Below are 144179 nucleotides of genomic sequence, written 5' to 3'. Positions count from 1 at the left end.
GTGAGCGTCTCAGATGCTGAATCCCCCAGAGGCTCCTGTACATGCTTGGCGATCAGTAAACGGCTGCTCATCAGGTCCCTGTTAACAAAGGGCGACGACTTCGTCAGTAAACATTGATGGATATGAGACGCCTGCTCCCTCTGGACAGCACGCCAGGGCTTCTGCCAAAGGAGAAAGAAAAGAATTCCCAATAAGCTGGATGTGTTCCCGGCTCTTACGTGGACAAATCTGTAATTGATTCAGACGAGTGTAGAAGGGGTCTCTCTGTTGTCATGGTGACCCTGAAAAAAATTTTTTTCCTTTAACGACATCCCAGACATCAAGCTTCTGAAGTAATGGCCCTTTTAAAATTGAATCATGTTAATAAGATCTACCCAACTGAACGATGTTTCTTTCTCTCTCTCTTCCTTTCTTTCTCTCTTTCTTTCCTTCTTCCTTTCTTTCTCTTTCTTTCTTTCTTTCTTTCTTTCTTTCTTTCTTTCTTTCTTTCTTTCTTTCTTTCTTTCTTTCTTTCTTTCTTTCTTTCTTTCTTTCTTTCTTTCTTTCTTTCCTTCCTTCCTTCCTTCCTTCCTTCCTTCCTCCCTCCCTCCCTCCCTCCCTCCCTCCCTCCCTCCTTCCTTCCTTCCTTCCTTCCTCTCTCTCTCTCTCTTTCTTTTATTAGATGCATTGTTAACTTGGCTAGCAGCAAGATCTCATAAATGTAAAGTGCCCATTCAAGAAGAACACCACTTCCAGCATGGAATAAATAAGACACGGCTCATTAATTCCAGAGATCCTGGTGCATAAAGAATAAGCTCTGTGAATGGTGATCTTCGGGTTGTAGATTCTTGAAGGGTCTGGGTTGTGTGTGGGTCACTTCTGTTGAGTGAATCCTTAAAACCTGGAGCAGCCCACACAGGCTAGCAGACCAGGCTGATCACAAAGTAACAGAAGGAAGTTGGGAGAAAGAAAAAAGCAAGTAAATTTCACAGACGTTCTACATTGTGCAAGAGAGGAATTGCAAGAATCTTGAATCGTACAGCTCTCCTGCCCAGTGCCACCACTTAACATTGGATTTAGTAATATTTGGTGTTTATTAAGCAAGTAATGTGGCAGATAGACTCTAAAATGTCCCTCAGTGACCCCCACCTCCTGATACTCACACCCTTGTGTAACTCCCTCACCTTGAGAGAGGCCAGGACCTGTGACTTGCTTCTAACCAGGAGAATATGGCAAAGGAGATGAGATGAGATTTCTGTGATTATGTTACATCAAACATAACTTGCGTCTTGTTAGCTGACTCTCTTCCTCACTGGCTTTGATGAAGCAAGACGCCATATAGTGAACTGCACTATGGAGAGAGCCCCTGGCAAGCAACTGAGGGCAGACTCTGGCCAAGAGCCAGAAAGGAACTGAGGTCCTCATTGCAACAGCCCACAGGAACTGAATCCTGCCAACAACCACATAAGCTTGGAAGTAGATTCTTCCCCAATCACACCTTCAGATGAGACTCCATCCTTGGCCAACTCCTTGACTGCAGCCTCATGAGATATCCTAGAGCAGAAGACTCAGCTAAGCCATGCCTGAATTCTTTTTTTTTTTAGAATTTATTTTATTTTATTTTTTAAAGCTCTATTGGAATATAATTGTCTTACACTGTTGTGCCAATTTTTGAGGTACACCAAAGTGAATCAGCTGTATTTATACGTATATCCCCATATCCCCTCCCTCCCGCAACTCCCTCCCACCCTCCCTATCCCAGCCCTCTAAGTCATCATCCATCATTGAGTTTATCTCCCTGTGTTATATAGGAACTTCCCACTAGCTACCTATTTTACATTTGGTAATGTATCTATGTCAATGCTACTCTCTCACTTCGTCCCAGCATCCCCTTTGCACCCCCCCACCCTGTGTCCTCAAGTCCGTTCTCTACATCTGCATCTTTATTCTTGTCCTGTCACTGGGTTCATCAGTATCATTTTTTTTAGATTCCGTACATATGAGTTAGCATATGGTACTTGTTTTTCTCTTTCTGGCTTACTTTGCTCTGCATGACAGTCTCTAGGTCTATCCACCTCTTTATAAATTACTCCATTTCATTCTTTTTTTATGGCTGAGTAATATTCCACTGTATATATGTGCCACATCTTCTTTATCCATTCATCTGTTGATGGGCATTTAGGTTGCTTCCATGTCCTGGCTATTGTAAATAGTGCTGCAATGAATTATGGTACATGTTTCTTTTTGGATTATGGTTTTCTCAGGGTATATGCCCAGTAGTGGGATTGCCGGGTCATATGGTATTTCCATTTTCAGTTTTTTAAGAAACCTTCAAACTGTTTTCCATAGTGGCTGTACCAACTTACATTCCCACCAACAGTGCAGGAGGGTTCCTTTTTCTCCACACCCTCTCCAACATTTATTGTTTCTAGATTTTTTGATGATGGCCATTCTGACTGGTGTGAGGGGATACCTCATTGTGGCTTTGACTTGCATTTCTCTGATGATTAGTGATGTTGAGCATGTTTTCATGTGTTTGTTAGCCATCTGCATGTCTTCTTTGGAGAAATGACTGTTGAGGTCTTCAGCCCATTTGTGGATTGGGTTATTTCCTTTTTTGGTATTAAGCTACATGAGCTGCTTGTATATTTTGTAGATTAATCCCTTGTTAGTTGCTTCATTGACAGAATATTTTCTCCCATTCTGAGGGTTGTCTCCTTGTCTTGTTTATGGTTTCTTTTGCTGTACAAAAGCTTTTGTGTCATCAAGTCCCATTTGTTTATTTTTGATTTTATTTCCATTATTCTAGGCGGAGGGTCAAAAAGGATCTTGCTTTGATGTACGTCATAGAGTGTTCCGCCTATGTTTTCCTCTAGGAGTTTTATAGTGTCTGGCCTTACATTTAGGTCTTTAATCCATTTTGAGTTTATTTTTGTGTATGGTGTTAGGAAGTGTTCTAATTTCATTCTTTTACATGTAGCTGTCCAATTTTCCCAGCACCACTTATTGAAGAGGCTTTTTTCCATTGTATATTCTTGCCTCCTTTATCAAAGATAAGGTGCCCATATGTGCGTGGGTTTATCCCTGGGCTCTCTATCCTTTTCCATTGATCTATATTTCTGTTTTTGTGCCAGTACCATACTGTCTTGATCACTATAGCCTTGTAGTATAGTTTGAAGTCAGGGAGCCTGATTCCTCCAGCTCCATCTTTCCTTCTCAAGATTACTTTGGCTATTCAGGGTCTTTTGCATTTCCATACAAATCATAAAATTTCTTGTTCTAGTTCTGTGAAAAATGCCATTGGTAATTTGATAGGGATTGTGTTGAATCTGAAAATTGCTTTGGGTAGAATAGTCATTTTCACAATGTTGATTCTTCCAATCCAAGAATGTGGTATGTCTCTCCATCTGTTTATATCATCTTTGATTTCTTTCATCAGTGTCTTACAATTTTCTGCATACAGGTCTTTTGCCTCCTTAGGCAGGTTTATTCCTAGGTATTTTATTCTTTTTGTTGCAATCATGCCTGAATTCTTGACCCACACAAACACAGAGATAATAAATGTGTGTTGTTTTAAGCTACTAGCTTTGTGATGAGTTGTTGCACAGTAATAGGTAACTAATGCAAGCACCTGCTGATGTTCGAAGTGCCACGGACATGCTGGTAGACAAGACGGACAGTTTGTTGCCTTCATGGACATTTCCTTCTAATTGAGGAGATAGACAGTAAGTAAATTAATAAATTATTGCCATGAAGAAAAGGAAATTAAGGCAAGAGAATGGATGAGGAGGTGGATTGTAATTTAGATAGGGTTGATGAGTAAGGTTGTCTGTGCAGAGGGAGTATTTGAGCAGAGAACTGAAGAAGTGGGCATATCAGAAGGAGGAGCATTCCAGGCAGAGGGAATAGCAAGTCCAAAGGTCCTGGGGTGGGATCAGGTTTGGCAGGTTGAATCCCAGTTAGTACAGGGAGTGTTATAAGAGGCTGAGCTCAGAGAGTTGGTGGGGTCAGATCACAGATGACCCTGCAGCCTGTGGGGAGGGCTTTGCTTTTATTGACCATGTGAGAAGATGTGCCTGAGCCTTCTGAGCAGGTAAGTGACATAATCTGACCTGAGAGTAAGAGTCTCTCTGGAAGGATGATCCTCTTCTAATACCCATAACATGAATTGCACAGAAGCTATGCAGGGTCTGGAAAGTGACAAAGAGCCTCTATCTATTTTTCTTCAGGGATTTTCCCAGAAGCCCTGTGGAATAGATGGGGCAGGTATTGGAATTCCTCTGCAGCTTTGCATCCCTCTAAAGGCTGGTCTATGTGGTTACACTTCTAGGTCCTTTTCTCACACTCAGGAGCCCCATTAGAATAGAGACATGGTAAATGGTGAGTCACTCCAGTCATGACTTGGGGGCCCTGATCATAATGTCAAAAAGGTTGTGAATATTTGCATGGGGCATGAAGCAGATGAAAAACAGTATTTTCAGCAAAGCAAGTAGATGTACAGAAAACGTTTTTTTAAATTTATAGGTCTCTTTTTGAAATTACAGAGAAGGAAGAATCTGAAAATATTTCTTGTGGATTAATTATATAGGACACATTATTGCTAACCTAAAATGTTTCAAATGCTATTAAGATGTTGGGGTTTGTTTTTTTCTTTTTGAGTGGTATTCTATTGTGTTCTTTTAGAGGCTATATAAATATATTAGAAGTTTTTTATCCTCACATTTATTATTAATCCCTCAACCTTATTTTTTGTAAGGTTTGAGTTCCACAAATAAAATATTTTTGTTAAGTAAACATAAACCTCAAGTTTGAAAGAGAAATCTGTATTAGCCTTGAAGTTAAAAAGATTAAGTAAAAGGCTGCTATGTTTTCTTAGTTGGTGCTACTGGCTTAGGCCACAGGGGAATGGGAAGGCAGCAAACCTAACTGTATTGGAAAAACAGGTAACTAAAACTTCCCTCCATCCATCCCCTCATCCACCCATTAATCCACCCAATCCATCCATCCACTCAACCACTCACCCACTCATCCACCCATTCATTTATTTATTCACCTATCCCTCCATCCAACAAGTATTTAATGGGCACCAAACAGTTTGTAATAAAAAACTGGAGATAAGCAGACACAGCCTCTGTCTTTATATCGTCTAATCTTTGTTCCCCACACAGAGTTGGGTACCTCCTTCAAGCACCAGGTCCTCCACTGCTCTTGCGCTCTCATTTATGCAATCACACATCTCAGCCTTGCTGGGGGATGTCCAGGTAAACTTTGCTCTCCAGTCTTGGGAACCAGAATCCAAGAGGTTCCCTCAAATCACTCTCTGAGAGGGTTGTGGTCAGAGTGGATAAGCAGAGCTCTCAGTGTCTGGTCCAAAGTCCTCTGGTGCCTAATTCACAGAGAAGCTCTTCTAGGTACCAATTCTAATAGCACAAAGCCTTCTGAAACAAGCATAGTAAGTCTCCTACCCAAGACCAAGTTCCGTTCTGAGAGTGAGATTGTAAGTTCAATCTGTTCATAAGTCCAACAAAGTTAGCTTAGGTACCCAGCTAACAAAATTGGCTATATAGTACTCTACCGTAATAGGTTTATAATACTTTACACAAAAATAATACATAAAAAACAACACAAAAATAAAGGAAACATTTTTAATCTTACAGTACAGTAAGTACAGTACAACAGCTTGAAAAGTATAGTAGTCCAGTATAACAGCTGGCATACAGGGGCTGGCATGGAGTGAACAGGCAAGAAGAGTTCCTGACTGGAGGAGGGGGAGGAGGTGGGAGATGGTAGAGCTGAAGGCTCGTCAGCAATAGGAGATGGAGGACAAGCTGCAGTGTCACTCACGCCTGACGTTGATGGCACAGGTTCTGGTTCCTTGCTGGATTCAGTTCTATCTACCCTCTTGAAAAAACCATCCAGTGATGACTGGGTAGCAGCTCTTTTTATCTTGTCATAGATGACACGGTAGCACTGGATTGCATTCTGAATGGCTGCTTCAACCTTTACGTACTGTTCTACATTCAGGTCCTGTGCCTCAAAAACTAACAGTGCCTCCTCAAATAAAGAAAAACCCCTTGCCATTTCCTGCACCGTGAATCTCTGTGGTTCTTCAATTATTTCTTCTTCCTCTTGTCTCTCTTTGTCTTTTCTCTGGGCCGCCAATTCCATCAGGTCTTCATTAGTAAGTTCCTCGTGTTGCACGGCAAGGAGTTCAATGAAGTTGTCCTCTTGCAGATCTAGCTCCAGCTTAGATATCATTGGCACAGCAGACTTCACATGTTTCATGACCTTGTCCTTGTTCTTTAGAATCATGCTGATAGTTGAACGATTCATGTTATAAGAATGAGCAACATCTACCATCTTTTCACCTCGCTCCACTCTCTCAATTATTTTCACTTTTGCTTCCATCGTCATTGTTTGGCGCTTCTTAGCAGTACCAGCTACATCACCACTGCTTTTACACTTGCTTCCAGACATCCCGGGCTTGAAATAAAGCTACTGTGCTACTGTACTCTATACAGTACTATACAGTAAAGTACACAAAAGCCCAACCACTTGTAGAGGATGCACACACAAGACAATGCACGCCAGACACATGAACTAACTTATGTGTTTAGACATGCGAACACACATTCGCATCTTTGAAACTGCACAACTTGAAGGTTCGTATGTAGGGGGCTTACTGTAATTAAATGTGTTGAATAATTACTACATGCTGGCAGCATGGATGAGTATGTTCTTATTTTCAAAAAGTACATTGTTGTTTCTAAGTCCTGCTCCTCTACTGCTTCTGCCCTAAAATTTTGAGGTGTTCCCCAAGATCAACTTCTAAGCCCTCCCCTTTATGTACCCTGTGCGATCTTATCCACTTCTTTTACCAAATCTGCATCCTGGTCCATGTAGATTTCCTAAGCTCTGGACTGTGTGTCTGTTTTCCTGCTGGACTCACATGTCCCAACAGGGACAGAAACTCAGTGTGTCCTAAACCAAACTCTTATGGCAAATACAATAGCAAGGCCCCAGAATCCTAATATCTGATGAATGAAATTCACAGGGGATGTCTCCTGGACTGACCAGAGTCAAGCACAGAGAGACTATAGCTAATTCAGTGACATGAACCCAGCTCAAGAAGCAGGCAGCAGAGAGAGGGTGAGTGGCAGAGAAAATGAGGGGCTCAGGGAGAAAACTATGTTATGGTCCAAGGAGGTGAGACCTGGAGAGAGGGGTCCTGGACAGACCTGCCATAGGGAGGGACCTTGGCCTTGGGGTGGGAGATTATTTTAGGACTCTCTGGTTCAGGGTCCATGCTTCCTAAGCAGCTGAGTGATTCAAATATTACCTTCTTAGCATATTGACACCTTCAGAACCTTCCTGACTTCAGATCAGGACCCACTCTGTGAATACACCCCTTTCTAGGGGAGGGGGTACATCAGTCTCCTGTGAGTATGGTGAGTGTGAGTCAGATGCTAAAGGACATCATTTTGAGTGGCCTGAGAACCCTAGCCCAGGCCAAGCTTGGACTCCCCAGGTTCCAGTGGCCCAGGGAGGAACCATCTATTCTGTACAGAATTAATGGCATCCAATTGATCCACGTTTGTACCAGGTGGGCATGACCACTTTCTTGCTGTGACTTCCAGGACTGTTGGTTCTGCCACTTTCCTTATTTATTCAGTAACACCTGAGAGTTCACCTGTAGGAGCCATCACTCTGGTGGCTAGGGTTTCCATGCTGTTTAAAGGCAGTTTGCACATGAGTATCAATTGGTTCAATTTGGGGAGTATTTGCTAAAGATAAACACCCACTCCATGATCCAGAAATTCCATTTCTAGGTATATGCTCAAGAGAAATAGTGCACACATCCAGCAAAAGACATATATAAGAATGTTCATCGTAACCTTTTCTATGATTTATTTTTTTTTGGCACACGGGCTTAGTTGCTCTGCGGCATGTGGGATCTTCCTGGAGCTGGGATTGAACCCGTGACCTCTGCATTGGCAGGCGGATTCTCAACCACTGCGCCACCCAGGAAGCCCATAACCTTTTCTATTATATCAATAGCAAAAACCTCAAATGTCTATTAATAGAAGAATGGATAAAACACTGTGGGTAACCCATACAATAAAATACTGCACAGCAGTGAAGAACACACGCAGCAACATAGATGAATCTTACAGACATACAATGAGTCAAGAAGTCAGACACAAAAAGCTCCATACTCTATCAATCTATCCAAATGAAGTTCAAGAATAAGCCAGATTAACAGTCATGGAGGTCAGAGTAGAGGTGACCTCAGGGTGCGGATACTGACTAAGAAGGGGCACAAAGGAACCTTCTGGGGGCTGGACATAAACATTATCATGATCTGGGTGGCGGCTACATGAATGTATTTATAAGTGAAAATTCGTTGGCTGTACATTGAAAAGTAGTGCACATTTGGCAATTTACTTCATCATACTTTTTCAATGTCAGAAAAGAAAACAAAAATAGGGAAAATTTTAAAGAATGCAGTTAGTCTTGAGCTGAGAATTCCTTGAATCCAGGGAGAACAAGTATGTTTAATCTCTCATACAGACTCTAATCAAGCTACATTTTTCTTTTTTTTTTAATTAATTAATTTTTTTTTTATTGGCTGTGTTGGGTCTTTGTTGCTGCCCATGGGCTTTCTCTAGTTGTGGAGAGCAAGGGTTACTTTTCATTGTGGTGCTTGGGCTCCTCATTATGGTGGCTTCTCTTGCTGTGGAACACGGGCTCCAGGCACGTGAGCTTCAGTAGTTGTGGCACATGGACTCAACAGTGGTGGCTCACAGTCTCTAGAGTGCAGGCTCAGTAGTTGTGGCACACGGGCTTAGTTGCTCTGTGACATGTGGTACCTTCCTGGGGCAGGGCTCGAGGCCATGTCCCCTGCACTGGCAGGCAGATTTCTTAACCACTGTGCCACCTAGGAAGTCCCCAAGCTATATTTTTCTTAAGACCAGATAGTAAATATTTTCAGATTTCTGGGCTATAGCAGCTCTGTCACAACTGTGCATCTCTGCCCTCATAGTGGGAAATCAGTCACAGACAATAAATAAATGAGCCGGTGTGCTTGTGTGCCAACAAAACTTTACTACAGAAACAGGCACAAGCAGTGGGTCAGATTTGCCTGCAGACTGTAGTTTGCTGACCCTGGATCCAATCCATCGGTGGTGACTTTCTGGGAAAACTGTGTTGAGACCCTTTCAGGATTCACCAGAGAAGAGTGCAATGATCCATTAGTTATGTCTGTCAAAAGGATGACTATATAGACGTATAACTGAATCACTTTGCTGTACATCTGAAACTAACACAACATTGTAAATCAACTTTATTCCAACAAAATTAAAATGAAAAAAAAATTTATTTTTTTAAAGTAAAAAAAAAAAAAAGAGGCAGAGCAGCCAGGCAGTCACCTGGCAGTGGGGACTAGCCAGTTCCTCAAACTGAGCCCTCAGGAATCCTTGCTTCACAGAAAACAACCCCTCTTTGTCCTTCACCTCTCACCAAAGGCCTCCTCCAGCACCTGCCTTCACTGTCCAGCCCCCCGGACACTGTTCCCCTGCACGTTTCCTCCCTGCAGGTCACTTACCTCCCTCATGCCTCATAACCCCGGTCTTCCTACTCCTTTTGCCACCCCCAAACCACCTGGCCTGAAATCCCCTCACCTTGCGGTTCTGTCATACAACCACGTCGCCCTCTACCCCTGCTCAGGGCTGACTTGTGCTACGCTCTGGGCTGCCTTCCTCCTCATCCCAGGTACTGTCATGGGCTGGGGGCTCCAGTGCCTACAGGGCTGAGCTGCCCAATATCCTGGCTTCTCAGACCCTAAATAGCCACGTTTCCCAGGACCTTCAGCTGTTCCTACCTGATGCATCCATTCCCACAGCCACACTGCAGACTTCCTGTCACGTAGCCTTAGCCCCTCTCCATGAGCATCCTAAATCCCCCCGTTACGTAACGCGCTCTAAACCCAGCCCTGTCTTCAGCTTACCCTCCCTCCTCCCCCGGCACCAGCCCCTCACCTCTGGGAGATCTGCAAGCCTTTGATAGACTCCCGTCAGGCTTCACTGGTCTTCACGCAAGCTTTCCTCCCTCTCACGGTATCTTCCACCTCCTTGGCCCCTTTGTCAAGTCATCTTATGCAACCCCCCCAAATCCTCAGTTCTGAAGGAATCCAAGTGTCTGCTGCTCTGTGCCTGTCTCCACGTGGCTGAGAACTGGAGAATGTCCCACAGTCTCCGGCTGGCAGAAAATAACCGCACGGATGCAGCACAGCTGGGTCCTCAATGCCGCAAGAACTCTGTCCTCAAAGCGCCACAGCAGGTCTTTGTAAACCTCTCCAAGCTCCAGCCCTGCCCCTCCCCTCACACTCTCAGCAGGTGACTTTGTCCCCACTTCTAAGGGGGGGGGGGGATCTTTCAGCATCCTTCCAGCATATCCTCAAGTGTTAACCCCCTTCCCATGCTCACCCTAAGATTATCCACACATTCCTGGGGGTTCATATCCCCCCATCACTTCTGATCCTGAGTGCCTGCCTCAGTGGACCCCTCCACCTTACTCCCATTCCTGCCTCTGGCTGCCTCCTCCTTCCTACTCCATACCTGCCCTTTCTTGATGTCCACATAAAACCATGTTGGGAGGAAGGCTTTTCCTCTTCCAACTTGTGTCCAGTGATTGGGGGCCTGCAAATTAACTGAGAAAAGTCAGACTAACAGGAGAAAAGACAAGGTTTATTTTCACATGTGAAAGCAGGAGCTCCCAGTAATGGAAAAATTCAGAGAATAGTTCAAAGTAAACGTGTGTGTGTATATATATATGTTTATATATATATAAACTTAACAAAAGAGGGCATTAGGGCTTCAGTGGGAGAGAATGGGAAGTTCCACTAGGCTTTTTTTTTTTTTGGCTTCACCATGTGGCATGCAGGATCTTAGTTCCCCAACCAGGGATCCCACGTCCCCTGCAGTAGAAGCATGGAGTCTTAACCATTGGACCCCCAGAGAAGTCCTTCCACTGGGCTTCTTGATGCTATGGGGAATGGACAGACTGTCTTCTTGGCATCTGAATTCATAAGAAACCCCCTAGGAGGGTATTTAAGGGCAGCTGTGTTTTGGGGAGGCTCTGCTTTAGTCAGATAAGGTTTCTTTCTGCATTTTCTGTAGTTCAAATGTTTTCAGTTTAAAATAATCTTTATACCAACTTGGGACCTGAGAGGGTGGCCACACCACTCATACAAAGCATGGTGGGTATGGCAGGTTCTCCTGATCATTTTGGAGACCCATGGAGTTTACATCACAGAAAGGCAGACAACCTAAAATTGCATCTGAGAATTCCCTCAGCCACATTCTGCCGATTAGAGCACGTCTCAGGGAGCCACCCTCCCTTGCCCTCTGCCTCGCTTTTGTTCACAGCCCAGCAATGGCAACATCTCCCACCCCACCCCCACTTCTTTTTCAGAGCATGCTGCCCTCCCCAGCCTCTACACCTACATCATCCCAGGCCTCCTTTTACATGGCCAAAGACCACATATTCAGCTAAGCAATGGGCATTTCCTGTGAGTCCCTGCAGTGCCCCAGTTTCTGTCAAGAGGAGGGGAAGGAGAGGAATTCCTTCCCTCTCTGACCCTCTGGTATGAGAGAGTGGTGGTGGGAAAGGAGCCACATCGGTTTTGATTTTAAAAACCACTCTTCCCTGGGACACCGGTCTCCCGTGTCCCCCTCCCCCAACACGCCCGCCCCCTTTCCCAGTTCGTCCCCCTCAGTGGAAGAGATGCTCCTCTGCCTGGAATGAAACCACTTGAGTCTGCAATTCTCACCCACGCTGCCTTCTCATTCGTCTATTTCCCTCCTCTTTCTCTGGGTTTGAACCACTATCTCCATTGGCTTCTTTCTATCTGGATTTAAAGACTCTTAACTCTCTTTCAGTGTGGGTGGGGGCGGGGAGCGGAATTCAAACCCTCTTTAAATCTCGTCTTCCATCTCCAGATGCTGCCCTACCTTTCTCTTGCTCTCAGCCAAGATCTGGAAAAGTCGTCTCCGCCCATGGTCCAGGCATCCCCAGTCCCAGCTCTCCCAGCGGGGCTCTGCTGTCTCCAACCAGCGCGGAAACCTGCTCCTTTCTCTCCGCAGCCCTGCTCCTCTCTCTCTCTGCCCCCGCGCTGCGTTCCGTGCTGGGAACGTGCCCTCCGCTCCAGACCCCGGCCCTCCGGCTCTGGGACCTCACCCTCGCCCCGCCGGCTTCCCTCGTGCATCTCAGCTCCGGCTGCACCTCCTGGGGCTCCTCCCCCACGCACCTTTGAACGTGTAGTTCTGCCCGACTCAGTCTCCAGGCATCTTCTCACTCTGTACTCTCGCTGAGCAAGGCTGGCGTCATAACCATCATGTCTCACGTCACGCCTCTCTTTGGAAAGTTCTGGCATCTTTGTGGTGATGATTATAGCAGGGACTGCGGGTTGCGTCTGTTCTCCTCTTTTTACCTAGTAACGGATCCCCGATTTCCCTGGGTACGTGCTTGTCCGCAAAAAGATGGTATATCCCAGCTTCCTCTGCATGTGGTTGTAGCCACCTGACCAGTTGATGTGACCGTGACACGGGGGGACTTCTAAGACGATTCCTTCAAAAAAGCTCACTGCACTGGGGGTCACCTCCTGTCTACCTTTCCCCCTTCCTCCTTTTCACTGACTGTAAGGAGACGTCATGCCTGACCCCACTGCCATCTGGATCACCAGGCGACTTTCAGGATGGTGCTTCCAAGTGGTAAACTAAAAAGATGGGAGCAGTCTGGATGCTGGATACCTTGGTAGAATCTAAAACCTGCCCTGAGTGCCCATCTGGACTTCTTTTATGGGAGAAGAAAATACACACGCAGAACACCGTGGTGTGTTTAAGTCCCTGTTGAATCTGAGTTAGGCAGTCAGCAGGAATCCTGATACTTCTCTCCTCCTCCTGCCTGTTGAGAAGCTGATGACCTTCTGCCATCCCAAACCTGCCCCTCCTCCCTCCCATCTGTCCTACCATCCCCCCTCCCCCCTCCCTTCCTGGCTCACCCTTTGTCCAGACTAGAAACCTGGGAGGCACGTTCAATTTCCTCCCATCTCCTTAGACCCACCCAGTGATCAAATCCTGTCATGCCTACCTCCTCACTGCATCTCAGGATGCACACTGCCTCTAGGCCCTGGTTCAGGCCACTGTAAACCATCATTCCACAGCCACCCATAGCCCTCGGGGTCCCAGGATGCTGGGAAACTGCTGAATGCAGTCAGTGATCCTGGGAGCTAATGAGGCAGGTTAATAACAAAAGCAGGAAAGGACAAGGCAAACATAAGAGAATACAAGCCTCAGGGAATGAGTAAATTATGGCCTCTTTCACAAGATCCTGCCATGGGCAGCCCTGACATCTGAGTCAAGGTGATAAGGGAAAACCTAACGTCTGCACTCTGGCTTCTGTACCTTACTCCTGCATAGATATCTAAGCATAGCTATAGGCTCCCAAAAAGCATGGGAACTGGTTTATAAAAGGAGAAACTTTCCTTTGGTTCGGGGCTCAGTCTTTGGATGTGAATCCACTGGGCCTGTACAGGTACAGTAAACATTGCTTCCTGTATTACAAGCCTCGGTGTCCTGCCTACCTCTACCGATCCCTCCAACACTAAGCCTGGGACCAAAGGGGAGACGCGGAGGTGAGGGTGCCTGGGAGCTGTGAGGGTGCCTGGGAGCTTTGAGGGTAGAATATTTTAAAAATAACCAAAATTAAAAAAAAAAATTACCAAAATTACAAAAATTTGTATAGGCAAAACCATTTCCTTAAGTTGATGGCCAAATGTTAAAATGTTATTTTTCATATCATTTATAATCTTGTTACAGTCCACCTAATGAAGTTTGGTTACATTTCAGTGAAAATTATCTTCCGGAGTAGTCCCCCCCAACCCCCTGCCCTGTGAGGGGTGGTGGTAACTTTACTATGATTAGTATGTATGGTGCAGAATTTCATGCAAATGAGATATGCCATTTGCATGTGAAAACTGAAACGTATTTAAACAAAAGCAGCAGCAACAACAACAACCAAAGGACGAATGCACAAGCTTGCATTGGTGAAGGAGCCTGGGAGCTAGGCCTGGCCTGCCTGAGAGACCAGGTGGTCTCTCAGAGAGACGGGGTAGGGGTGTGGGTGTGAGGGTGCCAGGGAGGAGCAGGCCTGAATTGACATGAGGCCCCAGGGATGAGCCCATCTGCCCCACCATTTCTTTCAGGGCCAGCCAGCTGGGATGCTGTCACAGGCAAGGGAAGAGCCAGTCCAAACCTCAACATTGGCTTTTTAGATCTGCTGCAGCAGGCCCTTCCTGGGGATTTCCCTCTTTTCCCCCAAAGTCACTTCCAGCCACTTCTTCAGGAGACTTAATTATCAGCTCACAGGCTGTGTGCGTGGAGGGTAGGTAAAGGCAGTCAAGGCCCCCAGGCATTCCCAGGTTTAACTTTCTGTCTACTAAGTACCTGCTATATGCCTGGCACTGTGCTGGCAGCCTCCACCATCCTCTGGGAGAGCTTTTCATGCCTGTTTTGTACGTGGGACCCTGGGGCTCAGAGTGATGAAGTGACTTGCCCAGGGCAGCACAGCTCGAAAGGAGTGGGTCTGAGATTGGCCCTGGGTCTGTCTAACTCCAAATCCCTGCTCTTTCCCTGCTCGCCAATTACCTTAAGCCTGGATAAGGATCTCCATCACCTGCAGAGCTATTAAGAATTCTGATCCTGGAGCCAAACCCAGAGATTCTGCTTCAGCTGTTTTGGCTGGAGCTGAGGAGTTTGTGTTTTCACGAGGGTCCCAGGTCTCCCAGGTGATCCTGATGGTCAGCTGGCCTAGGCTTATGCCTGCATCAGGTCCTGCTGCCTCTAGGTGATAGAAGCTGCTGCTTCCCCCATGCAGCAGGGAGGGAGAGCCACTTGGTTGGCCTTGATGAGGCAGCAGCAGCCCTGCACAGGGGTCTGGCCAAGTATGAAAGAGTTGTACACAGCAGTAGGCCCAGCAGAGACTGCTGAAAAGTGCAGGTGCCGGGAGACAGCTGTGTCCCTTTATTATTCCTCCACAATACCAGACTCAGGGATTGTTGCTTTGAATTCTTTGTGGATTTGACCAAATCTAGTCATTCTTCTTCCCATTACCCCTACACAGAGATGCCAAGTTAAGTTGCTAGGCACAGCGTATGCCCATGTCAGCTCCCGTTTGAACATTTTCGTGGGATCCTCCGCATCCGAGGATCCAGGTGAAGCTTCTGGCCCCAAGGTGGTCTGACCTGACCTCCTGTTCCTGCCTTCTCTCTGGCCAGTCTCCTTCACAAAGACCCTGGACCCTTTGCTCTTCTTTCCCCTTCTCCCCATCCCTGATCTGGAATACCCCTTAGAACCCTTCTTCATTCTCCAGATCCCACCCCAACTTAAATACCCCCTCCTCCAGGGAGCCCTCCATGACTGGCCTGACCCATATTCCTTCCTGGAACACTTGCTGTTTTTTATGCTTTGGGTTCTGCTGTGTCCTGTGATCTCCACACATCTGTGTCCTACCAACACAAGCAGAGGTCACTTCTCAAGGTCATTAGCTGGGTCTTGAATGTCTTCTTGATTCTCCACCCACACTCCCCAGCTGTGTTCCCTCCTTCCCCCGTCCTCAAAACTAACGTTCCCTGTGGCCCTTTACTCTGCCGTAAAATCAATAAGCCAGTTTGTGATAATTCAGTCATGTTATTTAACTTTTTCATTTTATTAGAAATTTTACGGCACATCTGCCCTTTGCTAGGTGTTTGGCCTCAGTTATCTTATTCATCACAAAACCTCTCTTAGGTAGGTGTGGTACCCGTTTTGTTGATGTGGAAACTAACGTTCGGGAAAGTTAAGCTGTGGGCCCAAGGATCCACAGCCAGTGAGCAACGGATCCCAGGAGTGTAGTCCAGGCAAGGCCTGTTCAATCATTTCCATAGCACAAACTCCTCTCCTGTGCTGCAGTGCTAACAACAGCTGCTAGATAGCATCGCGAGGCAGTCTGGAGCTGGGCTGGCCAGGATGGAACACTGGTGGGATGCTAAACCGCTGGTGCCCACATTCACCACCAGGGGGCAGGCAGGGGAAAGAAATGGCACACAGGACCACACAAGGGGCGGCTTAGCCCCTAGTCTATAGAACCCCCTTATCAAACGACTAGTGAACCCCATTACCTTAGGGCTGGGTAAGGCCACAGAAGCTCATTGATTATTTTAGTTATTTTAAACACTACATGTTTCAAAATGTGTTACTGAAATCTTCCTTACATATAATTGAAGCACCATAGCCTAAGCAGAACTTTAATCTTTTTTGTTGACTTAAAGGCATCAGCGTGGTTGGTAGAAAGAACAGAATTCCATCCCTGCAACTTCCTGGCTTGGCTGACAAAGAGAACCACCATTAATTGTCACCTGTGTGCTGGGTGCTTTACACGCTTTATCTCATTTCACCTTTACATCTTTGAGGGGTTCTGAGAGGTGAAGTAACTTGCCCAGGTTTACACAGCAGAGCCAGGATTTCAACCCCAGTGGATCCAACTTCAAAGTTTCTTAACCTCTCTGAGCCTCAGTCGCCTTGTCTGTTAAAGGGGCGTAATTACGATCATACCTGTCCCAGTGTTGAATAAGATAATGTACATGAAGTGCTTCAGAGGAGGCAAAGATGTGGCGTGCTAAAGTGGGTGGAGTAAAAGATGCTAATTACCTGAGGTCTGTCACGTGGTAAATTCTAGAACAGGTCCCCAAGCACAGTCTCATTCTGGTGGCAGGTGTTTTCATGTCTAATTTACACGAGAAACTGAGGCCAAAGAGGGATGAGATTTGGCTGAACTCTCTGAACTGGCTGGTGTTCACTAATTCTCATTGATTTACATGACAAAAACGTACTGAATACTTATCACGTATGGGGCCTGTGCTTGGCACGAAGATATTGCCCCAAGCTTCAGTTATTCACATTCTAGGGAAATCAGAACTGTGCGCTCATGCTCACTGCATTCTGTGCTATCGCCTCTCCTGTACGTTCATTCAGACATCTATCCACCAATTCATTCAGCCACTCACCCATCCACCAGCCTATCCGTCCATTCATCCACCTGTCTACCCACATACTCATCCACCCATCTATCTACCCACCTGTCTATCAATTCATCCACTCACCCATCCATCTATCCACCCATCCATCCATCCATGGATGTACCCACGTACCTGTACATCCCTCTAAACATCTGTTCAGATGTTCCTTCCTCTGGGTGAAGTCCCTCTTTAGTGCTCCCACAGTCAACTGTGTTCTGTTTATCACATCACTGATCACTCCATTGTGATGGTCTGTTCTCTGGCCGGTATTCCCTTCTGAACAGCGAGTTCCCTGAGAACAGGAAATTGGAGCAAGTAAGACATTCAGTAAATGCTTGTTAGTAAAGCAGCGGTGCCCAGAGTGGGAGCTGGGCACTCAAGGTTTGTCTAAGATGATCCACTGGAATGCAGGGAGACCATTTTAGAACTTATGTTTGCATTTTAATTTTTAATTAAATAGCCAGAAGATAATTCATCCTCTCCTATTTGATATCCAGATCGACAGTGGTGCCGCTGAGGTACTGGGTCGTCCTGCCTCACTCCTGGTAGGTGAGGCATCCTGTGAGGAGGATGGGAGTTTCCACCTGTGAATGTGCTACTGAGAACCCCTGTCTCGTTCGCTGGTTTGCAAGCAATCGCAGATCCAGTAATTCTTCAACGATGGTGTCACGGATGTTACTTTAGATGAGAGATTTTTCCAGCATCAAAATCTTTGTGTGACTTTGTAATAAGATGTTGCGTGGCTAAAATTTTTGAATTAGTGGGTGATTAAATATGTTTACTATCATCCCCTGAATTGAATATCAGATGGCAAAACTGGGTTTTATGTTCAGCAAAACAAGGGGGTCAACCGAGAAAGGAGACATGGGGCTTGGGACACAGGGATCCCCCACAGTGCAGCAGGGCAGGGCATGTCAGAATGGCTGCTGGGCAGCAGGCCCAGAAAGCAGCCGGTGCAGATGGAGCTGATGGCTGGAGGACTCAGGGGAAGACGACTTGTTGGCAGGCCCGATGTTTAGCCAGGATGTGCCAGTTTAAGTATTTCTGAATTGGCTGTTAAATAGCAGCTAACGTGAACCATGCTTCTCCCATTGCCCAGCCTCTTCCTGGCAGCTGGACCTCACCATGATCCAGATACGGACCCCAGGAGTTAACTCCTGGCACAACAGGGGACTTCTAGCAACTGTCGCGGGCTTTGGTGGCTAGTGTGTCATCCACTCTGGTTGCTATCTGCTGTGAATCATCCCCATATATTGACTTAAATTAGCTTGGTTGATGATTAAATCTTTTCAGCACAATTCTCTGGTCATCAGAACATCCGATAGGAAGGAAAGTTTGGAAACAAAAGTGAGGATCTGACATAGACAAACAGTACAAAGAAAAGAAAGGCAAGTAGAAACTCCAGGACAAACAAAAGGCTTACCAGAAAGACAGCATGTTCCTTGTATGCTACAGTAGCTGGCTGAGCTGCCATCAATATTTGCCTAAACTTAATCATGTAAACATTGCTTCCTGATTTTCAATTTTTAGACTCAGCCTGTAAACAAAGAACAGAAACCTTACTTGTAGTTGTGGAACAGAACAGTAATCTTGAAGAAATAAAGTAGAGCTGGGGGGAAGGAGTAGAGAGGGAAATTAATATTTTCATCTCACCAAGGGAAAGTCAAAAGACACTAGGGAAGGATGGTGGGCTTAGGAGTAGAAATAAAGGTAGTATTTATACTTACAAAGTCATCCAAACAAGGAATGCATGTGAGTATCTGAACGTGGATTAATCAGGGTGCTAATAGATAATGCCCAAAATTGATAATTCCAGAAAGCATGTTAAAATCATGCTACCTTGAGATACAGAGTGAACCACCAGCAAAGCAGCTGGAGGAATTCAGAGTGGCCCCACTGGGAACCGGGGAGGGTGGCTGGGGCCTTTCCTTATAAGCTCCTCTGTGCTTCTTGACTTTTTAACTAACCATTGCATGTGCTAAAAACTCCAAAGCAGTCAATGGAGCTTTTTTGTGATTAAAATGTATGAGGTCGGGACTGTTTGACAATATTCCGTTCCATGGCGGTTCCTGAAATCTAAAATTTATCGACAGACAGCTTTCCTGAGAAATCTGTTGCCATTCAGACTCTCGCCAAAGAAACTGGGCCTTTCTCCCATGTTGGACCTCCCTGGATGAGGGCTGAAAGAGGTGACCAGGTGGGGTCCCAGGGCTGGGAGGCTGCTGCTGGGGTCAGAAGGGGACTGAAGGCATTTCTGTGCGGGGGGGAAGGTGGCAGAAAAGGAACCAGATTGGATCTCAGATGGCAGGAGGTTGGCCATCCAAGGCCTCCATGCTTCCTGCACACCCCTGGGATGGAGGACAAAAGAAGGGCGGGGAAGAGGTCATTCCTGTCTGATGAAAAGGGGCTCAGGGCCACTTGCCTGCTGGACCAGCTGCCTCCAGCCTCTGGGGCATTCTGCAGCCCACCATTCCTCCCTGAGGACAGATGGCAGTTTTGGCTGCTAGACACATGCACGGGTGGAACAAGGACGGTCCATCTGCAGGTGGGAGGGTGGGTCCCAGGAAGGGACACCTGTCCTTCTCATTTCTCTCCTCTTCCTCTGCCCCGATCTGCAGAGCTGAGGACACCCGTCTTCAGGGTCCCCTTGTGCCCCTCCTACTACTCTGCTTTCTGCCCAAGCCAGAACCCTGCCTGGACCCCCAGATTCCTCCCACCTTGCACATGGCCCCTGATTCCATAGTATTGCACCACTTCTCTCCATCATCCCCCGACTCTCAAGGTCCTGCTCCTAATTGACCCAGACCCTTGTTACTCAAAGGGTGGTTCTTAGACCAGCAGCACAGGCAATACCCGGGAGCTTATTGGAAATGAAGAGCCTCAGGCTCCACTTCAGACCTCCTGTATCAGAAGGTGCATTTTAAGGAAACTCCCAAGGAATTCACGTGTGCTTTAAAGTCTGAGAGGAAGTGAGTTAGACTACAGCATCTGATAAATCAACTTACCTAATGCTACTAGTTGACATTAAAAAAAAATCCTTCCTATGATCCAGGCTGTGTGCTAAGACTTTGCATGTCTTGTCTTATTTAACTTTCACACAACTTTACAAAGTAGGGACTCTGTTGAACTGATTTTCCAAATAACGAAGCTAAAGTTTGGAGAGATCAAGCCGCTTGCCTACAATCACGCAGCAAAGAGCAGAACTGGGATTTGAAGCCAAGCAATCTGGCTCCAAAAAACTCTGAGGTCTCAAGACTCAGAGTTAGCAACTCAGCCATCCTGGGAGGGTTTGTGCTTATTCTAAAAAAGAGAAAAGCAGGAGAGGTTGTCCAGGAGCTGGGAAAAGCTGGGGACAAAGTAGGAGGGGATTCGGGTTCAAGAACCACTTTTGACTTTGGGCCTGTCACTTAGCCTCATTTTTGACGTGAAAAAATGATGACAGTTTCTGCTGCAAGGCGGCGGCCGGAGGGTGGGGGGTGGGGGTGGTATTTGACTATTCAGTGAGAAGGCACGCAAATCCCTTTGCAAACAATCTTCCAGGCCAGTGCCAGATGCTGGGGATGCAGAGATGGGCGATGATGACACCCTGCTCTCTGAGAGTTCAGAGCCCAGGGAGGGGCAGGGTGGGGGGACTCATAGATCAGCCCATTTACAGTTTCCAACAGCACGGAGTGTCTGTGACCACAGGGAAGCACGGGGGACTGTGGGGACCAGGGAGAGAGGTGGGATCTGCTCTGAGCCAGAGGAAACGCTGCCCTGGGCACGGTGCCCCCTGGACTGAGTTCCAAAGCAGTCAGGCTGGTGGAGGGAGGCGCCCAGGGCCAGGACTGGGATTTGCACACAGCCCAGCCCGGCATCCAGAGGGCAGGAGGGTCTGGGGAAGGCGGTCCCTGAGGCAGAGAGCAGGGCAGGAGAGGGCTGGTATGGGCCAGAGAGCCAACGGGCAGTTTCCCTGCCCCTCCTGGACAGATTGCCCCAGGCCCCTCCCCTCCGCGTGCCTCCTCTGACTTCACCTCTCTTGGCTTCCAGGCTCTTCTGGCTTCTGAGTAAGGTTTCTGCTTTTTTCACTGACACGAAAGTTCTCGGCCCTCTCTCTCCCTGCCTCTGGGTTTGGAGACCCTGTTTTGGGGGCCAGCACCTCAGACACCCACGGTTCTGCTGCCCAGATTCCTTCTCCGCTCTGACTCAGGTCTTGGGAACGTGGTCCCCTGAGGGCTGCCACTAGCCCACAGGGTGGTTTTGCGCCTCTTCCTCCAGGCAGACACAGTCCTGAGCCAGGGTTCACAGTTAAGCAAACAGTGCTGCCTGGACTTCAGTCCACTGGCCTTTCAGTTGGGGCCTTTGTGCAGTACTCCATCTGCACAACCGTACATGGTGGTCGTGATGCTTAAGAAATTGCCCAGCTTTCTGCTCAGACTGGCGGTGGGGAGGGGCGCACTTGAGAACAAAGACACTGCTGTACTCATCTCTAACAGCCCAGTGTCCAGGAATAGGGCCTGGCATTCAGTGGCATGAGTGGATGGCCTCACACCCATGTCCTCCAGCTCAACTGCCAAAGTAAGGGGACGCCACATGGCTCAGCCTGCCTGACGGTGCCAGGGCTATACCTTCAGTCTCTAGTGCTCCTCAGCTTGGGCTCGGGGCACCCCATTTCTGCCCTCCAGTGGGATTCAGTCTAGGCAAAGTATCTGAGGCTAGAGGTGGGAATAGTCCCTGAAATGCTTTTATCCGAAGGAAAGTCTGCTCCCCGAGGAGGGGTAAGGGACCGGCACTGCCATGGGGGAGTTATAACCAGGGTGGGAAGATATTAGATTTATCAAGTGAACAAATAATGAATAATTCAAAGCTGCATTTCAGGGCCAGACTCTGTGGTTCAGGCCGCCAAGACACCACCAGTGCGAGGATCCACTGAGCTCCTGCCTGGGGCCCGTGGGCGTCTGGGGTGAGCCTGTACCGCCTGCTATAAGCTCAGGGGCTTTTTGAAAATTACCTATTTCATTTGAAAAATTCATGAGAATTTTGCACTCTACTTCTGGGCTTGTCTTAATGTAACATTGTGTGTTAAACTTCTTTCCGTGAGTAAAATAGAAGCTGCAGAAAGATGCCTGAGTTTCCCTGTGACACCACATCCTACCAGCACAGTTTTGGTGTGGAGACAGCCGTTGTTTTTCCTGCCCTGCCTCTCTCCCTTTCTGGTACTGGCGGCTCAGTTTCCCTTTGTGAGAACCATCCCTCTTCACTCCCTGTCCATAGTCAGACTCTACCTTCTGTCCCTGGGGTTGGACCCCTAAATCAGGTTACGTTCCTCTGAGCCCAGTGGTTTTTCAGGAGTGAACATGTGGCCCAAGTTGAAGCAATGAACATCAGCCTTGGGACTTCTGCTGCTACTACTGGGATGAGAAAGCCTATTCCTGCTAGGATGGCTAAACTGCTGGGAGATAGAAGTTTTGGAGCCACCTAGTAGAAAAAGCTGCCTGGGACTGAATCAATCCAAAGGATAGCAAAGCTGAAACATGGAAAGAGGCAAAGTCCCAATGGGTCATGTAAATCTCTGGATCTAGCTATACCTGAAGCCATGTAATTTGGGGGTTAAACTGGTTTGCATTAGCTTTCTTTCACTTGTAACCAACAGAGTTCTGACTAAATCAACCAATGGACACATGCCCCAGTTTGGAGGCCCAGTCTCACTGGAAAGAATTTCAGAGCTTTGGCATGGGAGCCAGAAGCCTGGGTTTGGGTCCCAGCTTGCCCACAAACTTGCTATGTGATTTTAAGGGTTGGATTAGGTCATCTCCAGGGTTTCTTCCAACTCTAAGATCTTCTGCCTAAAAATCTTGTAGAAATTTAATGAAAGGCAAATTTACTGTGGACTTGGGGTGGGAATTCTGGACTGCAAATCTGGAGATTCTGACTGTGTGTCTGGGTGGGGCTGAGAAATCTGTATTTTTAACGCAATGTCCAGGTGGTTTTGATATGTAGCCAGGTCTGGAAACCACTCAGATGCTTAAATTCTTTTTCCTAAGGCAGCCGTTTAAAGGTTCATCTGATAGAAATTTACTGAGCATCTACTATGTGTTGGGGGCACCTTCTTCTGACAATGGCCTTCTTGTGGCGTGGGGAGGGTACCCTCCATCCTTGCGCTGGACTTGCTGTAAAATCCTAAAGCTGGCTCTGAGAATGAACACACATTACTGGCGACACACTTCCGCAGTCATTCAACTGCTTCGTAAATGGCATTTAAAACTTTTATTGATGAATGAGCTATTCACTGTCCACTTGGTCCATTTATAAACAGCAAGAGGTGAACGCGTGCATTTATGTCGCCGTTGCTGTTGACGTCGCGTGTAAAACCTTAACAAGACCCTGCCATGGCAACCGTAACTCCCACATTACTCGAATTCAAATGGCTTATTATCAAGATAAACATTTATTCTATTAAGGTATGCAATATGAGTGTCATATTTTATACATGGTTACTTGTAGCATAGTTCAGCTCGGGGCCAACACCATATTGAATTATTTAAAACCATTTCTCCTTGGGTTATTAAAAAGTTCAGTAAAATATATATTAGTGTATAAAATTTTAATGCATAGTTCACATTGCAGTGTTTGCAAGCTCTTGGTCTTTAGAAGAGGAAAGCCGGGGAAGGCGTGCTCTACACAGACTGTGTCTTTGAGAAGCTGCTCAACCAAACACAGCGTGCACTTGGTCTCAGCAGAGACTTCCAGCCCTGTCAGGCTCTCTTATACAAGTTACAGGTGAGGAGGCCAGAATAAGGGGTCAGCCACCAACAGGGGCCCCGAGAGGCCTCTGGGTCCCCAATCTCAGTGACTTTGACCCTTGCTGACTTGGCTACAGAGGGGTGTCCACCAGGTCTGTTATGTGTGACCCTTATAACCTCTGGGTCACTCAGATGGGCAATGAATCAAGGGTTCCCGCCCTGTTGTTCACCTGTCCCATGAGTGGTCATTTTATCTTCTCTGAACCACACCTTCCCTAGAAGGGCTAGTGGGGGCTGGAGTACATGGTTTTAAAAAGTCCAGCCAAGGCAGAGAAGCTGGCCTCAGTCCTGTCCAATGTGGGGCCTGCTATGGCCAACATCCCCTCCTTGCTTCCCAGAGCCTCTGTATCAGGGCAGTAGACTATGCTGGCCAATGTCTTGTCACACCAAGGTGGGACAGGGTGACCTTCAGCTTGAGTAAGTCACTGCATTCCTCTGAGCTCCGATTTCCCCAGTAAATACCAGGGGTGGTGAGTGTAAGGCACATAGCAGACGAGGTGCTCCGCGAGTGTTCATTCCTGCCCCTTGAATGTTAATATTCTTCTCCTGATGTCTGGGTCATCGAGCCTTCTCATTTTTCTTCTTTATCACCCCATGGATGACCTTGGATCAGGCTGGATATGAACTAGGTGTTCAGTAAGTAAGTGTTCTACGGCAAGAAACAACCAATAGGTTGTTCATTTCTTATATCCTTTGTGCAGCAGGAGACTCTCCAAAGGGGGAGGAGGTCATTTTTTTCTCTTACCTTGCCTCTCTGAACAGATAAGGACCGAGCGGTTCTGGACGTCTTTGCCTCTGGAGATGTTGATGCTTTGGGGTTTCAGAGCCCAGAACAGAAGCTGCCAGGAGTCTTAGGTCAGGGTCCCAGAAGCAGACCCCAAGACCAGGATTTGGAACAATATGGGAAGTGATCCCTGGAGTCACAAGTAGAGGAGTGAAGTGGGAGCAGGAAGGAAACCGCTCACCACCCCACCCCATCCCACTGGCCACCTGGGGGATTGTTGGAAACACAGCTCTGCTTCGTCTGCCCCAGGGACCAGGGGCTGGTGGGCTTATCCCCCAAATTCTATTCGTCGTTGGTTGAAGTTGCTCCCAGGGCTTTACAGCACCTGGGCACTTCTGGCCTGCAGCCGGGGCCCGACATACTACTGCAGTTGGAGGAGTCCTCAGGTAGAGTGTCAGGGGCTTTGCAGGAAGATGCCACTGGCTTCCCCAGAAAGGTGAGTTCTAGGGTGAGGAGCAGAGCCTCTCCAGTGACCTGGCACCCAGAAAACAGCACCGTGAGGAGGGGGTTAAGCTTGGTTCTCCCTGAGGGGGAAAAGAAGAGGCTGGAGCCTGGGGTACGGGTGACTTTAGGGGATGCAGGGGCAGCTGGTGGCGGTGAGGGCATGCAAGGTGCGGATGACACCTCACCTTCATGGCAGGGCCTCTGAGGGAAAGCACACAGACGTCAGGGACGGGGCCCCAGTGTATGTGACATTGGGGAGCAGCAGTGAACAAGTGCTGTGTCCAATAGGGCCGGAGGAGGTGACACCACCCATTTTAAATGGACAACATGGACTGTGGGAATCTCAGTGGTGGCTGCGATGACCTGAAGACCAGAGATATTTCCTCAAGTTTTTAGTACTGTGCAAATCCCACAGGCTTCTTGGGTGACCCTGGGGAAGGGAGGGTATGCCCAGTGATGAGTTATGTTGGACATCTCACTGTCCTGCTAAGCGGGGGCTGAGAGCCAGATTGAACTTGAATGAGAGAAAAGAAAGTACAGTTCTTCCTCAGTATCCAAGGTGAGTGTGGGGGGGTGGGATTGTTTCCAGTGCCTTCAGCAGATACCAAAATCCAGGGGTGCTCAAGTCCCTTATATAAAATGCATAGTAATTGCATATAACCTACTGCACATCCTCCCGTGCACTTTAAATCATCTCTGGATTACTTATACTACCTAATGCAATGTAAATGCTATGGAAATCATTGTAAGTACAATGTAAAAGCTATGAAAATACTTGTAAATACAATGTAAATTCTATGTAAATGGTTGCCAGCATGTGGCAAATTCAAGTGCTGCTTTTTGGAATTTTTTTTTTATCTGAATGTTTGCTGTCCATGGTTGGTTGAATCTTCAGACCCGTGGATACCAAGGGCAGACTGTCATGTGGGCTTTGTTGCCCTTGAGTGTTGTGGAGCAAATGGAAACCTAATCAAGTGGTTGAAGTGAATTAAGTTTTGAGATCAGACAGGAGGGAAGCCTGAAGGGTGAGCCCTTGTACTGAAATCCTGTGTGTCCAGCACAGACACAGTGAGAAGCATCTTTTTCTACAGCAAGTGAAAATACCCTCAAGAGGCTGGAACACAGCAGAGAGTGATTTTTAAGTGACAGAGACCTGAAAAAGTGCTTCTTCATCTTTAAAGACTCACAAAGTGTATCGAGTCATGAAGAAGATGAAGAATAGGACTTGGATCTTATGACAAAGTCTAGACACTCAGGGGAAGTTTAAAACAGAGCGGGACATCTTGTTTCCCAAAGGCAGCCTGTCACTTTGAGAGACGTCACAGGTGGAAAACGGAGACAGGTTCAAAAAGGGCCAGGAGGAAGTCACACCTGACATAGGCAGGTGTCTTACTTTGGGAATTCAAAGTTTGGGGCAACTGTGCCTGATGGAAGGACTCTCCTGACCTTCCCCAAACCACCACAGCCAGCAAAGCCGTAGGGAACGGCAGGCCAGTGGGTGTGGGGTGGCAAGCCATTGAGTTATCATTCTATATCTACGAAGATATCAGTGAATACATTGAAAACATGGTACCAGTAACTCAGACGTCCACACCTGACAGAGTGTACTGTGGTCCCACTTTTGTGGAGGCACACAGCACACTGGAGGCGGAATTAAAAACACCCAGAGTGGGCTTCCTAGGCGGTGCAATGGTTAAGAATCCGCCTGCCAATGCAGGGGACACGGGTTTGATCCCTGCTCCAGGAAGATCCCACATGCCGTGGAGCAACTAAGCCCGTGAGCCACAACTATTGAGCCCATGTGCTGCAACTCCTGAAGCCCACGCGCCTAGAGCCCGTGCTCCGCAACAAGAGAAGCCACAGCAATGAGAAGCCCGTGCACCACAATGAAGAGTAGCCCCCACTCACCGCAACTAAAAGAAAGCCCGTGGGCAGCAAAAGAGACCCAACATAGCCAACAAAATAAATAAATAAATAAATTTATTTTAAAAAAACAACAAAAAAACCCAACACCCAGAGTGCAATGCACCTATTAGGTGGATTGTTAAACTATCGAAGGGACCCACATTTATTTATAGCCTGTATGAGACACGCACATGCCTCAGGCCAGCCCTAAGGTAATAATTCTAACCCTCGGGTGATGCAGGAAGTGTCTCTATGAAATCAGGCTGTGAGAGGCATCCGTGATTCCTCCGGAAGCACAGGGGCCTCAGCTGCAGGGGGCGGTGAGAAGCAGTCGAGTCCGCAGGGGAGGGCGGGAAATACAAGTAGTTCTGTGTGGAACTACTTGTGCAAGTTAGAAGGACGTGAGTTGGACATACAAGCAGAGGTCAGATCTTGGTGGTTGCCTGTAATCATGATGGCCATATATTGTTCTTTAAATTGGGACACTTTAAAAAATTGAACATTTTATTTTGAAGTAATTATAGATTCACATGCAGTTGTAAAAAATAATACAGAGAGGTCCTGAGGACCCGTTACCCAGTTTCCCCCAATGGTAATGTTTTGCAAAACTACAATACCATGTCACAAACAGGAAATTGACATTGCTACAGCGAAGATACAGAACCTCACCATCAGGATCTCTGCTGCTGCGTGATTTCATTTTTTAAAAAATTAATTTATTTTTGGCTGCATTGGGTCTTCATTGCTATGCACGGGCTTTTGGGGGCTACTCTTTGTTGCAGTGTGTGGGCTTCTCATTGCGGTGGCTTCTCTTGTTGCGGAGCAGGGGCTCTAGGCGTGAGGGCTTCAGTAGTTGTGGCTACATGGGCTCAATAGTTGTGGCGCACGGGCCCTAGAGTGCAGGCTCAATAGTTGTGGCGCACGGGCCCTAGAGTGCAGGCTCAGTAGTTGGGGCGCACGGGCTTAGTTGCTCCGAGGCATGTGGGATCTTCCCAGACCAGGGATCAAACCTGTGTCCCCTGCATTGGCAGACAGAGTCTTAACCACTGCACCACCAAGGATGTCCTGCTGCTGCGCTTTTTAGCTGTACCTAATTCTCTTCCACCTGCTGTCTCTTTAACCCCTGGTAACCATTTCTCTATTTCTGTAATTTTGTCATTTCAAGAGTGCTGTGTAAATGAAATCGTAGAGTATATAACCTTTGGAATAGGTGTTTTCAGTTAGTGTCATTCTCTGCAGATTCATCCAGGTTGTCACATGTGACAATAGCTCACCCCTTTTTATTGCTGAGTAGTAGTCCATGGTGTGGATGTGACACAGATTGTTTAACCACTCACCTGTTGAAGGACATCTGGATTGTTTCCAGTTCTTGATTTTTTGAGGAATCTCCATATTGTACTCCACAGTGGTTGCACCAATTTACATTCCGCTAACATGCACAACGGTTTCCTTTTCGCCACATCCTCGCCAATGGTGTTGTCCCTAATTTTTATTTTATCCATTCTGATAGATGTGCAGTGATATTTTATTTTGGTTTTAAATTGCTCTTCCCTAATGGCTAATGACGTTGAACACCTTTTCATGTGCTTATTTGTCATTTGTAGATCAGTAAAATGTCTGTTCGTGTCTTTTGCCCATTTTCTAACCGAACTGTGGTTTTTTTCTTTTAACTGTTGAGTTTTAAGAGTTGTTTATATACTTTAAATACTACTAGTCTTGTTGAATATGTGGTTTGCAAATATTTCTCTCACCCTGTAGCTCGTCTTTTTAATCTTCCTTACAGAGTCGTTCATGGAGCAGAAGTTTAAAATTTTACTTTAAAAAAATTTATTTATTTATTTACTTGTCGGCTGTGTTGGGTCTTCATTGCTGCATGTGGGCTTTCTCTAGTTGTGGCGAGTGGGGGCTATGCTTTGTTGCGGTGTGCAGGTTTCTCATCGCGGTGGCTTTTCTTATTGCAGAGCACAGGCTCTAGGTGCATGGGCTTCAGTAGTTGTGCTGCGTGGGCTCAGTAGTTGTGGCTCGTGGGCTCTAGAGAGCGGGTTCAGTAGTTGTGGCACTTGGGCTTGGTTGCTCCATGGCATGTGGGATCTTCCCAGACCAGGGATCCAACCCGTGTCCTCTGCATTGGCAGGCGGATTCTTAACCGCTGCGCCACCAGAGACGCCCTTAAATTTTACTTAAATCCAATTTACCATTTTTCCCTTTTATGGATCATGCTTTTGGTGTCAGGTCTAAGAACTTTTGCCCAGCCTTAGATCCAGACGAGACACATTGAGAGCAAATAGAAATAACAGGAATAAACCAGAACTGTACAGGGCAAATCAGGGTGTCTGGTTACACTGTATACATGTCATGAGAAATAGCTGTACTGAGTCTTGTGGGCGGTGGGACGCAACAAGATGAGATTTAGGTAGGAAATGGACTGGCAGGGCTGAAACTGGGAGTGAACCCCTTAAGGAGGAGCTTTTAAAATTCAAAGAACCCAGAACACCAAGGTGGGAAGAAGCCTCAGAAATCTTCAGACCCAACCTTCTCAACATATGGATGAAGACGCTGGGGCAGCAGTGATGTGCGTCCCCAACAGCAGACCCTTCACCACAAATCACGGAACCTTCAGGGGAGGAGTGAAGAATTCAGGCCACGGGTGACCTTGTTAAAACGCACATGTTGATTCAGTACGTCTGGGGTGGGGCCCGAGAGTCTGCATTTCTCATAAGCTCTCAGGTGATGCCTGTGCTGCCGGTGCACGTGGCAGCTTGCAGAATTTCCAGGCCAGTCAGAAAGGCAGGCAAGGTGGCTTCAGGTCAGGAGTGATGCTCGGATCACACCGGGAAACAGCACAGGCGCCGCGGGGCCCCCACTGCTGCCACCCTTGCTGAGGGGATCCCATGGGGACCTGTTTCTTCACATCATGAGCTTCAGAATCCCAGGCTGGCATGGGGCGTCTGACTGGCAGAGTGGGGTTCAGGCTGGTCTCTGGCTGCAAGGGAAGCTGGGAAAGGGGGATCCCCTGGTCCAGCCGGCCCAGCCCATACAGTGGGGATCCCCAAGCTCGGACAGCCAGATAGTGACAGTTGTGCACTATATCTCTCTCGGGGACAAAGTCTACAATCTCCTAAAGACCAGTAAGGTTTAAAGTGCTGAAATCTGGGAAGAACACTTTCACTCAAGTGTGTGAGAGTCAATAATAATTTTTGATTCTTCTGTCTATTAAAGAAGTGTGGGGGTATTTATTGTCTACTATGAGCAAAGCACTAAGGGGGAAGTATCCTGTATTCATTTCTCCATCTTGTCAGGACCTAGGTTCCAAATATCTCTGCAATTTTCTTCAGGTTTATGACTTTTCTCTGACCTGCTGAAATCACGGAATGGTCTCTCTTCAGGAAAGAGAAGTTTCCCTGGCATCCATGATCCCTTTGAACTTCCGTTCAGATGTCAATTCACTTGCACCAAATTGTTAAACTCCGTTTATTCATCTTACCAGCAGGCTTGTGGCCCATTCTTCTTCATACACAGGGGAGAATGGGCTGCGTTTCTGGAACATTCCAAAGCATAGTTGAATGATGATGACCTTATAACAATCAGAGAGAGATCTGACACACCACAGATGGAAAAAGCCTCAAGATGTTCAAAGCTTGCAAAGTAACAAACAATGGAAAGGAAAGAACATAGAAGTTGTATTCGCTAACAGATGGTCAGTATGAAAATCTGCAATCCTACTTCAGATATGCAGATATGTACCTTTATGAAGAAAACTGGAAATGGTAACTAAAAGGGTAAGTTTGCAAACTTTTTTCTTCTTATTTAAATCTCATTGAAAAGATAACTGACTGTCTAAACAACAACAATAAACCACAATGACTTGTGGGGTTTATAATATATGTGTAAGTAAAATGTGTGACAACAAAAGTACAAAGGATGGCTGAAATGAAAGCATAGATTATAAGATTCTTATACAATATGAGTAGTGAATAAAACATCACTTGAAGGTATAGCATGGTAAGTTAAAGAAGTATAAACCTTAAAGCAACTACTAACATTAAAAAAAAAGCACTATAGCTTATGTCAACAAAGGAAATAAAATGAAGCATAAACAATACTCAGTTCATCCAAAAGAAGGCAAAAAAAGAACAAAAATGGAACACAGAACAGATGGGACGTGAACTCCCTTAAAAAGAAAAGTATTTCTTTTAGGCAGTAAAGTTGGATTTTGCTTTTTTATCCGTGTAGAAAAATCTAGGCACAGATGACTTCACTTATGAATTCTATGAAACATTTAAGGAAGAAACAATATCGATTCTACACAAACTTTTCTAGAAAATTGAAAAGAAGCAAATCCTTTCCAACTCATTCTATGAGGTCAGTCTTACTCTGACACCAAAAGCAGACAAAAGGCATTAGAAGAAAAGAAAACCATGTACCATATCCATCACTAAATTGATGTAAAAATTCAAAACAAAATGTTAGCTAATCAAATCTAATAATGTGTAAAAAGGGATTATACATCACTGGCAAAATATTTTTTAAAATGTACAATAGCATCAACAAATATTAAATACTTAGGGGTGAATCTCACAAAATTTGTAGAGGACTTATCCACTAAAGTTACTAATCACTTTTGAGAGAAATTAAAGAAGACCTAAATAAATAGAGAGATAACACGTTTTTCATCAGTTGAAAGACTCAATATTGTTAAGATGTTAAGTCTTCCCAAATTGATCTATAGATTCAATGCAATCCTTATTGAAATCCAACCAAATTTTCTTTTGGGGAGAAATTGGCAAGCTGATTCTAAAATTTATGTGGAAATACAGAAGATCTGGGATGGCCAAAATAAATTTTATAAAGGACAAAGTTGGAGGACTAATACTAACTGATTTCATCACTTACTACAAAGCTGCAGTAGTCAAGACTGTGTAGTATTGGCATCAAGATCGACAAATAGATCAATAGAACAGGATAAAGAGTCCAGGAAAAGTCCACGCTTATATAGACAACTGAGTTTTTACAAACATGCAAAGACAATTAGGTGGAGAAAGGCTAGTATTTTCAACAAACAGTGCTGGGACATTTGTGTATCTATATGCAATAGCATGACTTTTATCAGTATCTTACGGAATACACAAAAATTTACTCAAAGTGACTCAAAACCTGAAAGTAAAAGCTAAAAACTATAAAACTTCTGGAGGAAAACACAGGAGAAAATCTTTGTAAACTTGGGTAAAGCAAAGATTTCTTTAATAAGACACCAAAAGCACGGTCTGTAACAGAACAAATGAATGATTTGGACTGCACTGTAGTTAAAGATGTCTGCTCTCAAAGGACCCTACTAAGAGAATGAAGAGACAAAGCTACACACTGGGAGAAAATAAAGCACATGTCTGATAAAGGATATCAGATCCAGAATATGTAAAGAACTCTCAAAATTTAATAATAATAAAAAAAAGCAAGCCAATTAAAAATGGGCAAAAGATTTAACAGATATTTCAGCAAAGAAGATATATTGATGGTAAATAAGCATATGAAAAGATACTTAGCAGCATTTGTTATTAAAGATCTGGAAATTAAAACCTCAGTGAAATACCTCTTCACAGCTAAACTTACAAAAAAACCTGATCCCATCAATTGTTGGCAAGGATGTGAGGAACTAGAACTCTCACATGCTGAGAAGGTAAAATGACAAAATAACTTTGGAAAAAATGTGGCAATTTTTAAAGCGTTAGACATACACCTACAATATGATCCAGCATTCTACTCCTAGGTATTTACCCAAGAGACAAGAAAGCACATGCCCACACATGAATATTCATAGCAGCTTCATTTGTAATAACCCCAATCTAGAAGCGACCCAAATGTCCACCAGTGGTGAGTGGATAAACAAATTGCCGTGTATCCATCCAAAGGGAAGGCTACTCAGCAGTAAAAAGGAATGAACTACGGCAGCACATAAAAATATGGACGTTTCATAAAATAATTATCCTACATGAAAGAACCTAGATTTAAAAAGAAAGAGCACATAGAAATCAAATATGTTCATCAGTGATCAGAAAATGAAAATAATAAGCTACTAAACTCCAAGTTTGGATTCCAGTCAATGAAGAAGACATTGATGATGGGAGATTGTTAGTGACTTGGAGATCAAATGAGGGAATGGTTATTTGCATTTTCAAAGGTTGATGAGAAATGGCCAGTTGATTTCAACAATCAGAATCTCCCTGATTATTAACGCATGCGATCAGATGTAAATGTCCATCCTTCCAAATCAGTTCACCTGCAGAAAATCCTTTCTTTTTATTATCATGGACAATTTTAAACAGTAAGAGTAGAATGAACAGTATAATAAACTTTCGTGTTCCCATTACTCAGCTTCAAAAATTTGCAGCTCATCGCTTATCTTGTTTCATCTACATGTCCCCACCCACTCCCTGTGCCTCCGGCATTGACATCATGCTATTTCATTTGGAAATATTTGTTTGTGTTTCTACAAGAAGAGGATTATTTTCAGTCTCTATTTCAGATTTCTAGTAATTCAGAACCAGTCCTGGCAACTTCATCTGAAAATCTTGGAGGAGTTGGGGAGGAATGTGGGACTGCCCACGCATTGATCAAGCTGCCAAGAGATTTTTCTTAAGGAAAAAAAAAAAAAAAAAAGAAGGCTTATCTTCTCTGTTTACCAAAAAAAAAAAAAAAAGTTGCTTTTTCTGTAGCTAGTGGGCAATGATATCCTCTTAGACTCTCTGTGAAAATCCCAGGAGCTGTTGTGTAACATGACCGTTATCCAGGAAAGGAATGTGCATTTTTAGATGGAAATGTGAAATTCTAGAACATATCCCCTGTGGGCAATCGGGCTCCTGAGGGCATCCACGCTTGCTTTACAGGAGGCCACTTGATATGGGAAATCACCAAACAGATGTTGTGCTCCTGTGAGTGTTTCTAAGACATCAGCTCCTTGGAGATGTTTTCACAGGACAATGAGATTCTTTGTTCTTCAAAACCTTCAAATCTCTCAGCCCCCTTTTCTTTCTTTTTTTTCCTTTTCCTTTTTTTTTTTTTCCCTCACTGTGGAACCATCTCCCTTCTCAGATCCAATAGCTCTACTAGTTGCTGCCAAGGGAAATACTGCACTGAATCCAAAGTATTTCTAGTGGGAAGGAAATAACTTTGAAAACAGAAGTATTAGGGATACTGCTTCTCCTTTTTTTTGTTCCAATTTAGGTATGCTATACATAAAAGAAGTCCCTGAATCCTAAGCAGATAGTTTGATGAATTTTTACATATATTTATTCATGTAACTATCACCTGGATACAAATGTGGAACTTTTCTAGGACCCCAGCAAGCTCCCTCATGTGTATTCCCAAGATCAGTAACACACCCCCTGCCCCTTCCAAAGTAACACTCTTCTGGCTTCTACAATCAGAGCTCAGTTTTGCCTGTGTTTGAACTCAACTAGAGTTATGTATTCTTTTATGTCTCGCTTCTTTTAGTCAACATTGTCATGAGATTCACCCATACTGTATGCAGCAGTAGTCCGTTCCTCTTCAAAAAACATTGCTGTGTAAAAAATAAAAAAAAAATAAAAAATAAAAATAAAAAAAAATAAAAACATTGCTGTGTAGTATCCCATTGTATGAATATTGTCCCGATGTATTTATCTATTCTCCCGTTGACGGATATTGAGGTTGTTTCCAGTTTGGGCCTGTAAGGAGTAGTCACGCTCTGCCTCATCAGTTATGGCAACCATCTTCTCCCAAACTATGTATGCCCTTGCCTTTTTACTTTCTAATGTGCCTTTTTTAAATTTTTTTTTATTATTTTATTTATTTATTTATTGTTTATTTTTGGCTACATTGGGTCTTCATTGCTGTGCATGGGCTTTCTCTAGTTGTGGTGAGCAGGGGCTACTCTTCATTGCAGTGGGTGGGCTTCTCATTGCAGCGGCCTCTCTTGTGGTGGAGCACAGGCTCTAGGCATGCAGGCTTCAGTAGTTGTGACACATGGGCTCAGTAGTTGTGGCACATGGGGTTAGTTGCTCCGCAGCGTGTGGGATCTTCCTGGTGCAGAGATCGAACCTGTGTTCCCTGTATCAGCAGGCAGATTCTTAACCACCGTGCCACCAAGGAAGCCCTCTAATGTGTCATTTAATGAAGAAGAGTTATTAATTTTAATGAAGTTAAATATATTTAGCTTTTTCTTTATGGCTACTACATTGTGTGCTCTGCTAAAGAAGGCATGCTTACCTCAAGGACATGAAGATTTTTTTCCTATGTTTCCTTCTAGAAGCTTTTTTGTTGTTGTTGCTTTACATTTCATGTTTAGGTCTATAATCACTTTCAATCTAATTTTTATCTGCAACATGAGATGGGGGAAGATTTGTATTTTTCCACGTGGATATGCAGTTGACCCAGCAATATTTGTTGGAAAGACCATCTTTCCTTCCCTGACTTCCAGTAACACAATTCATCGACCATGTAAGCGTGGTCTACTTTAGTCTAGTCTAGTCTAGTCTAGTTTAGTCTATTCATTGATCTATTTGTTTATCCTTAAAACTGTCTTAATTATTATATTTATGATGTCTCACTATCTGGTAATATAAGTTCTGCTACTTTTCTTTTTTAAAGTTGTTTATAATTATTTTAGGTCTTTTGTGTTTCCAAACAAATTTAGAATCAAATAGTCAATTTCCACAACACAACTCAGAAAAGTTTTATTGTTATTGTATTGACTCTATAGATATTTGGGGGAGAATTGACATCTTAATGATATTGAATCTTTCAGTGGATACGGTATATCTCTTCATTTATTTAGACCTTCTTCAATGGCTCTTGACAATGTTTTGTAGTTTTCAGTGTAGAGGTCCTGCGCATCTTTCATTAGATTTTCTTATTTTTGTTACTAGAAATGTCATTGTTTTAAACTTCATTTTCTAATATTGCTAATATATAGACATACAATTTAAAAAATATTGACCTTGCATCCAGTGACCCTTCTAAATTCTCTTATTAATTCTCAAATCTTCTATAGATTCATTTCTATGTATACAATGATGTCATCTCATGTCATCTGCAAATACTGTTGGTTTCATTTCCTCTCTTCCAATTTTTAATACCTTGTAATTTCTTGTTCTCGTCTTATTGAACTGACTAGATTTCCAATATAATGTTGCAGAGAAATGGTAAGAGTGGGCATTCTTTCTTGCTTGTCAGCTAAGAGGAAAGCATTCAATGATTTATCATTAAATGTGATATTAGCTACAGGAGTTTTGTAGATTTCATTTACTGAATTAAGAATGTTCCCCTCTTCCTAGTTTTCTGAAAATTAAAAAAAAAATCATCCACAAGTGCTGCATTTTAGCAAATGCTTTTACTACATCTGAGATGATGTGTTTTTTCTCTTTTACTTGGTCAATATGATCAATTGCATCACTTTTTGATTTTTAAATCAGCTCATGAAACAAACTGACTTTGGTCATGATAAACCTTTTTATATACCCCTGGATTTGCTTTGCATTTTCTTTAAGAAATTGCATTTCTATTTTGAGTAGTATCTGGAAATGTTACGTGCATGGTGGGTGTTCAGGAGGGCCTAGATGCATACACTTCTGATTGTGCCTGGGTCAGACTCTGGTCATTGCCAAAAGGGCTTCATCCAGGCGTGGTTTCCTCACTCCTGTCTACTCTAAACCAGCTTCTCCTCATCACTCGGCAAGGGGCACTTCAGGAAAAAGACCATTTTAATTTTAGGCCAGTCAAAATGTGCTCACATCTGGTGGATCAGAATGGCACTGGGGTAATTCCAATCCCAGCAGCCTGGTGGCATCCTGGAGCTGGCTCATAGAGGCTTGCAATAGCTGATGGTTAAAATTTCAGGAATTTTGAAGGCTGATTATTGATTACAACAATTATTGAAAACAAATTATATAAACTTGCAATTTAAATCAGATATTTTAAAAAGGTAATAAATACCCTAAACTTATCACTTTTAATTATATTGCTATTACCTTTGCCCTATGCATAATGTACATTTATTGTATCTATGTGGTGGAAATACGTATAAATGGTTGGCCACTGATCATCTTTTACCAACTCTGTATTTAGTGACATCAGGTTGGAGCTTGAAATCAGCCATGGTGGCAGTATTTACATTATGGAAAACAGCAAACACTACAAATCAGGGTTTTTAATTTTTCCGCAGAGAGCTGGTTGTTAAACATTTGTGAGCACACTTCTGTAGCAACTTCCCCATCTGCTCCCTGCGTCTCTCCCCTGCTTGGCGCCATCCCACGTACTCTATATTTACCAGCTTACCTGTTTGTATACCTTTCCTACTGGAAGATAAAGTCCATGAGGGTGCAGATCTTTGTTTGTTTTCTTCACTGTAGTGTCCTCAGCACCACACACAGTGCAGGGCACGTGGCAGGCCCTTGATACATATTCGTTAAATGAACCAGTGAGTGAACAGATGGCGAGTGTCCTCACGTCTCCCCCCACCTAACTCCTGTACGCACCCAGTCATCAAGCCCCCTGGACGTGCGCCTTTTGCACCAGCTCTCTCTTGCCCAGTGCCTACTCCCAAGGTCTTCACCCAAGCCTTCCTTCTTTCCTTGGGACCAACAGCCTTTCCCTCGATTTCCGCACCTCTACTTTCGCCTGCTTGCTAAGCCTCCTTCCGCAGAGCCTCCAGGAAGGCTGTACAAAAACACAAACTAAAACTCATCATTCCTGCTTCAAGCCTGCTGTGACTTCTGCAACAGCAGAACTCGAGGTTTGGCGGGGGGGGGGGGGGGGGGGGGGGGGGGTGAAGGGGAAACTGAGACGAAGTGAGAGAGTAGCATAGACATATATATATACTACCAACTGTAAAATAGATAGCCAGTGGGAAGTTTCTGTATAACAAAGGGAGTTCAACTCGAGGATGGATGATGCCTTAGAGGACTGGGACAGGGAGGGTGGGGGGGAGTTGAGGGAGGGTGGGAGGGAATATGGGGATATGTGTATAAATACAGATGATTGAACTTGGTGTACCTCAAAAAATAAATAAATAAATAAATAAAATAGAAAAAAAAAAAAGAAAAAGAAAAAGAAAAAGAAAGAAATCTAGTCCAGGCCCTGCACCTGCTGCTTCTTGTTATGCAGTTGGGTTCTACTTTGAGAAGAATCTAATTTTGACTGTAGCCTAAGGCTCCTTGGAGATGCTTCAGCTGTTTATCATCTGATGTTCAGGTGGGAGAGGCAGAGGGGTGGGCTTCGAAAGTACCCCCAACACACACGTTTGGAACAAATTGGCTTTTATCTATTTCACTAAAGTTTTGGATCTTTGCAATTTTGTTTGAAAAAAGAATTTCACAGATCTCTAGAATAAAGTCTACGGAATGTTCTCTTGATACACAGAGATCCACATTCTTCCTTCTCTGCCGCGCTCTATAGGGCTTGGAAGGATATCACCAATCAGGTTCCCTTGCCTGCTACGCTCCCCGGGGTTTCAACCAATGGGAGGCACGGATAGAGATGGGAGGTGGGACAAGAGATGGGTCAGAGTATTTATGCTGCGACTCCCTCCTTGCCAGACTGTGGTTGGCACAGGCTGTGTCTCTCCATCAAAGGCCATAGCTCTTTTACACCTACAGTTCCCCTTTTTTCCAGTTACGGCTCCCTTTTCTTAGCCCTCCGAACCCAGTGACGTAATAACCTTCGCCTCCCACTGACGCAAGCCCAGAGTGCTTCACTCTCAGTGGTTGGGTTCGCGGAGCCCCGCCCACCCCTCTGTATGTAGCCCTTTTATTAACTCTCCTCCGCCTCCCTTTTGAGTGTGCTGGCTGTGTCCTCCTGGAACTCTGACCCCTTCCAAGTCCTTATTCCTGAGTGTGACTTACAGGCCCGCATTCGGCACCACCGCGCCCTGCACATCTCATCCTCCATCACCTGGGCGTTCCCTATCACACCCTGAGCCCTTTCCCACCTCCACGTGTTGCTTCTGCTGGACCTTCTCTCCTCTGGGCCTCTTGCTCACACCGTCAGCAGGCACTGGGCTTTGCCTCCACCTGTTTGCGTGTCAGTCCCTCTGCTGGGGTGTGGGGGTGCCCCTGGCCGGTAGGAGCAAGACACCGCTTGTGTCTGGCACAAAGCCAGGCACGGAGCCATTTGTTGACTCAAAGCGAGGCCTGGGTGGCAACTCTTTCTTTCAAATGCCATCCCTGTGCAGCAAATCATTAGCATATTATCTCTGCTGGACAGAAAAACCCTCAGTGTAACTGAGGCCTCTGTACTGGTTGGAAGAAAGGGGATTCACTTACCCTGATCCTCCCACACGGGCGGATGGGCTGGGCCCTCAACCAACACCTGGGCTCCTCAGGAAAAGAGCCCTATTTGTTGTATAGACAAAGCATGTAAGGACACTGTCTCCAGGTCAGAGTTGGCGTGTCACTGACTTATTTACTCCCAAAACCCATCAAGAATGTGGAAGCGGCGTGATTATTATTATTGACCAAATGTGTCATCTTGCTTAAGGAAGCACGATTGGAAAGTATTAGGAATCAAATCATCCTTACCGCCGAGTCTCACTGTCTCAGATTCTATTCAAAACCAAATTCTCTTCGGCCTCCCCTATTTATTATTCTACGGTTATTCTGGTGGATCATGGCAATACTCTCTGAGAAATTATCCACACACCCACAGCCCCACAGGACAGGGGGTGGGTGAGGCTGGAATCAATCCGTCAGGAATTGTGCGGCATCAGGGCAGAGGTGGCGGGTCCTTCCTTCCCGGTTCTGGAGAGCAACACGAAAAGAAGGAAGAGGGATGGAGAGGACTCCCTGGCTTTGGACTTCATCACATAGGTGACAAGTGCCATTCAAAACCTTCCCCTTTCTGAGAGTTCTGGGCGGGCTGGGGCAGCTTTCTCTAGTCTATGGTACATGTACGGTTGGCCCTTCGTATTCACTACTTCCACATCCTCAGATTGAACCAGCCAGATCGAGCTGTGGTTGGTTGAATCCTCGGATGCGGAATCCACGGAGATGGGACCTGCGGATACAGAGGGCCAACCGCACGTCGGCATTTCACACCAAAAGGAACTTGAGCATCCAAGGATTTTGGTATCCCTGGGGCATCCTGAAACCAGTCCCTCGTGAATACCAAAGGACGACTGTGTGCATTCTAACACCAACCATGTCTTCACTGAGCTGACGTAGTTCAGCACCTCATCCAGGGGGCTCAGCACTGGCTGCACATTAGACTCAGCTGGAGAGCTTTAAAAACTACCAAGGCTGGGACCCCACCCCCAGAGGTCTTGATTCAATTGATCTGGGGAAGGACCTGGGCTCTGAGGCCTTTTACAAAGTTCCTCAAGGGATTCTAATGTGCAGCCAGGCTTGTCTAATCATACCCACCCCATTAATAGGAGGACCCGGGACTTCCCTGGTGGTCCAGTGGTGAAGGCTCTGCTCCTAATGCAGGGCGCCTAGATTCCATCCCTGGTCAGGGAGCTCGATCCCGCGTGCTGCAACTAAGACCTGGTGCAGCCAAATAAATAAATAAATATTTAAAACGAAAACAAAAAACAAACAACTAAAAAAGCTGCCAAGAATTCTTATCTTCAAGCTTAAGGAGTTCACCGTGTAACCACAGGTCATCTCTGGTGTCTGGGCAGAGATCCTGGATGTCTGTGAGCTCCTTGGACATCAGTGACTGAGCATGTGAGATATTTCAAAGTCAAGTCCAGAACTAGCAGACTCACCGCCTGAAGCCTCCCCTTGTTGGGGTGTGTGTGTGCGCGTGTGTGCGTGCGTGCGTGTGTGTTTATCAACAGATGTATATCCTGGTAATAGTCCAGAGAGGAAAACGCAGAAACCTTGACCCAGACCAGACAGTTAACGCCCTGGAGGGAGGTCCTGATGTGCTATGGGAGGGGTGGGTCCAAGGGTGGGTGGATCACAGAATAGCGGTCCGTCCTCAAGGGGCAGTCACTACTCAGCCTCTGTCAGCATCACCATCAAGGAATGTGGGCTTGGCCTTACCGCACCTCCCTAATTTTCAAGAGGAGTCCGAAATCCGGATTTTCTGTTCAATAACTCAACTTTTCTGAGTTGGGCTCAATTTTATTAAGCCTTACACATACGCTCTACGTAGGACAACAAAACACATCTGCAGTCTGGGATGGGACCCAGACCCCCAGAGCTAGAGGGAACAAGCAGACCAACTTCTTGTGTTTTGGATGAAGAGGGGAGATTTCCACTCCTTGTTGGGGAACTGAGGAGTAATGCCACAGGGTCTCCTGTCCATTTGCCGAGGCACAGATGTGCCTCCTGTTGGAGCGAGGTCCTGGGGAGCGGGCACAGCTGTCCTGGCACAGATCAGTCGCCATGTAACCGTGCTACTTGCCACCTGCTGCCACGTTGGCTGTAACATAGTGAGGTGATGAAGCCTTTTTTTCTTGGTGAAAGACAGCCCCCTAAAGTAGCCAGCTGCTGGCGTAAGTGATGGGGAGAAAGCAAGGGAAAGAGGGACGGCTTTGATCCAGAAAGCGCGAGTGTGACATCGGGGTAAAGCGTGAATGGGGGTAGTGAGCAGGGCTCAGATCTGTGGGGAGCCGAGCTCACCATATGCTCTTTTGCAGACAATTAAAAAGTGATTAGCAGGACTGTTTCAGCAGGTGCCTCTGCAGGAACCTCGGAGGACGTGCCGGGATGCGAGGGCCTGGGGCTGGGTGATGACGGGCACTGCCCTGGGTGCTGCTCGTGGGGAGCCCGGGATGTCTGCTCTGCCAGGGCAAGGCCATCGGGGTGTGTGGGTGCGTCTGTGTGTGTGCGCGTGTGTAGGAGGTACTAATACCCTGGACATGTGGTGCACACACACAGGCAAACTGAATGGAAACCCGGGCCAGACGACAGTGCAGGGCTCCTGACCTCAGCTCAGCTCACTGGGGCACAGACCCTCCCACTTTGAGCACGATGGGATAGCCGGAAGTTCCCCCCACCCAAAGAGGCCCCCTCCTCCTACTCCCCGTCACATGTTTGGCTCCTTCTTGTTTTTTCACAACTCAGCATCTCCCCAGAGGGCTTCCTTGATCTCCCTCAGTAATGAGGTCCCTCTGCTCCCTGCTCTCGAGCCCCCTGGCCCAGCTCATTTCTTGCCTCTGACATCATCTCACAGTTGCTTTGCTTCTGCATCGTCGTCTAGCCCTTAGAATGTGAGCCCCAGCAGGCCAGGGCCACATCTCCCTCTTGTCCCCTGGCAGTTCTGGGTACTCGCAAATGGCCAATACCTGCAGAATGGCCAGGGAGTCAGAGGCACGAGGTCCTGGAGGATCCAGCAGGAATTCCTCCCTGCCCCACAGGATTTTCCTTGCAGGTTCCATGGGCACTCTAGCTTTTATAAAGGGGGCATCCTTTCATTCCCCGATGCCACCAGGCCTTGGCTGAGTCCATGTGTCTGGTCCCAGGGCTATGTGGGAAGGAACGGGCCCAGGCCCTACTGTCCCAAGGCTCACAGCCCACTGAGCAGATCAGGCCACAGGGCAGAGAGGGGCTCCAGTCCAAGTGCTCCTCACCCTCGGATGAGGGTCCCGGGTACCAGGAGAGGTGTCGTCAGCCCAGGAGGTGAGGAGCTAACTCTCAGAGCAGGAAGAGTTTGGTGGGAGGTTAGGGAGGACTTCCTGGTGAAGTGAGGACCAGACAGGCACGGCTGTGGGGAAGGGAACTACATAAGCAAGGCAGATGCAGCCAAGCTGGAAAGCTGGTGCTGAAACTGGGACCCTAAGGGTTGGGAGAGGGTGGGTCCTCATCTACTGGTTACCTGGTCCAGCCCCTACCCTGTGTAGAGGAGGAGGTGACTTATCTAAGGTCACAGCACATATAAAGCTGGGATTCAAACCCAGACCTCCTGGCCCCCAGGTCTGAGGCCAAGCCTGTGCAGGAAACTGTCTTCCACAACCCAAATCTGCCAGAGGCCAGGTCAGGGATCACAGTGGTGGAGGACACAGCCCCTGGGGGCAAGTGCCTCACGTCTGGTTCTTTTGGTCTGTTCTCACCAAGGTTGTCTTCCCTTAAAAAGCAGGTGTGGAGAGCGCCTCTTCCTCCTGGAAGCCCTTCCTTCAGGCCCTACCTTCCCCAACCCCTTCCTGAGCGCCCTCGCACTGTATTAGGCTGTGCTAATATGAACATCTCCGCTAGGGACAGGATAAATCTGCATGAGCTCTGGCTCCTCAGAGGCTGGCACAGTGTGTGTTGGTGGCCGGTGCTGCTGAGTGGATACTGCACCAGTCCTGACCTAGACCCCGACCTGAACTGGCTCCTGACCTGCTTCCAGCTCCAAGCCTGAGCTGCACACTCACCCTTCAGCAATTTGCACTGCTCCTTGGTGATGCCATGCACTTCCAAAGTCACATCCAGCCCCACATTTGGGTCCTTTTGAAACCGTCAGCCCTTAGGGTTTACCCTGCTTGATGCTCTGCCCCCTGCAGAGCCAACCCATGGACATCACAGCCCTGGCATCAATAATTCGGCCAGACCCCAGGCCCATTCTCTCTGCCAGGGCAGGCCTTTGTAAAATGATTAGAGTCTGGGCTCACGTGAGGACAACCAGACTAGAGACGGGACGTGCCTGGGGAGGGATGCACAGTCCTGCCTTCTGAAGGTTTGGCGGCTAGGTTGACAGAAGACACCCTCCCAGTTCCTTCCCAAAGAGCAGTGAATAAACGGAAGGATTGAACGACAAACTTTATTAGAAACGCTCTTCATTCATCAGTCAAATTCACATTAAAGTGGTGGGAGGCAGTGCCGTTTGGGGCTCTGGTGTCCCCCAGCTGTGACAATTTCCAGTTAAAAATCAGCCTGGGCAGAGAGTGTTGGGAACGTGAGCGATGCCCGGCGGCGGCGGCGGCGGCGGCGGCGGCATCATTCCTGGGGGAGGACAGGCTGGGGTGGGTGGAGAAGATGCCGCACGTCCACCCTTCCAGTCACAAGGCTGCCCCCACGGCCCCAAGCTGATAAATAAACACCACGTCACACACACACACGTGAAACAGAAACAAACTCGTACAGGTCTCCTCAAGTGAAAAAATAATTCGCTCAAATACAGCTTTGTGGCAGCCAGGCTGCATCCTGAATGGACGGTTGCCTGGAGACCCTCAGCCCCCCAGGAAGGCTCCCCAGCCCGAGGACATCACCCCGGTGGGTGTCACAAGGCCCCCAATCCCCCCATTAGCACCTTTGGACTAAGCACTGCCCTCACCACACTCCTCTTTTAAAATGCAACGCTATTTAAAACAACAACAATAATGAAGGATACACTCATTCCCTGGGGTGAATTTATCAGACACAGCTTCCCTGAATAGAGGTGCCCGGGGCATCCAGAGACTGGGGCTCGGGGTGGGGAAGGAGGGCGAGTGAGAGGGGACGTAAACAACGTTCAGAGAGGTAACCTGGGACGTGTCTCAGCACTGCTTTGTCCACTTGCCAACTCTGCAACCAGGGCACAAAGGGGCGCCAGGTCCTAAAGAGTCGTGAGAATCCTGCTGCCCTGGGAGGGGTGGTGGGGGCCCGGGGGGCACGGGCAGTCCGGATTCAGAGGCGACGTTCTCCCGGAGCGAGCCAGTGCTCCCCTGGCCCTGTCTGCAGCGGGCCACCCAACAGTCTCCTGCCCGAATGTTTTATCCACTCTCTTGAATCAGGAAGCAGGCTCTCAGATCAGTACCGGTGGCCGCTGTGTCCTGCTCAGCAGGCAGGATCTCCGCCCGGCTCTGGGTTCTTCCTGCCTTCCAAGGAGGCGTCTGACTTGGGAGGGCTGCTTCCAAGGCAGCAAACACTGTTGGCAACAGACATCTCATTTTCAAAGCTGGGAAGAAGTCCTGGCCCTTCCGAGAACGGAATGTCCCAGGGAACCCGGGCGAGGAGGGAGAGTCCTTCCTGAAGCGTGGGGTGACTGTGAAGTGACAGGCCCGGGGCTGCAGGGGCCCTCTGCTGCCCCTCCGCCCCCGGCTCACTGGTACTGCAGGTAGTTTTTGAGAGACTGAGGCAGGGGCAGGGAGCTGATGTCCTGTAGGCGCTGGCGGCCCAGGGCCAGGCGGATGCATCTCCGGCACAGGTCCATCAGTGGCAGCGGCTCAGCTACAACGAGAGGGAAGAGAGTTAGTCTCGCTGGAGACCTCCCCGCACCTCTCACCCCCACCCGCCCCCTGCTCATCCCCTGCCCGCCTGCCCCTGAGCTGCCCTTCAGGGCCCCGGGCTCCTCTGAGAAGCCTTCTCTGCTTATATTAGCTGAAGGCCTAGGGCAGTGTCTTTCAAATTGTGTGATGCAACCAAGTAGACGAAAGACTCATGGAATCAATTCATTAGGTGGTGACCAGTGATTTAAAAAAAAAAAAAGAAAGGAAAGGAAAAAAAAGAAAGAGGAAACAGAGAGCAATGCCCATAGCAAGGGGTGACTACTGCTCTATGAAAGCTCTGTCTCTGATGGAGGTGTTCAGTGTGTCTCAATGTAAAAAATACTTCTCACTGCAAGTCGTGATAAAAATGAGAGACGCTGACCTACGGAGGATCTGCAGGGGGCTTCCTCTTAGAAACAGGTGAGGTGGGGGTGGGGGGGAGGCTGTTTGAAATGCCTTTGAACCCTCAGACTTCTCCTACAGCCTCTTTTAATGGTCAGTGGAGGAATGCATTTTCTTCTAACGTCCAGTTCTGGAAAAAAATTCATGAATTAAAATTCATAAGCCATGGAACCTCTGGACATACGAACGAGGTTTAACTAGGTTTATTGCAGACATACTTATGAAGCTCTTATTCTCTTCCTGGCCCTCTAATGGGACCTCAGGGATACAGAGATAACTAAGCCAAGGCCAATGACAGCCCTGGGGGTGGAGGAAGGCTCGAGGTCTGGAAGTTTAAATATGTGAATAATTGTAGCAGAATGTCACATGTGCAATAATTCTTAAATGTGCAAGGACAGAAACTGGGCAGTTCCCATATGGAAGAGTTGTTTGAAAGCTTCAAAGAGTGGATACCTGAATGGGGTTTTGAAGGGTGAATAGGAGTTTTATGTGATATGAGGTTGGGGAGGGTGTTCTAGGAAGAGAGAACAGGTAAAAGCACAGAGGCATGAGATAGGACAGGCTGGGAGGTCTGGAAGGAGAGGAATGGTGCTGGACAGCTGGATCTGGAATGAAGAGGATGGTGGTCACATGCTGTCTCGTGTGGCTTCTGCAGCCCTAGTTTCCCCAAGCCCACAGGAACATGCTAGAGGCCTGAAGCTGCATCTTCACACTTTTTTTGGTCCACAGAACAAGTGATGTTTTAAAAGCATTCTATAACGTGCTAAGATACAATAAAACTGTAAGTGGTAAACACTAACACAAGAGTTGTGAGAGGAATAATATCACAAGGGAATGGAAGGAACAGGAAGGTTGTCGAGAGTGTGTTTTATAGGAATTTTCATTTATTGGAGCTGCAGAGTTACTGAGGAGAGTCATTAAAATCAAAGCCGGACGTGGCTGGTGCAGTGAAAGCCACACACGAGAGTGCTCCCAGCCCTCCTCCACGTGGGCCAAGGCTGCGTGATGGCATATCTGCGTGGAGTGTTGGTGGCTTTAAACACTCCCACCTCCATATCCTCTTTTGATCCTCATACAAACTCCTGAAGTTAGCCAGGGAGGCCTGGGCGTTCCCTCTTTCCCAGGCTGAGAAAGCAGAGTACTTCCCCCTTGTCTTGTGGTCACACGGTCACCATGCCGAGGCCAATACCTGACACCTCCCTCGAGGTGTCCCCGTCTCTCCCCTAGCAACACCCCTGCACCCAGCTCTCCTCTCACTGTCCCCCACCTGGTTCTCATCCAAGCTTTGCATTGTCTCCCAAATTATGCCTCTGCGAACCCCTTTCCCTGCCTTCCCACCAGAATCTTCCCATCTTGGACATCTTGACCTGCCCACTGCAAGGTCCCACGGTATCCTTCCAGTTCCTATAGCACCCGCGCTTGCTGCCTGTACCACTGGAGGTAGGGAGGAAGAAACCTTAAAAGTCCTTATTTAATGAGCAATTGCTACTTACTTACCAGGCAACATGAGAGATGAAATATAATTGTAGCTACTGTTTATTGAAGGCATATTATGTGGCCAGGCGCTGTGCTAAGCTCTTTATCTATACCAATTCACATCAATGTATGTATCAAACTCACAATTACCTCTTAGGGTAGGAACTTTTATTATTATTATCTCCATTTTAAGGAGGAAGAAAGAGAAACACAGAGTGGGTAAGTCACTTGCTCAAGGACACACAGCTGGTAAATGGCAAAGCTGGGAGTTCGACCCAGGCAGCTGGAAACTGGAAACTGTTTTATAGCTTAACCACATTTATTGAGCATCTGTTCTGTCCCTTTGCTGTGTTAGGTTTACAGTACGTCCCCTACATACGAACCAGTTCCATTCTGAGAGCGCATTCGTAAGTCCAATTTGTTCATAAGTCCAACAAAGTTAGCCTAGGCACCCAACTAGCACAATCAACTATACAGTACTGTAATAGGTTTATAATACTTTTCACACAAATAATACATAAAAAATAAAAAATAAATAAACATTTAAAATCTTATAGTACAGAACCTTGAAAAGTATAGTACAGTAGCTGGCATACAGGGGCTGGCATGCAGTGAACAGGTAAGAAGAGTTCCTGACTGGAGGAGGGGGAGGAGGCGGGAGATGGTAGAGCTGAAGGCTCGTCAGCAATAGGAGATGGAGGACAAGCTGCAGTGTCACTCACGCCTGACATGGATGGCACAGGTTCTGGTCCTTTGCTGGATTCAGTTCTATCTACCCTCTTGAAAAAACCATCCAGTGATGTCTGGGTAGTAGCTCTTTTTTTCTCATCATAGATGACACGGTAGCACTGGATTACATACTGAACGGCTGCTGCAACCTTCCTGCACCGTTCTACATTCAGGTCCTGTGCCTCGAAAACTAACAGTGCCTCCTCAAATAAAGAAAACCCCCTTGCCATTTCCTGAGTCATGAATCTCTTTGGTTCTTCAGTTAATTCTTCTTCCTCTTGTCTCTCTTCATCTTTTCTCTGAGACGAAGAGAATTCAGGAAATTCCCAGGCAGCTACTATATCTACACTCACTGCCTCGCCCCTTACTTTTACATTGTGAAGGCTGGTTCTAGCCTTGAACCCATGAAACCAGCCATGGCTGGCATTAAAAGATGCGCCCTCTGATTCTTTGCTGTGTTTCTTCATCAAGTCTTCACAAAGGCTTTAGCTTTCTCCTGAATCAGCATTCAGCTGAGCAGGACTCCACACTGACACTGACCCTGCGTCCACACACTGAGAAGTCTCTCCATGCTTATTCTGAAAATAATGATCTTATAGAAAGGTTGCGAGTATGGTACAAAGAATTTTTTCCTGATCCATTTGAGAATAGGTTGCCAACCTGATGCCCAGTCGCCCCTAATTACTTTAGTGTGCATTTCCTACAAATGGAAAATGGGGTCATTCTCCTGTATGACCACAGTGCAGCCACTAAATCAGGAGGTCACGTGGCACTACTGCCATGTAATACTCAGGCCCCTTTCAAGTATCACCAACAGGCTCAAAGTGTCCTTTCTGGCAAAAGAACCCAGCTAAGAATCATGCGTTGCTTTAGTTGTCCTGTTCCTTTTGCCTCCTCATTCACTGTTAAATGAATTACAAGGAGACTGTGAACTTCTTAAAAGACATCAGTCTGACTAATCTCTTAGGGCCCCCAGCCCCCAGCCCCCAGCCTAAGCCTGTCACGGGGCCATGGCCCAGAAACCATCTGTTGAGTGAATGAATTGACTTGCTGCTTTGGGGTGTGTCTTCTACAGCTGTTTCAAACTATTGAAATAAATGGCTCTTACCTGGCAAGGTTGCTGTCTGAGCTCCCCAATTTCCTGTAAACCCACTGAGAACTGGGCAAGTCTTAACTGACAAGAGGCTTGTGGTGAGGGTTAAATGAGTTAGAAAGTGTAAAGCACCTGGCACAATGGCCAGCACATAGCAGGTGTCTGACTTGCAGCACTTCTAGCTATCTCTTCCCCATGCAGGCACTTGGTCACCCTTTATGAAGATGAGCTTGGGCAGGGCTGATAATGAGGTGAGGTCTGCTGGGAGGCTAGCAGTTTCTTCTCTGAGGGATGGGAGATGGGTTTGCATTTTGCATCAGGAAAATTTTGAGCTGTTAACATTTGAGAATCATTGCCAGAGCTTAAGAGCTTTCACAGTCACTTTAAAGCTAGGCACATACTAGGTCCTCAATACCCAAAATGCTAAGCTTGGTCGGCAAACTCAATTCCCTGTGTGTTCCCTGCCCACTTAGGAGCTGAAGAAAAGAAAAGAGCTGTGTTTTTCTTCATTCCTCTGAAGTCACTGAAATCAGTCCAGAGCCCAAACTCCAAAGGAGGCGAGGGATGGGGGAAAGGCTGGAGTTCAGAGCACATCTTTAGCTCTAAATGTGAAATATAAACCATCTCTCCTAATTTCTGAGAGAACTTTAACTGATGACTTCACAGCAACCCTAAAGTGCACAAAGTTCTTGCCTTGGCTGTGGAGCTTCCAGAGCTCCGAGGATGCCCAGTGTAGCCTGGGCCATTCCCCAACTCCTCTTTCTAACTCCCTTTGGCTTTGCAACCCTTCCTAGAACTGCCAAATGTCAAGGGTTAGAAATGATCACCCAGGGACTTCCCTGGTGGTACAGTGGTTAAGAATCTGCGCTCCCAATGCAGGGGGCCGGGGTCCATCCCTGGTCAGGGAACTAGATCCCACATGCATGCCACAACTAAGAAGCCCCCATGCCACAACTAAAGGAGCCCTCAAGCTGCAACTAAGGAGCCTGCCTGCTGCACCTAAGGAGCCCATGTGCCACAACTAAGACCTGGCATGACCAAATAAATAAATAAATAAATATTAAAAGAAAAGAAATGATCACTCAGGTGGGAAGAGAAACATAGCATCTTTCAGCACGGGAGCCACTCTCAGAAATATTTTCCAGCAAAGATGAACTTAAAAGGGAATCACTGTTTGCAAAAGTGAATATCCAAATAACCAATAAATATATGAAAAAGTGCTCAACTTCAAGAACCATCAGAAAGGTACAAATTAATACCATACTGTGACTCTGCTATATGCCAACAAGAATGGCTAAAACTAAAATAAGACAGTAGCAAGTGCTAGTGAGGATGTGGAGCAACTGGAACTCTCATATGGCTTTGAGTGAGCGTGTAAACTGGCATAACCATTTTGGAAAACTGAGAGTGTCTACTAAGACTGAACCCATGACTCACCAGTCTCCCCCTGGTGTACACATGCTCACCAAAATGCACGTATGCAGACGCTTAGAGAAGACTGGAAATAAGAATTCTACTGTCCACCAACAGTGGAATGCACACACAAAACTGTGTCTCTTCTTATAGAAGAATACTAGTCAGCTATAAGAATGAAGGAACCACAATTACATGCAAAAAACATGGATGAATCACTCAAACATAATTTTGAGTGAAAGAAGCACATTTGGTGTAACATTCAAAAACAGGATGATGACGTTAAGGGCAGTGGGGACATTGGGGGGAGTAGTGACTGGAGAGTGGGTATTGTTCTGCTCCTCGATTTTGAGCTCTGGTAATACCAGTATGTTCAGTTTGTACAAATCATAGGCTTAATCACCTGAGACTTGTACACTTTCAGCACATATGTTATACTTCACAAACAAGTTTACAAACAAACAAACAAAAAAAAACATTTACATTAAAAAAAAAATTAGTCACTGACTGAGTTAGGAGTGCCTTGGCCCCCTGGTGGGTGGGTGTGTATATGACACAAGCCGGGCACCTTTCCACCTGCCCCAGTAGGCAAAGTGCGGGGAAGGGGCTGGCTTGGAATCCCAGCTTCTGCTCCTAGGGAATTCCCTGGTGGTCCAGCGGTTAAGGCTACATGCTTCCACTTCAGGGGGCCCAGGTTCGATCCCTGGTTGGGGAACTGAGATCCTGCATGCTGCGTGGCACAGCCAAAAGAAAAAAAAATGCAATAAACATTTATTAAAAAAAAAAGAAAGAAAGAAAACTATCCAGCTTCTGCTCTCACCACCAGTGGGCCAGAGAGCTGGCTCATCCTCCCAGAGCCACATTTTTCTCATCTGTAAAATGGGTGCAGTAACACTGCCAGCCATGCCTTGTGACAATGGTATGGCACAACATGTCCCCTGTTCCAAAGGCATTCTCTCAACAGTATGTCTTACTTCAGGCCATCAGACCAAGATGTACCTTTAAAAATAGTAATAATTTACTTACTGTGGTCCTAAAAATGCCCCAGTACATCATCCTAATTGACAGCAATGCTCTGCTCTTGATGAAGACTTATTGGAGCCAGGGCTAGATGTCTGGTTCTGTGCTAAAAATATCACAAGGCAATCATTTCCAAAGTTCTCCAGAGAGCTGAATTTTCCTTAATTCTCCACCACTCGCCCGCTGCATGACCCTTAGTAAGCCATAGAATTGACCAGCGTCTCTGTTTTGCTGTCAATAAAATGGGGGAGTTGGCTCACCTGGTTTTGATGGTCTGTGTTTATGACAGAAACAGTAGAGATCTAGGCACGTGGTGCCTTAACCTGCTTCTCTGGGCCCCTCGAAGTCTCCTCTGCTGATGATGGGGAGATGCCAAGACACGGGTCATCACCCTACCCCCATTTTTTTTATATTTTGAAAAAAAAAAAGTTCATTTCTTCTTAAGGTCAAGAGGTGAAATTCTTTTGGAACAGTTTAGACAATGGTCAGCAGATGGGGGAAACTTTCAGTAACAGCCCTGAAATCTGAACTTAAGTAGACATTGTTTGTTTTGGGGAAGAAAAGGAGAAGACACGCATGTGGGCAAGCACACACACTCTACACGTCAGACGCTGTGCTCACGACATTCCGCAGGCCATGGCTTTGGTGTCCAAAGACTCAGAGAATTGCCTGCGTGCCTCTGGGCCTCTTCTCATGCTATTCCTTCAGCTAGGACATCCTCCCTTGGACTGCCTGTCGGGAGCCTGCCTCCTCTTTCAGGACCCGTATCAAGTGTCGCCTCTTCCCCAGTGATGTGGCTCCCCCACCCTCTGGGTCTGCACCTGTCAGGTGTCAATCCACTTAGCTAGCTACACAAAGGGACACATGTGTCATTATCTGCTCACTTCTAAAATATGCCATCCCTCTACCAACTGGCCCTATCATGGCCAACAGAGAACTCAGCTCACATCTAGAAAGCCCCCGGAATCTGGAGTTTTCTCTTAGCAAGAAGCTTCACTGTTTCCCCAACAAAAAGAGTTAGACTACAGCCAGAACAAAAGCAGCATCTTCAGATGATCTTGGTGCCAGCAAGCGTCATGGGCACAGACACTTCCACCCAGGGGAAGTGCCCAAGGGGCTGGCCCACCCACCAGCTCCCTGATCCAGGACTAGACAGCAAAACATTCTCACCTAAAGGCTGTGGTGGGGAGTTCCTAGGTGGCACAGTGGTTAAGAATCCACCTGCCAATGCAGGGGACACAGGTTCAAGCCGTGGTCTGGGAAGATCCCACGTGCCATGGTGCAACTAAGCCTGTGTGCCACAACTATTGAGCCCATGTGTCACGACTACTGAAGCCCTTGCACCTAGAGCCTGTGCTCCACAACAAGAGAAGCCACCACAATGAGGAGCCCGTGTACCACAATGGAGAGTAGCCCCTGCTCTCTGCAACTGGAGAAAGCCCATGTGCAGCAACAAAGACCCAACACAGCCAATAAATAAATAAATAAATTTATTGAAAAAAAAAAGACTCTGTGGTGCTCCCAGGCAAAGGGGAGCTACACTGCTGTGGAGTGAACAGCAGCTACATTTTCAGATGTGTTCAGTGGCTCTAAAAGAAGAGCTTCTATCCACCCAGCCTGAAAGTTACTTAAGGAGGTACTCCAGCAAAATGAAAAGGGAATCCAGGAAGCAGGATGGCACAAGCTTCCAGGAAAGGGGGGTAGTAAATGGAACACAGAAGCAAAGGAAGGTATAATGAGTGATGTAAAGGCCCATTAGATTGTGATGTTCGGAGGAGCCTCCTTCCAGGGGCCGTCATGTCTCTAAAGTGCTACCCCCTGCCCCAATGCTCCATGCCTCCTGAACTCTGACCTCTCAGCTTTCCCACCCTCAGAACTCCCACTGTGCCCTCCGGAAGTGCCACTCCATACAGAAAATTGCACCCTAACTTCTTTTCTGAGAACTCCCTCCACCTCTCCCCCAACTGAACCCAGATTCCTCTCCTAGGACGCCACTGCCCTTCAACCTTCGCTGGGGGCTGTTGGCATCTCAGGGCCAGGAGGTGGGCAGGATCCCTCATTCCTTTGCCACATACAAAGCTCTGCAACTTCCATCTGCTGTGAGAAGTCCCAGTTCCTCCGTGGCTCACACCCCTTGGCCAGGTCCCCTCGTCCTCGCTGCTGTCATCTACGGACCTCTGGCCCCTCATTTGTCCAGGCTCTGTCCTGGCCTCCCTAGTCCCTTCTCAACCCATACCTGCCCATACCCCCCCCCACCCTCCCACCCCGCCGCCGAATCCTCCACAGGTGCAGCACTCTCCTCCCTCGGCCTCCTGGGTCTGGACCGCCTCATCCTCAAGGCCACCCTCCTCCCCCCAGCTACCCACATCCTGGACCACACCATGGACCTCAGCATCGCTCCTAAGTGCCCCTCCCAGGACCTCGGTGACTGCTGGATCAGCCACCCCCATCGTGACCATTACTTCCCCCTCTCTTTTGCTCAAACCATCAGCATTGCTTTTCTTCACCTCCCTCCTCAGCCAGTTGAACAATTCACCATCCCAGGGACAAAGGGTATGGGGGCAGGCAGGCAAGACGTGGTGGCCAGTGAGTGGCTGTGGGGGCGCAGGGCTGGGGCTGGACAACGAGCTGGGGACTAGAAGCCTCTTGCATTCAGGTCATCTGTGTTCCCCTTCACAGTCTCCTGTCCCCGACCCAGCCTCGCAACTGCCTGGCAAATGGCTGAGCAGCTGGCAGCCCTGGGCGCTGGCTGGCCTCGGCCACCATCTGGCAGGAGGTCCTTTCCACCAGCTGATGCTTGACGGAACAGAAGTCACATTTAATCCCGGCAGTGGAAGGACTCTGACTGGACCCAATCACATTAGGCTTCAACGCACAAGAAAAAGTGAATGACAAGGCCAAAGATGCCTGTGAGATACATGTTAGATGAGCCTTGGAAACCCAGGGCCGTGGCTTCCAGGCTGCTGGCACAGGCCAGGCAGGCTTCCTGGGGGAGGTGGTGCTGAGCCAGTTCTGGGGGCCTGGCTGGTTACATCTGCTGTGCTTTTGAAGATAATGCTGGCTGCTCAGAGGCTGTGCTCAGCTTTACCAGGTGAAGCTCATTTTAGCCCCAGCACTGTCAAAAGAATGAGGGATCTGGTGACCTGAATCCCCTGTCTGAGGGCCTTCCATCCACTGGTACTCTCTGTCCTGCTGGCCAAGATCTCGGCAGGGCTGGGGCTGCCGGTCCGCTCACCTTGCAGCCATGCCTGACCCTGCTGAAGCCAGGGGGTGTTAGCTGTTGTCCTCTCCCAGCTGGGAGGATGAATGAATGGTTCCAGGCAGGCATCGGGGACTCCCCTCTTGGGTGGTTTGCGTCCTTAGCCCCTACTGGGCCTTTTCAACCTCCAAGCAGATGCAGCCTGGAGAAATCTCTGTGTGCCTGGGTTCGGAAGGCGTGGGGAGAGGAAAGTCAGTCTCATCACCTGCCCAGCCTCTGAGAGCCTGGCTGGGGTGCGGGGAGCTGTGCTAGATAGAACTCTGAGCTCAGCCTCCACCCTGGTACAAGGCCAAGGCCAGTTTGTTTCAGCAGCAAACCTGAACCACGTAAGATACCTTCACTGGCCCATTCTGCAGATGGAGAATTCAAGGCACGAAGAACATCACTGTTTTAATTTAGCCTTCTCAAGAAGGGACTGGAAACATACCAGAGTTCTAATGTCATCTTGTGGATTTTGAGGATAAAGTCTTGACCAACTGATGCCCATCGCACATGCATGTATTCATCAGACTTCTACTTACACATGTGCTCTGCAGATCCTAAGCAGGGAGCTGGGCACACAGAGGCTCAGGCGATACAGACAGGACAGGGAGACTGAAATAAATGGTCCAGTCCAGAGAGGTCTGTGCTTCAGAGAAGGAATTGTAGGGGGAGCTGTGGGAGCCAGGAAGAGGGGCACCTAACCAAGCCTGGGGGTGTCTAGGACAGCTTCCTGGAGGAGGCTGCAGCTAAGAGCAGTTTTAGAGGATGAAGAAGAGTTATCTCAGCTGAGGGGTGAGAAGGATGTTTGGCGGCTCTGAAGGCATATCTCTAAGATGTGTTCAGAGAAATCTCTTTTGTGTAACACTGGGAAAAGGTCACAGTTTTCCCAGAAGACATTTTGAGGAAACAATAATCAATTGTTGGAGAAAGTCTCTTCTGTTTAAAAAAAAAAAAGTCAGTGTCCTTACCTCACTGGGAACAGAGGCTTTACCCTAGGTGTCTTAGCCAAGCGCCCACGAGGGTGACTGGGAGTGTTTGGGGGATGAACCCACACCACGTGACATCCTGCGCATCACCTGACATCGAGGTGACGTCGTCTTCGCCCCTGCAGACTGCGGGCTCCCAAGGCAGGGACTGGCTCTTGTCTTGCTGCCCAGCCCCACGGCTCTGCTTCGCACATTGCGGGTGCTGGGTCTGTGGGGATGGGCAGGCTGGTGTCTGGGGGAGGGGAGGCAGCTGCAACGAGCCTTCATCTCTACAAAGCAAACTGTGGCCCAGCTCTTCTAGTGCAGGGAATGAATTTTAGAAGTAGCCCTTTCCTACTGCCTTAAGTCGGCTAAAGAACCCTCCAGCAAGGTTCCTGAAGGCAGACAGAATTAGCAACACACAGCACCGGTTCCTCGGTGCTCCTGACTCAGCTGAAAATTTTCCCAGAAAATTGACTGTTTTCGATTTGGAGCTCGCCCCAGGGAGCTGCATTATGGCTGGACACCCTGGCTCTGGGCGAGGACAGCCCCTGGTCACGTGGGGAGAACCTCGGGGTTGGGGGGGCCTCTGGCTGGCGTCTACCCAGCAACATGGATCATCCCAACACCCCTAGAAGTTATCTCTACTGCTGCGGCCACGCGAACAAACCGGCTGCCCCTGCAGACACGGAAAGAAACACGTCCAACATGGGGAGACCAGAGAGGGGAGCAGGGTCCTTCAGAGACAGGACTCATCCCATCCAGGACAAGGTTGGGACCCTCAGGGATGGGACCCCTCATTCCTTGTGGTGTGTCTCCTTCCAGAGAAGAAGACTAAGTGTGGGGACAGCAGGACTTGCCAACCAGAGAGCAGGACTGCCTTACGGCCATGGTAATGAACACAGTGTGACATTCGGAAAGGAAGAGGCAAACTAGAAAGTTCGAGAACTAAAACTAAGCAAGGCACTATTTAGACATACATACTCTAAAAAATCTACAAGGAACAGCGGACACAAAATTCAGAGGAGCGGTAGCCTTGAGGCAGAGGGGTGGGGGGGTGGCAAGGCGAAACCAGGGAGGCACAGAAGTGCCCGGCGGTCAGTGTTCCAGTCCTTGGGATGGATGATGGATTCACGGCGGCATTAAATTAGAAAGAAAGAAATACAGAAATCCGCAAAGTAGAATGAAAGAGAGCTTTGCACGGGACCAATGATGACAGTGTATTACAACCAAAGATTATGTTTAATCTGATTCTGTGTATCAGAAGTTCAGTTAAAAACAAAAAAAGAGAACAGGCAAAAGTGAATGAGAAAAGTCATGAGTTGGCCTCCATCTGGCTCAAATGAGAACTTGGCTGGAAGACGAATTACAGTTAAATTCTAGTTAACGGGTAATAACTCTCTTGTCTGTTGAGAACTTAGCATAGCTGGGGGAAAGGCATTGCTGGGAAGGAGACACACAGGCCCGGGGTGAGAAGACGCAGAGTCAGTTCTGGTCTCACCCGGCAGATGCTTCTTCTGTAGAAGGGGGACGACCCCTCCCTCAAGGGGGACAGGGGGAGGAGGAGACGGGGGCAGGGGGAGGGTACCTGGCGTAGGCTCTGGTGTCTGTGGGCCATTGCCAAATGACAGCTATTTTGTTTTCAGAGCAATTAGTCTTTTAGGACAACGTGGAAAAAAAAAAAAAGAGGCAGCTAGTATGGTGAGCTGAGGACCCAGCACCCCGTGTGGGATGCCTCCATGTCGACGACCACAGATCACTCAGACCAGAGGTCCCTGCAGGCCAGCACAGCTGAGTGCGTCAGGGAGCCGGGGTCCAGCCCCAGCCCGTGGGACCGCGATCCAGCCCTGCCCATCAGCCTCCTCTACCTTGGGGATGTTCCTTCCAATCTTTCTATCAGAAGCAGAAGTGTAAGGACACGCATGAGTGTTGGCAGATCTTCAAAGCCCACCTGGGTGTTCCTACTGGGCTCTTTGGCTGGATTTTTGGCGATGATGACAGCAGTGACGTAAGTGGCCACAGCAAGGACTCACCTAGCACTTCCTATACTGTGAGATGTTCTAAGCACTTTACGTCTCATCGTACTTACTCCTCACAATGACCCAGTGAGGTAGCTACAATTATGAAAGCCCATTTACAGACTGGGGAAAACAAGGGCCACAGTAACTCGCCGAAAGCCACAGTTGAAGTGGTGAAAATGGGACTGGAATTCAGGCAGTGTGGTTCGATGTGCATTCTGTTGCCAAACTCTCCTGTGGAGGTTGGCTGACAGTCACTGCAAAGGAAAAGCAGCCCTACTGATGCTGTCACTCAGCGGCAGCAACCCCGTGCCCTGGGCCCCAGCCTAGCTCCAGGTGCTGGTCTCACTGTCTGTGCACTAGAGGCCCCTGAATGGACTGGAGGGGGCCTCCTGACCCAACAACGCCCAGCCCTGGCTGGCAGGTAAGCTCTGAGGCTCCCCAGATGAAGCACACTGCCTAGTGGGGACAGCTACTCATAGGCTGTTAATCCACTTGGTTCTGTCTGGGATTTGGCCTGAAGACCTTTGAGAGGACAAGGAAGCAGGTGCAGACCACGTGAGGGATCTTCTCTCCTCCAGGTCCAACCACCAGAATACCTAATCCCTTCCCAAAGCAGCCCTGGGGCTGTGCTCCTTGCAACCACTAAGGCCAACTGACAGAGTTGACTCTTGTTTTCTAGCAAATTGCCAAGGTCAGGCCAACTTTCATTTGGGAAACGGCATCACTTTAGCCTCTTGCTAAACAGCATCAGCCCCAGGGGCTTAATATGCAGGCCTCCTAATGGATTTACTGTGTTTATTTGACCTTTCCCAGTGTGAGCTCAGAAACAGGCCCAGAGGAGGATGGTGGAAGCTTGTTTTTCTTAAACGAAGCAAAACTCACGAGTAAACTGAAGTTTTGGATGGAGTCTGCCAAGTTTTCTCACCCTGGCTCTCCCTCCTCCCTTAGTCAGAAGATCCAATTAGACTCAAGAGGAACCCCGTATTTACGGGATAGCTCTGGAAGAGGAAAACTGTGTCTACTAAGAAGTGGTAAATGATGAGGTCTGCAAATAAATATTTTCAGTGTGTAAAGAGCCCTGATAAAGGATAATAGCTAGTAAATTTAGAAACGACTGCTCTATTTCCACTTCTAGTTTCAAGGCAAATGATCTCTTACTTTTAAATAACTTTTTAAAAAGTTAAGGATCAGGGACTTCCTAGGTGGCGCAGTGGTTAAGAATCCGCCTGCCAATGCAGGGGACATGGGTTCAGTCCCTGCTCCAGGAAGATCCCACATGCCGTGGAGCAACCAAGCCCATGGGCCACAACTATTGAGCCTGCGCTCTAGAGCCCGTGAGCCACAACTATTGAGCCCATGTTCCACAACTACTGAAGCCCGCACGCCTAGAGCCCGTGGTCCACAACAAGAGAAGCCACTGCCATGAGGACCCCCGACACCACAATGAAGAGTAGCCCCTGCTTGCCGCAACTAGAGAAAGCCCACACGCAGCAACGAAGACCCAATGTGGTCAATAAACACATACATAAATAAATTTTTAAAAAGTTAATGATCAGTTCACGAACGAAAACCACTTCTAGAATCACACGTACGTTTGGCTGGAAACTCCAATACCTAGGGGCCAGGCAGGTACCCTAAGTGACCAGCACGGAGCAGATGGAAGCAGTGGGTGAGGTGGGAGCGGCGGGGCCCACGGACACCGGAGACACACACAAGGGGCCATCACTCAGCTCCGGCCTCAGCTCCAAACAGGAGTGCGGGCCCCACCGGGTTCCCGGCCCTTGCCAAAAAAGCCAAGAATCCAGATTTTTTATGTGACATTTCTGAGTTATTTTAAGTTAGTATGGCCAAACAAAATATTGATATTTCTAGGCCCAGACACAGCCCTGGGCTGACAGTGTCACCGCTACTCGGAGTGAAGCTCATCTATCACCTTGATGGAAAGGTGGAACCTGCCACCGTATGCGGGGGTGGGGGGCATCCCATCCCCCGTGAACGGCCAGAAGGTTTGATCCAACCACAGGGGCACAAACTCCGGGAATTTGCTCCCTGTCCTTCCACAGCCATCATAGCCACACCTACACGTGACAACCAGAGCGTCACGCGAACCCACGTTCTCTCTTTGGTCTCTGCGTGGGTTCTAAGAGTCCAGACTGGGCAGGTCTCACTCTCCGAGTCACCAGACACACCCCTCCCTCTCCCCCCTGCCCCACAGCGCTCCGTGTGTGGGCACCAGGCGGCTGTGCGCAGGGGTGAGAACGCTGGGAGTCGGGGGCACCGCAAGGACCCCCACAGGGGAATGGTAGTGGTACCACCACCACTACAGCAAATGTGGAGTTCACCCAGCAGGTGCCGTGTGAGCGCTGCCCCTGGGCAGCTGGTCAGTCCCCACAGCACCTCTGCGGCAGGCCCCGTGTGCCCCCACTTCAGAGATGAGGAAGCTCGGGCACAGAGAGGGCGCGTGCCTTCCACGAAACGGCACAGCCACGGGCTCCAGAGTCTGTGCTCCTCACAGGACACCCCTCAAGGCCCAGAACATTTCTGTATTTGGTGTAAGATGCCTATAATATCTATTTCCCCATAAAATCAGATATCTTCTTATTTCTTATTTTACTCCAGACAATGGGTGGCAGATGGTAGAGGTTTATAGACAAAGACACATTAGTAGAGAAAAATGACAGACAAACTTTTTTGATCGTGGGAGTTGAGAAAGGGCAGAAAAATCACTTAGTTCAGAATGTGGCAAAACCAGTTTCCTAAAGGAACACAGCTTGAGAATCCCCTTGACCTTGGGTGATAGAAACAGTAACCTCCTAAGACTGTATTACACACTTGTAAGTTGCTAGGAGAGTAGGTCTTAAATGGTGCTACCACAAATAAGAAACGGTAATTATGTGAGGTGATGGAGGTGTCAGCTGACAGTATGGTGGCAATCGTTTTGTGACATATGAAGGGTATCAGATCAACACAGGGTTGTGCCCCTTAAACTTATACAAAGTTACATGCCAAATTGGATCTTAATAAAGCCCTTAAACTTATACAAAGTTACATGCCAGGTGCATCTCAATAAAGCTGCAGAAATAAAAGGCTTATTTCTCAATTTAAATAACAACAGTAGTAACCTGAGGCAAGTAGCAGCTGCCCTCTGCTGAGCCCTGCCTCTGGGCCCAGCCTGGCCCGGCCACATGGGGCTTAGATGCACCACCCCACTGCGCCGACTTAGCGAGTGTAGGCACAGCACCGCGTCCTGTGTTACTTCGCAGTGAGGAAATCAAGCACCGAGGCTGAGCTGCTGGCACAATACTGCACAGAGGGTGAGGGCAGGCAGACCCGATGTGCACTGGCTATGTTTTTACCCCCAGGAGTCCCATGTTTCTTGAGGACCCGCCGTCTGCGAGGCCAGATGCTGGGCAGTCACAAATGTCAGCCGCCCTCAATTTGAGAAGCACACAGCTTCCTGGGGGCCCTGGGGGGTGAAGCGTGCTTCCCCAGTGCCATGCTCAGAGCGGCTAAGTTCACCCCTCAGATAGTTCCTGCATGCACGTAGTTGCCCTGTGGATTGAAGTCTGGGGACAACTTCCCTGCACTGAATTTTATTTTTTAATTGAGGTGAAGTTTGCATAACATAAAAGGAAGCATTTTAAAGTACGTGATTCAGGGGCATTGAGCACATTCACAATGCTGTGCAGCCACGACCTCTGTCAAGTTCCAAATGACTCTCATCACCCCCAAAGGAAACCCCGTCTCCATTAGGCAGTTTCACCCCACTCCTCCTTCCTCCAGCCCCTGGCAACCACTCACCTGCTTTCTTTCTCCATGAACTGATCTATTCTGAATATTCCATATAAATGGAATCATACGTGACTTTTGTATCTGGCTTTCTTCACTCAGCACAACACTGAGGTTCATCTGTGTTGCAGCATGTATCAGAATTTTGCCCCTTTTAATGGCTACATAATATTCCATTGTATGGACTGGACACACCTACATTTTGTTCATTCATCCACTGATAGACATTGTGGGGTGTGTTCACATTTTGTCTATTGTTATTAGTGCTTCTTGAATATTAGCATATAGGTATCTGTTTGCAAACCCGTTTTCATTTCTCTCAAGCAGCCTCCTAGGAGTGGAATTGCTGGGTCATGTCGATTCCAGGTTTAATATTTTGAGGAACCTGCCAGACTGTTTTCTGCAGCAGCTGCATCATTGTACATTCCCACCAGCAATTTCTCCACATCCTCACCGCTTCTTATTTTCAAATACTTGACTTTAGTAGGATAAGATTCTTGAAGTGGGAGACAGAAGACACAGGTCTGGCTATGCCACAAACTCATTGTGATATTAATAACATAATAACAATAATAACAGCATTTCTAGGGAGTTTACTGCACCAGGCACTGTTTTAAGAACATTCATAAATTAGCTTATTTCATCCCCACAACCATCAACATCTCTCTTTGCAGATGAGGAAAGTGAGCCACAGGCGGTCATAACTCGCCAAGTCACATGCCTAGTGATCTGGGATTTCAACCCAGGCAGTCTTAACCCAGGTCTAAGGGACACACACAGGGACAGTTCCCAGCCTGTGTGAAGGCAAGGACCAGTCTCTTTGCGAAAACAGAAGAACCCCTTTGCCAAATGAAATTTTACACAGAACCTCAGTCTATTTATCAGGTAGAAGGGAAGCTCCTGGAAGGATGGGGTCCCAATTTCCAACCTTAAGGTGGGGCTTTGGGGACCACGGAGGAATAGGGTTTTGGAACCCTTTTTGCAAACTCCACGATTCTGAGTGAGATACTGAGAAGTGAGCGAGAAAAGAATCTCAGACTCTCACCCAGTGGCTGGCAACGGCACACCCTTTAGCTTTTAAATTTAATGTGTGAGAACAATACCTTAGCACGTTGTCTTTTCCGAGGACCTGCGCAAACATCCTATTTGCTGTCAGGGTGAACCATTCCAAAACGCACTCAAGGATTTATGAGGTCCTAAAGAACCTCTACTGACTAGGGTAGAGTACTCAGCACTCAGGAACCAGGGAGACGTGCTGATTTCAATCATGTGCCAACCTAAGCAGCCCCACTGTTTTCTTGCTTTGGTTTCAGCTCTTGTGGGGCTTCGTTCCTGCCTCGTCCGTCTCATCTAGGGACCCAGAATCACCACCAATGACTGCGCACTTACTACGTGCTGACACATCACCTCCCTTCCTCCTCATTACAACCCCTTGAGGGAGGTGCCACAGATCCGTGGCCCCTTACCCAAGACCCTGGGGCAGACTGTTTGGGAACTCAGAGAGTTCCAGCGTTTAGTAATTAGGCTGCATATGCCACGTGTTGCCAACATCCCAGGGGTCTGGGGCAACGCCTGCAATCACACACACTGATATTTCGGTAGCGAAACCTATGAATATTCACACTGAGTGAAATAAGGAATGACTAAAAATAGCCTCACACCAGTTCAGGTTGATCTGGCCACCTAAGGAGTTTGCCCCAAACTCAGGAATGAAGTTTTGTTTTTCAGAAAGAACACAGTCCTGTGCTAGCATCTTTATCTGATAGAGAAATGAGGCTTTAAGAGGTGGAGTGGCTTGCCTGGTGAGGGTGCTGCAGCTGGTGGGTCCTGGAGATAGGATTCAAGCTGGAAGTCTGACTTGAGAGCCCACGTCTAAACAGGGGAAAAGAGCACAGATTTCTGGGAGGAACAGCTGAGTGTTTGAATTCCTCCTCTGCCACTTCAGAGCTGTGGGATCTGGCAAATCACTTCACCCTGGGACCCTCGGTTCCGTGGAAGTTGCTAGGACGATTCTCAAAGTTGCAGCTCTCACCCTCCAGGCATAGGTCACCTTGCCCTTCCCCACTCACTGAAGTTGGGTGCGGCCACAAGTCTTGCCTTAGCCAATGAGTGGAAGTGTGGTGTGCGTCACTTACAACCGGAAGCTTTAGCCAATGGTCTGGGCATTACTGCCTTCTCTTTTCCATTAGTGACCATTAGGGGCTGCTCCTTCTGCCCTGGACCTGAAGTGAGGACACAAACCTTGCAGAATGGAGCCTCCAGGGGACCAGTGATGAGCGTGCACCAAGGGCAAAGACAAGTTTTGGTTGTTTGAAGTCAGTGTGACTTGAGGCTTGTCTATTACTGCAGCAAGACCTGGCCCATCCTGACTGATACAGGCTTCCTCTCTATAAAACAACTGGTGTGAAGACTGAGTTAGGTGGCACATGTAAAGTTCCAAGAGAGTGCCACGCCAGTGACATCAGTTGATTCCCTTTCCCATGCTCGGCCTGAATTCCCCAGCTGTAAAGAATGGTGGGGGAGTAGGGTGGGGGGCAGTAATAGTTATCTTGCTCTGTTTAAATAACGGAAACTACTGTTAACACAGTTTACTGATGTATTGAGTCATATGTGTCCCTCATCCCCCCCGGCATTGATGGAGAGGCTGGGGGGAAGTGGGGGGAGGTGGGGACAGAATCGCAGCCCTGAGACAAACAGCTGCCCAAGGACTTCAGGTTCCTGATGGAAGTGACAGCTGTGGACCAAATATCTCCAAAGGCGGGACTGCAAAGGGCCCGCTTGTGTCAGGAGGAGGTCAGGAGAGCCAGGCAGCCTGCTGATAGCTGCTGAGCACAGACGAGGCACCGTTTCCTCCGAGGGGGGCCGCCAGACGGAGGGAGTGAGGCTGCCCGGAGGCGGTTCTCCCGTGATGAGAATGCGCAGTTGCCACGGGACCTGCATTAAGACCCCATTTAGCAACACCGATTAAGGAGCTATAAATAGCACCCGGGCTCTCTCACAGGCCATAAAACACACCTCCCTGCATCGCTCCCAGCCGGCAGCCTGACCTGCTTAATTGGGGCTCAGAATAAAATACCGGGAATGCCACTTTTGGATGGAAGGCCCCCGTTGTCATAGTGACAGTTGCTGGGCTAGGGATGGGGCCGAGGCTGGATACGCCAAAGGTGGGAAGGAGGAAGGGGAGGGGAGGGCATACGGCTGAAGGTTACTATGGAAGTCTGGAACCACACCGCAAGAGGTGGTACCACATCAGCAGAGGGCCTATAATGGCCACCCAAAACGGCAGCCTCACCCCTCACCTTTTCCAACCTCTGGTCTGACAAAGGAGGACTCCCGAAGCAGGGAAGTGGGCCTGGCTGGCCCTGGGTAGATACGAGGGCAGAAGACGTGTGTTTCAGTCCTGGCTCAGTCGTTGGACCTGGGTGGGGGGCTCCCCACTGTCTCTGGGCCTCTGGTCTTTTCCACTGCAATACGAGGGCAGCATGAGCAGCCCTTAAACTCTAGATGCACAGCCGGGGCTCTACCTGGAACTCCTGCCAGCATCAAGAAGAAGGAAGAAGCCCATGGTGTGCTGAGTCACCTCCAAGATCCATGAAGTAAAGAAAGCAGGGCACATGTCAGCAGGGGGGTGGGGGTGGGGTGGGGAATGCTGCTGTTTATGTATTTTTGAAAAATATCTTAGAAGAAAAATGCAAGAACCTGACAGCGCTGGTTACCTCTGGGAAGGGTAGCTGGAAACAGGGGAGGGCACGGAATTTATAAGTGTCATTTTAATTAAAGCTTATGAATGTATTTAGTATAAATAAAATCTAAATTTAAAAAATACAGGACTTTAGAAGGCCCAGGTTTTAATGAATGAATAAAATGACCAGTGGGTCTCCCTCCATGAACTGGTCTCTTCGCTACCACTCTCTGCCTCACGTGTTCCTGAACTCAGCTGTGAGCTTTAAGCCTCTGTGCCTCTGCACATGCTGTGCCCACCCCTGAAATGCCTCTCTCAGCAGGGTCCAGGTCTGATTCTCGGGGGTCCTCGCCGGGCCCTAGCACAGAGTGCTACTCAGTACAATGCTCTGTGCCTCAGAGCATGCGCGCACGCACACCCACACACACACCCACACACACACCCACCCACCCACCCACACACACACACACAGAGCATTCATTCCTGATGATGCCCTTGTGGTTTATTTGCCTAAAATCAAATCTCTGCTCTCACACCACCTCCTCCCTTCGCCTCATTTGAATGTGCTGGGAAAGTTAATTTGTAACATCAGCCTGAGCAAAATACAATCAGGAACGGTCGCCCTGTAGCAAGAAGTACTCTCAACAGAGGTACCAGCAAACCCAAGGTGAGGGGCCTGCCTACTGCCTGACTGGGGATAACTGATTTTGTGGATTATTCACGGCAAAAGTGTCGTCTGGTCCTTCACCTTGGCTGCCTTCCTGCCTGCCAGCTCGGGAATCCCATGGTAACGAGGCATCCCTGGAGAAAGGGCTCCCAGGCAGAGTGTCTTGGCTCTGCAATTCAACTGGCTGGAGGGATTCAGCAAGGCCCTGACCCTCACTGGTCCCATCCACAGCCTGGGGGGCTTGGACCAGGGTCCCTCTAACCCTCTCTGGTTCCCATCTATACCTTGGAGGCGCTTGGACCAGGTCGCTAAAGCCCTGTGTCTTTGGAACTCTATCTGGAATTTTAAACATCAGCCCAAGCAGGGCAGAACAGTGAGAGAAGCCCACCCTGGATAAACAAGTAAAATCTCCCAGTGAACATCAGAGACCAGAGGAGGGGATGGAAGGAAGCCCCAGTAGTTACAGGGAGATATTCACACGCAGGGCACACGCCCGTATGTAAACCCCAAAACCTAAGGAAATACTCTCCTCTTTCAGGTCTCTGAATTGAAGTCACCATTGAAATGTGTCTTCGGTGTGACTGTCCTCTGAGGATGGCAGCAAAGGAGGACAGGATACAGTTGCTATGAAATGAAACTTCCCAGGGGGAATGAAGTGATGCTATCAGAAGGATAGCTTTGATTATCACCCTGATTTATCTGCAAGATCAATCATTTATAAACTTTCATTCTACTAACCCTTATGTTAGTGACTAATGGATTTCTGATGGTTTTGCCTCCAGCAGCCTTTGCTTCCTCTTTTAGTAAAACATCTCTGGATTCCCTTGTGGAGTGTGTTTGTTCCCGAGACTTTGCCCCCTCCCAGCCTCAGGGGTGGGGCTTGTGACAGGGCCTGAGCCAGTTAGCACATTCCACTTCAGTGGCCACAGTGATTGCTTGGGGCAGGGGTCTTGTGACCCAAATGAAGCCAATCAGAATGCACGCCAGGACCTGTACTAGGCAAAGCTGGCACACGCATGTTGGCGCCTGCTGAATAAGAAGGGAAGGGGTGCCCCCAGGGGCTCCTGAGCCATTCTGGGACCCTAGAAAGAAGAAGACCCCAACCACGGAGCCTCCATCCAGATGTGTGTGTAGGAGGCACGTAGGGATGGTGCTGTGTGGGATGGGAGATCTAGGGATCAGTGTGGAATCACTGTCTTTCCTTAGATTGTGTCTTTTCATGTAGGTTGAGAGTATGAGGCCCTAAAGCCCCATAAGACACCACTAGGCTTGAAGGAAGAAGGGCTGAGAAATAGAGAGAAACCAGATCTAGATCCTGGCAACGGTGTTTGAACCCTGGATACAGGTGAAACTGAAGCCAGATTTACCCCAGGACTAGTCAGTGGTAAAAAGTACATACTTTCCCTTTATCAGCTTAAGGCAGTTCGAATCGGGTTTCTTGTTTCTTACAAGGGAATACAGCTAATTAACCCCCCACCCCCCCCCAACCAGCCCCACGGTGCTAGGTCTTCTCTAGATCCTGAACTTGAGTTCTTGGACTATAATCAGACGTCATTGCTGGTGGAGACACCCTTGTGTGTGGAAGAGGATCTCTGGTCCCCCGAAGAAAGGAAAGGGGTAAGAACTGACCTTAAGCGCCTGGAGTCTGAGAGAACCCCAGAGAGCGAGTGAGAAGCCACAGTGAACCAAGCCGCCCACTTGTAGGAGAAGGTGCTACCTTCGCAGAATGGTCTGAGGGCTCCAGAAAGCCCTGCCTGCCCAACCCCACTTCCCCCTCTGGGGCCTCAAAATCTGCCTGAGCAATTTTCTCAACTTCAGTGCCATGTAAGAGAGACAACAAAGAGTCAGGGAATGTCTGTTACACAGGATCACCAGGAATACCAGCCCATGCAGGAGCTGCACAATCAGGGATCTGCAGTCCGGAGAGCTGAAGTTGCTGACTCAGTGCCAGCGGGGCGGGCCTGGGGCAGGGCACGGGCTAGAGCCCCTGGGTTCTCACTTCCCAACACGGAGTCTCCTTAAGTCTCTGCTCCTCTAAACCGCTCTCCCCGGCTATGCAAAGGCTCTGCCACCAGGTGGCGATATGGAGTTACTGCGCTCGGTGTGGAACTCAGGCGGCCTCCTGGATTTGCTTTTACGTAAAAATGTATCTTTAATCATCTCAAAAGATAATCAGCATATAAAACTATGATTAATTTGAATATAACCTCCAGGACAAACCAAAAGATTATAATCGGGTTCTTCTTACATACATTGTCTCTTCTTTACTGATGACTTGCTTCTTTCTAACCCTGCTGAGGAGGGAGAGGAGCGAAGCCAGGCTTTGCAGTCAGACTGGCCTGGCTGTGACACCCAGCTCTGCTTAGCTGTGTGTTAGCTGTCTGTGTCTTAGCTGTAGGTCTTAGCTGTATGTCTCCGCAAGTCACTCCTCTTTGAGCCCCACACATCCATGGGGGTTCACTACTTCTCTGAACAGGGCTGCTGTGATGGAGAATCTCCTTGTCGCCTCCCCAGGGCTAGCATATAGCAGGTGCTCAGTAGGTCTCAGCTGAAGCAATGACGGTGGCACCTAGTGGAGTGCTTGGCGTTATACAGCAAGTACTCAATAAAGGACACTTCTTATTAGAGGCAGAAGGGAAGCGGGTCTACCAACGCAATGACAGGCCATGGGCAGTAAAAAAGGGGCTTTGTAGGGGAAGTGAGAACTCACCGGCGGCCAGAAATCACCGTGTGTCCGTGGCTGCCTACGTGCTCATTGCGTAAGGCTGATGCTTTTCAACCTCGGTGCACATCGTCTCCCCTCACCACGCACCTCGGCTCTGAAAGTCTTCTAGAACCCTCTCTACCTCGTGAGGAGGGTCTGCGGGACAAGTCCCATTCGCCTCTCTCCGTGAGCTCCGTGGCCTCACCTGTGAGCAGGGGGCGAACGGTCCTCAGGTTCTCGGGGAACAGGGTCTCTTCATCGAGCCCTGGCTCGGGGCTGGCTTCCCAGGCTCCGGGCCTCACTCGTTCTCTCTGCCTACAAAACCTGCAGCTGACTTGGCTGGTGCCCACGTCGCCTCCAGAGGTGGGATCCTGGGAACCTCCCTCCCCCTCGGGCGGACAGGCCTTCCCAGGGGCACAGAATTCTCTTAACTTCAAACCTTCTCAACTCTAACGGAGCAAATTATGTGACGCTTTATTTTTCCCAGGTTGAATGGGCAGAGCTAGCACCTCATAAAGTGACAGGGAAAATATTTGGCTGGTTTTGTAAGCCAGGGCCACAAAGGCTCGCTTGTGATGGGTGGCCCTGCCCAGGCCCGGGCAGCGAGGTCTGCAGACAACCCCTGCCCACTTGACACCGGCCACCTGTGTGCAGGCCACGAGGCCTGGCAGCCTCGCAGCCCCGCCAGGCCATCTCCTCCCACACGCTTCCAGACCCTGAGCTGCCAAAAACAACGCCAGCCATCAGCCCTGCAGGGGGGATCCTCAGGGGCAGGGAGGCCCTCAAAGAAGCTTCTGTGGACTGGTCAGCGGCAGCCACCCGGGAGACGTCTGCAGTGTGTCCGGGCCATGGTCTGGCCCCAGGAGGCTCCCCTCAAGGGATCCACCCACTGACCTCCTTTGCGCTGCCCAGCCTCCCTGCCTTTGCTCCCGCCATCCCCCCGCCTCGACCACCTCTCCCCGTCCTCTCCACCCACCTCTTGTAGCCCCGCACAACGTCCCCCTCTCAGCCCAGTCCCTCTGTCACTCTGTGCCCACTGGGCCCGTTCCTTTGCACGAGCTGACAGCACTCACTGCCTGTGTCCCTCATTAGATACTGACTCACACCTTTTTTGGGGTGCCTCTTATTATTTAATGCTGGGATTCTTTATTTCACTGGCACCTCATTTGTTTGAAACTTAGGGAAAGAGCTTTTTCAACATCAGTGAATTTTTCTGATAAATTATCCTTTTAAGTACCAACTTACTTTCCGTTTGATCTCTTTGGGTGGGAATTTTTCTAAAATGCATTATGCCTTCATTATTTTAGGATTTTATTTTTTCCAGTTTTATTGAGACATAATTGATATGTGGCAACTGTATAAGTTGAAGGTATACCACAATGATTTGATATACGCATACACTGTGAAATGGTATTATGTCCTCCTCTTAAACGAATTATCCCTAAACGTAATGGAATCCATTTCTGAGGATTCAGAATTAGAAAAGAAAACACCGCTTTCGGTCCCGTGACCTTGCTCTGTTCCGCTCCTGAGGCGGGGGCTGCCCTTCCCCTGTGCGGACGGGCCCCCGATGGCTACGTGCTGGGAGCTCACGCCTGCTGTCACCGCTCTGTGTCCCTCCACGTGGGTAGGTGGTCTGTGCTGCAGGGGATGCAGTTGGTGTGCCTGCCTCTGGCCTCACCTACCCCCTACAATCCCATTTGCTGTTTCTATTCTGCAAAGGGAGTGGGAGGCAGGTAACAAAGCCTGTGTAAATGCGAGTAGAATGTAGATGAACAGCAAATAGTATCTGAGAAGGGCTCCTTTCAAGGCCCTAAGTGAGTCTTTCCCTTGGTTCTCAGGGTTACGGCTGTGAGAGCTGAGAGTGCCACGTAAGTGCATTGTTCCTATGTGGATGCGTCCTTGGGGTCATGAGTGGGGTCCCCTGTGCCCACACAGAGCCTGACCCAGGCTTAGCTCAGAGACAGGACCCAGCGGACTTGCTTTGGGATGTGTGACCTGATGTGGGCTCATCCCAGAGCTCTGTCGCCAGCCCTTACTTGAGAATCAATTGTGTCCTGAGAGGGCAACTGGGCCTGCAGGTGGGGCCAGCTCAGCCTCAACCCTGGCTCCCAGGGGCGGTGGCTCCAGGCTGCGGGTGGCTGCCGTCTCCAGAGGATGTGCCTTTGGGACGGGAAAGGATTCCTAAAGCGTTGTGGCAAACAGTCATTGCCTGTGGTCTCTGGTTTGTGGGAAGAGAGATGTCCAACAACTCTGTGCGGCACACAGGACAGGGCCCCTGGAACCCATGTCAGAGGTGCAGGCAGAGCTGTGACCTCTCTCCTGCAGGCAGGGTGGCCCTGCTGCCCTGGGGTTGGTGAGCAGGCAGCGTGTTCTTCCTTGACGCTGCTGTTTTCCTTGAGCAGCCACTCTGACCACGGGGCATCTCAAAGGCACTACCTGGCCACCTGGACTTGGGCACTGTTAGTGAGCTTGTAATCTCACCCATGCCCCAAATTATTCTCACTCGAAATTCTTATATACACAAAGCTTTACTTCCTGCCTGCTTCCTTTCACCTTTTTTTTTTTTGGCCACACCGTGCAGCATGCGGAGTCTTAGTTCCCCACCCAGGCGTTGAACCTGTGCCCCCTGCAGTGGAAGTGCGGAGTCTTAACCACTGGACCGCCAGGGAAGTCCCAACTTCCCTTAACCTTTGTGAGCCCCTGCCTACGCCCACTGCCAGCTCCGTTTCCTGCCATGCTCCATGCGCGCCACCTGCCATCTCCACTCCTAAACGGTACCAGGCTCTTTCCCGTCTCAGGGCCTTTGCACTTGCTGCTCCTTCTGCCTAGAACACCCTTTTCTTCACTCTCGCCCCCCAGCAGACACTTTGCTAGTTAGTTACTTTCTCCTCTGAGCTTACAGGGTCCCTAGATTGGCCTCCTCTGACTCCCCATACAGACCAGGCCCCTCACACACCCTCGGCCCCCTCTGCTTCCCTGGCGTGCCACTTGACACAACAGCAACCACAGAACAAGCTCTGTGCGCGGCTGTGACATGTCTCCCTGCTGAATTAGCAGTTCCATGGAGTGCGGTCCACAGCTGCCTGTTCACGGTCTTATCTCCAGCACTGAGCACAGGGCCTGGCGCGTAGTTCACGGTCAGTAAGTACTTGCTGTTGATCGGTCGCCACACCCTTCACTCCAACTCCAGCCACGCCGAGCTGTCCCCAGACCCCCAGCCCTCCCATAACTCGAATTTCTTGCTCTTTCTGCCTGGATACACCTTTCTTGCCTAAGTAATTCCTGCTCTTTGATGAAGGAATGAATAAGTCAATGAAAGCATGAACCAATAAACAAACTATCAGAATTTCAGAGAATTTATATTCTCTGAGGCCCTCCACTGCACACCTGAAAAGGCACTGAGTGTGTGGCAAGAGAAGTACTCACAGAGGAAAAGGCCCTGGAGTGGGAGTACCGCCTGTAACCAAGCTCAATGAATTTACCAGCATCCCTCTAAAACGCTTTTGGGAACTCCTAAAAAGTCTCTGGTGAGCGAGGGCTGGTGAGAGCAAATGAATAGCGTGAAACCTACTGTGGTGAATTTGAGATGGCCTTGCGTCATCAGTGCATCCTGTACTTCGTGCGCGGCCTGCTGTTCCGCTTAAGGAAGGGGAAGGTAGAAAGTGGAAAGAACCTAGGTGGCGGTCATCTGGAGAACACGACGCAGACAGGGATAAGAGCTACCTGGCAGTGGTCACGTCCGTGTGCCAGCACTGTGCGGGACAGTTCACATGCCTTGCGTTACTGCATCCTCAGGAGAGCTCTGAAAGGGGGGGGGTTACGTCCATGTTGCAGATGAGAAGATGGAGGTTCAGAGAGCTTGAGTAACTTGGCCACAGAGGTGGGCTTTACCCCAGGCATCTGGACTCCCAAGTCTCTGCCCTTGGCTGCAGAGCGAGGTGGTGGGCAGGGGCTTCCAGGCAGGCATCCCCCAAGCTGAAGACATAGTGCTGCCCAGGAAGCAAGGTTCCCAGCTTCCCACTCTGCCAGGTCTGCTTCTACAGCCAGGGCGTCCCCAGTCTCCCAGCCTGGGGGTCTGCAGAGGCCAGGGATGAGGGAGAGGGCAGCCCTCGCACCACTCTGGCCAAGCCATTAGGGCACACGGGGTCAGCCTGGTTGGGGGGGGTTGTGGCGATTTCCAAGGGGATGGCAGTTGGGCTCTAAGGTCCCCGTTCTAGGAGGTTCTCTTGTGATTCTGAGAAGGCAAACATAGGTTATGTTGGACTTCAGGTCAGGGAGCCCCAGGAGGCCAGACAACCTCAGCACCAGCCTGTTCTGATGCCCTGATCTCTTATTCTTAACTGAATCTGAGTTCACAATGAAACAGCTCCCCAGCAGGACTAGCAAGCAAGCTCACTCATCATAAACTCCCTTTAAGGAAAGGCGCCCTGGTCTTGAGACTGCGAGGCACTAACCCAACGTGTGAAGCTTCAAAATCTACATGTTAGTTTAATGAATTAGAGAATCCTTTTCTGGAAAATCAGCTGGCATTCCGTTTCAGCAATCTCAAAAACAGTTCATATTCCTTGAGCCACTATTTTTACTCCTGACACTCTACCATCTGATAGAAATAAAAGGACAGAAAGTATAAGCAAAAGCATTCACTGAAACATTATTCGTAAAAGGGAAAAATTGGAAACAACCTAAACGCACAAAAGTGAGGATGGTTAATTACATCCATGGTGACATATTATTTAGTTATTAACAAATTATCCCACCAACACCACCACAACTTAGCACCGTTCTAGAAGTACTGGCCAAATAACTAGGTAAGAAAAAGAAAGAAAAATTGTCATTATCTGCAGGCAACATGCTTGAATACCTAGAATACCCAAGAGAATCAAAAGAGAACCTACTAGAGAAAAAAGAATCCAGTGAGGCAGAAAATCACTGGTAATCAAAAATCAACAGCTTCCCACAAGACACATAATGCTAGGAAATATAATGGAAGATAGCATTCTTTCCACAATAACAACAAAAAAAGATGAAATACCTAGGGCTAAACATAACAAGATATGTGCAGGACTTGTAGGAGTAAAAATTTCAATCATACTAAAGGACATGACAGAAAACCTGAATAAACGAAAGATTTTGTTTGTAGTGGAGTACTCAATAACGCAAAAAATCACCAATTATCCCCTAAAATAATCTATAAATGTAGTATGATCTCAATTAAAATACCTACAGGATTTTGGGGGGCCTTACCAAAATGATTAACTAAGGGTTGTCTGGAAAAGTAAACACAAAAGAAGAAATCGAAAAACACTAAAATAAAGAATAATGAGGCAGGAGCAGTCCTACAGGCTATTAAAAGATTTTTAATCATAGCGTTACAGTAATTAAAACCATGTGGTCCTGGTGAAGGCCTAGACGGATGGATCAATGGAATGCTGCATTTCTCCAAGAATAGGCAAAAAGCTGCTGCTTGTAAGAAGGTGGTCTGGTTGAGAAGGAAGGGCACGGATTTGAAAGCCAGACAGACCTGGGCTGTCCTCCCAGCCTCTGTGGCCTTGGACGGCTGTGGCATCTGCTGTGAGCCTGTTTTTGTTTCATGTGAGTATTGTAAGAACTTAAGAAGGTAATATGTGTAAAGTGCTCAGAATAGGGTCTCAAATGCAGTGGCTACTCACTAAAAGGTCAGTATTATTATCGATAATTTATTATTATTTTTATTTTAAAACTATTTTAACTTTTGAGTGTTACCACTTTGCCACCCAATCAGAGGCCCCCTGGCCTTGTGTCCTGTGGCACCAGCCACACCCCAGCTCCCCATCTGGTCCTTCCTCCCTAATACAGCTGCCTGCAGATCCCTGACCCATCCCTCCTCACCTAATAGAGGGAGGCCAGTCTCCATCCTTCATGGGAGACAAGCAGAGAGTCCAAGAGAAGAGGTCTTAGGAGATGCTCCCAAGAAAGGATTGGGACTTTGGGAAATGTGAGTCTTTCGAGAGAATGTGCGCAGCCTCGGAAACAGTCTCTCTTGTTTAAAAGCCTTTGTTGGGACTTCCCTGGTGGCACAGAATCTGCCTGCCCATGCAGGGGACATGGGTTAAATCCCTGGTCCGGGAAGATTCCACATGTCATGGAGCAACTAAGCCTGTGAGCCACAACTACTGAGCCTGAGCTCTAGAGCCTGCGAGCCACAACTACTGAGCCCACGTGCTGCAGCTACTGAAGCCCACACGCCTACAGCCCATGCTCTGAAACAAGAGAAGCCACCGCAATGAGAAGCCCGCGCACCTCAATGAAGAGACCCCCCCGCTCTCTGCAAACAGAGAAAGCCGGTGTGCAGCAATGAAGACCCAATGCAGCCAATAAATAAATGGATAAATAAGAAATAAATAAATCTCTAAAATAAAAGCCTTTGTCACAGGCCCAGGATGCTACCACTGAAGCTCTTCCCCTTCTCAGGGTGGGTAAGAGCAGTGACAGAGGGAGAAATGAAGGAATTAGCATGATTAGCATGGTGGGGCCCCAGGGGTCAACAGAGGCCCTGGCCTGACTTCAAGGATAGCCTATGTTAGGATGGAGGGTCACTGGGTCACATGGGAGCTAGTGATGGAGAGCCCCCCCGCCCCATGCAGGCTGAGAGGTCTGGCCTGGTTCTGGCCACTAACACAGACTTTCAAGAAAGAATGGAACATAAAGAAATGGTATTTCAGGGTGACAAGCTGGAAGCCATGTACCAAAGACACCAGGTTGAGGATAGGAGACCCAGAGACAGGAAGGTCAGCCAGGACACTGATGCAGCTGACCAGGAGAGAGGGGAGAAGACGAAGGGCCTGTTTCATCCATGGGGCACTTTGGGCCCAAGGCTCTGGACCACACATTCTTCAAGAGCCTTAAAAAAATGTTTGCAACCTGGGGTGAATTTATTGGTTCAAAAGCTACCGAAAGAAAGTTGCAGAATTAAAATTAAAACATGTTTAATTAAATATTTACCAAAAAAAAAAAGCATTGTGTCAAAACGTCAAGGGCAACTCAACACAAGTGAACTGACAGTTACATCTTCATTATATTTAATGTAGGATGCTGTGCATTTTTAACATGTTTGTTGCAATGTTACCATGTGTGTAAGCAGCACAAGCTGGAAATGATAGATAATTCAGAGCATGGAATTAGAAATCCAAATGCCCTCCATACGCTAGAACATCTGGCATGGTGCGATCAGATGGACCCCATCAGGGACTCCTATAAAGTCCTGCTTTTAGGCCTTGGAAATAAATCTGGCTGGCAGGACATATTATTCTGTGACATAATATCCTATGAAAATATTCTGTGACATAATAGTCTGCAAAAGAGAGTCACAGGCTCCCTGAACCTGGACAATGAGAGCTGCCTGCTCAGTTAGCTGAGACTAACAGAGACCACATCAAAAGAAGTATGAAGTCCAAATGAAAGGAGGTGAGGTCCCACCATAACTTGGGTTGGAGAGGCCCTGACTATGTATCATATCATGTACCTCCTTTGGTCATTAAACTCACTCGCTGTCTTATTAACCTATTTAGCTGCTTTCACCTCTGGCCCTCACATCCCAGGTTTTCCTCTCCCAGAGGAAAGCATGTAAGAAGCTTCTGGCTGAGGCAGAAGACGCCTCCAGTTCTTCTGCCTTGGGTATTATTTCTACCCCCTCGATGCTCTTCTTATAGCTTCCCAAATCCAGGCAGAGGCTCAGCCGAGACTTGCCTGCAGGGGTCTCCTGGCCGCCCACCAGTTTGAACTCAAGATCTCTAATAACACCACATCCGTTCCCTGGTCCTTCCTCGACTTACGAGAGTCCCTCTGCCCACCGTGCCAGCCCTGGGTTACCCCCCAGCCCAGCCTCCTAAGCAGAAAGCACTGGGGCAGCTTACCTACAATGTTCCAGGGGGACAGGGCATCGAGGGTCCATGCCATCCCAGCATGCCAGGTCCCAGCTGCTTCCCAGGAAGTCTGGGTAGGCATGAGCCCTCCCCAGCCACTCCCATCAGAGCGAAAAGTGAAAATTCCCTCCTTCTTCCTGATGTCTGGGGCCTTGCGGCCAACAGAGCCAGATGCCATTAGGATTTATATGAGTTTTGACAACATCAAGTCCCAGCAAAGTCTCAGGGGAGCTGGGAAGGGAGCAGGTGGGGGAGCGGGGAATGAATAAGTCTGTTCTGAGCCCCAGGACAGCCTCTTCCATTATGCATTTGTATTCATCCCGTAGCCATGGCGCTGCAGGCAGCGGCCCAAACAATACAGAGGACACAGCTGTTGAGGAGCTTACAGTCTCAAATTTTCCGCCTCAGAGTAGCCCGGAAATCCCTTCCTGAACATGCCCTCCGCAGTCTCGGCGGCGGCGGGGCAGGCCCCTCCTGGGGTGCTGCAGGGACTGCAGCATCGCCCTCACACCTAGCGTCATTCTGTGCAGCGGTCCCTGCCTACCCGGGCCTCCCGTCCCCGCTGCCACCTCCAGGCAGGCCCGAGAGAGGAGCTGGGTGCGCTCTTCAAGTGGGAACAGGCTAGTCAGGCCCTGTCGGGGCGCAGAATTTATGGTTAGGTGGTCAAGACTTTATCCGACACACTTTCTCATAAAATGCTTCCCTGGGGGCCTGTGAGGCCACTGCTACATCCCCCGTGTTCTCTGAGAAGCAGTGCAGCTGCAGAGAAAAAGTGTAGGGTTGGGGACAAGAGAGTCACTGGCAAGAGAGTGAAGGCGACACCAGGAAGGGTGTGTTCTTACCCCAGCTACTGCCTGTGAGCGCCTGGGGCGTAACTCCAGGGGCCAGAAGCCACACAGGGTGACCCCCACCCGAGCGGCGAGGGAGCTGGGGTGTTCACACCCCGCCGCCAGACAGCGACGGCTGGGGCAGTGGGTGGCACGGCCGGGTCCCACGGCCAGCGGACGCCTTCAGCGCGGGTGCAGGTGTGGAGGTCAGGCCACGGCGTGTAGAGGGTCAGGCGAGGGTGGCGCACCCTCCTCTAGTCTCAGCCCTGCCAGGGGCGTGCTTTCCGCTTGTCTGTTCCAGGGCTTCTGCGGTGGGCTATAAACAAAAGGCCAGGAGCAAGCACAAGATCCAACCCGTGTTCTCCTTGTCAAAACACCGCCTCCTCTGAGAAGCCCGCCCTGCTCCGCGCGCCCTCCCTGGGCTCAGGGCACAGAGCGTGGGGGAGGAGCAGCCGTGCAGCTCTGCCGCCTCCGAGGTGAGTGTGGGGACAGGGAGCCGCCCCGTCCGGCCACGGCGGCCTGGTGAGGCTGGTGCCCTGCGGGGGCCAGAGCGCGAATCCCACGAGTCACCCAGTTCCCAGGCACCTACGCTGTGCAGCGCCGCGGCGGAGGGAGGGGTGGACGGCGCCGGGTCGGCGTGCGGAGGGCCGGGAGGGAGGACGGGGGCTGCCAGCGGGACCCGCAGGAGGAAAAGGGAGACAGGCACGAGCCGTGTCAGCGGCACAGGGTGTCCTGGGCTCCAACTGGCCCCGGGCAGCCGGGCTGCTGCAGATACTGCTCTAGAAACAGCGTGAGCACGCCCAGCTCCCAGTGACTAAGGGAGCCAGGCCAGGCCAGGGTGGCGCTGGCTCAACGTCCGGGGCATGCCGGGTACCTGGCCGCCTTTTTTATAGACATCACCACACGAAAGCCCCCCGACATCTCAGGAGGGAGGTGCCGCTACCCCTTGCTTCCCAGAAGAGGAAACTGAGCCCCAGCACATGGCCGAGACTGCCCAAGGTCACACAGGAGGTGTATGTGGTCTTAGGGGAGGGGGCCGTTTGGCCAGAGTTCAGCAAGACGTGGCTCAGGCTCTGGATGGCTGGGGGACAGGCACAAGGCTCTCCACACCCAGCTGGTAAAGAGGACCCTTGACTTCCGGTCTGAGCCTCTTGCAGAGGCTGAGCTGCTCATAAAAATGTGTATGCGTGTGTGGGGGGTGGGGGGTGGGGGGAGGGGAGGGTGCAGCAGGGCCTGGCAGCTGGCACACAGCCCTTCTCCAGCGCTGCAGGGTGGCAAGGTGGCTCTGGAGATCCGGAAGCTTCCCCAGCTGTGACTAATCCACTGTGGCCACGAGCCCAGCTTAACCTCTCTGGGCCTCCTCTCTGTCACCGAAGATGGAAGCTTTTGATGAATTAAATGACACCTCAGTTGTACAGCAGAATAAGCATGTTTTGAGACTGAGAGAGACTCTGGTTTGGATCCCGGCTCTGTCACTTACTAGCTGGGTGACCTTGGGCAAGTTAAGTGACCTCTCTGAGCCCAATTACCTCACCTGCAAAGTGGAAAAGGAAGTAACGTCTGCTCGGCAGATTGCTGGGAAGATTTACGATATGAAAAGTGCTTACCGTAATATATGGCATTACTACATATTTTATTATTGGTGTTGCTGTCATTATGTCCAGCTGGCATTTTTAGGTTTAAGTTCCAAGAAGCCTTGATTTCTCCCTGCAGACTCTATTATGAAAAGGAACAGCTTCATTTCCCTGCATGACCTCTGCAAATGTTCTCACTTCAGTGAGGCCGCCTTACCGCCCACCTTTTCCTCCTTCTCTGAGTGCGGATCTTGGCACCTTTCATCTCCAGGCAGGTCAGGCTCAGCCCCACCACCACCCCTCTGTGAGCAGGGCCAAGGGAGGGAGGCAGAGGAGAAAGAGCACAAGCCCAAGCATTAGACAGTCCTGGCAATTAGCTGTGTGACCTTGGACAAGTTGCTTTACCTCTCTGAGCCTCTTAAAACAGGGAGAGTAGCCTCTCCCTGTGATGGAGCAGGGGTGAAGGAGTTGATAAAATAGGGCGTGTACGTTGGCACGGGGTGGGGGGCTCCCTCCTGGTGGAGGCTGCCCTGCCTCCTCTCTCTCTCTGCCTTGAGTCAGTGCCAGGCTGCTCACCCAGCTTATTTTCCTCCCCGCTCTTCCTGTTCCGGGAAGCTGAGGGCTGGACACTCACTCCAAGCAGTCAGCAAGCTTGGGAGGCCCTTGGAGACACTGCAAACCTCACAGCAGGGGACTTAGCCCTGTGCCAGCCATTCCTCCAGAGGACCAACTCATGGGCAATGCACAGCAAAGCCAGCAGCTGCCTGAGCTGCTCCAGCAGAGTCTAGCTGCGTGCCAGCCTCAAGCCTCACTGCTGGTGCACAGGCGCACACAGTTACATTGCTAACTGCAACAATGATGAAGGCCTTCAATGCAGTATGTCCTAATCAACCCTTAGCGACTGACCATCTGATGACAGTCAACAAGGGAAGATGTGGTTAGTGAGGGAGCAGGGCTTGGTTGATTTCACCCTGCAAGTCTTCTTTTTGTTGGCTAATAATACCCTCCACTATTTATCGAGTCCTGCTTGGTTCCACATGCTTTATTTCTAGTTCATGAATGATGCTAAGACTCAACCCCCCACCCCACCTTGCAGAAAAGGAAGCTGAAGCTCAAAGAGGTGAAATACCCTGCACCAGGTATAAAGGGGATAAAGGAAGCTGAGATCTGAACCCTGCTCAGCGTGACTCAAAGCCAACCCAGGCTCCTCGTCCCCATACTGCTAACTCTGGGTTCATGGCTTCTTCCAAAGTTTGTTTACTGCTGGGCTGGACGATACACTGACCGCTAAGACAAGCAGCAGCCGCACAGGCCGGCCCTGGTGATGCCGGTTTTGCTGAATGAGCTAGGATGTGAGCGAGCTCTACCTCCACATTTCTTTCAAAAAGGAAGTTTTCTGACAAAAGAAAGTTGCCCTGCCCTGTCACTATCGCTGTAGGTTTCACCCTTCCCCTGGCCTTTCAGCATGAACCTGGGCCGCTGGTACCACCTGCGGTGGGCACTGCCACGGGGGCTTGTCTTGAGCAGAGCTGGCACCCACATTCTCACGGGCAAGCAGCACCTGCTCTGCTTAATTAAGTCATTTGTCAGCATTAAAAGGCTGTGGCAGAAAGATCAGAGAAGCAGGAGTCTGGAGTCTGTACTTGAGCCCTGGCTCTGGCACTAACATGCAGTGGAGAGCCGGGCACCCCCCTTAAAACTCCCTGAACCCTAGGCTCCTCACTTGCCAGATGGGGTTAAGTACGCCCTGTCTCATTGCTCAGGACACTTTGGAGGGTCAAAAATGATAGAAAGTGGATTTAAAAGTTGAAAAGCACTAGTAAGTAAGAGGCATTATGCTTGCTGAGACAATTTCTATCATTAATAACAACTCCTGTTTATAGGACTCTTACTCTATGCCGTGTATTATTAGAGGCTTTACCTGTACCATCTCACATAACCTCCACAACAGCCCCTAGGAGGTAGTTATGGTTTTTAACCCTGTTTTACAGGAGGAGAAACTGAGGCTTGGTTTCTAAGCATTATGGTGCCCCCAGGGCTTGGTCCTGCAACCTCTTCTCTTTAGTAGCTACATGCATCCCCCAGGGGATTTCACAGTGTGTCATGGTTATAAAAACCATCTGTGTGCTGGACCTCTCCCCTGCACTCCATATGTAACTGCCTATCTATGCAGCACCTCCTCTTGGATGCCCGATGGGCATCTCAACCCTTACATGTCCTAAGTCCTGCTCCTGACCGCCGCCACCCCCAACTTGCAGTCTTGCCCTCTTGGATAAAGCCACCTTCATCCTTCTAGTTGCCTGGGCCCCAAACCTGGGGATCCTGCTTGAGTCCTTGACTTTTCTCTTTCTCTCAAAAAGAGAAAGTGTTGCCCCACTTTCAGAATACATCAGCATCAGCTACCTCTCGTCACCTCCACTGTTACCACCCCGATCCAAGCCACCAGCATCTCTCATTTGTATTGAAAGAGCCTCCTAACTGGAATCCCTGCTTCTACCCTGGCTCCCTACAATTTATTCCCAAGACTGCAATTAAAGTGACCCTGCTACTAAGGCAAATCAGGTCACTCCTCTTCCCCACACTCCGTAGTGACTCCCCATCTCGCTCAGAGAGAGCTGAAGGTCATACTTGGTCTGCCTCCCCCCACCCGGTTCCTCTCTGGCCTGACCCCCTGTTCCTCTTCCCTTCACCTTTCAGTTCCAGCACACGTGACCATGTGTCTCAGGGCCTTTGCACCTACTGTTACTTCTGCCTGGATAGCTCTTCCCAGATACACCCACATTGCTCATTCCGCTCCTCTTTCAAGTTCCTTGCTCAAATGCCACTTTCTCAACAAGGCCTTCCTCAACCACCTTATTTTAAATCGCAAACTCTGGCCTCCTCCAACACTCTTTAGCCCCATCCCTGCTTTGTTTTTCTCCCCTGCATGTATCACCAGCTAACGGTTTACTATTCACTTATTGGCTGATTGTCTATCTCCACCTACTAAAATATAAATTTCATAAGGACAGGGATTTTTGTCTGTTTTGCCCCTGCAGTTCTATATCCCCAGTGCCTGGAGTAGTGCTTGGCACATAGTAGGTGCTCAATTAATATGGCAGAATGAATGAATTTTTAAAAAATTACTTGCCCGGGGTCACATGGTAGTAGGATCGGGGTCTAAATTCTGGGCTGACCCTATGTATATTCCCAGTCTGGGAGGCAGTGGAAGAGAGACAGAGAGACAGAGAGACAAGTGTTCTGCTTAGTATTACCCTTCATTTATAAGCAGTCTAGAAGGGCAGCAGGAGCAGAAAAAAGTGGTGGGTGGCCAGCATCACCCAAGACTGGAGTTGATGCATGTTTCCATCCCTCCCACAGCAGATATACCTACAGCTCACTAGCTGCTTTAAAGAAGCAAAAGGAGCCGTTCCAAGCAGGCTCTAAAGTGACTTTCCCAAAGCCACCCAGCTGATTAGTGGCAGAGCGGTCAACACCCACAAGTTCTGAAAAGATTTCTGTGAAATCCCGGAAAACTGGTTTTTCAAAGATAACTGGCTTTTGAAAAATTCCCTAAAGAATAAGGTAAGGGCTTCTGTCCCCGTGCATCCATCATCTCCCCTGGTTCCCGACCCCGAGGCTGCTGGCAGACGCCGGCCTGCTTGTGAAAGTCTGTGATAAAAGAACTCACTGCAGTCGAGGAAAACGAGAGGGTCGGTTGTCACAAACACCCCACCTGCTCACTGTTCTACTCCCCCACCCCCGCCACCGTCTTACCCCGGCACCTTTGCTCTAGCAGTCCCCGGGGCCCGCCTTGCTCCTGCAGACTCTACCCACCTAGCGGAAGTCCCTGCCCCTGCACAGCCCTCCCTGATTGGATATCTGTGTCTCCTGTGTGCCCTCTGTCCCCTTCGGAGGTCTGTGGCGACCTGGGGCTCTTAGTAGACGGTTCTATCCTGCTGGACATACGGGCTGGGCCACGTCGGGCCATCTTTGCAGCTGCAAGGCCCCAACCCGGGTCTGGCCTGCCGGGGGAGGTGAAGGCTCAGCCAGTGTTTGGACAGTGCACACTGACCCGCTGGACGAGGACCAGCATGTGTTGCACACTCCCCTTCCTCGAGGACTAGTAACCTCGGGCTGGGGTGGGTCCCACTCTTGGGGGATGTGGGTGCCCCCATAAGCGGGATCGAGGTCACCAGGAAGGGCTCCTAGGTACACTGACTGGCACCTGAAATCCCCCTGCAGTGTTTCATCCTGTCATGGAGGAAGCACATTGCAGGATGGTGCCATTTGTAGTTTTTTTTTCTTTTTAGTTTACTCAGTAAATTTATTGAGTAGATGGAATAAGCTTAAAGGGAACAAGATAGGAACCTGGAAATCAGTATTTGGATGTGGACACAGATGTGCCTGTGTACGCCTAGAACACATCTGAGGTGCTCTATAAGAAAGTGGTCAGAGTGGGCCTGTCTTAGTTGGGGTCCCCCTCAGATGAGGCTTTGGGGTGCAGGTAGTTTTGGGGGAGGTGATCTCAGGAAATGAAAATGAGGGACACGGGAGAGTGAAACAGGAGAGGGAGGAAGACGAAAGAGGGTGTGTTGATGAGTGGACACAGCGAGGGGCTCGTGCTCGGACCCTCTGAGCAGCTGTGCAGAATGCACCTCAGAACCGTCCCACTGGAGGCTGGGGACACATCCACGGACCCCTGTGGCCCCCGTGGTTGAGGGATGCCCTCAGGGCATGTCCAGGTTGCACCTGCATCTGGCTGAGTGGCCAGCTGAGGGGAGAGCAGAGCGGACGGATGCCGCCCTGCAGGAAACACCAGGCCTGGGACTGCCCACCACCGTGGGGTGGAGGGTCCGAGGGGTGGGCACCCCAGGAATCAGCTAGGGAACGGGGATGGCTGGAGGTCGTTAGACTTTCCACAGTTCTATCCTTTTGTGAGTGTTGATTTGGAAAGGACAAGCAGCACAAAGAAGCAGGAAATTCACCTCTTCTCCTGCCACCTGGATAACCTGCTCGGAGCACAGCCAGCCAGCATTATTGTTTAGGGTGTGGATTAATGCAGTCCCTATACCTCTGTGCCCTCTTTTGTGTCCCCATGCAACACGGGTGCTAACAGCGCAGCTGTCCAGGGGAGAGGGAGGGGCAGCCGCCAACCCACTTCCAAGCCAGGCTGGGGAAGGAGTTTGGGGTCCAGATGGACCTCAGAGGGGAGGGAGGGCCCCGTGGGCCGGCCCTCCCCCCCACGCTGAAGAGCGAGTGTATCACTGACACTGCCATCGCAGCTATTAAACGCGGCGCTGCCTAAGCAGCCAACAGGGCCTTAAATCTCTGCCCCAGGGTCACTTCCATGTTCCTGCTCGATGAGCACGACCAAACTTTTGCTTCCTAGAGAAAAGTCTATCCTTGAAGGTTGTACGTGCAGAAGCATCCCAGCACCCCCATCCTCGCCACAGACAGGGCAGGGACTCCTCAAGGAGGTGGCTGGAGACACTCACCATCCCTTCCCCCTGCCCCCCTCTGTCCCCACCCCCCACGTCAGCCTTGGCAGGTGGGCTTGGCACTTGGCTCTGGGCCCAGGTCCAGGTCTGCCACTCCTGGCCACCCCAGGCAAGCCCCTTCACCTCTGGAGCCTCTGCTTCCTCACCTGGAAAATGGGTACATCACACACACTTTCCAGGACAATTTGAGGATCAAACAAGATCCAGGATGTGAAGCAGCTGACACTGTTGGGACCCCAACATTGGGGCCCCCAAGAGCACACCCTGGACGTCTCACCTCCTGCTGGGTCCCTCCTCCTGGGCCCAGCTCCCGACGTGGCCTGTCTCCCTCCACCCTCTGCTCCGGTCTCCTCTGCCCCCAGTCCACCATCCCCCACCCCTCCCTCTGCTAACGAGCGGGGAATCCTCTGGAAACCTGGCTTTTCCCACGCTCCTCCAGCCCCTCCCGCGCTTCCCACGGTCCTCCTGCGGATCTTAACGTCAGAGGAGCGAGTCCTGCGTCTGCTGCCCCAGCGCAGCCACACTGCCGTCCACACTGCCGTCCACACCGACTGCCGTGGGAGCCCTGCGAGGACAGCCCTCCTTCGAGACAGGCCTGGAGAGCTCGGGCTCCGAGCGAGGGTCAGGGTCCTACGTGCGGAATTTGACCACAAGGGTTCAGAAGCCCCAGTCCTCTGGGTTGCATGGCGCCTCTGGCGCCGCTGTCCCTGAAGCGCTGGGCCAGCTCCACCCCCAGCCCTGCCCCCCTCAAACCCAAGGCCTGCTCCTCTTCAGGACCAGCATTCCCATCAGGACAGCACAGGCTGTGGGTCAGCTGACCCAGGAGGTCAGACCTCAGCTTCATGTTTCACCAGCTGTGTGACCTTGGGCACATCCCTTGGCCTCACGTTCCCCAGGAGGAATGTCACTAGCAACCTAGCTGTCTAGTGTTCTTAGGAGGAGAAGTAGCTGATAAAAGAGCCTGGGACACGGTATCATTATTATAAGTGTCACCATAGTGCTGACTTACTGAGTGTGTCCCGTGCGTCACTTTACTGCTCTTCTGTCATTAATCCTCACTCTGCAAGGCAGGGCCTATTATCCTTGTTTTACAAATGAGGAAACGAAGGCCCAAAGGAGTAATTTGCCCAGAATCCTAGCCCTGGCCTGCCTGGTCACAAAGACTGTGCTCTTCAGAGATGTTACCTCTTTTTTTTTTTTTTTAATATATATATAATAAGCATTAAAAAAAAAATAAATTTATTTATTTATTTATTTTATTGGCTGTGTTGGGGGGCTACTCTTTGTTGTGGTGTGCGGGCTCCTCACTGCCGTGGCTTCTCTTGTTGCAGAGCACGGGCTCTAGGTGTAGAGCTGTTACCTCTTACATGCACACACCATGTGCCAGGTGTGTAAGCCCTTTATTGTATTTTATGACACGTATGAGCCTGACAACAGCCCTTCAAGGTAGGTACTATTATTACCCTCGTCCCCATTTCACAGATAAGGAGACAAAGGAACTGGGAGGTTGAGTAACATACACAAGGTCACACAGCAAATAGCAGCAAAGCCAGAACTGGAACCCAGGCAGTTTGAGGCCAGAGCCTGTGCTCCTAACTGCTACCCTCTGTGTCTCTTCCCTGCTTTGCCTTCCTTTGTTTCATGTGATCCTTCCAACAACCCTTAAAGACAGGTAGTATTAACCCCATTTCACAGCTAAGGAAACTGGGGCTCTGACACACAGCAGGTGTGAAATTAAACCAGGAGACAATGCATTTCCGGCCGTGAAAATGAAATGGCTCAGCACTTTCCTCAAATTCTTTCTGTATTATTACCTTCTGCAAAAGCTCTCACTGGGGGATGAGGCTGCCGCTATCTTAGTGACATTGTATTCCTTTCTTGTCCTCCAAGTCCACGCTCTAATGGCACGGCCCACTCTGCAGACTCCGGGCTTGCAGAAGGGCGATGGAGGCCTTAAGGACGCTGTAGATCAGACTCAAAATCAGACAGCAAAGCACCAAGAAACCCTTCACCTAGAATTCTGCTTAGCGCTGGGGCTTTGGAGAGTGTCTGGCCATGCTCCTGGCTCTGTTTGCAGGAACTGCACCAAACACCTTGGGAATCCCTGGGGAGAGGACCTTCTGGCAGCAGACCAGCAAGACAAACACTGGGATGCATGTTGTTGGCTCCACGCCCACAGTGAAGGGAGACATCATTAACTGAGCAGTATTCTTTCCCACACAGGCAAGGTAGGGCCTCCGGATCCTTTGCAGAACAATGTTCTAGTCAGCACCTATTGATCAGAACTACATTTCTCAGCTTCCCTGCAGCTAAGAGTAGTACGAGATAATGTTTTAACCACTGAGCAATAAGCAGAAGCATAGTAGGGTATTTCTGAGACATCTTTTTAAAGAGACAGTGTGTCCTCCAGCTCTTTTTCTATCCTACTTCCTGGAATGTAGGTGCCGAGGCTGGAGGTCTGGCAGCCATTCAGAACCATGAGGTACCTTAGAGAATGAAAATCACAAGCTGGGAAGGTAGAGCAGCAGGCAGGTGGAGCCTGAGGCACTGATCAGCTCTGAGAGCCCCACAGTATCCTTGGATTGCCTGTTTCCAGACTTGTCTTAAGTGACAGAGAAATGAACCTCTGCTTGTGTTTAAGCCTATTGTTAGGGATTTGGGGGTTGCACACCATCAAACCTAATTCATACCAATATACCTCTTACCCCCAATCATCCTCTAGGTTACTTCTGGCCTGCTTTTCAACTTGCAGGCCTCTGGATCTATCGAGCTGCTTTACACCCCGAGTGGGTACCTGCCACATGCTGTTCCTCTGTCTGAAACACACTCCCCCCCTCCTCTAGTTGGCAAACACCAACTCATCCTTCAAGACAGCTCAAGTGCTCCTTCCTGAGAAGCTGTCGTGGATTTCAAGGTTATAATGCATCCACCTTCTGAGTTCTTATGGTGCTCTGGGTCCCCTGCTCACCCTGTCCTGTAATCATCTATAACTGTCTCAGGGAGCTCCTGGTAGCAAGGCAACATCCAAGCTTTCCCATGGGCCCAGGCAAGGATGCACAGTGAAAGCCTGTAGACAGAATGAACGGTATATGAATGAGTGCCTGGAGGGTCAGGCATTCCATGCTCTAGAAGCTCCAGCAGCGGCTGTAGCCAGGGAAGACTTCCTGGAGGAGGAGGTAGACAGTGGCACAGAGCATAACATCTCACGCTATTAGGCCAGGCTGCTGCCTGTGGCACAGAAAGCAGACACCACAAACCCTCAAGAGATCTTTATGTGGCTTAATGGAATGTCTCCAAGACAGTCTCTAAACCTCTCTGAGAGGTCACAGCCCCTAGCTGCTGCCAGGCCTGGGATCACCAATTGGTAGTGATTGACAGGGCAGCTGCCTAAAGAATCTCCAAGGCCCCAGGTCGGGCAGGGGAGGGGTCAGGCATTGTTGGAAGCTGAGCCTACTCTGTACTGGCGTTGCACAGCCATCTGGTTTGGGTCAGAGGTCTCCGGGGACAGGTCTGATTTATAGGCCGGTGCAGCCGCCTGGGAGGCACGGAGGGAGGGCACAGGGAGGCCAGGGCAGGGTGTGGGGCAGGAGGAGATGCGGGCTAGGCAGGGCCCCTCAGAAGCTGAGCAAGCACCGTGCCTCTGCTCTCAGCCTCGAGCGCCTTAGGTTGTCTTTCATAGAGAAACATCAGAAAAGAAAGCATTGGAGAAGCCAAGCAGTCTTTATTGTGCACCCACTGTCTACTGGGGCTGTATCTCAGGCTGTTATTATCTGGGAGAGGAAAGGAGTCCACGTGAGCCCCGTGCAGCGCAGCGCCCCCGCTCCGGCGCCTGCCTCCAGCACGGCCATGGTCAGCCGCACTTTGCAGGCGAGGACACCAAGGGGAAAGCAGAGAGGCCCCAGCCCAGAATGGCAAAGCTAGCATTCAAACCCAGGCTTTCTGCCTGACTTCAGAGCCTTTCCCTCAGCCCTACAGGGTCCCCAGAGGGGTCTGGAGTTCAGAGGAGGAGAGGTAAGCAGGGGCCAGAGTCTAATGAGGAGGAGCCACAGACAAAGACGTTGGAGGGCTGGTCTCTACGAATGTGGTTGTGCCTCCAACTTTTCTGAGTTATAAAGCCCCGCAGACCGTCCACCCACCCAAGTGCGTTCCAGCAGCACAGCGCTGTCAGCATGGACTGAGGTCATTAAGGAGCACTTTACAAAAGAAGTTGGCATCTCTCTGAGCCTTGAGAAAGGATATGGAGATGGAGAAGACGGCATCCAGGCAGGGGGCACGGCACAGGAGAAAGTGTGGAGGTGAAATCTGCCTGGTGAGATGTGGATGCCAGCCAGAGGACTGGGGGCCAACTCTTGTGACAGAAGTTCTAAGAAGCCGGCTCTGGTGAGGGAAGCCACATACAAGGTATATCTCCTTGGACCTGCCCAGAGAAAGGGATGCAGCTAAGAGCCCCTCACTCCCCAGGGCAGCGCCAGCTGTGCTCTCAGAAGGCTGAGAACGTGGGGCCCATGTGGGGCTGATGCCTTTCCCATGTGCTCTGCTGGGCACGTCCTGGGATCAAGAGAGGCACCGCCCGGGGTTCTACTGGGGGTGGTGGCGGTGGGTAGCATGGGGACAACAGTGACTGTCTCCTCAGAAACCACAGAGCACAGTTCCCCTGGGCCCCTCCACACAAGCTGGGGGAAGCACGTACCTGGCACTCCAGCCCTGCAGCTCCTTGGATACGTAAGGTGCCCCCCCCGCCCCCGTCTAGTGAGGGCACCTGGGGCTCAGAGGGGTTCCGCGGCTGGCCCAGGTCACACAGCTCCGCAAAACTTGGCCCTAAGCCCACACCTAGAGGAGTTCCGATCATCGCGCTGAGGCTACACAAGGAGAGCAGGGAGCATTTCAGGTGTGGAAAGCCTCACTGTGATCAGACGGAAGATACCAGCGGCAAGAAGGACACTTTCAGGACATTTGGACCTGGGAATCAGACAGACTAGGGCCCACGTTCCAGCTCTGACCCTGTGACCATTTGGCCTCTCACAGCTCCCGTTTCCCTATCCATGAAATGGGGATGTTAACACGACCCACCAAAAAGGATTGAATGGGACTGCATATATATGAAGCACTTAGTTTGGGGCAGGGAGGTGTTTAGCAAAGGGTTACTTCGACGTATCCTCACGGCCGCTTCTGGCGGGAAGCCCACCAACCACGTGGCGGGGCAGGTGGCTCTGGAGGGGTTCAACTCCACTCTCTATGTTCTGTGTGTCCTGGTAGGGACTTGAAGAAAAGCCAGAGCCAGACCTGAGCCAGGAACCCAGCCAGGGCTCGGGTGCAGCAAGCAATCCACCAGCCGCAGTCCGCCGCACGTAGCACCTTCCAGCGAGGAATGCAGATGAAAGCCCATTTCATCATGAAATGAGACACCAGGCTACTTCCTGCCAAGCGCACCCCTTGCGAGATGCCGGCAAAGCCCCGCTCTGGCCTTTGACCTCTGCCCTTGGTTTGTTTATACACGGCGGGGGCTGGGGTCAGAGCCGAGATGAGCCGTGGGTTCAGAAAATGACAACCAGACCCAGGCAGACACACATGTGTGTCAGGGACAAGGAAAGTGCTGGACGACTCCTGGGGCACGAGTGCGTGCTGACGAAAGGCCACCAGGTCAGGAGGAAGGAGGAAGAGGCAGTGGCCCCTGCAGGCGGCCACCAGTGCTGTTCTGTTCAACCGCAGTGGGACAGCGTGGACGGAAGCCGCCTGCGAGCTCAGGGCTGTGACAACACGAGAAGAACACGCCCACCCTTTCTCCAAAGCACCTACTGCCCAGATGGAGAGACAGGACAGACACCCCAGAACCGTAAAATCACCATTAAGGGCAGCTACAATTACAAGTCCACAGTGCCTTGTGAAGCAGTCTCTACCATGATCTGGGCCACCAGTTATAAAGGGCTCTCAAGGGTCTGGTTTTCTTTCATCTCCGTGAAAACGCTCTTTCTCATTCCTCCCCTTTCACCCACAGGGAGGTAGAGGCTCAGCGGGCTCAGGGATGCTCCCAAGGACACAGCCTAGCAAGGGGCTCTGCCGCTCCCCCAGCCTGCGCCTGGGTGTCCGGGGCTCTTGCTTCTCTGGTGCACCAGCCCCTCCCCCAACAGGGCTCCTGACCCCTGCTGTCCCTCAGGCCCTCCTCCCCGCATTCCTGGCATACCTCCTGTGTTGCCCTGTCCTGGCTCTCCCCACCCAGAATCTTCAACATTCTACAAGGTTTCCTGGTCGTGCTGCTGCCCAGTTCTCCTTGGACAGGCATCTGTGCTGAATCTTCTTCCTGACCCACCATCCTCGAACTGGGTCCTGGAATAACTAACTCATTGGAGAGCTGAATCTCCTCGTAGCCCCAGATGGAAATAGCCCCAGTGGCCAACACCCTCTCCAAGAGGCTCCCCAGTCCTCCCAGTGGCTCTAAAGCAGCACTGGCTACTAGAGTTTGGGCAAGATGGAAATGTTCTACACCTGCCCTGTCCGATATGGTAGCCACCAGCCACATGTGGCTATGGAGTACTTGAATGTGGCTAATGCAACTGAAAAACTGGATTTTTTATTTTATTTCCATTAAACCTAAATGTAAATAGCCACACATGGCTAGTAGCTACTGCGTTAGCACAGCTGTGTAAAGTTTTGTCATCCAAAAAACCAGATGTGCAGATAGCCTCTGGGTATTAGATACCAATGAGTAATGATTGGAGACCCTTCCAGGCCATCTTGTCTAATCCCTTCCTTCCTCTGATGGAGAAACAGAGGCTCAGAGAGGGGAGGAGACTTGCCCAAGGTCACACAGCCGGTTGCCAAGCTGCAGGGACCAAGCCAGGTTTCCTGGCTCCTAGTACAGTGCTCCTTCCAGGCCCTATCCCCCCCTCCCTCTTTTCCAAGCACCTCCTTACAGCTCCTCAGGTACTACCTGTAAACCTGGGGCATCACTGCTTAGCCACCCACACCCCTTCACTACATGATCCTGCACCCCCACTCACCCCAGCAGCCTCCTTCCAGCCAGGCATCTCAGGCAGCTGACTTCCACTCAGTGCTGGGTTAATAGCATAATCAACTGGGAAGCTTATAATACACACGAGACTCTCCTTCCGGGGCCCATGAATTCAGGAGATGAGAGACTGCCAGAATCTGTGTTTCTCACACTCTCCCTGAGGGACGCTGAGGTCCAGACAAGCGTGTCAAGTGACCAGGACTCCCCACAACTAAGGGAACCAGCAGGGGGGACCCGACCCAGAGGCACTAATCAGAGGTCTGGTGTGAACCTCTGTTTGCACCTGACAAGCGCCGAGCCCATCAGAGACTCTCAGGACTTTCCACCAACATCTGGGGAAATAACGTGCCAGCTAACGGTGAGCTGGAAGCGGGCAGGGACCAGGGGCGCCGTCAGGGCCACGGTGAGCGAACCCCAAGGGAGTCCCAAATAATGAGGGAACAGCGAAGACACAGGAGAGGTGGGGCGTGGGTGGACAGGAGGGGCTGGGGCAGATGTGCAGTGGAGGCAGCAGTGGCGTGCCGGAGAGCATCGCATGCCTGGACCCACCCACCACGCATGCAGCCTGACGCTCGCCCCCATCTCTGAGGCCACCTGGCGCTCCTGGGGTCTGGATTTCCAAGGGAGCCTCCACAAAACGTCCCTCCCCTGTCCTCAGTGCTTGGCCTCCGTGTGAGCTTTGCAAGTGGCCCTGGGCTGTGACTCTGGCCCCTCACGCCAGAGGTAGCCACCCTCAGGGAGAAGCCCGAGATCTCACACGGCCCTCCCGGCAGGGCCCAGACACCAGGCGGAGAGCTGTCGTCCACCTCACTAAACGCTAGGGCAAAACTGCTCTCACCCTGGGACACCCTCGTGGATGGATGTTGAGGGAGAAACCTCAACACATAGGACAGGATCTGAAATACAGCTATGGCTCCAAATAATTGACTCAAATGGATCCAAATGGGTCGAGGCTTCTACTTAAATGACTCCAAAGCTGGGATGACACCGATGTCTCTGCTGGCAGCTCTGGCCCCTCGCTGCTTCCCGGTGGGGTCATGGGCCTTGGAGGTGTGAGAGATGGGAGCTTCGGGTGCCTTGTCAAGTGTGGTCCCAGGGGTCTGGGATGGGGCAGCCTGTGCCCGTAGGGGCTCCCGGCAGGCGGGTCACGAAGCAGGGGCTTGCAGCTCTATTTATAGAAAGCGGCTGCGGGCGGAGGTTATGAAGAACTGGGGGGAACCGGCTCGGCAGTATTTTCCAAGCTCACGCTGTCTCGGCTTAATTTCATCCCAAGCAAATAAATCATTAAGGAGGCACCGAGTCCTGGAAGATCTGATGAAGAAGGGCCATTAAACGGCACAGGCTTAACTTGAATTATGGAAGGCCTCGGACACGCAGCCTTATTAGTGTCTGGGCTAGGCCGTAACTCATGCTAACCGCCCCCTTGCCTTAACCAAGCGACAAGTGGGGGAGGATCAGCCGGCTCCCTGGCTGCAGGCACAGCCCAGCAGGCTGTCTGCTCTCCCAGTGGTTTAAACACCCTCCTGCAAATGTGCTTACTCTGTCCATCGCCTTCCCAGCAGCAGCCACTCCCACAGGCAGGGGTGGGGATGGATGATTTGGCTGTGCTGTATTTAAGGGGGTCCACAGGTTGTGGCTGTGGGAGCTGCCGACGCCAGCATCAGGAAACCCTTCCGCTGAAGAAGGCTGAGGCCTGGGACCACCCACAGAGCCACCGAAGGCTCACGTGACCCTGTGCGTGCGGTGCGGAGGTAAGAGGTGTGGGTTCGAGTCTGCCAGATGGCCGCGCGCCCAGCTCGTGCCGCGAGGGAGCTCCTTGTCTCCCTCAGCCTCAGTCGCCTCACGTGTGAAGTGGGGTAGCAGCGCCTTCGCATCCGTGGGGATGAAACAAGATAACGTGCACAGAAGGCTCACGAGCGTTTGCACGGGGCTGCGGAGGTTTCCATCGGGCGATGCACACGCAGCGCTAGGTGCTCACTCGGGGACTGTTTAACACAGAGCTGTTTCTATCGGCGGTGATCCCTTCCCAAACCAAGTCGCCCTAACGGGAAATTCGTGGATAATAGTGTGGATTCACTTGGGTGCACCTCCCTGGCACCTGTGAGAACTTGGGTCCCAGGACACATACACTGAGCCCAGCGGTGGTTGGGGAAGATGAGAAGAGGAGGGAAGTGGGGCTGGAGAGGAAAGGGAGGGGATGCAGAAGGCACAGCTGGGCTGCTGGGCGTGGGGGAGGCACAGGACTCGCCCTGCATCGGCCAGGCGGGAGGGGCGGCGGCTGAGCCAGGCTAGGCGACCTTGGGCCTTGCTGGGGCGGGGAAGCGGGCCATTTCGAACAAAGAGGTCGGTGCAGACCAAGGCACGGAGGAATGAGCAGATGAGCTGGGCTGCAGGATCAGAGTGGGGGGATGTGGGGAGTGGCGGACAAGCTGTGCGTGGGGGGGCCTTGCCCTACCCCCCAATTCACTGCCCTCCCAGCAGCACCTACACCAGTCGCACCAATGCACCCCGGCAGGGGTGAGAACGAATGGTCTGGCTGTGCTGTATTTAAGGGTGTTTACACACAACGGCCGTGGCGGCTGCTGACACCAGCTTCAGGAAACCCTTCTGCTAAACAGACGGTCTGACACCTCAACAGGCTGCATCATCAGCATCACCAAGAGCTCGTCAGAAATGCACGGTCTGGGCCCTATCCAGACCTGCTCAGTCAGAATCTGCTTTTAACAAGACCCCCAGCCGACTCGAATGCACATGAAGGTTTGAGATGCTCAGCTGACAACAAGTCTATGGGAAAGTCCCAGCACCCTACTCACTGTACAGGTCTGAGAAGTTAGGAAACCTATGCCTAGGTCATCCAGGTAGTAAGTGGAGAGATCAGACATATGGTCCTGACTGCGCTAACCCCCCTAGTTTTATGGTCTGAGCGGGGGCCGCGTGTCCAACATGTGGGAGGCACTGAGAGGCCAAGGAGGGTCTTCCTATGTGTGGATGTGGGAGTGGGGAGCACCTATTCGAAACTCCGCGCAAGCTCCAAAGGCCCTGCCACCTTCACCCATCATTCTCCTCCTAAACGCCGACATCCTCCTCCATCTATGTCGGGTTTTACAGTACAGACTCATAAACTGCACTGAATTCTCACCCTCTTGTTTCTGGCGAGGTGCACTGTCAAGAGGGATTGGAGGCCTGGGTTTTAGTTCTGGTTCTGCCACTAATTAGCCGGTGACCTTGAGCAAGTCCTCCCAGCTCTCTGGTCCATTTAGCTCCCACCTGTAAAATGTGGGTATTGCATGGGCTGCCAAATGTCACTTTCCAGCCCTAAAGCCTGGAGCCTGCCTTCAACCCCTGCCAGTCCCAGAAAGGTGGAGATCGGCCACCTCTTCCCCCCCGCCCCGCTTTCCTCTACGGTCCAGTAGCGGCCCGCCCACAGCCAGGCCTAGCAACCATCTGTTCAGAGGCAGATGCTGCCCCTCAGGCCCACCACCTCACAGCTCATCCCCGCTGAACACACATGTGGGCACAGCTGGCAAGAACACCGCTTGTTTGGACATCTCGCTCACCAGGCAAGTCACCACTGGGACCTCCAAGTGCTTGAACCAGACTTTTAGCTGGAAACGTTTAAAACTGCTCACAGGGAAGGCTGAACACTCCCAGCTCACCTGTGACAAACTCACCGTGGCCTCTGAACCTCAGGGAGCATTTCCCTCATGTATCTTAAAGAGAAAAGAGTCAAAAACTTCCCCCAACCAACGTATTCCCTGTGTAAAATCCCTGAGTTCACAATGTGGACCCTAATTTAATAACAATAATTACTTCCACATCTAATAACACTAAGTAACTTCACGAACCTATGGGAGCTATAACAGTCAGAACTGGCAATTTTTAACTTACCTTTTGCAGCACCTACTATGTGCCAGTAGGTACAGCCCAGTCACTTTCTGTATATGACCCATGATCCTGATGCCTCGTGGCAAAGTAAATTTCTGTTACTATTACAGATGAGGAAACTGTGGCTCAGGCATGAAGTGACTCCCTCAAGGTCACAGCTAACTAGCAGCCAAGTTGGGACTGAGTCCAGGGCTGGAAGACCCCTGAGCCACAGTTCTTCCTACAACACCAGGCTGTGGCCTCCTGAGAGAGATGGCAGCAACTCTGCAGTGGCCCATGGCAACACTTATCCCGAACGGGCCTGCATTTCAAAGCTCCCATCTGCAGGCAGGACCTCCTGGACTGAACCTACTCATGACTGGATCAAATGTGGGGAAACACCCTCAAAGCAGCACCACAGAGTCTGAGTGAAACCTTTTTTCAGCTGAAAGTCTGTTCCTTTTTGTGGAAAGTCTGTTCAATTCGTGGTCTCTGAATGTTGAGACCATGGATTGAATTGCTGGGCCATCATGCAGCCTCCGCTTGGCCTGGGTATGGGGACAGATGTGCTGTGGACAGTGCACAATAAGGGGTGGAAATGGATCACTCTGGGGTCAGGCTTCAAGGGGGAGACAGCTCAGAGCCAGCCTCACTCAGTTCCAGGCAACTGTGACTCCAGTCCTGCTGAGGTGGAGAAAACATGCACTTATTGAGCACCTACTATGTACTCTGCTATGGGTGTGGCTGAGTAGGCTAGGATGCAGCCCCTGCCTTAAAGAACTGCCACTCTCAGCAGTAGCAGCAGCAGCAATAACAAAACAGCAAAACACACTTCTTATAGACCTGCTCTGTGCAAGTAAGGGGCCCAGGGGTCTCACTTGTGCTGACATACAGCCCATGCAAGGATTGATTGAATTCTGTATCTCAAATGATCGTAGTCCAACAATGAGTTTGAAGCCGTCTTAATTGCAAATTAATGTGATTGTGCTGTATTTTAAATCAGAAATCAAACCTTTCACAAGCATTCACTGGGGACCCAAGACAAGCTCAGCACTGGGCACAGCACAGTCAGTAACACAGAATAAGTGTGTGATAGCAACAGCTCCCCTCCACCCTCCACCTAATGTGGGCCATGTGCTGGACCACACTGTATTGCTGCATCAATCTTAATACTCGCAGCAACTCTGCAAGGTACATATAATTATTCCCATTGCACAGATGGGAAAACAAAGGCTCGAGGATGTCAATCAGCCAGCAGGGGGCAGAAGTAAAATTTAAATCAGGATCAAAAGTTTACTCTCAAAGACTGCCTAAGTGTCCAAAAATAAGGGTCTGGATAATCCAATTATGATACAACCATACCATGGAAACTCATGCAGCTATGAACAAGGAATGAGGCAGCTCTATGGTAATCACATGAAACAATCACCAAGATCTATTAAGGGGAAAAGTGAGATGCAGAGCAATGTTCACAGTATGATCACATTTGTATGAAACTTCTTTATCATAAAATTCTGTAAGGACATAGGAGAGAGTGATAATGGATATTGATGGTTGCCAGCAGGAAGAGGAGCTGGGGGGATGGGGTGGGGGTGGGGGTGCTTCACCGGTGTTGAAATTTGGTGCCACATGCACAGCTTACCTTTCAAAAGTAAATGCGTACATATTTTAAAGTCCCCATTCAGCCCACTTCCCCACCCCTTCCTCCTGGGTGACCATCTGTGCCCTGGGGAACTTCACACCCACATGGGGAAAGAAGGCATACACATGTGGAAAAGTGAGTGACTGGGGCAAAGGTGGGGTGGGATGGGAGGAGGACTCAGCATTGAATTTGGGGTGCAGGGGACAGAGCCTTGGACTGAGGGCTGGAGTGCGCTGGAGTCAGGGCAGAGTGATAGGGTAGGGGGCAAAGGCCTCGACCTGGTTCAGGAGGGAGAAGGAGCAGAATCCAGATGTCAGGGCAGCTGGCAGGATGGTGCCACCCGGGAGACAGGGGAGTTGGGCAGGAAGGTTGTGAGTACAGTGCAGACAGCAACGGCAAGAGGACAGTGTCCTTGCACCATCCTGGTAGAAAATTCTCTCTGGCCTTCATCAATATCAGAAGCCTTGGCTGGCTGCCAGCCTCCTCTGCTGAGCTGCTGCGCCAATAAATACTTGTTGGCAGATCAATTAAACCATCTAGGAATGACGTCTGGAATGACAGTTTCCCGGGCTCAAAGCCAGTGGACAAGCCCTCCCTGCCCATTGGGCCCAAGATCCTACAGTTCCCGCTCCCCAGCCCCTGCAAAGTCAGCCCTGGGCTCAGACCCCGGCTCTTCGGAGCCGGAGCCAGTGGGCAGAATGGAGGCAGGGCCAGCCCAGGCAGCAGGAGGCAGGGCACGGGACTGTTATTGGCGGTGGTGCTACTGCTGTTATTATTTGTTATTATTTGGCCTTGGACCCCGTCGTGTGGAGCCAGCTTGTCTGTTTGCCCGGCCTCGGTTCTGCACTTCCTAGCTCCCTCAGGTGGCAGAGCTGCTGGGTGTCCTGAAGCTCTTTACTGTAAACCCTCCAAGATGCTGAGCTGTTTTGCTCCATAGTGCAGCTGAAGGACACATCTGTAATAGGAAAATGCACTTCCAGGAGCTCCTGTCCTCCACAAACACATACTTCAGAGTTACATGCAGTTAGCTCTTTCTAAGTCTTGCTTTTATAGTCATAAAAATCAAACACTGAGAAAACGATGTCCATTAACTTCCTTCCTATACACATTGGAGGAGAAGATTCTATTGAGGCCGCTTTTGTTTTTATCCATAGGTGAACCCCCAGTCCTGGCCCAGCTCACCTAGTTAATCAAAGCAGTGAGCACCAGTTGCTGTGGGCCTGCTCTGTGCTGGCCAGCTTTATCATGCCTGTTTCACAAAGGATGACAGTGAGGTCCAGAGGGAGGAGGTAATCATCGTCCACGGCCTCCTGGTGAGTGCTGGGGCCAGACTCTAACACCATCTCTTCTCCCACCACTGTGATGTTGTAGGGAAGTAACCCCAGGGAGCAGCCCCGCCTTTCTGCTCGGGAGCCTGTCTCTTACTGTGGTCCCCTAACCCCCTGGTTGGGTCTGAATTTGGAGACCTGCCTTCATGTCCACAACTGGCTCAGTTGAGTCCACCAATTGGTAGCTCAGTGAGTCCACCAGCGTTGGCTCAGAATTCTTCTCGTGTACAGAATTCCACCTTGGGTCACCTTACCTGCCCACAGACTCCCTAGGGCCAAACCCCTCTCAGTGTTCAGGGATGCACTGGACTTCAGCCCCGGTCACTAGCTACAAACAATGCACAGTCCCTTCCCAACCAGCCCCTGTCAGACTCCCCTCAGCCTGTTCTTTGGTGGCGCGCCCTGTAGTCGGGGCTTGTCCAAAAAAGCTGAGCTCCCCTTTCCGCAATCACACCCTGCCCAAGATAGAGAACGTGACTCCTATCTGGAGAAGGGGCCAGCACCATAGCACTCAAGCCAATCCTGTTGCCCAATGGGAGATGCCACAAGACATCACATGACATCCTGGCCTTGTCTCCCCTTGCCTCCTGGATGGGCATTCTAGCCTCAGCCAACCTGAAAAATATCACTGCCAACAGGGAGGGGAGAATGCTCCAAGTTTCAGTCTCACTGAGCATCTCCAGCCACCTGAAGGATCAGAGTTCAAAATGCTCTGATCACAACTGGCCTTCCCACCCAGCCTCTAGCCCCAGCAACACACCAAGCAGAACACCACTGCTTGACTACTCTTGATCCTATCCTACGTGGGGGAGCCACTGGCTGCAACCTTGTTAGCACCTTAGTTTTGTGCCTGAAAACCAAGCAACAGACAACAAACCAAGTGTGAATCAATACCCACGAGGAAGCCCACCTGGGGGCCCCACTGTTGGCTCAGGTAGATCCACTGGGTATCAATGTCAGCCTCTCATCCCAACTACCGTATTACTGGTGCTGCCACACAAGATCTCACAGCAGCCATGAAAGGGATCTAGTGCTGCTCCATTTTACAGATGAGTAAAATGAGTCCTAAGGCATTAGAGTGATTCACCAAAGACAAAAGATCACTGAGTGTCGGGGGTGCAGTGGGAAATGAGGCATGTCAGACTCCAGAGTCTTGGTACACCAACGCCATCTTTCTAGTCCAGTGATCAACTCTGGCAAGTAGATTTTCCAATTCCATTTTAAAAGAGCATTTGTTGTTGCTGTTGGTTTTCTAAGCACTGGGGTTTGCCTGGTCATCATGTCTATGAGGGCTCTCAGCTTTCTCCACAAGGCACCGAGGGGACTTCAGCCCGTCTCAGGACACACGCATCCTCTCTTTATTTAACCAATTAATCAGAGAAAACAGAACAATGCTTTGCCATTCAATGGCAATCTTAGTCCAACAACCACAGAAATGAAATATGAGCAAAAGTGTCGCCAATTATACCACAGAGTGGAGCACACCAGCCACTTGAAAATGGTCTGTCACCCTTGAAAATGGTCAACCAACTCTAGCTCGAGTCAATGTCAGTTTTACTTTAGTAAAATCTTGTTCTTGACCTCTTTTCTGGAGTGTCACTCTCAGCCCCTCAGCTAAGGGGGGAGCATGGGAAAAGAGTGGGGTTTGGAGGCTGAAAGACCTAGGCAGACCCAGGTTCCAGTTCTCTGTAGCTCTGCTCTTCAGTTTTCTCTTCTCTGAAGGGGGGCAGTTATATCTCTCATTTAAAATGAATAAGCTAGGGGCTTCCCTCCTGGCGCAGTGGTTAAGAATCAGCCTGCCGCTACCCACCATCAGTTCCTCCCATCAGGAAGCACACTGGAGGCTCCTAGATAGCTTCCTCCACCAGAGGGCAGATAGCAGTATCAAGCAGTATCAGCACTACTTCATCTTGTGGAACTGAAAACCACAGTCACAGAAAGATAGAGAAAATGAAAAAGCAGAGGACTTTGTACCAGATGAAGGGACAGGATAAAGCCCCAGAAAAACAACTAAATGAAGAGGAGATAGGCACCCTTACAGAAAAAGAATTCAGAATAATGATAGTGAAGATGATCCAGGACTTTGAAAAAAGACTGCATGCAAAGATCAAAAAGTTTACCAAAGACCTAGAAGAATTAAAGGACAAACAAACAGAGATATGCAACACAATAACTGAAATGAAAAATACACTAGAAGGAACCAACAGCAGATTAACTGAGGCAGAAGGGCGAATAAGTGACCTGGAAGACAGAATGGTGATCATCACTGATGCAGAAAAGAATAAAGAAAAAAGAATGAAAAGAACTGAAGACAGCCTAAGCGACCTCTGGGACAACGTTAAATGCACCAACATCTGCATTATAGGGGTCCCAGAAGGAGACGAGAGAGAGAAAGGACCTGAGAAAATATTGGAAGAGATTATAGTTGAAAACTTTCCTAACATGGGAAAGGAAATAGTTACCCAAGTGCAGGAAGCGCAGAGAATCCCAGGAAGGATAAATCCAAGGAGCAACACACCAAGACATTTATTAGTCAAGTTGACAAAAATTAAAGACAGAGAAATGTTATTAAAAGCAACAAGGGAAAAATGACAAATAACACACAAGGGAACTCCCATAAGGTTAACAGCTGATTTCTCAGTAGAAACTCTGCAAGCCAGAAGGGAGTGGCACGATATATTTCAAGTGATGAAAGGGAAGAACCTACAACCAAGAATACTCTACCCAGCAAGGATCTCATTCAGATTCGATGGAGAAATCAAAAGCTTTACAGACAAGCAACAGCTAAGAGAATTCAGCACCACCAAACCAGCCCTACAACAAATGCTAAAGGAACTTCTCTAAGCAGGAAACATAAGAGAAGAAAAGGACCTACAAAAACAACAACAAAACAATTAAGAAAATGGTAATAGGAACATACATATCGATAATTACCTTGAACGTAAATGGACTAAATGCACCAACCAGAAGACAAAGACTGGCTGAATGGATACAAAAACAAGACCCATATATATGCTGTCTACAAGAGACCCACTTCAGACCTAGGGACACATACAGACGGAAAGTGAGGGGAAGGAAAAAGATATTCCATGCAAATGGAAATCAAAAGAAAGCTGCAGTAGCAATACTCATATCAGATAAAATAGACTTTAAAATAAAAAATGTTATAAGAGACAAGAAAGGACATTACATAAAGATCAAGGGATCCATCCAAGAAGAGGAGATAACCATTATAAATATCTATGCACCCAATATAGGAGCACCTCAATACATAAGGCAAATGCTAACAACTATGAAAGAGGAAATGCAAGGCAGAAATAGAGACACAGGTGTAGAGAACAAACACATGGACACCAAATGGGGAAAGTGGGGAGGGTTGGGGGGGAATGAACTGGGAGATTGGGACACCAAATTGTACACTCTAAATATATGCTGTTTATTGTCTGTTAACTGTATCTCAAAAAAAAAAAAAAAAAAAAATCAGCCTGCCAGTGCAGGGGACACGGGTTCGATCCCTGGTCCAGGAAGATCCCACATGCCGCAGAGCAACTAAGCCTGTGCGCCACAACTATTGAGCCTGCACTTTAGAGCCCGTGAACCACAACTATTGAGCCCATGTGCTGCAACTACTGAAGCCCACGCGCCTGGAGCCCGTGCTCCACAACAAGAGAAGCCATGGCAATGAGGAGCCCACGCACCACAACGAAGAGTAGCCCCCCACTCACTGCAACTAAAGAAAGCCTGTGCACAGCAAAAAAGAGAGACCCAACACAGCCAATAAAATTAATTAATTAATTAATTTTTAAAAAATGAATAAGCTGGAATTCTGGCTTTCAGCGCCCACTTTTGGGAGCTTCATCTGGGGTGTGGCAGGAAGTCTGGGTGTGAGGCAGGATGAGGTGTGAGCAAGCCCACAAGTGCCAGACTCCAGGCCCCATTCAGCTGGGATTCAACACAGGACAGGCGGCCACAACATGCACCTCTGTCCAGGGGCCACCCTGCCTCCCTGAGTGACTCCCTCCTAAAAAACTAATAACCATTTTTGTTTCTAGAATTTTTAAGCTACCTCACAGGATAAGTGTGTATATTAAATGAGAGGTGGCCTTAGAGTTGTCAATAGTCAAACCCAGCAGGCTATGGGCTTATCTGCAACTTGCAAGGGAAGGGTGCTTTTTTGTCCACATGGTGTCTCTGGCAGCTGCCAACTTTTAAAAACTGGAATAGTTCACACAAAATCTAGATTTCTGGGTCCCCTTGAAAGAAGTCAGAAGATTTTGCAACTTGTGGCTCTCATTCCCATGAGGAGATAATCAGCTGGATGCCCCCTTTAACAGAGAGTTCAGCAGGAAGACCTAGATTGGAGTGTTCGGCCCCTGCATACAAAAGGCGTTCAATAAATGATAGTTATTACCATTACGTTCAATAAATGATAGTTATTACCATTACTTATTTTTTATCAGTAACTCAAGTGCATGGGATTCAAGCGCAGGGACTGTCTTCTACTTGTCACGCTCCTCCCGCTGTGAACCTGAAGCCACGTACACAGGAGGCATCGTTTTGCACAAGCCTTACAGAGACTGAAACGTCCGTAATTAGCATCAACACCCAAATCACTTACTAGGTGCCAGTTCTAAGCACTGTCCTAAGCACTTCGCATATGTTATTATCTTATTTGATTTCTCACTTCAACCTGAGCTAGCTTACTATCATTGAGCCACTTTTGCAGATAGGCAAACTGAGGCACCACCCCAAGATCATCAAGTGAGCAAAACAGAGTCAAGGTCCAAACCCAGAAGCCTGGCCTCAGAGTCCACGTCCTCTCCACCACAGGGTCATCCCAAGTGCTGATGCTGATGGAGGATGGGGCCTCACCTGCTTCCCCCCGCTGCCCCGCCCCCAACCTCCCTGCCTAGATCTGCCAGGGAGAGTCAGCCCCTGCCCACCCCCTCCCCGCTCAGCAGGCTGCACTTACGGTCAAGGCCGTTGATGTAGCGCATGGTGACTTCGCAGTGGCCCCACACGGCGCTCACCACCGGGTACAGCTTCTTGCCCTTGAGGCCACGGAAGGCCACGCCCAGGTACTGGCCGTCCACGACGAAGCTGAGCGTGCCCTCGTCCATGTCCAGCACCACGAGCAGCGAGTCGGGCAGCGCGAAGGCCTCCTCGGGCCCCAGGAAGGCGGGGTAGGCCACGCCGGGCCGGTTCTTGCCGTCGTGGTAGAGGCGGCTGCGGCCCAGGTCCCAGCCCCAGGACTCGGCGTCGCTGCCCACCAGCGCGGTGTAGCCCACCGAGTGCAGCGGGGCCCGCGCCGTGGCCACGCCCACCACCGCGTGCGTGCCCCGCTGGCGCGCGGGCCAGTGGATCTCCCAGGCGTGCAGGCCGCGCGCGTGGCCCACCTTGCCGCGGATGCCGTCCGTGCTCTGCGCCACCGGGTGCCGGTGGAAGGTGAGCCGGTCGTCATCCTTGACGAAGACGTTGAGCGAGCGGTCCTCGGGGTTCCACGCGTGCCGCAGCTGCACCGCCAGCCCCGCCGGCGGCATGTCCAGCAGCTGGTCCAGCCGCGCCGGCCGCCCCGGCTCCGCTCCTCGCAGCTCGCGCTTGGCCGGCCGCAGCGCCGGCTCTCGCACCTCCACCGACTTGAGGCTCCCCGAGAGCTTCTGGCCCATGGCTCGCTGCCGGGACGGGGCCGCTGCGGGCCACCGCTACCTCGTGGGAGCTTCCGCTCCCCGCAGCCAGGGATGGGCCACGGGGCTGGAAACCGGGCTTCCGGACCGTGCACGTCCACAGCCTCTACGGGGCTGGGGCAGGGGCCCAAGCTCCTGGAAGGAAGCAAAAGACACGGGTTGTAACTGCAGCCTCGACAGCCACTTATGCCCATGCCGTGGCCGGGCCCTGGGCATGCATTAATAATAATGACTAATGAATAGAATGATATCTGGCACTTATCTAGAACTCGCCATATGCCAGACGCTGTTCTAAATGATTCACACGTATTAGCTCATTTAATCCTTAAGACCTCCCTATAAGACATTCATCCTTATTCCCAATTTATAGATGAGAAAAGTAAAGAACATAGAGGAGATAAGTAATCAACCAACACCCCACAGTTAAGAAGGGGCTGAGCCAGGATTCACACGGAGGCCATCTGACTTCAGAGCCCGTATTGGGCTCTTAGAGCAACCACAGGCAATTTTACTTTAGAAATAAGGACCGAGTCCAGAGAAGTTGTGATCTGCTCAAGATCACAGAACCGGGAGAACCCTGGTGCATTTGGTCCCAAGAAACAAGCCCTGTGCCGAGGTTGGAAGGACACAGTGCCCAAGACAGGGGCGTGAAGACATTTAGGGTGTGGCCCATTGGTTCCCATCCCCCGCTGCCCTGCAGAGCTTAAATAGCATTTAAAGTGCAGCAGGGCTTGAGAAGCCAGACACCCAGCAAGGATTCACCAAGGTCACCCAGGGACATGGACTTGGACCTAAGGCAACCATCTGAGGATGGGGTGGGGTCTCCACGGGAAGGTGATTTGGAGGCAGGGGGATGAGAGAGTTGGTGTCCAGGCTCTGGAGCCAGAGAGAACTATATGCAAATCCCTCTCTCCATCTCTTAGCTGTGTGTCCACAGGAAGGTCTCAGCCTCTCTAAGACTCCAATTTCCTCATTTGTAAAATGGGGATAAAATGCTCCCTCCAGGTGGTGTGGGAAGCTAAGAGACAATATCAAAAGTCAAGCCTGAGATTCTGCGGGCAGGTTTCCCTCTCTGGCTCTGTCTTCTGGGCATCCTGCATGTACCCCTTCCCTTTGGATGGGCAAGCTCTTTCTTTTAGGCATATAAACATTGTTAACAGCATTAACCCTGGGCAACCTCCTCTGAGACAAGATCCTGGTTTTCAGGGAGGAGGACTTGGCCACCATCACTAACAGACCAACCAGCATCCAGGGTGCTTGGGCTGTTTGGATGGACCCCAGGTGTGGGGAGAGATGGAGAGCTGAGCCCTGCAGCCTGTCCAGAGCAGAGGGATGTGTTCTCCCCTCCCAGGTCTGGGAGCTCCTAGGTTCAGAACAATTTTCCTTGAGACAGACCAGGAAGCAGGCATTTTTCATGGCTCTGCGTGGCCATGACCTCCCACCCAAACAGAGGCATAATACCAGCCAAAATGCCATGCAGCACAGGCAGCAATACTGTGCATTGCTTTTTGAACCCTCTGATTTCATTCTCAATTTCCATTTTTGTGGGAAGACATTCTGGAACCTTTTTGAAACATTGAAAATGTTGAAGTATGTGGGCCGAGCGATGGGATTCAGAATGTCCTGCTTGAGCAGTGGAGGAGCTGAGGGTGCGGGGCATGGAGACTAATATCACCCTGTTTGGTCCTGAGGGATGGCTGGTTAGCCAAAGACGGGTAAGATTCCTCAAGGGAGGAACAACCTAAGACAGGCACAGTCACAGAGGGGCCAACACGGGTGGGGCACAGACCCTTAATCCTTCTGAGAGAGGTCTCCTTCCCCCAGGGCTACTTTGCTCTCCACACCCAGCTCAAATCAGGACCCAGGAGGCAAACAAAGATCATTGCCCCCAGTCATGTGAGGCCTTTGATTGTTTATGGGATTAACCTGGGAGTGTCAGACCCTTAGACTATGCCGAGAACTCAATAAAAGCAACGTGGGATTAATCAGCAGGGCTCTTGATCCGAGAGGTCTTGAGCCCCCCGGTCCCACTTTTCTCTTCAGTCTGTGTCTGTGTCTTCTTCAAGCTTGCGGCACCCGTCACTCGCCTCGAGTCGCCGAGCTGGTCTCGGCAAGTGGCGCCCAACGTGGGGCACGAAAGGTTTGAGTGACGAAGGTTCACGGAAAGTGAAATTGATGAAAGTAAAGAATTGGGAAGTGCCGTGAAGCCCCCAAGAGGAGAGTAAGAGGCCTCTGAAAAAATCCTGCCAGTAAGTAAATCTCTTGGGTAGTCTGTGTTCGGGGTAAAATATGGGAAATAAAAGTTTAGATTAATATCGACCAGATGGATGCCTGTTACGGCAGCTCCTAAGGGCAGGTGGAGTAAAAAGCAAGTGAAGGTCTTGTAAAAAGCAAGTGAAGGTCGATTGTTAGAAATTCTGTAAATAATTGAGAGAATATTGTATGTGGTTTCCTTCTTTAGGCTAACACTGGGTTTATGTACTTAGGGATAAGGTTTGGAACGAACTTAAAAAACTGTATTCTAAAGGGACTCCCGTACCAGGTTCTGTTTGGTCAAATGTGGTCTCTGATTAAGTCAGTATTAGAGCCTCTATTAGCGCCTCTATGGGCTCCTGAAGGCTTAAATGATAGCTTTGATGAAGAAGCCCGTCCGTCAGAGGACCGATGGGCATATGCGGTGCCAAACAAAACTGAAAAACAAAAGGGAATACAAATGGCTGAGGGATTAAGACCCTCGGCTCCCTCACTTGTGGAGGAGGGCGAACTTCCTATACTGCCCCCTCCTCCACCCTCTTTAATGCCGCATGGGGGAGCTTATGCCTTTCCTGTGTCTATAGGACACTCAGTTTTATCACCCTTACAGAAGGGCATTTTACAGGCTAGACAAGAGGGAGATCTGGAAGCTATGCAAATGGCATTTCCAGTGACTATTCATGAAAGGGTGGCACCTGGAGTGGATCCTAATAATCCCAATGGAATTTATGAGGCAGTACATGAGCCGATACCCTTCAAAATATTGAAAGAATTGAAACAATCAGTACAAAATTATGGAGTAAATTCTCCATTCACCATAGGTATCATACAGGGAGTAGCCGAAGGCTCTCGTTTGATTCCAGCTGATTGGGCAACGTTGGCTCGTGCAGTACTAGCCCCGGGAGAATTTTTACAATTCAAAACCTGGTGGTGTGATCATGCTGAAACTATGGCAAACCACAATCGAGCAAGGCAGATTCCTATCTCCTTGGATCAATTGATAGGTAGTGGAAATTGGGGCAGAGTTCAAGACCAGATTCTGATGGAAGATCAGGCCATAGAACAGGTGAGACGTTGTTGTTTAAGAGCCTGGGAGAAAATAGAAGCTAAAGGGCAAGCTCCTGTCTCTTTTCAAAAGATCATGCAGGGGGCAAAAGAGCCCTATACTGAATTTATTGCCAGATTACAGGAGACTATCAAGCGGCAGATCACTAATGCTGAGGCTGCTGATACTATTTTGCAATTATTGGCCTTTGAAAATGCGAATACAGATTGTAGGAAGGCCATTGGACCTATGAAAGGAAAGGGAACATTAAATGATTATATTAGAGTGTGTCAGGGAGTGGGAACTGAGAGCTTTAAAGCAACAATGATGGCACAAGCTATGGCTGGACTGAAAATAAATAACCAATTTCCAGGGAAATGCTTTAACTGTGGTAAACAAGGACATACAAAGAAAGAATGTAGGAAGAGAGTGGATAGAAGGGCTGTTAATTTTCAAGATAATGTAATCAAAGGGCAAAAACAGCCTGGACTTTGTCCAAGATGTGGAAAAGGACTTCACTGGTCAAGCCAGTGTAAATCTAACTTCCATAAGGATGGAACCCCCTTGTCGGGAAACTATCAACGGGGCTCGCTCCTAGCCCCGCAACCAAAGGGAGCCTATCAGATCTAGAAACAGACAGAAGTGGCCCAATACTCCGCAGTGCCATGGAATTATCACCAGCCACAGCAGGCAGCACAGCCTTAGACCTTCCTTGTGCAGAATCTATTATTATACTGCCTGGAGAAACTCCAACATTGGTCAGGACAGGAATTACTGGACCTTTGCCAAAAGAAACCGTTGGCTTAATACTAGGAAGGTCTGGTTTAACATCAAAAGGAATTAGAATTCATACTGGAGTAATTGATAATGATTATGCTGGAGAAATTAAAGTGATGATATCAACTTCGGTTCCATGGAAAGCCCATCCAGGTGATAGAATAGCACAGTTGCTTATTCTGCCATATTACAAGATTGGCAATAGTACAAAAGTAAGGAGAACGAAAGGCTTTGGAAGCACAGGAGAGGCTGGAGTTTTCCTCTCTGAAAAAATTTTAGAAACACGCCCGACGTGCTCAGTAACTATAAATGGAAAAGCTTTTAGAGGATTAATAGACACAGGTGCTGATGTTTCAATTATAAGCAGTAATCATTGGCCTTCTCGCTGGCCTACTTGTCCTGCAGACATTACAGTGGTAGGTTTAGGTAGAGCTCATGGCTTGCAGCAAAGTGCTAAAATATTGCCTTGTATTGGCCCAGATGGGCAGCCAGCCCACTTACAACCCTATATAGCAGACCTTCCCATTAATTTATGGGGAAGGGATTTATTGCAACAATGGAAGGCTGAAATCCACATTCCAACGATAGATACTTATAGTATGCAAAGTCAAGAAATGCTAATAAATCAAGGATATCAGCCAGGGTTAGGTCTTGGTAAATATCATCAAGGGAAACTATTTCCCATTCCAGCTGAAGGTAATGCAAATAGAGAAGGTCTTGGATATCAGTCTTTTCACTAGTGGCCACTGTTCGCAAAAGCTTACTGCTTCCCCCAGCACCAATCCCATTGACCTGGAAAACCGATACACCTGTATGGGTTGAGCAGTGGCCTTTAACCATAGAAAAGTTAGAAGCCCTAACAGAATTAGTGACTGAACAGTTAGAAAAAGGGCATATTGAAGAATCTTTTAGCCCATGGAACTCTCCAGTATTTCCAATAAAGAAAAAAACTGGTAAATGGCGTTTATTAACAGATCTCAGAGCAGTCAATGCAGTTATACAACCAATGGGGGCCTTACAACCAGGCCTCCCATCACCTAATATGATCCCTGCTAATTGGCCTTTAATAGTTATTGATCTGAAAGACTGCTTTTTCACCATTCCATTACATCCCAAAGATAAAGAAAAATTTGCTTTTTCTGTGCCTGCACTAAATAATAAAGAACCTCGAAAAAGGTTTCAATGGAAGGTGTTACCTCAAGGCATGTTGAATAGCCCTACTATTTGCCAGAATTTTGTTGCTAAAGCCCTTGAACCAGTACGACTAGAATTTCCTAATTGTTATCTTATCCATTACATGGATGATATCTTGTGTGCTGCTCCTAATCAAGATTTACTTACTTCTGCGTATATTAGCATGCAGCTTTGCCTTGATAGAGCAGGACTTAAAATAGCTCCAGAAAAGGTACAAATGCATAGCCCATATCAATATTTGGGCACAATAGTTGATAGAACAACTATTAGACCACAAAAGGTGGAACTGAGGTCAGATCAAATCCAAACTCTTAATGATTTGCAAAAACTCCTAGGAGATATTAATTGGCTTCGCCCGTGCATAGGGATCCCCACCTATGCATTGTCTAACCTATTTGCTTTGTTAAAAGGAGATTCAAAATTAAATAGTCCAAGAACTTTAACATCAGCTGCTTTAGAGGAACTAAAACTTGTAGAAAATAAAATTCATTCTTCTCAATTACAGAGAATAACTGTTAATCAGCCATTGCAATTAATTATATTACCTTCTCCTCATTCACCTACGGGGATATTAATGCAAAATGAAGGAATTGTGGAATGGTTGTTTTTAGCAAATACTATGGTAAAATCCTTGTCACCTTATTTAGAATTATTAACTCAGTTGGTTCTGAAGGGAAGAACTCGAAGTAAGCATTTAATTGGAACTGACCCTTCACATATAATTATTAATTTAACTACTAAAGAAATTCAGGCTTGTTTCCAAAATTGTGTAAGTTGGCAGATTGCCTTTGCTGATTATATTGGAAAAATTGATAATCACTATCCGAAAAATCCCATTTTGCAGTTTCTTAAGAGAACTCAATGGATTCTACCTCGAATAACAAAATCTGATCCTATACCAGATGCTTCTATAATTTTTACTGATGGCTCTAGTAAGGGCCGAGCGGGATATACGGGATTTAAAACACGACAAATCCCTGTCCCTCACTTTTCAGCTCAGCAAGCAGAATTATATGCAGTTATCTGTGCTTTGCAAGACATACCTCAGGCCGTTAATATTTTATCTGATTCTGCCTATGTGGTTCAAGCCACTAATATGATAGAAACTGCTACTATCAAGCAGTCTATTCCACAGCCTCTTTATGATCTTTTCCTATTACTTCAACGAGTTGTCCATTCTAGAAACGCTCCTTTTTATATTACCCATATTCGGGCCCATACTACTTTGCCTGGGCCTCTGGCAACAGGTAACAGAGCTGCTGATAGACTTGTTGCACCCGTATTGGATGAAGCTCAACATTTCCACCAATTAACTCATGTAAATGCTAAAGGCTTAAAAATGAAGCTTGATATTACATGGAATCAAGCCAAAGATATATTAAGAACGTGTCCATCATGCCAAATTATTAATAATCCTCAGCAATCTGAACCTGGTGTAAACCCACGGGGCTTGCGCCCTAATTCTTTATGGCAAATGGATGTTACTCACATCTCATCCTTTGGTAAGCTCTCCTATGTGCATGTAACCATTGATACATTTTCTCAATTTATATGGGCTACTGCCCAATCTGGTGAAACTGCAAAGCATGTGCAAAAGCATTTATATGCATGCTTCGCAGTCATGGGGTTGCCACAAGCTATTAAAACAGATAATGGCCCTGCTTATATTAGTAAAGCATTTCAACAATTTCTTGATATGTGGTCTATATCACATTCTACAGGACTTCCTTACAACCCCCAGGGACAAGCAATAGTTGAAAGAGCAAACCAACTACTTAAAAACATGCTCCAAAAACAAAAAGGGGGAATCACCCAAGGGCAACAAACAATTTTAAATAAAGCCTTATTTACTATTAATTTTTTGAATGTATCTGCACAGGCTACAGATACAGCAGCTGAGAGGCATTTTCAAGCCTCCTCTAAGAATGTGACTCATTTTAATGATGCACAGCCGCTGATATGGTGGCAGGACCCATTGACTAATATCTGGTCATCAGGAAGGTTAATCACATGGGGAAGAGGGTTTGCTTGTGTGTCACCAGGACAAGGCCTGGAACCTGTGTGGATTCCATCTCGGAGAATTAAGCCATATCATGAGCGTTCCAAAGAAACGCCATCTTGAATGGGATATAGAATCTCCGGAGATAAACTTTGTACATTTGTTTTTTGTTGTCTTTTAATTATCCTATGTTTAAGTTCTCAGGTGCACAGGAGGAACGCTCCAAGGATTGACAGAAAAATAACTCGAATAGGCTTATCTTCTCCTACAGGCTTATCTTCTCCTACGAAAACAAAAAGGGGGAGATGTGGGAAGACATTCTGGAACCTTTTTGAAACATTGAAAATGTTGAAGTATGTGGGCCGAGCGATGGGATTCAGAATGTCCTGCTTGAGCAGTGGAGGAGCTGAGGGTGCGGGGCATGGAGACTAATATCACCCTGTTTGGTCCTGAGGGATGGCTGGTTAGCCAAAGACGGGTAAGATTCCTCAAGGGAGGAACAACCTAAGACAGGCACAGTCACAGAGGGGCCAACACGGGTGGGGCACAGACCCTTAATCCTTCTGAGAGAGGTCTCCTTCCCCCAGGGCTACTTTGCTCTCCACACCCAGCTCAAATCAGGACCCAGGAGGCAAACAAAGATCATTGCCCCCAGTCATGTGAGGCCTTTGATTGTTTATGGGATTAACCTGGGAGTGTCAGACCCTTAGACTATGCCGAGAACTCAATAAAAGCAACGTGGGATTAATCAGCAGGGCTCTTGATCCGAGAGGTCTTGAGCCCCCCGGTCCCACTTTTCTCTTCAGTCTGTGTCTGTGTCTTCTTCAAGCTTGCGGCACCCGTCACTCGCCTCGAGTCGCCGAGCTGGTCTCGGCACATTTTCTTTCCTTTCTATTGTCAGACCCCAGCTTCAGTTCATGCCAACCCTATCCAGTGAGCTCTGGCTAATATTTAATCTAAGGGAATACCAGAGCATATAAAAATCTGCAACACTAGACACTTGTAAAATAGAAGAATTATTACTCCTTTTCATATCCAAAATCACCCAAAATAAAGGGGAAAGAGAAACAGGAATGCAAAATCTATCTTCAGCAATACTAGAACACATTTGTAATCCAAACCACAACTTATAAGGAAAGGCTGCCAAAACAACAGTCAAGGGCTGCCAAAAGCAGTGAAGATCAAACAAGGTGTGAGAAAACACCTACAGAAGACACCTGTGGCTGCAGGTCTCAGATGAAGATGGCAGAACCAGCCAGTAGCTGGCACTTCCTGAAGGAAAAAGCCAGTGATTCCCAATCAGGAACAATGGGTACAGGGTACGTCGTCTAGCAGTGGGAGCTGCCTCTGACACCGTGGGGAAAGAGGAGGGCAGGGCTAAGAGAGGAAACTACAGGTCTGCCATCTTCAAAGGAAGCAGTGTGTTGCTGAGGCAGAGCAGGAGAAGGGCCTGAGCTGGGGGAAGCCCAGGGCTGCAGATCTCTGCTGACTGGGTATAAGTGAAAAGAAATCACTACCACAGTTCTGTGAACAAAGTTACCAGGGACCAGGGAGCAATCCTGCTCTCCTAAAATACCTCCTGGTGCCTCCTCTATGAGCATCCCTGCAAAATGCTGATCTGGGAAGGTGTGCCTCTTCCAAAGAGGAACCAGCACATGATATAGTCAAAGATGCTGGAAAAGAAATAGAGGAGGAAAAGAACAGGAAAAAAATATGGCAAACCAAGAAAGCTCACCAGGAAAAAAAGCTCTCACAAAGGAGATAAAAATTGTGACCAAATTTGTAAACTAATTTTGTGATCACTTATTTCAGCAGGGAGAAACTAGTACAGCCTTAAAAAAAAAAATTAAATACATTTTACATAATTACAAAGGCAACCTCCAGAAAAATTCAAAATAAAATACAGATCTTCCAAACTGTCAAAAAGAACGCAAAATAAAACAGGCCAGCCATACTGTAAGATTTTGCTTTAAGAAGCAATAGAAGGAAAAAGACAAAGACATAAAATGTGATAGTACGGGCTTCCCTCGTGACGCAAGGGCTAAGAATCCGCCTGCCAATGCAGGGGACATGGGTTCAAGCCCTGGGCCAGGAAGATCCCACATGCCACAGAACAAGTAAGCCTGTGCCTCACAACTACTGAGCCTGCCCTCTAGAGCCCGCGAGCCACAACTATTGAGCCCATGTGTCACAACTACTGAAGCCCGTGCACCTAGAGCCCATGTTCCACAACAAGAGAAGCCACCACAGTAAGAAGCCCACACGCCACAACGAAGAGTAGCCCCCGCTCTCCGCAACTAGAGAAAGCCTGCGCTCAGCAACAAAGACCCAACACAGCTTTAATAAACTTTTAATAAGTTTATTAAAAAAATAAATAAAATATGATAGCAAAACTATGACCAGAATACTAGCTATGTTCATGAATGGCCATAGTAAACTACTAAAAAGAAAAGATTGTGAGGTTGGGGAAGAAGACAAAACCCCCAACCGTATGCCATATTTAAGAGACATCCCAAAGCAAAGTAATTCAACAATGTTGAAAAAATAGGGAAGGCAAATATATACCAAGTAAGCACTACATCAGATTAAGCGGGTATGATAACCTTAATATTAGGAAAGTAAGGTTGAATTCAGGGCAAGTGATTTAAAATGAGACAAAGAACAGTTTATAACAATAAAGAACACAGTCCACAACTGAAGATCTAACACACCAAATAGCAGCAGCAAAATTCAAAGCAAAAGCTACAGGAAATACAAGGAAGGTCAAACAGATACACAGTAGAGGCAGATGATTTTAATTCACCTCTTTTAGCTCATGACAGATCAATGGACCAAATTAAGGAAAGACGTAGAAAAACCAAAATTGCATAATTAAGGAGACATTTAATTGATGAATGTGTATTTCTAAAAATTTCCCATATATTAGGCCACAAATAAGAAGAAAGCAGACATAATAATACAGAACCTGGTACCACAGAAGAAAAACTAGAAATTAATCACAAAATTATGCATCACAAAATTCCATCACTTGGACAGTTTTGAAAACTCTCTTTTAAACAACTCGGGTCAAGAAAGAGACCTATACAGAAATTGTAGAGTATCTAGAAAATAAGAATATCAAAAAACAGTCCATATATTAGAACCTGTGAGATCCCATTAAAGTAGAACTCAAATGCAGTCATGGTTTGTGTACTTATATTAGTAAAAGAAAAAGAGTGAAAAATATACAAATGAAGCATAGTAAAATAGAAAAATGAAAGATCTAATCAAAAACCAGAACAGAGCCTCTGACAGTGCTGATTGTAAACAGCTCTGTGGCCCACACAGGACATTTCTACGGGAAAGTGCTTTATCCTTGTACACAACCATGCCAACGTTGGATCTGTCGCAGAGGCACCTTTAACGTGTTTGAAAGCAGTGGCCAAACAGCAGCCCCAGATGAGGCCCGTGCCAGGTCATGGAAGGCCCAGTGCTTTCCTTTCTGGCTTTGAGGCCTCTGCCCCATCAGCGGCAGGCGGGGACCTCAAAAGCTGCCCACCAAGGGGGTGGTGAGGTGGACACCCAGCAGCCCCTTTGCCGCTTCCTGCAAGATAGGAACAAGAGCAGTGTGCTAGCGTCCACTAATGGCCATCCACTCAGGAAAACTAATCACAGCACAATATAACGAACAGCAGAGTTTGAATTCCTTCCTGTCCATTGGGGCCTGGGCAAGGCCTTAACCTCTCAGAGATTCATCTGCAAAACGCTCTATGTGCTAACTATGTGCTGACCTTGCCTATCTTTGCAAGAATCAGGGGAGACATATGTAAAGACTGGAATAGTGCAGAGCACCTGGGAGGCACCCGGTGAATGTTAAGTGCTTCTCTAAGCTGTGTATGTCCTCCGACATTGCCATTTCACCACCTGAGTGCATCCGAGAGAAACACCAGGGCGTGTGCTAGGATTCAGCTACAGAAGCGAAGGGCAGGGTGGGTCATAGCAGCAAAGGGTGGAAGTCAACGTAAATGCTCACAATAGGAGGCTCTGACTTTTTCAGAGGTCCCAGCTTCCAGCCAGATCTACTCTGCCTGTACCTCCCCTGCATCCAGCTGGGACATTGCCTCTGCAGTCCTCACCCCAGAGAAGTTCCAGGTCCTATGGTCTCCTGCAACTGAGACCGAACTAACAAATGAATAAAAGAGGGACTAAGTGACTTGGTTTTAGTCCCATGGAACCTGTCAAAGGCAATGGTCAGGATTAGAATGATCAGCTGAAAACAGAGCCAAGGCCAGAGCTGGGAGACAGGAAGTTATTAATGCAGAGTCCTAGTTCCTAAACTGGAGTCATAGGTCAATCTTCATGTCTTTATCCAGGGAGTTGGGACCCCCAGTCCTACCTTCCTTACCTCCCCAATCCAGCCTGAGCCCCACCTCCTCCAGGAAGCCTGCCCTGATCGCCTGGGGCCTCTAGGTGCCTGCCCCAAACTTCTGTCCCCCTGAGCCAGCCAGGACTTTCTGATCCACTGACCTGCTTTCTTCTACCTTGAAGGGCATTCCTCTGGGGACAGGAAGCTCTCCCCCGGGCTTCTTCACTCCCTCTCACACGCACACACACACCCCACCAAGCACATGCACAAGCAGGGTGCTTTGAAGACAGAGCACAGTACATGTATGGGTGTGAAAAGGAGATTCTGGGCTTCAGCAAGGTCTCACTTTCTGCTCTCTCTAGGGAAAGGGCCAGGGTTGGAGCCAGGAGACTGGGAACACGGGGCCTAGTTCTCCACTAACACAGTCACTGCCTCTGAGCCACTCCCCCTGGGCTGTATCCAGTCTGCCCCTTGTTAGATACTGTGGTGCACCCTTCCTGCTCCCAGCCTTCATTTATTCATTCAACAAACACTTGGTGGATGGCTGCCACGTGCCCGGCTGTGCAGCTGAGAGCTAGGGACACACAGTAGTAGCCAAGTCAGGCTCAGTCCCTGCCTCTCCAGCCAGAGGGAGCGCGTACTTGTCACCTTACTCCTCTCGTCTCCACCGCAGATGTGACACCAGGCCAGGCACAGAGGAGATACAACAGTGTCTAACTTCCTGATAGGGATAACATCGTCTCTCAGCCCAGCAAGCAGAGGGCATACTGAACAATGCCTCCATCACATTTCCTCAAACCAAACTTCACTTCTTAGGCCATGCTTGGATGGGGATGCTTAATGACATTATCCGGAAGGGTCCACCCCAGGGCTTCAGTGATGGCTGAGCAAGAAAACAAAAACTCAAATTGCCAACTGGCCTTCCCAGGACCCTGGCGGATGTTGCAACCCCGACAGGGAAATAAGGAGACATGAAGAGTGGATGTTGCACTTCTTAAGGAGCCTCGGCAGTTTGCAAGGTGTGACCCTCAGTCTTCAGAGGCCCAGGACCCGAAATCCCATTCTTGAAGTTTTGTCTGCTGGGCTTAGCCAGGCACAGGTTCTGCCGGGAGACAGGACTGCCGCAGGGTTGGTAAGGACCAGGTGAAATGCCCTCCGCTCAATGTGGCCCATGGCTTTGGATTTGCTGGGGTAGCGGTTGGGGGTGGATTTCATTCCTTCATTGAAGCAGCAGTAACGATGCCTCCCTGGGGATCTGAGGCTACAGGAAAGTGTAAGACCTGATCACTTCCCTCCTGGGAGAGCTCACACCAAAGGGGTCAGATCCAGTGACAGGTCTGAATAATGACAAGGACTGTAAAAAGCAGGGCAGTTTGATACCACTTGAATTCCTATAATAGACTGCATATTGCTTTCAAATATATAGGACACCACTTGTAAAATGCAAAGCGGATCTAATCACGCTCCCTACTTAAACTCCCCCACAGATTCTCCACGGCTTTCAGGAGAAAGTACAAACTCCTAACTCTAAACCTCCCCAAATGCTCCACAATGCTCCGCTGGCCCATCTCCCTCTGTGAAGCCCTTCACGGCATCCCCATTAAGCTGCCTGAATTTCCCCACAGACACTGCATGGGCCCGCACCATGTGTCCTGACCCTTTGCTTCCTTCACCCCTTCCCTCTCCCCTGCACAACCCTCCCACATATACACTCCTGGGGAATTCATTCAATTCAGGCATCAGTGCCTCCGGAGAGCTCCCCATCCCGTGCCCTCAGAGCCCCTGGACCTATCTCCATCACAGACTTATCACGAGAGGCCGTGGTGTCTCCTCAGCTGCCTTCCTCCCCACCAGATGGGGGACAACTCAAGAACAGGGACTGAGTCTCCTCACCGGAGTCCCCAGGACTCCGCAGGGTTCTGGCTCAGAGAACGCAGTGGGTGTATAAGCACAAGCAAAGAAATAAAAGCAACCTGCTGCTGTAGAAAGAACCTCCACCAAGGCATGACTGGGGGATCAGAGCTCCATGAGCTTGGGCAAGTCACTTAACATCTTCAGCCCTCATTTTTCACCTCTCTGCAATGGTGCCAATGGTACCTACTTGGACCTGGTTCACCTGGGATGTTTCCAAGATTCTGTTAGTACAAATATTAAGTAGAGTACTCTGTTAAAAGATGCTCATGGAGAATGAACCTACTGATGGTGAATGAGCTAAAGAACCTCCAAGCTTCATTCACAGGCAGCTATTAGCTTTTCTCTCTGTACACATGCGTGGAGCTCATGCAACACTGGGCTGGGCAGGCCCCTTTCTCCCAGGAGCTCACAAAGAGAGCCATCTGTCCAGCTCCAGGTGGAACCGTCTCATGCCTGTCTTCTTGGGAGCGTAAATCAATGAGGCTTCCCCGAGCCTCTTCTTCTTCTGGGGTTTCCATGGGAATCCTCCCACGTGTGACTGAGCCGGGAGCCCCCAGGGCGGAAGCTCAGGCTGTCAGCCAACAAGGAGAGCAGGGGATAGGATGAAGAATGTTTGCTGGGCGGTGACCAAGCAAGCAAGGTCATTTGAAAGGGACACACCTCTGAGGCAGCGAGGCCAGACGCCCTGCATCCACATGCATTCCTAGCAGGTCTGGTCACCGTTCCGGCTGCCCCTGTGCCCTGTGTTCTGCAGGACAGCTGGCCTCTGTGAGGCCCAGCGTGGCTCTGGCTGGAGCAGAGCTAGAAAAAGGGGGTGGGGATGGGTGCTGCCTAACGGGACCCTGTTGGAAAAACTTCTATGAAGAAAACACAATGATCTTCATGTCTAGCCCATCATTTATCTCCCGAGCTGAACTTTGCCCACTTAGTATAACTGGTTGTCTGAAAACTTGGGATGCCTGAATGAAAAGGGAAACTCAGGCTTGGTCTAGGAGGTCATAGATTTCTGCAGTTCTCTCTGTTAAGCTTGAGGTGTCTCTGGGAGCATTTTTGAGATACTGGGGGGGAGACTAGAGAGGAAGATGGGATGGAGAGGAAGTGGGGAGACAGGGGGACCCAGAGAGAGAGGAGACAGAGGGAGCACCAGGGAGCAGGGAGCCACTCCAGCCCCAGGAATCTGTGTGACTTGTGCATCTCACAGAACATGGTTGACAGGTGAGACGTCTCTGCAGACGCAGCTCCACTCATCTCTGGAGAAGGCTCCAGGCTCACCCACAAGTGACTTTGCACAGCACTGAAGGCTGGGTGGGGGACTTGAGGGCTGCTCCGGGCCTCTCTCTCTGTGCACACCAGCACATGGAGGGGTGGAGCTCGGGGCAGTCTCCTGCCACCTCTTGGCTCTGGGGTCCACATGGCCTGCGTCATAAATGGGGCACCCCCACTGCTGCATCTTCAGTGTCTGCTGCTGCCTCTCTATGTGCATCTTCTTATGACTGGCATTTCCAGCCCTCTGTGGATTCTCCCAAACTGGGTCTCCAGCCCCGTGTTCTCGCCTCAGCACTAGACCCACCTACCGGGAAGCCTCTGGCCGCCCCAGACTAGGTGCTCCTTCAAATGACCTTGTAAAGTCCGCTGTTCTCCTTCCCCTTGGACATGCCCATCCACTCTAGATATCACACATGGCGGTCTGGGGGCCACTGGCACCTAAGAATCTACATGCCCAGGTCTGAAAGCAGCCTCTTGCCTCTCCGGCAAACCAGGTTCCTCTCTCGTCCCAATTTCTGCCATGGATTCCCCTCTCTCGGTCTCCCTCAATGCCTTCAGCTCTCCCTTAGTTCAGACCTTGCCTGGATTACTACAAGGGTCTCCCAGTGGGGTTCTCTGACTCCAGTCTATGCCCCCCAAGCCACTCTCCATGCTGCCACAGGGTGAATCTGACCAAGGCACCCACCCACCTTTTGTTCAACTCTCCAAGCAGCTTCTCCAGGGAGAAATTGCACCCTTTCCTTGACATATAATAGTCCTCAAGACCTGTTCTTGCTTACTTTCCCCACGCCCAGTCTCCCAGCACGGCCCCCTTCAGACCAGTCACAGCAGACTCCCCTCAGAAACCACGTCCTGCCCGTACCTCGGTCTCCTGGGAACCTTCCCACCTTTCCTTCCTAGTTGACACTCATTCATTCTCTTTCCACCCCCAAGCGGGGCCAGGCACCCTCTGTGGCATCCCTCCATGCCCCTGTGGCCTCGTCCTGCATCGGCTGTCTTCTGCACCACATGTTGCCTTTTTTGCTGGTGAGGCCAGCGCCCGACCAGCCTCTGCCTCCTACCAGCACTGCCCCAGCACCTGCTACCTCTGGCTGCATTAGAAAGCATTTCTCAGACTCAAGAAGAGACTTCCACTCCACACCTCTTGTATAGTTTGCATTTTTAACAACAAACATTTTTCTTCCATAATTAAAATACACATTTTAAGGACGTCCCTGGTGGCACAGTGCTTAAGAATCTGCCTGCCAATGTAGGAGACATGGGTTCGATCCCTGGTTCCGGAAGATCCCACATGCCACGGAGCAACGAAGGCTGAGAGACACAGCTACTGAAGCCTGTGCACCTAGAGCCCGTGCTCCGAAATAAGAGAAGCCACTGCAAAGAGAAGCCCTCGCACCACAACTAAGAGCAGCCCTCGCTTGCCGCAACTACAGAAAGCCCATGCACAGCAACAAGGACCCAACGCAGCCAAATAAATAAATAAATAAAAAATAAATTTTTAAAAAAACTCTAAAATACAACTGAGTATTCTCTCAAAAAAAAGAAAACCACTTAAAGGGTTAGACTAACTACAGGGCATATTTAAAAAAAAATACACATTTTAAATGGGGATTAAGAGTATGTATGGCAAAAAAAATTATATGCAATCAACACTTCCCTGGAAAGTTCTTCTGAAGAAGGTTCATGATACCAGATTTGGGTCTGCCATCCTCCTTGCCAAAGGGTTCAGCATAGATAACTGTTTTTCCTACAGCCTCAGAACAGATACACCCAGTGAGACTTATTTAGGGACCTCTTTTATTTAAAATATTTTATTTAAAATTGGGACTTTCCTGGTGGTCTAGTGGTTAAGGCTCTGTGCTTCCACCGCAGGGGGTATGGGTTCGATCCCTGGTCAGGGAACTAAGATCCTGCACGCCTCACAGCGTGGCCAAAAAAAATAACAAAATAAAAGGTGTTGCTGTTTTATTTGATTTTTATTGTTGATCTTTCTTGCCAAGTATGTAGAGTGATGTTCATATAAGTTAAGTGCATGCACTTATGTACTTGTTTTAAAATGACTCTGAGGCAGAGATCTCTGGCAGCTTTGCTCCAGGTACCTCCACACCCCTTGGTTTTCCACACCGAATGGCCTGTTCTAGCTGCTGGGCTGCCTGAGACCCTTTGTCCCTGTACCAGTAGAGAAGGTGCCTTTCAAGAACCTGGCTATGTTACAACAGGTCAGGCAACGCGAGGAGAATCAAGTAGCCCCTGTATGATGAATGGTACTAGGTCTTTTCCCAAAGGGATAGGCAACTCTGCTCTGGCCTAGGTCTCGACCACTTTCTGGGGCAGAAGCAAAGCCTCCCAGGGACAAGCCTGTCTAAATAAGAAGGAGCCAGTCTTTAAAAAGCCAAGGGAAAAAGTCCTTGGAGTACTGGAGCAAAACCAAAATGGCCAAAAGGTAGAGGGTCATGAGAGAGGAAAACAGTGAGAAAGGGATGAAGTGGACAGCAACCAGACCTGGAGGGCCCTGGGTGCACCTAGATTTTACTCCCTGGCAGCCTCAAGGAGGTTCTAAGACTGGGAGGGATTTGATCTATTTTATATTTTTAAAAGATGTTTCTGATAAATGATTATTATTTGCTAATCTGACATATGCAAAACTGTATCTTGTGGTTTTATCTTACATTTTTCCTATTGAGTGAGGTAGAGCATCTTGTCATATGTTTGTTATTTCTATTTTATTTTGCACATGTGAACTGTTAACGGTCTTTGTTTGTTTTTTCGGTCTTTTTTCTTATTGACTTGAGGACATTTTTACGCATTAAAGAGATGAGCCCTTTGTAACCGGAGTGATGATTCTCTCACCAGTTTGTCATATGTCTTCTGACTGTTTCTGGTGATGTCCCTGTAGATTTTATTTTTATATAATTGAGTTTATCAGTCTTTGAAATAAAATAGAAATACAGACTAGAGAGATATTTGAGTGGAATGGCCAGCAAGTTGAATTTTGTTTGTTGTTTGCCAAAAGTGGCTTAAATACCTTTTATTAGCACTTTTTAAGGAAGTTTTAAAAAATGGAATCAAAGGGTATGTATCTCTAGAGGATTTTGCCTTTGTGTCAAGCATGTTCATATCATGACACAGTCTCTCTACAGACTCCATTAATCAGTAGCACTTTTTGAAAAATGAAGGTGTGGGGGATGAGGAAGTTTCCCCCATCAGCCTCAGTGTCAGAGGCTGCACGATTTGGTTGCAGGACAGAGGCGCCAAGGTGGGGAGACCGGAAGAGGCAAGAGAGATGTGGTGCACTAATGCTTCTTCCCTGGGTGCAATGACAGCCTGGAAGGGGGGACGGGCAGTTCCTGGATTCTCCTTTTAATGGCGTTTTCCTGAGGCTCAGGCACGTCTTCCTGACTTATGCTCATCGATTGCAGGAGGGCAGACGGTGGATGGAGGATGGAGGCTCAGATTCCTAGAGAGGAGAGAACTCCTGCCCTCACTCCCCAAACTCCCCCAGGAGGAGGGTGGGGCAGAAGAGGAAACTGAGCTGGGAGAGATTAGAGTACTTGCCCAAGGTCACACCGTGGGCTGGTGGTGGAGACGGAATTCGAACTCAAGCCTTACTCCGGAGCTGAGGGCTCTCCCCCTCCTAGCGCTAGCTGCACAAAAATGCCCTCCTCTCCCTTCCAGTCCGCAGCAGGCCACGCTCCGCCATCCGGGAGGCGGGAGCAGCCACTCCCCCCGCTTCTCCCGCCAGGGAGAGGTCCTGGGCTCGGCGTCCTTCCCCTGGCTCCAAGCCCGCCGCGCGTCTTGCGCTACCCGGGCGGACACATTTGCCGCGCTCCAAGCTCTGGCCTCCTCTCTCCTTCCCAGACCCCACCCCCACCCCCTGCCCGTGACTCACGCAGCACGCGACCCCCTCCCATACTAAGCATAGCCAAGTTTGTCTCCAAGCAAGGCCAGGAGCCGGCCCCAAGCAGCGCTCGGACCGGGCGACCAGCCTCACTATCCAGCGTCAAGAGTAAACGATAACAAGAACCACCACTTCACCAGCGCCCACTGCGTGCCCCGCGCTTGACTTCCACCGCGCCGAACCACCCCCCAATCCAGACGAACAGACCCTGGAAAGTACTGTCCCCAATACATAGACGAGAGAGCTGCTGCAGCTCCGGAAAGTTGGATGACACACTTGGGCTCACACAGCTAATAATAATGCTGGCTAATATCTGATCGAGTCTTTCCTATGTGCCAGGCACATGTCTACGTACATTACGAGGACCACCCCATAGATCCTACCAATAGCCCTGTTGAAAGGGTACCATTATCATCCCCATCCTACGGATAAGGAAATCGAGGTTTGGCGCCTTGCCCAAGGTCACGCAGCCAGTGAATGACAGATCATAGACCCAAACCCAGGCAGGGTGACTCGGGGGGGTAGTTTTTTGTGCTGTCTCCATTACGCAGAAGAGCAGCGGGCTTCGAACCTATGACACCAGGGGCCGGCCGCAAACGCCCCAAGGCTGCGCGCAAACCAAGCAGCTCGGACTGCCACAGCCCGCAGAGAGGAATTCCCGGTGACCTGGACGGGACCCACGCCAGGAGCGCCGGCTGTAGAGAGTGCCGGCCCGCACGAGGTCTGTACGGCCGGATCTCGGCTCCAGCGTGCCCCTCACCAGAAGATGGAGAATGCTCACCATAAAAGAGAGGGCAAGCGCCTGCCCCAGAGGAATCGCCAGCGCTGGCAGGTCCTGGGCTCCCGAGAGAGGCGTCTGCGGCCGCTGCCGCCCGCTCAGGGGCGCCGGAGCGACCCCAAAGATGCCGGCTTGCTCTCCGGGGCCAGGGGCGCGTCCTCACGGCTCGTGCCCAACAGCAGCGCCCGCTCCGCCCGGCAGGGTGGCCTGGAGTTGGAGCGTTCTTGGGGAAGTTGGTGCTCCGGCGCGGCGGGAGGGCGCAGAAGGTCGGATGGGAGTGGGCAAGTGCCTTTCTGAGCGGATCCCAGGGGCGCGCCAAGGCCCGCGCTCCAGCGGTTCCTAAGCTCCGCGCCGGACCTGGAGGGCGGCGAGTCCGGAGCTCAGGGTGCACGGGCCGCGCCTCGGCCGCCGGCCCCTGGCGCGCCCTGCGTCTTCCCCCTCGCTCCGGACGCAAGTATTGGTGGTTGGAGCTGGGGCCCGGGCCCGAGCTACGGTGCGCTCATCGCCCTCCCCAGGGGCTGGGCTCCTTTGTGCGCGGGGCGCGCCGGCCGCCGCGGCCAGCTCTGGATGCTGCAGCCGCCTCCGCCTCCCCCTCCTTCTCTGCCGCCGCCCGCTCCCCGCCTTCCCGGCCGGCCCGGAGGCTGCAGCTGAAAGCCGATCCGGCTGAGCTCATCCCTGAAGGCCACTAATCCAATAGCCGCGGAAGGCGCGGCCGCCGGGAACGCCCCTTCCCCCACCATCCCGCGCCCCGGCCCGTCCCAGCTCGGGCCGCTGCCGGCGCCGCCACCTTCCCGAGGCCACCAGCTGGCGGGAGAGGGAAGTGGAGCCCGCGCCCGCGCCCGCGTGCGGAGTCGGCGCTGTAGCCATTCACCCGCCCGCGCTCCGGCGCACTCCCTCACTCACGCACTCATTCATGCGTCCCCCCGCCATTCATTCAAGCGCTCAGGGAGCGCCAGGGTGGGTGCCCCAGAGCGGGAGGAGACACACAGCCACTCGGCAGCTTTGCTGTCTTTACCCAACGCATGTGGGAAACAGCAGCCGGGGAAAGAGCATGGTTTAACAATCTCTTCCTCAGACACGTGTCTACACGTTATTTTTTAAGATCAGGCTCCTACTCATCTTCTGAAGTCCAATTTCATACCGCACCTGCTTCCTCGGAGCCTTCCCCGCCCACCCGAGGCACAAGGAGGTGGGTCTCTCTACCCTGCCGGCCACCAGCGCTGAAGGCGCGCAGCCTGTTTGCCAGCCCGAGCAACGAGATAAGGAAGAGGGCGTGGCCGGAGCGGAGGCCAAGAGCGTGCTTGTAGCATCTGTGCTTCCTTGGGGAAATTGAAAGTTACTGTTCTGGGTGCCTTCATCTGTACTCCCAGAGTTGACCTCAGCTCATTCCACAGTCATTTGGTCTGACCCCAGCCCTCTCTGTGTCAGGTATCAAAAAGCCTAGATGCAGAGCACCTATTCATCTGGGACACAGACAAGTCAAGGCAATCCAACCTAGCTAGCGAGAGCGATGTTTTGATGATGGCTCTGGGGCTCCCTTCCTAGACTGGGAAGGGCAGTCTGGGAATGCTTCCTAGGGGAGGTAGCTACACGAATTAGCTCCTGGAGGTAGGGGAACAGGATGGTCACCTGGTTAGGTAACTATCACAGCCAGAGCCTATGATATGACTGGAACGTAAACAGTAAGGTAAGATGTAGCTGGAGGGATGGACAGTGGCTAGGACCTTGGGAGCCATCCAAAGAGTTTGACCTTTCCCCAAGATTAGTTGAGGCCTTCAACCAGGTTAATGCTTTGTCAGATTTGCATCCTAGAATGATTGTATTCTATAATCATCCACTCTCTGTAGCAGAGTGGATGAATGGAGGAGATAAGCTTGGAAGCTACTGAATTTGTCCAGGCAAAAGATGCTTCATAAACCAGGGTAGCTGTGGTGGGATGGCCAAAGAGTGTATCCATCAAGTACTTATTTGCACTTATCCTACTGTTTTGTCATTGCTTGTTTGTATGTCTGTTTCCCTCCTAAGGCTGTGAACCCCCTCACAGGGCAAGAATGCATTTTATACATCTCTGGATTTCCTATACCCAGCACAGAACAGACATTGAGTAAATGTGATTTGAACTGACCTGAGTCAGTTCTGACCTACATTCACACTTACTGTATTTTGGGAGTCTCCACAAGTAGTCCTTTCTATCCCCCACCAGAAAACTCCTGGAGTGCCTACTCTGCAAGCTACTGAGGGGGCTATGGACATGGGTGGGGGGCCAGAAAAAAAAATTGGGAGAAAAAAGATACAGAAGCAAAGGGGGAATTGAAAGAAGACTTTCAGTGGTTTCTCCACCTAAACCTAGTCTGGCTGGCAGGGTGGAGGAGGGGGATGCCCGTCACTTGCCCTCTTTGCTGGGAAACATCACAACAGCTTCAAGGACAAGATGGGGAAGGAGCAACGGCCACAATTTGAGAAACTAACTTCTCCCTCCCTTGGGGGCTCCAGACAGATTCACCATACTGACTCCTCCAAATGCACCTTAGGCCCAAAGGAGTGACCACAACAAACATTCCAAGTGTTCCTGCAGGCTCTGAAATACTCTGGCCCCTGGATATCAGGCAAAACAACTTGTCATTTTGGGAGAAGCCAGATTAGCCTGGCTATTAAAACTCTTCACATTGAGGTGGGGTTGCCCATAAGGGGCCCTCCTCGCTGATCCTGGTCCTCGCTACAGCTCACGCACCACCATCTCTAACCCCGACCATTGCAGCCTCCTCTTCACTTCTGCTCTGCAGCCAGAGCTGTCTTTTCAAAGTGAAAGTCAGAGGATGGCCACAGGGTGGTTTTCCCACTTAGCTGAATCTAGCTCCAACATGCTAGTCTCACTTTCCTGCACCTTTCCTCTGGGCCAGGCCACCCTGAGACCCTCTTAGCAACTCCAGGGAGCCAAGCTTCCTCCCTGACACCAGCCTTCACACACACTGACCTTTCTCCCTGGCACAGACTTTACCCTGGTAAGTCCGGCTCTTAGCCTGTATGCATGCCCTCTGCTCCAGGAAGCCTTCCTGACACACTAGGCTCAGTGTACCCCCTCCCGTGTATGCCATCCAGCCTGTGCTTCCCTCTCTCAGGGCCCCAATTCCACTGTTGCCACTGACTCTTTTCTTGCCATTCCACACCCCCCCACACCCCCCCACACCCCCCCCCCCCCCGCAGATGTGAGCACTTTCAGGGCAGAGCTGTCTGTTTCTTCTTTATAGATTTTGCACTCTCACCTCCATTTCCACCTCACTAATTTCTCTAAGCTCCACAGCCCTCTCCAGCAGCCCCGGGGGGGTTAGGGCCCCTCCTAGAGCCCAACAGCAGCTTGTTGTCTTACTTCTGTCACAGTACTTTGGCAATCGTTTGGAAACTGTCAGACTCCCGGAGCAGACAGCAGCTCTGTTAAGGGCACAACTGTGTCTGTTTCACCTCCATGCTCCCAGCAACCAGCCTAGGGCCAGATACGCAGTAGACAGCCAATAAATGTTCACGGAATAAGTGATTGAAAGCAGGGCAGAAGGAAGGACAGACAAAGGTTGGGAGGAAGAAAATCTATCTCTATCACCCCTCCCTCCCTCGCCCCCCATCCCTCCCTCCTTTCCTCCCTTCCTTCCTTTCTCCTTCCCGCCCTCCTTCTCTCCCTTCCTCCTTCCTTCCTTCCCTTCCTTTCTTTCTTCCCTTCCTGCCTTCTTTCTGACATCACTGATGAGAATTGGATTAATCATAGTTCTTGGTTCATGACACACTATCATCATTAACCCATGCATGGCCCTTATATATTTATGTATTTATCCATAATATAATAAATACCTATGAGACCACCATCCAACCCAAGTCACCTACATCTCCCATGTGCTCCTTTTCTAGCCCATCTTTTTGACTCCCCATCACATAAAACCACTCTCCTGATTGTTAAGATTTATCATTTCCTTAGATTATTTTTTTCAAATATCTATGCAGTTGACCCTTGAAAAATCCCAGAGGTTAGGGGTACCAATCCCCACGCAGTTTAAAATCTTTGTATAACTTTATAGTTTTTCGTCTGGCCCTCTGAATCCAGGGTTCTACATCCAGGGATTCAACCAACCACAGATCGTGTAGAAACTTAGGACATATTTATTGAGAACCATCCACGTGTAAGTAGACTTGTGTGGTTCTAATCCAAGGGTCAACTGTGTGTGTATGCCTGTGTGTGTTTGTGCATATAAAACATTAGTTTATTTAATTTTACTTGCTTTTTGAACTTGCTTAAAAAATGCTATACTGTATGTAGCTTTCTAGGACTTGCTCTTTGGACTCAATGAGATTCATCCATATTGATGCATGCAACTGTAGCTCATTCATTTTCATGGCTTATAATAGCTTATTGGGTGAACAAACACAGTGTTAAAAAATTATTCATGACACTTGTTAAAGATGGTAAAGAAGACTTTTCACTGGTGGGTGGGGCACAGGGGAGAGCGATCAGGCTCAAATCTGAATACAACAAAGACGAGTGGAGATTTATAGCCAAGGAGCAAGGTGGGGGCTCAGTGGGTGGAAAATCACTAAGAGCAGACACAGGAGTAAGGAGGATTCTTGCTAGACTGACTCAACAGGGTCCTTGCTGAAGGCAGACCAGCATGAGGGATGAGGGATTTGATCAGATATTGAGGGTGGTCACATACTAAAGGGTAGAAGAGTTTTGCTAAATTGACTCAGCAGGATTTTTACTCAGACTGGATTCTACAGGGATGGAGAGGGAGGAGACTTTAAAGTTTGGTCAAAATAAAGAGTCTTTGCCAGCAATTAATTTTTCCACGGTGCTTTCAAGGAGCGTTGGGATTGATTCTAGTTTGCGGCTATTATGAACCATGCTGCTATGAACATTCCTGAACAGGTTCCCTACTGCATCTGTGCTAATGTTTTCTTGAGCCTATTTGTAGTAGTGAACTTGATTCACTGTCTAGCATGGGTCAGCCCATTCAAAGAAGTACTAAAACTGTTTCAATCCTCTACATCAAATGGCATCAGGGAAATGCAAAACAAACCACGAGATACCACTAGACACTTATTAGGGTGGGCAAAATCCAGAATACTGACAGCACCAAACACTGACGAGGATGTGGAGCAACAGGAACTCATACTTTGCTGGTGGGAATGCAAAACGGTACAGCCACTTTGGAAGACAGTTTGGCAGTTTCTTATAAAACAAAAATACTCCTACTATACAATTCAGCAATCACTTTCCTTGGTATTTATCCAGAGAAGTTGAAATCCTATGTTCACACAAAAAGCTGTACATGAATGTTTATAGCAGCTTTATTTATAATTGCCAAAATTTGGAAGCAACCAAGATGTCCTTTGTAGGTGAATGGATAAATAAACTGTGGTTCATCCACACAATGGAATATTACTAAGCACTAAAAAGAAATGAACCCTCAAGCCATGAAAAGACAGGGAGGAAACTTAAATGCACATTTCTTACTAGGTGAAAGAAGCCAATCTAAAAAGGCTGCATATAGTATGATTCCAACAATAAGTTTGGAAAAAGCAAAAATGTATGGAGACAGTAGAAAATCATTGGTTGCCAAGTGTTAGGAGGGAGTGGGGGCTGAATAGGTAGAGCACAGATCTCTAGAGCAGTGAAACTACTCTGTGTGATGCTATAATGGTGGGTACAGATCATTAGACATTTGTCAAAACCCATAGCATGTACACCAAGAGCAACCCTAAGGCAAACTATGGACTTTGGGTGCTAGTGATATATAAATGCAGGTTGGTCAATTGTAACAAATGTACCACTCTGGTGGGAGATGCCAATTATGGGGGAGGTTATACATGTGTCAGGGCAGGGAGTGTATAGGAAATCTCTGTACCTTCCACTCAGTTTTGCTGTGTTCCTAAAACTACTCTAAAAATACAGTCTATTTTTTTAAACTGTTTCAGTCCTGCTATGAAACATGAAGGGTCAAAGGCACCAAAAATAATTTGCATCATTCACAGGGCACAAAATTGATTGACCCAGGGATCCCCAACACTATTTCCTTGGAATCATTTGCATACAAATGATTTGCATACCAACATAGCTGCAGGTCCCAGGTTATTCCATTCCCCTTCCTGTTGCCCTTTACTTCCTAGATAAGCAGGGCTACTGGGGCCCAGAAGTCTGAGCTCCCCAGGAGGACTCTGGAATACACCTGAGTTAGTCCGTAGTAAGAAAGTAGACAGGTGAGACTCCATGACAGAGACACCCAAATTCATCCAGTGAACATTGAACTTGGTGCAGGACAAGATATTAAGGACACACACACACATTCACATGCACACCTACCCTCAGAGTCCTGGAGAGTTCTGTCATCATAAAACACCTTGGTACACTGGGATGAGATGACAGGATGGAGAACAGATTGTGGCAGAGTCATACCACAGGATTTTTAGCCCTTTAATCGATTCCTATTATCTTAATTTTTCTCTTATATAAAATGGGAGAGATACTCTCTACCACACAGAGTTGTAAGGATTAAAAGGAAGAAATGTCTATAAGGGTTTGGTCAATGTTTGTTCTTCAAACTGTGATCTTGCACAAGTTACCAAATGTTTGGGAAGCTCAGTTTCCAACCTGTAAAATGGAAGTAATAAATGTACCTTTCTCTACTGGCATTTGTCATATTGGGACATCGAGCAGCTAAATCACCTTTCTAACCCTGAGGAGTTCCCCTCTGCATTCATCCAGGTAGGAAGAAGAGTTTCTTCCTACTGATGGACAGAAAGTCCAGAGCTCAGTCCTGGCTCTCAAATCCCTTGCAAACCTGCTCTGCATTTCATTTTTGGTAAAATCAAACAAATAAAATGCTTTCATGTCCTAGCCTCCCTTGCCCTGGATGCAGGTGCAATCTGGATTCTGACAGACAAATACACCAGTCGGATTCAGAAGTTTGCTACTTCAGGAAATTATCTAGGACTATGGCATCTGTTTTGCCTGGTACTTCTGGGGAAGAAGAGGTACCTCTTTTCTGGGATCAGGGTAAGAGTGGCAGCTTCTTCATCTCAGTTGTGCCAGAAGCTCCCTTACCAGGTCTGTTCTGCAGTGTAGACAGAAGTATTTTCCAGAAAGCTTGGTCCAGAGCCTAATTTTCAACAATCTGAATGAGTCCATAAACTATTTAATCTGTTTTACTAAGTCCCCACCTGCATGAAGTAGGTGGAGTGGATTCTATTGCTGGCAACTAGGAACCCCTTCTGTTACACTCCCTCTTCCAGTCTTCCTGACAGCTTGGCCAATCAGAACCTCCCTCTTGGGTTTTCAAAGCTGGAACCAGCTATTCCAAAAAAGCAGGGACGGTGGAGAATTTATTCTGAAGGAGGCATTGGCAGCAGCAACATCCTGACCCCAGGGATGCCATTAGCAGTGGTACCAACTCCCGTGTCCAGTGATCAGTGCTGGGAATGGCAGCTCAGTAGACTGGGTTTGGGGTGTGGTTCCAGCTGTATTTCTACTGCCTTGCATTTGTTGTTGATTTTGTTGTTATTGTTGCTCCTGCCTGTTTTTTTTCTGGATCTTGCTCTCCAGTCTTCCCAGTCACTCTGTGATTTTCCAATTTCCTTTTTTAAATCTAGTCATACAGTGAATTACACCGATTGAGTCTTGAATGTGGAACTAGCTTTGCATTCCTGGGATAAATCCCACTTGGCCTTGATATATTATCCTTTTAATACATTGTTGGATCCCATTAGCATCTATGTTCATGAGGAATACGGTCTGTGCTTTTCTTTTCTTGTAATATCTTTTGCCTGGCTTTGGCACCAAACTAATGCTGGCTTTCAAGAATGAGTTAACAATGTTTCTTTTTCTTCTAAGAAGAAAGAAGAGTTTGTATAGAACTGGTATTATTTCTTCCTTAAATGTTTCATAGAATTCACCAGCGAAGTAAGCTGGCCCTGGAGTTTTCTTTATGGGGAGAGTTTAAAATAGAAATTCAATTACTGGGACTTCCCTGGTGGCGCAGTGGTTAAGAATCTGCCTGCCAATGCAGGGGACACGGGTTCAAGCCCTGGTCTGAGAAGATCCCACCTGCCATGGCTCAACTAAGCCCATGTGCCACAACTACTGAACCTGTGCTCTAGAGCCTGCAAGCCACAACTATTGAGCCCACGTGCCACAAATACTGAAGCCCATGCGCCTAGAGAAGCCACCACAATGAGAAGCCCTTGCACCACAACAGAGTGGCCCCTGCTCCCCGCAGCTAGAGAAAGCCTGCACACAGCAACAAAGACCCAAAGCAGCCAATAAATAAATAAATACATTTTTAAAAATTCAATTACTTTAAAATAGATATAGAGCTATTCTGCTTATGTTTTTTTTGAATAAACTATAATAGTTTATATCTTTCAAGACATTTGTCATTTCATCTAATTGTTGTATATATTGACATAAGTTGTTCATAATTTTTCCTTATTATTCTTTTATTACATGAGGAATCTGTAGTGATGTCACCTCTCTTGTTTCTGATACTGGTATTTTGGGTCTTTTCTCTCCTTTTTTGCCTGTTCAGTATGTCTGGCAGTTTATCAATTTTATTGATGGTCTCAATCAAGTTTTGGTTTCATTTATTTTCTCTCTCTCTTTTTTTTTCCCTCTATTTCCTTTCTTCTGCTTACTTTTGGCATCCATTTGCTCTTTTCCTAGTTTCTTAAGGTAGAAGCTTAGATCATTGATTTTAGACCATTTTTGTCTAATATAGGCATTTAGTGCCATAAATTGTTTCTTAAGTACTGCATCTCACAAATTTTGCAATGTAGCATTTTCTTTTACATTCAGTTCAAAATACTTTGGAACTTTTTTTTTTTTTTTGATGCATAGCTTACTTAGAATTGTGTTACTTTGTTTCCAAATGTTTGAAGATTTTCCAGACATCATTTCGGTATTGATTTCTAATTTATTTCTATTGTTGTCAGAGAACATTATTTGTATAACTTAAATACTTTTAAGTTTACTGAAACATTTTATGGCTCAGAATGTAGTTGAACTTTGTAAATGTTTTGGGTGCGCTTGAAAACAATATGTATTCTGCTGTTGTCTGGTGGAGTGTTCTGGAAATACCAATGAGGTCAGGTTGGTTGTATGATTCAGGTCTTCTATATTCTTACTGATGTTCTATCTGTTCTGTCAGTCATTAAGAGAAGGATATATGACTACACCTGTAGATCTGTCTGCTGCTTCTTGCAGTTCTATCATTTTTTTGTTTCATGTGTTTTGAAGCTTTGTTTTAGGTGCATATACCTTTGAGTCATTTTGTCCCTTTATGGAATGACTCTCTTTGTGCCTGCTAATACTCACTGCTCTGAAATCTGTCTTGTTTGATGTTACTATATCTGCTCTCACTTTTTTAAAATTAGTGTTAGCATAATGTATCTTTTCCATCCTTTTACTTTTAATCTACGTGGGTCTTATAGTGCAGGTCTGATGGTGCTCAGTTCTTGAAGATTTGTATATCTGAAAAAGCCTTGTTGGCCCTCACTTTTGAAAGCCTTTCCTCTTGGTAAAGAATTCTAGGTTGATGGATTTTTTTTTTTTTCATTGCTTTAAAGATGTTGCTTCATGGTCTTTTAGCTTAAATTGTTTCTGAAAAAAATTTGCGGTCACCCTCTTTGTTCCTCTGTATGTAATATTTCCTCCTTTCCCCTAGCTACTTTCAACATTTTTTTCTTTATGAGTGGTTTTAATCAATTCAATTATGATGTGCCTTGGTGTCTTTTTTTTAATGTGTCTTGTGTTTGAGTTTCTTTAAGCTTTTTAGATCTGTGGGTTGAGTTTTCTTCATATTGGGAAATTTGGGTACTATTGTTTCTTTAAATATTTTTTCTGCCCCCTCCGTTTCCTTCAAGGACCCCTATTCCACATACACAGGCTGCCTGAAGTTGTCACACAGCTCACTCTTCTTCTGTTCATGTTTTTCATCTGTTTTCTCTCTGTGCTTCATTTTCAACAATTTCTATATTTTTGTGTCTTCAATTTCATTAACTCTTCCTTCTACCATGTCTAATCTGCAATTAATCCCACCCAGTGCATTTTCATCTCAAACGTTGTAGATTTGTTTCTAGAAATTCAACTTGGGCCATTTTTTTTTATATCTCCCATGTCTTTATTTAACATAGTCAGTCTTTCCTCTAGTATCTCAAACATATAGAATAGTCATAATACTTTAAAAAATGTCCTTGTCTACTAATTCTATTATCTGGGTCATTTCTGGGTTAGTTTCAAAGCACTGATTTTTCTCCTCACATTGGGTTGCATGTACCTGCTTTTTTGCATGCCTGGTAATTTTTTTCCCACCATGGAGCAAGACCTTTTCTCATTTTGTGATGTCCACTCTGGCTGGTAGGGAGAGGTGCTGTTTCTAGCCATAGGTGAACTCCAGGGATTGTTCCCTTTAGTTTTGCTGGTAGTTACTTGCCACGCCTTGGATAGTTTCCTCTTATGCATGCCCTGATCTGTGCTCAGCTGAATCTTCCAGGGGGATCCTTTGCAAATCTCCATGGTCCTCTTTCTGTGTAGCTTTCTCCTTTCTAGTATTCTGCCCTGCAAGTTTTAGTTGCCTAGGCCTCCTTGCTCTCAGCTGTATATTCCCAAACCAAGGAGATTACCAAGCTCTGCCAGCCTTCCCCTTTTTCTCCACCATGGCCTGGAAACGCTCACATCTCTGAGATTTCTGTTCTTCACTGCCTGTTATCTAATATCTTAAAACCAGTTTTATTATATATTTCATCAACTTTTTAGTTCTTTCAGATGGGAGGGCACATCCAGCCTCTGTTGTTCCATCTTGGCTGGAAGCAGGAGACTTCCTTTTGTATTTCCTTTTGTACACAGTCAGAGTAATTTTGTGATGTATACAGTGGAAAACATTGGGTGAAACACTACCGTTCAAGATTAATGTGAAGATGAAATGAGAGAACACATATAAATGCTCAGGACAGTGCCAGCACTGACCAACTGTTGAGTTAATGTTGATGTACTTGCCAGCTTTTGCTGTGGCAACAAACAACCTCCACACCTCAGTGACTTACAGTAACAAACACCTCTAGCTCAGGGTGTTCTGGTCTATTGGTGTTTATCTGTCATGACTCAGCTGCGCTTAACTTACCTTGAGCACCAGACTTTCTCATTCTGGGATCCAGATTGACAGTAGCATCAACTGAGAAAGCAAGAGCATGAGGCCAAATAAATCAGCATTTGATGTTTCTGCTTTGATGTGGTGCCTGTTGCATCCTTTCATATCCCATTGGCCATCCTGAAAATCAGTGGGACACTGCTATACTCCATCCTCAGAGAGTCCTGGCAGAGAAGGGATGTATGATTCTCTTATAGAAGAGGGAGCTGATACTTGGGAACAAAACAAAATTTACAACAGCTGGTGACTGTTTTTTTTGTGGTTTTTTTTTTGTTTTTTTGTTTCTTTTTTAAATATGGAACGCTACACAAATTTGCATGTCATCCTTGCACAGGAGCCATGCTAATTTTCTCTGTATCGTTCCAATTTTAGTATATGTGCTGCCGAAGTGAGCACTGGTGATTGTTATTAATATCTTCTGCAAGTAAGTCTCCCTGTACATTTTTGTTCAGGCACACTTTGCAACACTTTATGAAGAGTATTGGGGTGAACACATCTCTGTCCATTAGCATTTCTTTTATCCTAGATATATATCTGTCCTCTGCTTGGTTTGTTATTGCCCAGTGGACTCTGAATACTGAAGGAGGAGGGACAATTCATTCACAGTGGGCCCAAAGGCCACTGAGACAGATGGATGGTGAGAACTGGCAGCTCAAACATAAACAGCATCAGTGGTCTGGGCACTGGATGGATAACTGAATGACTTTCTTAGTCTTCAATGTGCCACTTCTATCTTAAGCATCCAAGCCTTAATTCCTTTTCACTGGTGCAGGAAACAAGCCTCGCATGATGCATCTGAGAAAATCAGCCCATCCTTGAAGGATGCCAGTCACTTCCCTTCTCCACGTAAGAATCTACTCCACGCATCTCCGCCTGAATGGTTCTCTCCTCCACTAAACTCCAAGAGCCTTTATTTCAGGGCATTTCACTTGGTAATTACTTACAGGCAGTTTTGTAACAGGTCTTCTGTTACATTATTTAACTACCATATGGTTTGAAGACAAAGGAACTTGGATTTCCTTAGGGCCTACTTTGTGCCGGGTACCCTTACACGTAGCAGCTATTCTAAACCTTGTGATGACCTGATCAGGTAGGGACTGGTGGCTGTCTCACAGGTGAGGAAAGAGAGATGCAGAGGTTAAGTGACTGTTCAAGGTCACGTAGCTAGTAAGTGGCGGAGCTGGGATTTGAACCCAGATCTGTGTGTCTGGCATTGTAATTATTTTGGGCTCTTAGCAGGATTTTATGTTCCTGGAAAGCAAGGACTACTTCTTTGTATCATCTGCAAAAATCCAATACAGAGACTGAGCCTGGATAGGTGTTTAAAAACGTTATTAAATGTCTTTATAAAGAGAGAAGCAGGTGACCTAATGCTCCTTGAGTCCTGGAAGAAATAGCGGGTGTGGTGTAGGAGGACGTACTGCTCCTCTCTGCTCTTGTTCCTTGGTGGTCTAATCCTCATAGCTGGCTGAGGCCATTATAAGGCTGCAAGGATATATAGATAAATACAGCTTTGTCAGGACGCAGAAGAAAATGCATGACATTGCGGAGGTACAACAGAAGAGAACTCACACTTACCGTGTGTCTCTGCACTGGGCTTTCATCATTTATTATCTCATCAAAGGCACATAATATCTTATGGGGTCAGATCATTTAACAGCCCAGTATCAGACAGCAATAAATAACAGAGCTGGAATCTAAATACAGGTCTGGCTGACTCCAAAGCCCTGATTGCTGCCTCTACACCTCACTACTGACACAGAGAGCACCCCTTCTGTTGAGAGGAAGCCAGGTCAAGCTATTGCTGAAGAAGACTGGCCTTGAGCACATGTGGAAATAATAACTCAGAATGTATTCCACCCACACAACTGAAAGTTACCCGCTGCACACTACCTGATCTATTGCCATTGGAGACTTTTTTTTTTTATCAGCTATTGCCTGTGTGGTAGTCAAGCATTTTATCTTTTTCATCGAATTATCTCATTATGTTCTTGATGTAGTCTCTCATTCTCTCTGAAAATAAAGTGATTTAAGATGAAAACTGCAATTACAGTGCCATCTATTAAAAGGACCTGGGATTCCTGCAGCGTTAAAAGGAATATGTAATTGCTGATTAAAGAAAAGCATGCTGAGGGGATACGGGGATATGTGTATAAATACAGATGATTGACCTTGGTGTACCTCAAAAACTGGTACAAGAGTGTAAAGCAATTATATTCCAATAAAAAATAAATAAATAAATAAATAAATAAAAAGAAAAGCACGCTATTGGCCCAAACCATTGATTAGAAGTAAATTTGGTAAAAGTCTCTTTGCAACATCATGGACAAGCCCACACCCTTTCTCATAGAGGCAAAGGGACCTTTGTGAGGCTCAGAGAGGTTAATAACTAGTCCAAGGTCACACAGCTAGTATTCTCCTGACACTGGAGGATGTACATCTGAAATGTATTATCCAGGGACCTGGTACAGACAAGAGCGTGCAAGATTCGAGAAAGGCTCAGCTGATTTCATGGGCAATGTGCCCCCTGGTAGGCTTCCCTGGGTCAGGCCTTTATCATCTCTCCCCCTGGACCTTGGCTGTTTAGATTCCTCTCTCTTACCTCACTCCGTCCCATCGTGTTCTCCAAAAACACCTAGAGTGACTGTGGCAATTATTATTGGTTTCCCACCTAAAAGCTCCCCTATACCTTTTACATTACCAGAACAATAGCTTTAATCCAGTAGCAACATATCCAGCCTCAGGGATGAATCTTAATGGGTTTCAGCCATTCCTGGCAACCACATACATAAATAAATGTCTTGTATTTTACTTAATAGATTTGGTTTTCTGTAGTAGTGTGAGTACAAGAATTCTGAAACTATTTTCTATGTGTTTAGATCTGAACAAATACATAAATATACTCATGTTGTAGGGAATCAGAGTTCTCACTGTGAAAGAGAGGTGACACGACCCTGAAATGGAGTGAAACAAGCAAATCCCTGCAGAGTTGGATGGGAATTGGAGATATGAGTATTTCTAGCTTTGTCCAGTGAAAGGGCCTAGAGGCGTTCACATGACTGGCAATGAGCACACTCCAGCACACAGTTTTTGGTTTCTAAAAAGCATTCTTTGTTAAAAGGAACCAGGAATCCTTGAAGAAACGGCTGATTCAAGGACGGGGGCAGGGCAAGTACAAGATGCGTCTGGAACATGGGACTGTGACAGAAAATAAGAAAAATAGGAATAGATCAAAAGTACAAGGAGACCCCCAAAGGCAGTAAGCATCCAACTATGTGACAGTTATGGGTTATAACCAATTGAGTATAATAAGAATCCGTACGTTCATCCAAGTCTGTACATACATACCTAAAGGTCAGCTCTTCCTTGCTGTAGAATGCCAACTAATAAATGCAGAAGAAATGACAGTATTAGAAAACCACCATTTTGCTACCATCCTAGTAAAAGAGCCAGGCAAAAATCATCAAGGGATGCTAAAACCTATGGTTCAAAGTCTACTGAGGAACAAGATAGTTACAGCCTCAACAAATCTCTCCACGAAAGTAACTATTAATTAAAACAGGAAAAATAGGAACTTGGCGAGCACCATTTTAACAAAATGATCAAAGTTAATACCACCCATAGTGGAATGAATCAACATCACTGCCTCCTGATATGCTGCACTGAGAAGAACACTGCATCACTTCTGTGGTGTTCAGGCCCAAAGTATAATACATAACCTAACACTAATAACGAGGACGTATCAGACAAACCTAAATTGAGGGACATTCTGCAAAATAATTGGCATGACTCTTGAAAATGTCAAAGTTACAAAGGAAAAAGATGAGGAATCCTTCCAGATTAAAGGAAGCTAAAGAGACCTGATAACTAAATGTCCTATACGACCCTGGATTGCATCTTGGGCCAGAAAAAAAAATTGCTATAAATTATATTATTTAGACAATCACAATATGGACTATAGATTAGATAATAGCAGTTTTCAGTGTTAAAATCCCTGCTGTACTGTGGATATGTCAAAGAATTCTTCATTTTTAGGAAATACATAAGGAAATATTTAGGGATAAAGGAGCCTGATGTATACAACTTACTCTCAGTTCAGAGAGAAGAATGATACAAACATGGCAAAATAACAATTGGTGACTTGTGGTACAGTAGAGATGGCCACAAGTTTATTGCTACTCTTCTGATTGGGAGACAGACTAATTCCTGTCTTTAAAACTGAGCTGGTCTTAGTGACTTGTTAGACCACTGGGTAATGGAGGAAGTGATGCTCTGGGACTTCCTTGGCTATGTCATGAGAAGCTTTGCACCTTCGATCTGGGCTTCTTGGAAAGCCTTCTCCAGGGGACTTAAGCGGCGGTAAGATGTCCAGCTCCCTGAGACCGCCACGCTGAAAAGGTCCTGCTGAGGTGCTCCTGTTGACACTTCCAGCCCAGCTCAGTTTGCAGCCATCCTCACCAAGGTGCCAGATGTGTGAGTGAATCTCTTTTGGATTCTCCAGATCATTCCCTCCACTAGCTGCATAGCATTCCATGACCTCTGTCAACACCGCACGGAGCAGAAATCACCCAGCTGAGCTCTGCCCAAATTCTTGACACAGAAAAGCATGATACAGCCTATAATCGTTGTTGTTTTAAGGCATTAGGTTTGTGGGGCATTTTTTTTTTTTACACAGAAATAGATAACTAGCACTAGGTAGACTGATTTTTTTACAAAGGCATTCTTTGTACTGTTCTTGCAGCTTTTCCATATGTTGATATTAATTTTAAATGTAAAAAATATTAGGGCCATTGATTCATGGTTAAAATGGGTGTGTACTTTTGCTTAAACCAAAAGCTCTTTTTTCTCAGCAGGAAAATCATTTAGCAATTCCTTAGATCTATGCCAACCTCTAGATCCAAGTTGAACTTTTTGAGTGAAACTTGGTGAGTCAAGACCACAAAGGAGTTTGTTGAGCTTTGATGCTCAATGTGGAAACCAAGACTCATAAAGTGGAAACACACCTGTTAAATGTCTCGCCTCTATGCTCCTGCCTCATCGCTGTGGATCCAACTGCTTCTTCTACCTCTCCCCGGATATCTCAGCAGTACTTCGACTCAACAGCCCTAATCCTAACTCACATTCTCACCAAGCTGAGCCCCAACCCCCACTGAAATAAACAAACAATAAATAGATAAATCCCTAGCCCTCTTTTGGTGTTTTCTGTATCGGAGTGTGGCTGCTCTGTTCCATTTCAGTATCAGAACCAGAAATCTGGGAGTCATCCTTGATGACTCCATCACCCTTATTCACCACCATAAATTGCATTGGTTTTGCCTCCTGATCTGTTTTCCTTTTGTCCCCTTCAAGCCAAGCCACCATCACCTCTCACCTTCTAACCACTCTCCCTGGATTTAATCTTGCCCTCCTGAGAGTCGGTCTCCAGGTCCCTGGGCAGCAGCCACGTTTAGAACACAAATCAGATCGTATCACTTTCCTGCTTAAAAACCATTCAAGGCTTCCTTTTGTTCTTGGACTTCCTGCAGGAAGCCATAAAGGAAAACTTTAAACTTAACTAGGAAAAATGTATCAAACTCGCTGAGGCAAAAAAGAATACATATACATTATCATAAAGCAGGCTAAAAACAAATAACAGATTGGAGGGAAATATTCGCAACAAATATTTGAGTAACAAAGAGCTATAGTCCTCATTATATAAAAGACCTAATGAAGCAACAAGCAAAGGATCAACCTCTAATAGCAAAATGGATCTAGAATATAACAACTTAGTTCACAATAAAGAGAAAAATGGCATAGAAGTACACACAAAAGATACCCAACTGCCCTCATAGTTAAATAAATATGAAACTAAGAAACAAACAAAAAAGATGCCTATCAGGTTGGCATAGAATAAAAGTTTTGAAAATACAAAATGCTGATGAAGGTATAAGGGTGCAGGCAATTCCCTACATGGTTTGTATAATCAAGGCTATTTTAAGACCTTTACCGATTTCAGGCACTCTTATCTTCAGAAGCCATGCCCTACATCACATGAAGTACACTAAAATACACACATATCTGATATTAAGTATAATTTTTGCTGATATTGAAATATTGAAAGGGTTCTAATAATTTTGCTTTTGAAATTGCTTGGCTGTAAGTAATTCTTATGATGAGCTGATTAATTTATGATAGGCTATTTAATTTATAATAGCCTATTTCTCAATAGTCATTATACATACTTGTGAATTCTTGTAAAATAAGCAAAATATATAACCTACAAATTGTTTTCAAATATAATGAACTTTGTATGAATAATAGCATTACGAGTAATACATTGTAGAGATATTTAATTAAATACGTATTGATCTCGAATTTGCAGTTTCCCTTTGTGTTAAGAAGCTAATCTACACTGCTCAGTGCCCAGACATTTTCCAAGGCCCCTGATGCTAAACTATGCTTGTAGAACTTTTTAATGGTAAAAGGGCCCTGGACAAACATCTCCAGAGGACAATGATGAAATGCTTCTCAAAATTATAAAGGGGCATACTTTTCACCAAGAAATGCCACTGAAGTGAATTTATCCTACATATTTACTCACACATGTGCCCAAAAAATGTCCTTATAAGAGTATTCCTGGCCGCATTGTTTGTAACAATAAAAAATAGTAAGAACTTAAAGTATCCATCAATCAGAGATTGAGTAGCTACATAATGGCACAACCATGCATTGGGGTACCGTGCAGCCCTTGAAAACACTGGTGTATATCTGACTGCGCTGATGTGGAAATGCCTCTACGTGTGTTGTCAAGAGGAACAAATGAAGGCATGAGACCCTGCTCATAAACCCGCATCCCCCTTCCGCTCACACACCAGCTGTTTCTTAGAAAAAGCTATACATTACGTGTGTGTGTGAGTGTGTGTGGTGTGTGTGTGTGCACGAAACTATTCTGGACGCATATATGAGAAACCTTGACAGTGGTTATCTCTGTAGCATGGGGCAGGGATGGGGAAGGGCACTGAGTTTTCTTTGAATATAACCTATGAGTCATTTTCATAACAAGTTAACAAAGAGGTAAGAGGGGAAGGAGGATGGGGAAAGGGAGGAGAAGGAAAAACAAACTCCTAAACTGGACCACAAAGTCTGTGTGATCAGGCACTTTCGTGATGCTGAAAGTCCTCATCTTGTACCCCGAGCCCTCCTGGTCCTGCACGCTATAGCTCACCCATGTCTCTCACTTCCGCACAGTTCCAATCCGCCCTCCCATCTCTGAGTCTTTTTTTAAAAATTTATTTATTTATTTATTTATTGGCTGCATTGGGTCTTCATTGCTGCACACAGGCTTTCTCTAGTTGCCGAGAGAGGGCGCTACTCTTCATTGTGATGTGCAGACTCTTCATTGTGGTGGCTTCTCTTGTTGCGGAGTATGGGCTCTAGGTGCGTGGCCTTCAGTAGTTGCCGCACATGGTCTCAATAATTGTGGGACATGGGCTTAGTGGCTCCTCGGATTGTGGGATCTTGCTGGAGCAGGACTCAAACCCGTGTCCCCTGCATTGGCAGGTAGATTCTTAACCACTGTGCCAGCTAGGAAGTCCCCCATCTCTGAGTCTTTACACATGCTGTTCCTTCTACCTGGAACTACCCCCGCTAACATACACACTTAATTAAATTTTACTCCTCTTTCCCATGATTTCTCACTCATAAAGGAGGCCTTCCCTGACCTCCCAGGCTGGACTAAGCTCCCCGTTTTTCACTATTGTAACATTCTATGCTTTTAACACAGGGCACTAGTCACAGTTTCAAATCCTACACCTGTGGGTTGTTCCACGCCTGGCTCCCTTAGTCCATCGCTGGTGATCCTGTTCCTACCACCCAGCACCTTGTTTGACACGTAGTAGTTTGCTCTGTAAATATTTAATGAGTAAATGAATCACCTGTAGAGCTGGGGAGTGTCTCCCCTTGTGGAAGTGCCGCATTGTTTATCCAGCATGGCCCCTCTCCTCCTCTTCCCAACCCCATAATAGGAGCTGAGGACTTTGCCTTTACCACAGAAAAGCATTCTGCAAAGGGCTTCCCCTCAATGCTGTTAGAGCACCCAAGAACGAACACTTTCTTGTGGAGAGCTTGAAGGGGTGTCAACAGGCTTCCTTTTAAGAATCTTAGGTTTTTGTTGATATAATGGTTGTTGGAATTTGGCAAAATGAAAGTCCGTTTTATATTGGGCAATATTTTGTCAGACATATGTTTAAAAAGCTTAAAATAAATTTAAAAGGAACAATGATGTAGATGAAACAAAAGTAAAGGATATTTCCACAGCTAATATGGCCAAAGGACCTGATCCTCCTAGCTAATATGGCCAAAGGACCTGATCCTCCTAGAAACTTTAGATAAATGTACCAAAAAAAAAAAAAGACCTGAAGACACTGAAGAATGAGCCAAAGCAAGCAGATTCTGGGGACAAGTCTATACTTGGAAAAAAATGAATGGCACAGGGTGAGTTACTCATATGGATGGGTTTCAGCCTTAAAATAAGCCTAATATTAGCTCCACACAAGGTAGGTAAACCTCTGTTAAAAAACCTACACTTTTTGACCTGAAAAAGTAGAAGACAGAGTTCAGGGCAACTGTAGCCACTGAAAAGTGAAGGCGGATCCTGTAAAGGAGAGAGCCAGAGAGAGGAAGTCCCAAATTCAGTGCAAAATCTCCACTGACATCTCCGGAACCACTGACCTGTACATGCCCGGGGCAGACTGTGAGCAGCCTTGTTAAGGAGAAAAGAAGTGAACTGAGATTTGAGCTGTTACTCAAGAGAGAGAATTTGCAGTTGGAATCCAACAAAGGTAATAGCCTGCTAAGAAACAAACAAATAAATATACAAACCAGAATCTTGAGTCCCTACAAAATAAGATGCACAATGTTGGGGATACCATTCAAATTTATTTGAAATATGAAGATCAGGAGAATTTAGCCCATCATCAAGAAAAAAGAAAATTAAAAAAGACCCACCTTGAGATAACTCAGATGTTCAAATGAGCATATAAGGATTGTAAAGCAGCTGTTACAATTCTATACTATAATTCTACATGAACTCTTCCAGGAAATAGAAGAGAACACTTCCCAACTTATTCTATGAGGCCAGCATCACCTTGATACCAAAGCCCAAGACATGGCAAGAAAATAAAACCACAGACCAATAGGAACATAGATGTAAACATTCCTTTAAAAATTTAGCAAAGTTAATCCAACAGTCTATTAAAGAAGAGACTACACCATGACCAAGTAAAGTTTATCCCAGGAATGAAAGATTGGCTGAACATTCGAAAGTCAATCAATATAATTCACAATATCAACAGGCTAAAAAGAAAACTATGTGATAATCTTAATAGATGCAAAAAAAAGCATTTGAAAATTTGATTTTCATTTAGGATAAAAACTCTCAGCAAATTAAGGATTAGAAGGGGACAATGGGGCTTCCCTGGTGGCGCAGTGGTTAAGAATCTGCCTGCCAATGCAGGGGGCACGGGTTCGAGCCCTGGTCTGGGAAGATCCCACATGGCACAGAGCAACTAAGCCCGTGCACCACAACTACTGAGCCCACATGCCACAACTACTGAAACCTGTGCATCTACAGTCTGCTCCTCAAGAAGAGAAGCCACCACAATGAGAAGCCTGCAAACTGCAATGAAGAGTAGCCCCTGCTCACCGCAACTCAAGAAAGCCTGTGCAGCAACGAAGACCAAATACAGCCATAAATAAATAAATACATAAATAAATTTATGAAAAAAATAGAATTAGAAGGGGATAAAGGGAAATTTCTCAACCTGAGGAAGAGTGTCTAGTAAAAACCTAGAGCTAGGGAGTCCAGCTCGAGGATGGAAGATGCCTTGG

At 48.3% G+C, this 144179-nt stretch overlaps 1 protein-coding gene and 1 non-coding gene across 2 annotated transcripts; both read right to left on the bottom strand.

The window, feature by feature from the left end:
• Positions 1–44983: 44983 nt before the first annotated feature.
• Positions 44984–123217, bottom strand: SPSB4 (splA/ryanodine receptor domain and SOCS box containing 4). The gene is made up of 3 exons (XM_057740290.1): positions 123136–123217; positions 102952–103798; positions 44984–45111 (listed from the first exon to the last, which is right to left on the bottom strand). The coding sequence occupies exons 2-3, from the start codon at positions 103643–103645 to the stop codon at positions 44984–44986; spliced, it is 822 nt and encodes a 273-aa protein (XP_057596273.1). The 5' UTR covers positions 103646–103798; positions 123136–123217.
• Positions 123218–134601: 11384 nt separating this feature from the next.
• Positions 134602–134708, bottom strand: LOC130856169 (U6 spliceosomal RNA). The gene has a single exon (XR_009054465.1). It is a non-coding gene; the product is annotated as a U6 spliceosomal RNA (small nuclear RNA).
• Between the last annotated feature and the right edge of the window lie 9471 nt (positions 134709–144179).

This window comes from Hippopotamus amphibius, chromosome 6 (assembly GCF_030028045.1).
Source record: "Hippopotamus amphibius kiboko isolate mHipAmp2 chromosome 6, mHipAmp2.hap2, whole genome shotgun sequence".
In the NCBI taxonomy this organism is placed as follows: Eukaryota; Metazoa; Chordata; class Mammalia; order Artiodactyla; family Hippopotamidae; genus Hippopotamus; species Hippopotamus amphibius.
This window is presented reverse-complemented; position numbering and strand designations above follow the sequence as displayed.

Bases quoted from the DNA above. Each gene is read 5' to 3' on its own strand.
- SPSB4 (XM_057740290.1), bottom strand. From the start codon at position 103,645: ATGGGCCAGAAGCTCTCGGGGAGCCTCAAGTCGGTGGAGGTGCGAGAG. The intron at 45,112-102,951 runs GTAAGTGCAGCC...CTCTCGTTGTAG, and splicing joins CTACATCAACGGCCTTGACC to CTGAGCCGCTGCCACTGATG.